The sequence below is a fragment of the Staurois parvus genome, unplaced genomic scaffold (assembly GCF_062004578.1).
Source record: "Staurois parvus isolate SC_StPar_1 unplaced genomic scaffold, SC_StPar_1.0 ptg001805l, whole genome shotgun sequence".
Classification (NCBI taxonomy): domain Eukaryota; kingdom Metazoa; phylum Chordata; class Amphibia; order Anura; family Ranidae; genus Staurois; species Staurois parvus.
The window spans coordinates 1250540-1394718 of NW_028319601.1; the positions used below are offsets into that span (position 1 = coordinate 1250540).

At 42.5% G+C, this 144179-nt stretch overlaps 3 protein-coding genes across 3 annotated transcripts in view; 1 reads left to right on the top strand and 2 right to left on the bottom strand.

The window, feature by feature from the left end:
• Positions 1–1439: 1439 nt before the first annotated feature.
• ULK3 (unc-51 like kinase 3) lies at positions 1440–42574 on the top strand. The gene is made up of 16 exons (XM_089663937.1): positions 1440–1668; positions 6292–6432; positions 7844–7964; positions 13145–13249; positions 14929–15072; positions 22681–22763; positions 24198–24353; positions 24451–24556; positions 25386–25426; positions 29292–29394; positions 32802–32866; positions 36127–36202; positions 37364–37404; positions 37874–37915; positions 38005–38071; positions 42469–42574. The coding sequence occupies exons 1-16, from the start codon at positions 1573–1575 to the stop codon at positions 42483–42485; spliced, it is 1404 nt and encodes a 467-aa protein (XP_089520063.1). The 5' UTR covers positions 1440–1572; the 3' UTR covers positions 42486–42574.
• A 1249-nt stretch (positions 42575–43823) lies between these two features.
• Positions 43824–77277, bottom strand: CPLX3 (complexin 3). Its single transcript, XM_089663938.1, has 3 exons — positions 76357–77277; positions 48148–48235; positions 43824–45785 (listed from the first exon to the last, which is right to left on the bottom strand). Exons 1-3 carry the CDS (start codon positions 76518–76520, stop codon positions 45561–45563), a joined length of 477 nt encoding a protein of 158 aa, XP_089520064.1. The 5' UTR covers positions 76521–77277; the 3' UTR covers positions 43824–45560.
• A 63232-nt stretch (positions 77278–140509) lies between these two features.
• The window catches only part of LMAN1L (lectin, mannose binding 1 like), a 73423-nt gene continuing 69753 nt past the window's right edge, over positions 140510–144179 (bottom strand). The window contains exon 13 of the mRNA XM_089663928.1: positions 140510–140705. Within this exon, the coding sequence (XP_089520054.1) occupies positions 140669–140705 (37 nt within the window). The 3' untranslated portion in view covers positions 140510–140668. The remainder of the gene's footprint in view (positions 140706–144179) is intronic.

The window sequence follows — 144179 nt, forward strand, 5'->3', positions numbered from 1 at the left end:
GTATTTCGAAATGTATTTGTTGGGTGAGCAGAAGCCAGTAGAGGGATTGGTGTAGAGCGGTGGCAGACACTGAGCGATTGCTAAGGTGGATGAGTCCAGCAGCAGCATTCATGATAGACTGAATGGGAGGTAGCCTTTGTAAGCCCTGGTTCACATCTATGCGGTCGTGCAGGCTGCGATTTGCGCAGGCAGGAGAGCCCATTCATTTGAATGGACTCCTGTGCCCCGGTACACGCAAGGAAAAAGTCCCTGCACTATTTTAGAAATCGCAGCCCACACAGGAACCGAGGATCCCAGTATGGTTGCGATTTCCAGTGCGGGCGGCGTGCACCTACCTGCAGGTCCCGCATTCCTCTGTGTGGGTGGTGCGGCTGCAGGTGTTTGTGCGGGTCCCGCATTACTCTTTGTGGGTGGTGCAGCTACAGGTGTTTCTGCGAGTACCGCATTCCTCTTGTGTGGGTGGTGCATTCCTCTGTGTGGGTGGTGCGGCTACAGGTATTTGTGAGTCCCGCATTAATCTTGTGTGGGTGGTGCGGCTGCAGGTGTTTTGTGTGGTCCCGCATTACTCTGTGTGGGTGGTACAGCTACAGGTGTTTCTGCGAGTACCGCATTCCTCTGTGTGGGTGGAGAGGCTGCAGGTATTTGTGAGTCCCGCATTAATCTTGTGTGGGTGGTGCGGCTGCAGGTCCCGCATTCCTCTGTGTGGGCGGTGCGGCTGCAGGTGTTTGTGAGGGTCCCGCATTCCTCTGTGTGGGCGGTGCGGCTGCAGGTGTTTGTGAGGGTCCCGCATTCCTGTGTGGGCGGTGCGGCTGCAAGTGTTTGTGTGGGTCCCGCATTCCTCTGTGTGGGCGGTGCGGCTGCAGGTGTTTGTGAGGGTCCCGCATTCCTCTGTGTGGGCGGTGCGGCTGCAGGTGTTTGTGGGGGTCCCGCATTCCTCTGTGTGGGCGGTGCGGCTGCAGGTGTTTGTGGGGGTCCCGCATTCCTCTGTGTGGGCGGTGCGGCTGCAGGTATTTGTGGGGGTCCCGCATTCCTCTGTGTGGGCGGTGCGGCTGCAGGTGTTTGTGGGGGTCCCGCATTCCTCTGTGTGGGCGGTGCGGCTGCAGGTGTTTGTGGGGGTCCTGCATTCCTCTGTGGGTGGTGAGGCTGCAGGTGTTTGTGAGGGTCCTGCATTCCTCTGTGTGGGTGGTGCGGCTGCAGGTATTTGTGTGGGTCCCGCAGTGGCACCACCCGCACACATGTGAACCGGGTGTAAAGAGAATCCAATAAACACAGACATGTTAAACAGACTGGTACTTTTTCAGAACAGCAAGTGTCATCACTGAGACATGATATAGGCGGGATGGAAGGTTCGGGGCCCTCTCTCTGCCATGTGTGGACAGTATTGGCGGTAATAGTCTTCCACCGATAGATGGCAGCAGCGCACAGGGTCGGGTCCTCCATCAGCTGTCCCAGGTGCGGAGTGTGTCTTTAACGTAAACACGGAAGTGGTCGGTGCGGAGAGGATCCCGGCGCCGGGAGGGGATGCCGGGCTGAGCTCACAGCATACCCGGGAGCGGCTGTACATGGCACGCTATGGCAGGCTGGGCTCCCCCTCGCCTGGAGGACTTTATACTGACTGACAAGCTGGGTAGTGGCACCTATGCCACCGTGTACAAGGCCTACAGGAAGGTAAACACAGCTGGGGGCTGACTCCTGGTGTACTCCTCCCCCCTCATACAGTGTATGGACTTCTACAGAGCTCCATGGTCAGTCCTGCGCATGCTGTACACTGTCACCGATGTCAGGACTACTCCATAGACTTGTATGGAGTGTAGCTGGGCGGACAACAGGGATGAGCTGTGCTTTGCTGGGGGCGGCAGTGGCCTCTCCCTTCCAATCACCTGCAGCCAGGGTGGTCCACGCCCCCAAAACCACAGCCACACCTATGTAAAGGGACAGACTCCAGAAACCATTGACCTAATAGGACCACATTGGACCCATAAGGTCCCAGGCATCTCCTTTGTGTACATGCAGCTACAAGGAATACCCTGGCCACAGGTGATTGGGTGGCAGTGCCAGCTTCCTCCCAGGATCACTGGGAACCCAGTTCAGACTAGGCTGCACCGATGCCTGGTATTACCGGCAAGTACGAATACCGATACTTGTGCCCAAGATACTGCCGATTCCATTTCTGATACCTTTTGCGGTGTGATTTGAGTCCATGCAAAATGAATGGCTCAAATTGCACTGCAAAGAATCGCATATGATTTGAACAGGAATGTGGTGCAATTTCTATCCAGATCACATGCGGTTTCCCCCACCACTGCTGTGTGAACCCAGGCTGAAGTCACTATGATAAGCCTGGGTTCACAGAGGAGCAGTGGAGGAAGCGGCATGTAATTCTGATGGGAATTACACCGCATTCCTGTTCAAATCATATGCGATTCTTTGCAGGGCAACTTCAGCCCATTTATTTTGTATGAACTCAAATCACACCACAAAGGTATCGGTTTTAGATATTGGGGCATTTGTACTCGTGAAAATACTTAATATCGGTACCACTGCAAACCTAGTTCAGACCAAACCAAAGCTCAGATCTGCACTACATCTGAGCACCACAAAAAAAACACTCTATAATTAATTTTTATTATTCAGAGCAAACTCCCCCATTTATCCATGTCTCCATGCTTTATTTGTTGAGAAATCACTTTGAAAACACTAGTGATGCATTGATATATTGGCTGATGTTTTGCCGATAGAACAAAAAAAAGGTGCTGATAATGATAATTTGACTTCAATGCAAAATCGCCATCCCATTGGCTTCAGTGACTTCAGTGCACCACTAAAAAAACCCCCATTGCATTCTGGTTGCAGCCATCTTGAGTAAGGGCAGATTATTCATGTAGCATTTACTTACCGGAATCCATCTGCCTTTAGCTCAGGCATGCAGGCTGGAGGGTGTGCTTAGATGAGAAAACCCTTCCTGAAGACTCCTGGGATAAATTACATCAGTTGCCTAGGCATGGAAACCAGGAAGTGATTGAAAAAATAAAAAAAACCCCAAAAAAGTATAAAACAAGTTAATAGAATATTCTATTAACTAATGCTAGCAGTATAAGTCAATGTTGATTGAGAGGGTGAAGTTTTACCTTAAACTTTCTTAGTCTTTTGCCATCTGTGTCCTGGTTAGATTTTCCTGACATCCTGTCCCTGAGACACCAAAGGAAGTGACAGGAGAGCTCTCCAAGGAGAGGAGAGCTCTCCAAGGAGAGGAGAGGTCCCCTCTTAGACAGGTGACCCCGTTTTGAAGGTTTCCCCTCTATTTCTGTTTCAGTGAAAACTACATTTTTGGACTTTTTGCTAATTTCTGGTGAAAATGGCAACAGGGCAGAGAGGGTGACTTTCCCCAGCAGGGACAAAGATCGCAAATAAAACCTGAAACAAAGAAAATTTCGCAATGAGGGTTCTTGAGAGTTATCGCTAACACTTAAAGTGGTTGTAAACCTTTACATATATCCAGTGAAGTGATTGGCCTCAGGTGATACACAGATGAAACTAAGTTGTACCTGTCTGCAGTTTTCTCTTCTCTACAGCCCTTCAAAGTGCAGAATTTATACAGCTTGACACACACCACACCACACCCCACCCCACCCCCCCCCCCCCGGCTGTCAATTTCAGGTTGTATGCCGGAGGGTCCCTCCCATGCCGTCTTTTCTCTTCTCTTGGTATCAGGAAAGCTTGTCAGAAGTAACTCATGCTGATAGCAGAGAAACATGGCAGCAGACAGAAATGACACTTAGTGCTCTGGATTGAGACACACACTATGTGTTTACTACTAAATGGGGATGCATCAATACCCTTTTTTTTTATCGGCAAGTACGAGTACCGTTACGTTCGATCAAGTACTCGTCAATACCGAGTACCGATATTTTGCAGTGCGATTTGCTTTCATACAAAATAAATGGACGCAAATTGCACTGCAAAGAATGGCATGCGATTTGAACAGCAAGGCGGTGCTATTCCTGTTCGAATTGCATGCAGTCTCCCCAGTGCTCTTGTTGAACCCAAATTACTTGCCTTGCCCCGGGAGCTGACAACCCATGCTACACAAAAAAACAAAACTGGCTAATTTTGTTTTATCTTGCTCCTAGATTCAAAGCAAATTTGTCAAGCTCTGAGTGTGTGCGGTAAATTGCTTCCAGCATTGTTCCTGTTTCTTCTTGCCGGAGGTTGCCATTTTTCTGAAGCTCAAAGCTCCTGAGCAGCAGTAAATTTTCAGACTTTCAGCAGATCAGCCTCTAGTGGCACTGATTTTTTGGCGCAGTGCTGTATTACTAGATTTTAAACAGTACACCCAGAGCTTTCCGTGATCACTGTGTCCTTCGGACACAGCTGATCACATGATCAGGTAAAAGGCCAATCACAGCGGCCCTTTAACACGTGATCAGCTATGTCCATGACACAATAGATCAGTGAGTAAATACAGTTGCCGGTTATCGGCTGCACTTTCCTCACGCTGTCACAGCATGAGGAAATTACTGCCGATAACCGGCAATTGTCACAGAGCAGATCAACACTGATGATCGGTGCCCAGCAGTGCCCCCCAGCGGTGCCGCCTATCAGTGCCCATCATTGCTGCATATCAGTGCCTCATCAATGCCCACCAATGGCGCCTCATCAGTGTCACCTCATCAGTGCTGCCTATCCGTGCTACCTTATCAGTGCAGCCTCATCAATGCACATCAGTGAAGGAGATTTTTTTTATGTTTGCAAAAAAAAAAATTTTCACATTTTTTTGCTTTTTTTTATTTATTTATTATTGTGTAAAAAATAAAATACCCAGTGACAAATAATACCACCAAAAGAAAGCTCTATTTGTGTGGAAAAAAATGTCATATGGGTACAGTTTTGCATGACCGCGCAATTGCCATTCAAAGTGTGAGAATGCTGAAATCTGAAAAGTGGCCTGGGCACGAATGGGTTAAAAGTGCCCAGTAGGCAAGTGGTTAAAACATATTTATTATGCTTTAGAAAAGAACTCTATGAGCATAAAAATACAGGTCCATATATTCATTTCTGAACACCTATATGCACCGCTCCAATGAGATAATACTGAACTGTGAAGAAAATTCCTTAATGAATCTGCGTTTTCCAGCTTCTCTGCTCCTCCCCTGATAAAATCCCAATTTATGGGTGTGGAGTTCTAGTGCGCCTAGGAGGCACAAGTGCAATGTGTCAAAGTCTTTGACATGCTGTGGCTGGACAAAGCTAAATTCTGTACGGTGTGGTGCTTCAGTGGTACAAGGCCCTTTGTATTCAGAGACAAATGCCTGGAAGATAGGTCTTCTGGATTCTGAGCATAGGGTCTTAAATGTCAGTACCACTTGGTACAGAGACAAGCCCAGTCCAGCTGCAGCATGCCACCTACATAGACTGGTTGCAGGCAGCGGGGCTGAAAACTGCACCTGTGCCTCCTGGATGCCCTAAAACCCTGGGATGCGTGCACAGCAGCTAGATGCTCCTGTGTGCATGAAGAGGACATGCCCAGTAAATTTAGAAATATTATTTCATTATTAATTGATAGCTTAATTACATTGTTTTGCTCAGTAGAGATTTCTTTCAAGCGTTATTATGTTATAAAGTAGTGAAAAAACACAGCAAGGCTCTGGTGGGCAGCAGCCCTATTCTAAGCATTGGGTGGCTGACAGCTCCCACAGCTAATTGCATATAATCACTAGTGGAGCGATTACCTGAGAATGTTCAGCCCTGGATGCAAGCGGGAACTGTTAACCTTCCATTGCTTTCAATGGGGCTTCTGTCCGCCTGCTTATCTCTGGGAACCCCCTCTTAGTCTTTCGCATGTAATCACTAACGGTCCCATTCCCAAGTATGTAAACCCAAACAGTGAATTTCTCTTTTTTTGGTTCCTTTTGAACTGTGAAATATTCTTTTTCTAAGCATTTTGTTTTTTATCTATTGATATGGGCGAAAAAGCCTATTGACCTTGCTCGCCAAAAATCTTGTTAGTTAGCTGGTAAGTAATCTATGTTTTGGAGAATAGGAAAGGGGGAGACTTTTCAAAGTCCTGTCCTGTTTGTCACCCTAGGCCAGGGAATGTGTTTCTGGTAGGATCACAAGGTGACAATACAATAAGTGTAAGAAAATGAATATAGCCACTACATCTAAAAACTGTTAGGCTATAACGTAACATTCTGTTTTTTAGTCAAATGTCACTTTAAACAAGCTTGTCAGGTCTCGGTCATTGTATCAGTAATATGTCCTTTGTGCACTTTTCTTTTTTCATACTATTAGCGGAACATGCGGGAAGTGGTAGCTATTAAATGTGTCAGCAAGAAAAGTCTGAACAAAGCATCTGTTGAGAATCTCCTAACAGAAATCGAGATTTTGAAAACCGTTCATCACCCCCATATACTGGAGCTCAAGGACTTCCAGGTTAGTGTCTACAGTTCTCCATTGCCAGAGTGTGTTTGTATTCTAGAAAACCTGACCAAATCTAGAAAACTCTACTCGCCTGGCTGTCAACCTCATCATTTAAAGTGCAGTTCCACCCAAAAGTGGAAGCTCAGCTTATCTGCCTAACCTCCCCCTTCACTGCCACATTTGTCACATTTTGGGGGAGGGGGTGCGGGTACTTGGTATTGACAGCTACCCGCTCCTACTTCCAGCTCAGGTCACCACAGCTGGAAGTTTGCCCCCAGCCCCCCCCCCCCCCTCCCCGTAGCCAGTTGCAGAGGACTGCAGCCCATTCACAAAATGCAGCGTGCTTCCTGCATGCACAGTTAGAAACATTTGTGAAGCTGCAAGGCTTCACTGCCAGTTTTCCTCCGTCAAGATGGCAGCGCCAGCACCCGACCGCCGATTGAAGTATCAGCTTGCAGTGAGGACAATGCAGGATTCCTAGACAGGCAAGTGCCCTAATATACTAAAAGTCAGCAGCTATAGTATTTGTAGCTGCTGACTTTAATTTTTCTGGCGGGAGGGCCAGAACTCTGCTTTAACTTCACTACTGTCTGAGTCACTGACTGGGAATCGGCATGCACAAAGTGAAATGGGTGTGAAGTGATATCTCCTGATGTGCAGGCTTGCTTTGGATCCATGACTAAAAAGCATTAAAGTGTATGTAAACCCTCACCCTGTAAAGCAACCCATTCCATTTTAAATATAAATGAAAGGCAAAACGTGTGTGTGTAAACCCTTTTTTTTTCCCTATTGTGTAAGTCATCGCCATCTGTTTTCAGCTGCATAAGAGCTAGGGGAGAAGAAACAGCATAACACTGATCTTCGCAGTGATAGGCTGTGCAGGGGAGGTGTGTCAAGACAAGTCTGAATTCTCCGCACAGCTAGAGAGCTGACCAGGATTTGCGGTTTTGCCTAGTGTGGTCAGCTTTTAAAAGAAAAGCAGAGGGACTGGCAGGAACACCAGGGATTTCACACAAAGGAAGCTATACAAAGCAAACAGGATACTTTCATGCAGGTACATATCAGGAATATAAAATGTTGGATTTCCATACTCTTTAAGAGCCAGGGAATAACATTTTGAGAAGGAGATGTTGGCAGTGGTGTCTTCTACTTTTCTCAGTACTGGTTTGCTTTACCTTTTCTAGTTTGTAATGATGTTATGAGGAAGTTCTGCACAATACAGTTATGACACCTTTTATGACTCATTCTCTATTAATTGACTCCTGATCAGCTTATTTAAATTTATAGCTTAAAATCAATTCTTGCACAAGAAGGTAAAAATGTTCATTCAAGCTGTACCTAAAAATAACAATGAAAGCAATTTTGACTGTTCATGTGACAATAAAACATTTTTTATTTGTTGTTTTGCACTGCATCATGACAGTGGGACCGAGATTACATATTTTTGATCACTGAATACTGTGCAGGAGGAGACTTGTCTCGCTTTATACGATCACGGAGAATTCTTCCGGAGAAAATTGTTCAAATCTTTCTTCAGCAACTTGGTGAGTAAATAGACTGGTGCTTTTTTGTTTTTTTTATGCTGTTTTACCCTGTTTTGTCTTTCACTCTCCTCTGGACATTGTAATTCTCTTCAATTTTTCACTTCATTACGTTGTTCTGTGTGCTTTTTTCCCCAAGTATTACAATTTTTCTGTTGTTTTCTTTAACCGCCTCCCGCCTGCCATATAGTACGACGGGCTCATGGTGGTTCTCTCGTTCTGGGAGGACGTCATATGACGTCCTCCCATTCTAACCACACATGTGCGGCTCCGGGAGCGCACAGCACGGCGATCGGCGGTGCACTGTGTCCCTCGGACACAGCGGATCACGATCAATGGAAAGAGCCAAAGATGTCGGCTCGGTCATGTGATCAGCTGTGTCCAATCACAGCTGATCACTTGTAAATAGGGAAATGACTGTTATCGGCATTTCTCTACTCACAAGCTGACAGCTCGAGAGGAGAGGAGAGCCGGTAATCGGCATCCCTCAGAGGGGACGTACTGTCAGGGCTCCCGGGTATGACCAGAGGTGTGTGACTGACGCAGGGAAACGCAGACCTCAGATATGTTATAAACGATATAATTTATTAACACTAACAATACAAACATAAACGCAGTGCAATACCAAAACATAACACAGTGCAAACAAACCCAACCAACCACCCACAGATAACAGTACATACAATGCAAGCGTCGTCAGGCAGGCCGGGTCAATATCAATTGGGCAGGGAGGTACAGGGGGAGCAAGCGGAGAATGGTCGGGGTCACAAGCCAGGTTCAGCAGGTAGCAGACAGCGAGGTACAGAGGGTCAGGCAGAGGGATGGTCAGACAAGCCAGGGATCAGGAGCAGGAGAATGGTCAGACAAGCCAGGGATCAGAGCAGGGTCAGCAGAGAATCAGACAGGAGCAGGAACAGGAAACAGGGCCCAGGAAAACCACACCAAGGCAGAGTCTGCAGGTCTGAATGTCCCTTAAATACACCAGTATAATTAGTTCCAGGTGTTTGACTGGCTGCAAGGTTGAGTCTCTGATTGCTGGGAGCACCCGTTGGCCAGCCCTGGTACTGCAGCTCACAAAGCAAGTGAGTCCCACTATTGCTGGCCAGTCCATTCCTGACAGTACCCCCCCCCCTCAAGGAGCGGCCTCAGGACGCTCCAAACAGTCCTAGCTGGGCAAAATGTTCCACCGCCCGGGTCTGGTAACTGGCGGGATATCAAAGACTGGCACACCGGGCAGGACTCCGGGCAGGGGCACACCGGGCTGGACTCCGGGCAGAGGCACACCGGGCTGGACTCCGGGCAGCGGCACACCGGGCTGGACTCCGGGCAGCGGCACACCGGGCTGGACTCCGGGCAGCGGCACTCCGGGCAGCGGCACTCCGGGCAGGACTCCGGGCAGAGGCACATCGGGCTGGACTCCGGGCAGAGGCACATCGGGCTGGACTCCGGGCAGAGGCACATCGGGCTGGACTCCGGGCAGAGGCACATCGGGTTGGACTCCGGGCAGCGGCACACCGGGCTGGACTCCGGGCAGCGGCACACCGGGCTGGACTCCGGGCAGCGGCACTCCGGGCAGCGGCACTCCGGGCAGGACTCCGGGCAGAGGCACATCGGGCTGGACTCCGGGCAGAGGCACATCGGGCTGGACTCCGGGCAGAGGCACATCGGGCTGGACTCCGGGCAGAGGCACATCGGGCTGGACTCCGGGCAGAGGCACATCGGGCTGGACTCCGGGCAGAGGCACATCGGGCTGGACTCCGGGCAGAGGCACATCGGGCTGGACTCCGGGCAGAGGCACATCGGGCTGGACTCCGGGCAGAGGCACATCGGGCTGGACTCCGGGCAGAGGCACATCGGGCTGGACTCCGGGCAGAGGCACATCGGGCTGGACTCCGGGCAGAGGCACATCGGGCTGGACTCCGGGCAGAGGCACATCGGGCTGGACTCCGGGCAGAGGCACATCGGGCTGGACTCCGGGCAGAGGCACATCGGGCTGGACTCCGGGCAGAGGCACATCGGGCTGGACTCACGGAAGGCAGGTTCTCGGACGGCAGGCTGACCGGTTTGGATACTGGCAGGATGGTACTGGTTGGAAAGAATTTTCGCTTTTTTCTGGTTTTAACTACTGGAGCACTGCAAGTAAACGCAGGTCTGCAAACGAGTGGAGCAGCTGAAGACAGAGAAGAGCTGGAGGATGGAACAGGGGAAGGAAAAGTCGCTACAGAGGGCTTCTTTACAGGGTTAAAGGCAGGATAGGTGCAGCGAGTGGGAACAGGGTACTGACATGCGGTAGATAGCCAAGTATACTGGGCTGTAACTGGAGGTGCTGTTGGGAATGCAGGAGTAGAGCTTTGAGGAAATAGATTAGAAGCAGGACTGGGTCTTTGTAAGCTGACTGAGGCTGGGTGCAACAAATCTGTCCATGTCTGCAGTATGGGTTGAACAAAGCTCAGCTTACACAAAGCCTGTCTGACCAAAGACTGCACTGCGTTTATACAATCTCTTAGTATCTGTGGTGAACATGTGGAATAACGCTCCAGAAAGTAATCCACATCATCCTCTAATAACCACACCAGGGACTCTACCTGGTCTGCACTAAATGGTGGCAAAAATTCATCCCTGCATTCGGGGGTACCAGACGAAACCAACTCAGCACAAACCTGAATCAAAGGTTGCACCTCAGAGAACTCTGTGCCCTGATCTACTAGAACATGAGCAGGCCGTATACATTCTAGCAGTTGATCCCGGATATACTCCTTCAGAGTCTGATAAGCATACTCCCTGTCATCAAACACTAGCAGATATAAATACGCAACCTCATCCAGATCCATCCTTCCCATCAACAAACCAAGATGGCTTCCCTGTGCAGACACTTCTGGTCAGGATTGGCCTTGGTGTAATGTCAGGGCTCCCGGGTATGACCAGAGGTGTGTGACTGACGCAGGGAAACGCAGACCTCAGATATGTTATAAACGATATAATTTATTAACACTAACAATACAAACATAAACGCAGTGCAATACCAAAACATAACACAGTGCAAACAAACCCAACCAACCACCCACAGATAACAGTACATACAATGCAAGCGTCGTCAGGCAGGCCGGGTCAATATCAATTGGGCAGGTAGGTACAGGGGGAGCAAGCGGAGAATGGTCGGGGTCACATGCCAGGTTCAGCAGGTAGCAGACAGCGAGGTACAGAGGGTCAGGCAGAGGGATGGTCAGACAAGCCAGGGATCAGGAGCAGGAGAATGGTCAGACAAGCCAGGGATCAGAGCAGGGTCAGCAGAGAATCAGACAGGAACAGGGAACAGGAAACAGGGCCCAGGAAAACCACACCAAGGCAGAGTCTGCAGGTCTGAATGTCCCTTAAATACACCAGTATAATTAGTTCCAGGTGTTTGACTGGCTGCAAGGTTGAGTCTCTGATTGCTGGGAGCACCCGCTGGCCAGCCCTGGTACTGCAGCTCACAAGGCAGGTGAGTCCCACTATTGCTGGCCAGTCCATTCCTGACACGTACACTGATCATCAGGGCACTGATCAGTGTGCCCTGATCTGTGTAGCCCCAGCAGTGCCACCTGTCAGTGTCCATCAGTGCCAGCTGTCAGTGCTCATCCATGCCACCTGCCAGTGCCCATCAGTGCCACATCAATGCCACATTTCAGCGCCTACCAGTGCACATCAATGCCACATATCAGTGCCCATCTGAGCCAGTCAGTGCCACCTATCAATGCCAGTCAGTGCTGCCTAACAGTGCCAGTCATTGCCGCCTGTCAGTGCCACCTATCAGTGCAATATGAGTGCTGCCTTTCAGTGCCCATCAGTGATGCCTGTCAATGCCCATCTGTGCCACCTACCAGTTCCTCCTCATCAGTACCCATCACTGCAGCAAAATTTTATAACAAAAACTGAGAAAAAACATTTTTTTTTCAAAATTTTCAGTGGTTTTTGGTTTGTTTAAGAAAAAATAAAAACCCCAGAGGTGATTAAATACCACCAAAATAAAGCTCTATCTGTCACACAAAAAAAATGATACAAATTTCATATGGGTACAGTGTTGCATGACCGCGCAATTGTCATTCAAAGTGCAACAGCGCTGAAAGCTGGAGATTGTCCTGGGCAGGAAGGGGGTATAAGTGCCCTGTAGGCTAGTGGTTAAAATACTCTGGCTTAGTTCAAAAAAAAAAAAAAATTGCTGAGGCAATTAATTACACGTAAAAAGGAGCTAGCAATTTGTTCTTTTTTTTTTCAGTGTCTCTCCTACTCCCAGAAAAATGACAACTTAAATGTGTTTAGCTAATATAGGCAACACTTCCACATTTTAGCTACAGCCTATCTGCTGTAAAGCTCAGCAAAGACTTAGTACTTCTGCTTTGTAGAATGAGACAACCCTCTGGTCAAGGCAGGGATGCCTTGCTTTATTTGAAAGATTAAACTGGTTAATCTGGACAGCAGCTCCGGCAGATATCCCAACATCATTCTTATTGTGCCCAGCACTACTAAGCGCCACAGTACCTAGGTAACTTTAGGTGCCATGTTAAATGCCGTTGAGTAAAGGCCCTTAAAGTGATTCTATCTCTAAACACAAAATGCAGAGCTTTGCTGGTTGAAGATTGTTCACCATCTGACAGTTTCAGGAATGTTTGATGCCCTGACACCTCCTATGCTCTGTGTGGTTCTATCCGCCTGCCAAACACTTCAAGAAAATGTTCCATTACAATACGATGTGGTGGTAGAGGCAGGCTTTGTATTCTTTTATGGCTTTGAGAAAGAATAGCTCAGTGTTTGTATATGTTGCATGGCATAAAGTGCCTAGAGAGTTTGCATAGTGATAAACTTCCTTTTTAGAGAATGAAAGCTAACCCCTCAATGGCAGCCTCTGGTATTTATTCAGGTTTTCTAATGTATATCATGCGTGAGTGTTGGTGCATGTGCATGATCAGAGCAGTTATAAGGCTGATAGAAAAGCCCCAAGTTGTACAGGCAATGTTGGAAATTGACACAAAGTACTATTTTACATGTTCATTTGTACAGTGTTCTGTGATTAATGGAGTTCTCATTTTTTTTTTACTCTTTTTTGGTATATAGACCTAGCCTTGTACTTGATATAGGGTAATTCAAATGTAGGTAGGTTACATTTCCAAAGTTTTACATAGTCTTTGCATTATTACTGCTTTCAGCTAGTGCTTTGAAGTTCTTATATGAAAGAAACATTTCCCACTTGGATTTGAAACCTCAGAACATACTTCTCGGGAGTCTGGATAGATCACATTTAAAGCTGGCAGGTGAGTGTTGACTTTATTGGAAGTGATAGAATATCATTTCAAAGAAGTTCTGTTCTCTAATTTGTAACAATACAGTACATTGCTCTTAATTTTTTTGTAGTTTTCAGTAAGGTAGTAATACTGTCTTAACATTTTATTAAAGGATACATTCACTTATTTGCAGGTTAAAAAAAATGTGCATTTATTTATTTTTTTCATATCCTGCACAGCATCTTGAGAGTCTGCAGGAGCATGACATTGCACCTGTGATCAGTACACTGTCTGCCCATACCTCCCAAATGTGTGGACTGTTACTGAAAAGCAGTAACAAACAATGAACTATAAGGGCACTTACTAGCTCCGTTGCACTTCATTGAAAGCTACAAGCTGTCTAATACGGTGGCATATGGGACTTTTAGCTCTTCATTTACAGAGGAGCCCTGTACAGCCGTGTTGTTTTGAAAATTGTGACAGCCAACGTATGCGAGGAGAGTATTCCCTATCTGATGTCACAATGGGGGATCGGGGCTGGGGGGGTGTGCAGGGCTGCTGCTTTAGTAGCATGCTACACCCTGAAAATGGGTGTAACATGTTACTAAAGGTGAACTTAGCCTTTAAAGTTGAATACACAAACACATTTAGATATCATTCATCCATCATTCTTCATTATCCATCATTCCTAAGGGCCCTTCATGAGTGTCTACAGTACGTCTTGCATTAAAGTGTACTTCCCTTATTTTGGTGTTTTGTTTTTTGTGTTAGTGGGGAAGGGGTTAGACCTCTGTCAGGTCTTTGATACTGTGTCCAACCTCTATTTGTACTGGCAACTATTGTTCTCTAGAAAGAAAGTGAGGGGAAATCCAGAAATTTATAGTTGTCCTTAGTTCATTAGATGAGGGAAATCTTTCAATGGGGACAATTGTCTAAGAGGGTAATTCTCCTCACTTTGGGAGATTTCCTCCTAGCTTCCTGTTGCATGCCTGTGACAAGAAATGAAGGAACATTTCTCCAATAGGATATAGACATCAAAAAGAAAACAGGCAGAGGTTTTAATTATTTTCTCCCTACTCTTCCAAAACTAAATAGAATGGTAATAGTTGTACATACACTTTAAGGCAGGCCATTCATTTGAGTGGGCTGTCAACGCACCAGCACAGAGGAACGCTCTTGCACCTGTTTTTCTGACATAGCACACCACGGTGCACAGTAGTGGGTTGTGGTGGGCTGTGACACAGGTGAACAACATCACAGTACACATAATGTGCGTTAACACAATGCAATGGAGTAAAGTCTGTTACATTGGTGAAACAGGACACAAATTGAAAACTTGGATTCACACAGACACACCATTGTCCTCTCCCTGCCTTATCTCACAAACTATCCAAGTTTAATTACCACTGCTGTGTATGTTTTGTGATTTATCTTTTGTATTTTTTTCCCAGCTATTGTCTTACTTCATATTCTGCTAAAACTTTTTGTATATTAGTACTGCTTGAACCTTGAAGAAAGGGACACATCCTAAATGTTTGTCCTGAAAATTTGAATGTTGGTGAAAATTAAATTATCATGGACAGTACTCCCTTGTTCTTGTTGCAAGTGTACTAATATGGCTACAATGACCTAAAAAATTTGTAGTTTTGAAGAGAAGCTACATTAGTGAACTGTGTATTTAACATTGTTTTTTTTTTTTTTTAAACCAGATTTTGGTTTTGCTCAGCACATGATATCTCAGGATGCGTCCCAGTCTCTGAGAGGATCTCCACTTTACATGGCTCCAGAGATGATCTGCAGTAGACATTACGATGCTCGGGTGGACCTCTGGTCTGTAGGAGTTATTCTTTATGGTAAGATGATAATTCTGGCCTTGTTTGTGTCTGCTCTGCATAAGTGTATGCAGAAGGGACATGGACCTGTCATTCCCCTGCTTACCGGGTATCAGTGGACAGATCCCTTTGCTGAGCAAGTGGATCACTGGCGGAATTTGCCCCGTGTGAAAGGGGATTAATTGTGTAGGCTTTAGGCCTGTCCTCCTGGCCTCAGTAGCTATTGAATCAATGGCATTAAACAAGCCTGCAGCCAGTAAAGTGCATAATAATTTATTTATTTCAGGTTCTTATATAGTGCCGTCAATTTACACAGCGCTTTACACATCTATATATTGTGCATTCAACTAACCCTAAAGGGGTGTACAATCTAAATTCCCTAAATTATATTCATACATACACATACTAGGGCCAGTTTAGACAGGATCCAATTAACCACCAATCTTTGGAGTTTGGGAGGAAACCCGAGTACCCGGAGGAAACCCATGCAGGCACAGGGAGAACATGCAAACTCCAGGCAGGTGGTGCCCGGACTGGGATTTGAACCAATGACCCTAGTACTGCCAGGCGGAAGTGCTAACCATTTAGCCACTGTGCTGCCCCAAATCCAGATAAGTGATTGACATATTTGCATCATTAGTCTTGTTGAAAAAAACTGGATTTTTTTCTATATACTTACCTGTAAAATCCATTTCTTGGAGTACATCACGGGACACAGCAGTCTGTTCATGACTATGTGGGTTATAGGCCACTTATAGGTGAATGGACACTGGCTGACCAATCAGAGAGGCGGTCCTCCCCTATATACTCCCTCCTACACAGGAAGTACTTCAGTTTTTGTAGCAAGCAATGAAATTCCAGAAAGAGGGGCAGGACCTCTGTGTCCCGTGATGTACTCCAAGAAATGGATTTTACAGGTAAGTATGTAGAAAAAAATCCAGTTTTCTTTATCGTATATGACGGGACACAGAGCAGGCTATTCATGACTATGTGGGATATCCAAAAGCAATAAGAAATTTGAGGGGCAGGTGACGCCATGATAGTCACCCTCCATAATCCCTCAGGACTTACTAAGCCGCCCGTAAAACACTGCAGTCAAAGGCAGAATCTCTGCGGCTCTGACAGCCACCTAGTAGAACTTTGTGAATGTGTGAACCGAAGACCCTGTGTCAGCCTTGCAAACCTGAGCCACTGACGCCTGATGGCGGATTGCCCAATATGCCCCCACACTCCTGGTAAAGTGTGCCTTCACCCAAAAGGGTTGTACCTTACCCCCAAATCATGGGCTTGAATAATCAATTGGCTAATCCAATGTGAAATAGTCACCTTGGTTGCTGCCTGCCCCTTCCTAGGCCCCTCTGGCAGCAGGAATAGAGCATCTAACCTGACCTGTGCTGTTACCTTCAAGAAGACCCTTACAACACGTACCACATCCAAGGTGTGCAGAGATCTTTCTCTTGCTGACAGAGGTGTAGGAAAAAATGAGACCAGAACGATGTCCCGATTGCAATGAAAACCAGAAACCACCTTTTGGCAAAAAGGACAGATGAGGTCGCAACACCATCTTATCATAATGCAAAACCAGAAATGGTTCTCTGCAAGAATGAGCTGCCAGCTCCGACACCCTTCTCGTAGAAGTGATTGCCTCTAGAAACAACACCTTATGAGTCAACAGGACCAGTGGAATCTCTCTAGTAGGTTCAAATGGTGGGTTTTGCAAAACCTCCAAAACCAAGTTCAGGTCCCAACGACACAAAGGCAACCTGACAGGAGGAGCAATAAGTATCACTCCTTGTGAAAAAAAGTACGAACCAAAGAGTGGGAATCAGTGGACCTCTGGAAAACCGCTAATGCTGAAACCTGGCTCCTAATGGTACCAGCAGCCAATTTCTTCTGCAAACCTGTTTGAAGAAACAACAGAATCCTACCAATCACATACTTTCGTGGGTGCCATTTGTGAACCTCACACCAGGAAATGTAAGCCTTCCAAGTTCTGTAATAAATGTTCCTAGAGACTACCTTTCTAGCACCCAACACGATGGGGATGACAGAATCCGACACTCTCCTATCCTTCAGGATCTGGGTTTCAATAGCCACACTGTCAAATTTAGCGATCATAAAGCTGGGAGCAATATAGGATCTTGAGACAGCAGGTCTGGCTGATACAGCAAGGACCACGGCCCATCTACTGCCATCTTCACTATGTCCACGTACCAGGCCTTCCTGGGCCAGGCCGGAGCAATCCTTATCACAGAAATAGACTCACCCCGAATCCTGCGTAAGAGACGGGTCAGCAGCTGAATCAAAGGAAAGGCATAAATCGTTGAAAACTGGTTCCAAGAAAATCACTAAGGCATCTACCCTGTCATGTGAGGGTCCCTTACCATGGACACAAAAAGACTGACCTTGTTGTTGAACCTGGATGCTAACAAATCTACATCCGGACATCACCATCGCTGGCAGATTTTCTTGAATAAACTACTTGTGACTGAGATACTCCGCCTGCCAATTTTCCACCCTGAGAATGAATACTGCTGACAAACTTGGAACATATTTCTCTGCCCAGGTCAGAATGTATTTCACCTCCTGCTGAGCACTTCGACTCCTGGTACTGCTCTGGTGGTTGATGTACGCCACCGCTGTAGCATTACATAGTTAGTCTGACTGAAAAACACAAAAGTCCATCCACTTCAACCACCAAAAAAAAAAAAAAGTTATAATCCTACACCCACAGTTGATTCAGAGGAAAGCAAAAAACCCAGCAAAGCATGATCCAATTTGCTCCTGCAGGGGAAAAAATTCCTTCCTGATCCCCCAAGAGGCAATCGGATATTCCCTGGATCAAATTTATCTATAAATGTTAGTATCCAGCATGTATTCTGTGTATCCAAGAAAGAATCCAGACCTTTTTAAAGCAATCCACTGAGCTGTCCAGAACTAATTCTTGAGGGAGTCTATTCCACATTTTCACAGCTCTTACTGTGAAGAAACCTTTCCATGTTTGGAGATTAAATTTCTTTTCCTCCAGACATAGAGTGCCCCCTTGTCCTCTGTGATGTCCTCAGGGTGAATACCTCTTCACTGAGTTCACTATATGAACCACTGATGTATTTATGCATGTTGATCATATCCCCCCTTAAACTCCTCTTCTCAAGAGAAAATAAATTCAGTTCCTCTAATCTTTCCTTATAGCTGAGCTCCTCCATGCCTCTTATCAGTTTGGTTGCCCTTCTCTGTACTTTCTCCAGTTCCCCAATGTTCTTTTTGTGAATTGGTGCCCAAACTTCAACTGAATATTCCAGATGAATCCACACAGGCCAACCCTGAAGCCTGGATGTCCAATACCTCAGAGCCAGCCTCACTGCTTGAAGTTCCAGGACATTGATGGGTAGAACCCTTGGAACCATGTTCTCTGAACTGTGGCCTCCTCCAGGACAGCCCCCCAACCTGAAAGGCTGGCATAGATGGTTACCAACTTTCACACCACTGACGAAAAGAATCTCCTTCTCTCCAAATTGTGAGTTATCAACCACCAGTTCAGACTTCGCAGTACCTCTGGAGACAGAGATATGCAGTAATCCAGGGCCAGAATCTTCTTGTTCCAAACAGTCAGAATGTACCTTTGCAGCGGTCTGGAGTGGAATTGGCCATAGGGAATAGCCTTGAACAAGCACACTATCTTCCCTAGCAACCTCATATAGAGGTGAATTGAAGGATACCTCTTGGCTTTCAAATTGCAAACCTCCTTCCTAAGGGTGCAACATTTCCCTGGAGGCAGAAATACTTTTGCTTGAACCGTGTCTAGGACTATCCCCAAATACTCCAGGCTCTGCTCTAGTTCCAGGGCTGACTTCTTGAAGTTAAGCACCCAGCCCAGCTGTTCCAGGATCTGCTTTGTAAGGGCCACATCCTGCTTCAGACCTGGCACCAACCGACCTCTAAACAAGAGATCGTCTAGATAACCTATGACAGATACCCCGAGTTCTGAGTAGCCCCAACATCGGAGCAAGAAATTTTTTGTGAAAACTCTGGGAGATGTGACCAGCCCAAACTGTAGTGCTATGAACTGGAAATGCTAAGCCCCTATTGCAAACCGCAGAAATCTTTGGTGAGGAATGAATATCGGCACATGTAGGAATGCATCCTTGATGTCTATGTATGCTAAAAAATCTTCCTGTGAGGAGGCCACTACTGACTGAGCCGATTCCATATGAAAAGACTGGACGTTTAGAAACTGATGTAGCCCTTTGAGGTCCAAAATGGGCCTTATCTCCCTATTTAGGCTTTGGGACTGTAAACAGGTTTCAGCAAAACCCCTGAAACCTTTCATCAGCTGAAACCTCCGTGATCACCCCCTGAGTCAATACGCGCTCGAGTGCCTGTAATAAAGCTCCCTTTTTTTTTTCTCTGAATTCATTGGCACGTTTGATTTTAGAAACCAGGCAGGGGGAAAGACCCCAAAAAAAAGCAAAAATAAAAACTAGCCAGACATAAGTATAGCAAGAATGTGAGATTTTAAAGGCACAGTAAGAGACCACGATCGTATAAAATATCACAATGTATTGACATAAAACACAGAGTACAGTCCCCCAAAGCATTACAGGGGAAAATAACAAAAAATCTCCCTTTACATGGAGCTTATTGATGTGAACCATAACATATATGCTGGTTATGAGAAAATCGAGGAGGAAGTCAAGAATGGCCTAAAATGTCTGGCTTCTTCAGGACCGGAACTTTTGTGCAAGGGAGAGCAATACTAGTACATGTGAAATACATAAAAACAATCAATGTATCCTAAACTAATTAAGTACAGCAAAATAACATACACAAATTATAACACGTATTGGGCTTACATAGGAGAACATCTAGTCTGGGGGGCAGATGCAGGGAACCCGAATGCGGAAGGGCCTGGGAACCATGGAAAAGGTGTCTAAATCCTATAAGACAAGGCACCAGCATGCCACCTGTAGAATATATAGTTGTATTAAGGCTCTCCATGTTCCAATTACCAAGAATTAAAACCTATATCAACTAATGCTCACAATGATACTAAATTTATGCCTCCATATAGCTGGAGCATGAAAGCTCGTACTATAGAGGCAGATGATAATTTTAAAGTAAAAAAAACATTGGCAAGCCTACAAAAAAACAGCCATATATACAGTATATGCTGCATGCAAGCAAGGGAGTAGTGTAAAATAGGACATAAATGACCACAAACTTACTAATATAGCTGCACAACAGTAAGGAGTGGGTCATATGGGTGATTAGTATGTACTCCAAAGAGTAGGTCCAGAGTCTTAATGGATTATAAACCCTGCTCACATACTGGTACATATAGGAAATCCTCACCTGAGGTGCTATATATATATATATATATATATATATATGAGTTAGTAGGTGTATTGTAACACTGAGAGACAGAATGGCAACAAAAAATTCAAAAGAAATGCTTGTCTAACAAATTGTGCATTGATTTGCATGTTCATGAGGGAAATAAGTATTTGATCCCCTATCATTCAGCAGGATTTCTGGCTTCCAGGTGTCTTTCATACAGGTAACACGCTGAGACTAGAAGCAGTCTCTTAAAGGGAGTGCTGTTAATCTCATTTTGTTACCTGAATAAAAGACACCTGTCCACAGGAGCAATCAAACGATCAAGATTCTAAACTCTTCACCATGGCAAAGACCAAAGAGCTGTCCAAGGATGTCAGGGACAAGATTGTAGACCTACACAAGGCTGGACTGGGCTACAAAACTATCGCCAAGCAGCTTGGTGAGAAGGTGACAATTGGTGCAATCATTCACAAATGGAAGAAGAACAGTGAGGAATCATCCCAGAACTACACGTGAGGATCTTGTCAATGATCTCCAGGCAGCTGGTACCGCAGTCACCAAGAAAACAATTGGTAAAACACTACGCCAACAACGACTGAAATCCTGCAGTGCCAGCAAGGTCCCTCTGCTGAAGAAAGCACATGTCCAGGCCCTTCCTGAAATTTGCCACTGAACATCTGAATGATGCAGAGGAGGACTGGTTGAAAGTTCTGTGGTCAGATGAGACCAAAATCAAGCTCTCTGGCATCAACTCAACTCGCCGTGTTTGGAGGAGGAGGAATGCTGCCTATGACCCCAAGAACACCATCCCAACTGTCAAACATGGTGGTGGAAACTTTCTGCTTTGGGGGTGTTTTTCTGCTAAGGGGACAGGACAACTTCACCGCATCAAAGGGACGATGGATGGGGCAATGTACCATCAAATCTGGGGTGAGAACCTTCTTCCCTTAGCCAGGGCATTGGAAATGGGTCATGGATGGGTGTTCCAGCATGACAATGACCCAAAACACATGGCTAAGGCAACAAAGGAGTGGCTCAAGAAGAAGCACATTAAGGTCCTGGAGTGGCCTAGCCAGTCTCCAGACCTTAATCCGATTGAAAATCTGTGGAGGGAGCTGAAAGTTTGAGTTGCCAAACGTCAGCCACCAAACCTAAATGACTTGGAGAGGATCTGCAAAGAGGAGTGGGCCAAAATCCCTCCTGAGATGTGTGCAAACCTAGTGGCCAACTACAGGAAACGTCTGACCTCTGTGATTGCCAACAAGGGATTTGCTACCAAGTACTAAGTCATGTTTTGTGAAGGGGATCAAATACTTATTTCCCTCATGACCATGCAAATCAGTGCATAATTTGTTAAACATGCATTTCTTTAGATTTTTTTTGTTGCTATTCTGTCTCTGTGTTACAATACACTGAACATTTGATTTTTAGACTGATCATTTCTTTGTGAGAAGTGTGTGTGTGTGTGTGTTTGTGTAATTTATTTCAGTTTTAAAATATTACTAAAAATAAAAAAATAATACTCCACCTCCTTAATAACTCTAGATAATCCGGACAAGGAAAGAGCGTGATGCACTTGTATTAAATCCTCTTATATGGTTCCTATAGGGAATATCATAAAAAAGCCATTAAACATCAGTGGGTGTCATATACCCACCGACGTTTAATGGCTTTTTTATGATACTCCCTATTAGGAACCTTTCATAGGAGGATTTAATACAAGTGCATCACACCCTTTCCTTGTCCGGATTATCCTAGAGCTTTCCGAATGGATCCGATTAAAGTCCATGAGTCTCAAAGGAACCGTACTAGACCTTAGGTATGCTTCAGGAGCACAAGCAACATTTTAAGTGACCATCCACCTTACAGACACTGGCGAAAAAACTGAAGTACTTCCTGTGTAGGAGGGGTTATATAGGAAAGGACCTCCTCTGATTGGTCGGCCAGTGTCCATTCACCTATATGTGGCCTATAACCCACATAATCATGAATAACCTGCTATGTGTCCTGTAATGTACGATAAAGAAAAGGAGGAAAAAAAATCCTAAACCTGCAGTTGATCCAGAGGGAGGTGAGACACCATTATAAAACTTGGTACAATTTGATCCAGCAGGTCAGAAATGAAATGCGACGGACAGCTCCATCGATAAACATTGTACAAAATAAGGCAGTATCAGGATGACCGCCCTGAAGCAACTTTAAAACACGTCCGCAATTGACAATTCTGCCTTTGTAGGTTTTCTTTAAGGCTCTGGATTTATATACAATTATTTCACCTTTCTTCTATCACAGAGGCACTTTTTGGGAGAGCACCATTTGCATCAAGATCTTTCTCAGAACTGGAGGAGAAGATACGAAGTGCCCAATCTATAGAGGTAAGGAAAAAAAATGAATATGTGCTACTGGTCTTTAAGAACACAGCCTAGCATAACTGTAAGTAGGCCAGTATATAGCCAAGAGCAGTGGTGGCGAACCTGTGGCACGCAGAGCCCTCTCTGTTGGCCAAGTCGCCCCAGCAGCCGAGCATCGGATAACAGCGCACATAGGGGCCATGCGCATGCTCGGAAAGGAGTCGATGATGTCACGAGCCACAACTCGTCCAAGCTTTCGCATGGCCGGTCAGTGCGCTGCCAAGGATATATACATATTGGACTGGCTGTGAGTTTTAATACATTTGTTTTTATTAACACAAGATTTTAGCTTGTACTAGTGGCCAGTGGAATTGTGCCCCCTTGTGCTGGTGGCCAGTGGAAGCTCTGTTATTGTGTTTTTATTTTAAGACAAAGGATGTTAATGTATGGGTTGTTTTTTCTAAACTAAAACCTCAGTACTTAGGTTTAATTGCAATACTGGCACTTTGCGATAAATAAGTGGGTTTTGTATTGCAGTTTGGGCACTCAGTCTCTAATAGGTTCCCATCACTGGCCTTGAGCTATTGCAGATTAGTTCATGTTTGTCAGTACCCAGGCTACAGCTAGTGCAGGTATGTAGGTGCACAGCAAAGAGTTAGTGGAGGCATGTCAGTACCCAGCCCAAAGTTAGTGCAAGTATGTCAGAATGGAGCCTAGAGTTTGTGCATGTATATTAGTGCAGTTATGTAAGCACACAGCAAGTAAAATAACAAACCTGTTATACTCACTGCTCTCTATGCAATGGTATTACACAGAGTGGCCCCAATCCTCCTCTTCTCAGGTCCCCCAATCCTGGCTTATTCTCTTTCTTATGTGTCCCCATAGCAAGCTGTTTGCTATGGGGATAAATGCGTGCTCGCTCCCGACCTATGTGTTTACGGAGCCACGCTCCATAGACTCACACAGTGGGACTTAGCCCCACCCTCTCATTTACTCTTCACCGCACTTGATTGACAGTAGCAAGAGCCAATGGCTCCTGCTGGTGTTCGAGTCCCTGTGTGAAGAGGAAGCGAGGGGAGAAGGGATACAATCATGTACAGCGCTGATCTCTTCTCCCCTTTCTTCCCCTTCACACAGGGAAAGGGGATCACAGGGAAATTAAAAACATTTTTTTCCTTAATGCAAGCAATGCATTAAGGTAAAAAAAATCCTGTTTAAGTTTAGGATCACTTTAATGCAGGTATGGAAGTGCACAGCCTAGTGTTAGTGCAGGTATGTCAGTACACAGTGTAGAGGTAGTGCAAGGATAAACGTACACAGCCTAGAGTTAGAGTAGGTGCAAGATGCCCAATTATTTTCTTTTAGAACTATTTCAAGATGTTAAAGGGAAAATATATTAGTTTGCGTCAATTTTTTAAATGTTTTTGAATGAATTCTCAATGGGTCTTTTGTTATTAGCTTCCTGCAAGGCCTCGGGTGTCCCCTGAATGCCGGGATCTCCTTCAGCGACTCTTGGAGAGAGACCCAGATCATCGTATCTCCTTCCCAGACTTCTTCAACCACCCGTTTGTAGATTTGGAGCACATGCCCTGTGCAGAATCCTTACAGAAAGCTGTGAGTGAAAATTGCCTTGTCTGTATATGTAATGGGTACTGTTAATTATTCTTGTACATGTTTTCTTTGTGTTGTTTAAATGTGGTTACTCTTACAGACATCTCTGGTGGCTGAGGCAGTGGAGAAAGATGGAGCAAGAGATTATTCAGCAGCACTCAGCTTGTACTGCCGAGCTTTGGAATATTTCGTCCCTTCTTTGCACTGTCAGTATTGAAGCATTTTAGATCACCTTAATGTTTAGTTATTTAATTTTTTTCACTCAGATCTGTTATCGGAGACGGGGTGTCTGTATTTCAGTAAATCTGATCTACTTTCAAATATCCATATGCTGGGGGTGGTGCAATGGAAGCAGTTCTGCTAAAACTATATTTGCTGATGGATGTTGCCCTATACTTTACCATTTACTCTCCAGAATGTTTGATACCTAGATATCTGTTGGTAGTGGCAGTTGAGTTCCCCTATATGAGACAGACATGCAAGTATTGCATACCCTGCTGTCTTTTACTGTCATAATTTTTTGAGTTTTAGAAGGCCTTTTTCATGTTTATAATGAGAAAAGTAGGGTGTACATTGTAATATTTGCTGAATAATATGTTTTACATGTATAAGTACTTTGATCTGTACTGTAAAGTAGTGTGGTTTGGGTAATGTTAACACTGTGTCAAGATACATGCCAAAAACTTAAAGTACATGTGAACCCTAACCTTGTCAAACAATGCATTCAGTTTAAAATAGAAATGAAAGGTGTGTGTGAGCGTGCGTGCGTGTGTGTGCGCGCAAGTTTTATCATTGGAGGACAGGCAGGCTGAGTTTCAGCACAGCCAGAAACTGCACAGTGTTGGGAGGATTTGCTTCCATGCCTAGCTTGGTCCGTTTGAAATAGGAAAGCAGGGGGACTGGCAGGATCACCAAATATATCATACAAAAGTACATGATACAACAGACACATCAGGAATATAAAATGTTGGTGTAGCAAACACTTTTGCTGCACCATGTAAACCCTACTTAACTGTTCTGGATTTTTTCTGGTAGATGAGACAGACATTCGGCGGAAAGAAGCCATACGCTCAAAGGTTAGTGAGCATCACTTTGATGGTTGCATCTCAGATTGATATTTTTAACTTACTGGCATCTATGACTAGTGGGAAATGCATATTAACAGAATTATTCTTTTTTTTTTTTTTTTTTTCTTTTCCTCAAAGTATATGTAACCCAGCTATCACATGTAATGGTAGTTTGAAAAGTAATTTTCCTTCCAGTAAATTTGTATTGAGCTTTTTCATTGAGTTTTTCAACAAAAATATAGGTTACAAATACACATAATAACAAGGTACCATAGACATTAAAGCGGTAGTAAAGTCTGTTTTGTGATTTGTAAATGAATATCTCCTAAACGTGCACTGTTTAGTAGATATGCACAGTTTTTGACAGCCGGCGCATGTACTCTGAAAGAACGGAATACCCATGCCGTTCCTTTAGAGCACTGTGTCGTGGCCGTGGCTCCCGCATGCATGCGCAGGAGTGACGTCATGGCCCCGCCAGTCAGACAACTGGAGCTTGTGAACCCGAAGGGAAGACCAGGGGAAAATGGATGTCAGCGGTAACAGCGCACCGCTGGAGGGCTTAGTTTTAAGGTAAGTACTTCATAATGTGCTAGTATGCGATGTATACTATAACATTACCTTGCAGAGGATTTTTGTTTTATTTATTTTATTTTTTTTACTACCGCTTCAAAGTAGAATTCCAGGCTGAACCTAACTAGTCTTAAAATTGCTATCTCCCCCTTCTAACACCTATGCTGACTAACTTGTGTAAAAAAATATATACACTCACCGGCCACTTTTAGGTACACCTTGCTGGTACCGGGTTGGACCCCCTTTTGCCTTCAGAACTGCCCTAATTCTTTGTGGTATAGATTCAACAAGTTGTTGAAAACATTCCTCAGAGATTTTGGTCCATATTGACATGAGTTACCGTCTGACACCAACAACCATGCCACATTCTAAGTCACTTAAATCCCCTTTCTTCCCCATTCTGATGCTCAGTTTGAACTTCAGCAAGTCATCTTCACCACGTCTAGATGCCTAAATGCATTGAGTTGTTGCCATGAGATTGGCTTGTTACCAGTTTGTTACCAAGCAATTGAACAGGTGTATCTAATAAAGTGTCCAGTTAGTGTATATAAAGGAACATTTTTAATCGGAGTATTGCACCGAGTCAATTAAACTCATGGGATATTGATCTGGTCAGTTAAATAGCAGAGGGGGTTATTTAGTTTCAGTTGCTTTGGTGTTAATGAAATTACCAACAGGTGCACTAGATGGGCAACAATGAGACGACAACCAAAACAGAAATGGTTTTACAGGTGGAGGCCACTGACATTTTTTTTCCCTACTCATCTTTTCTGACTGTTTTTCACTAGTTTTGCATTTGGCTAGGGTCAGTATCACTACTTACTGGTTGCATGAGACAATACCCGGATCCTATAGAGGTTGCGCAGGCAGTCCAACTCCTCCAGGATGGCTCATCAATACATGCCATTACCAGAAGGTTTGCTGTGTCTCCCAGCACAGTCTCAAGAGCATGGAGGAGATTCCAGGAGACAGGCAGTTACTCTAGGAGAGTTGGACAGGGCCGTAGAAGGTCCTTAACCCATCAGGAGGACCAGTATCTGCTCCTTTTGTGCAAGGAGGAACAGGATGAGCACTGACAGAGCCCTACAAAATGACCTCCAGCAGACCTCTATCAGGCCAATCGTGTGAGTGTCTCTGACCTAGCAACCAGAAACTGACTTCATGAGGGTGGCCTGAGGGCCCGACATCCTCTAGTGGGCCCTGTGCTCACTGCCTGGCACCATAGAGCTCGATTGGCATTTGCCATTGAACACCAGAATTGGCAGGTCTGCCACTGGCACCCTGTGCTTTTCACAGATGAGAGCAGGTTCACTCTGAGCACATGTGACAGATGTGAAAGGGTCTAGAGAAGCCATGGAGAATGTTATGATGCCTGTAACATCATTCAGCATGCTGCAGTGATGGTCTGAGGAGGCATATCCATGGAGGGATGCACAAACCTCTACAGGCAAACAATAGCACCTTGACTGCCATTAGGCATTGAGATGAAATCCTGGGTTCCTCCTGGTGCATGACCATGCCTGGCGTCATGTGGAGATGGTATGCAGGCAGTTCCTGGAGGATGAAGGAATTGATACCATTGAATAGCCCTCATGCTCTCTTGACCTAAATCGAATGGAACATCTCTGGGATATCATGTTTCGGTCCATCCAATGTGCAGTGTTAGTATTTTGCCACACATAGCATTTTGCTTTTAGGGAAAAAAAGTTAAATTTTGGTTGCACCTTACCAGAGCACCTTCTTCCACATGTTTGCTGTGTCCCTCACATGGCTTCTCGCAAACTGCAAATGGGACTTCTTATGGCTGTCTTTCCACAATTGCTTTCTTCTTGCCACTCTTCCATAAAGGCCAGATTTGTGGAGTGCACGACTAATAGTTGTCCTGTGGACAGATTCTCCCACCTGAACTGTTGATCTCTGCAGCTCCTCCAGAGTTACCATGGGCCTCTTGGCTGCTTCTCTGATTAATGATCTCCTTGCCCGGCCTGTCAGTTTAGGTGGACGGCCATCTTTTGTTAGGTTTGCAGTTGTGTCATACTCTTCCTATTTTTGGATGATGGATTGAACAGTGCTCCATAAGATGTTCAAAGCTTGGGATATTTTTTTATAACCTAACTCTGCTTTAAACGTCTCCACGACTTTATTCCTGATCTGTCTGGTACATTCCTTGGCCTTCATTATGCTGTTTGTTCACTAATGTTCTCTATCAAACCTCTGAGGGTTTCAAAAAATTTTTGAAAACCATTTATCATTTTCCTTTCACTTCACAATAACAATTCTCCACTTTGTGTTGGTCTATCACATAAAATCCCAATAAAATACATTTACATTTTTGGTTGTAACATGACAAAATGTGGATAATTTCAAGGGGTATGAATACTTTTTCAAGGCACTGTATATGCAGTGAAGCATGCTTGTTATACTCACTGTGGAACCTAAGGGGTTAATCCTCTGCATTGTGTAAAAAAGATGTTTGATCCCGGTCTCTCTGATCCTCCCCTTCTTCTACTGTTCCCAACCATCTCCTGATAGAAGAGAGCTACACATCCTCAGTCTGGTGTGTTTTTCTTTCTTGGGAGAGTGCAATGTGAACATCACAGGGCCAATCGGCACTGTCCATACAGATGGTCAGGGGTCCTGCAGCCTCATAGGAAAGAATGAAAACTCCTCCTACAAACTTTAACCAGTGCTCCGCTGGACACTAATAAAAGTCACAACACTGCTCTAATTGCTGATGAGAAAAGGTATTTAGCAGTTTGTTTGGAAGGTGCTGATTGGCCCTGTGCTGATCACATGCACTCTCCCAAGAAAGGAAAAAATATTGGAAATTGCATTTCCATGTTCTGAGTACTGTGAGAGACCAGATATAGTGAATGCAGGGTCCTGGGTTTAGTAACACTTTAAGGGCCTGTCCATTGCTAGACATATATGAATTATTCCCACTTTATCTATGTATTGTTGCGTGGCAGGGTTGGAATTATGACTATAGGACAATTAATGTCCTTGAATGGAAATAAAGAGGAATAAATGTTGTCATTCAGAATCAGATGTTTTTGCACCAAAGGAACATATTGATCTTACTGTTGCTGGTATCGGCAATGCTTAGTCTCTAAATATATTTACCTACCTGAAGATTGCTAGCCTCATTCATTAATAATAATAATAATACATGAGAAACTGAACAGCTGTGACTCACAATATATACAGTAGTTTTGTCATATGTTGTATATTCAGGCATGCATTTCATTTGCTGTTGTATTACAGGGACTTATTATTTTAATCTTTTACTATACACTGTCTGCAGGTGTGTCAATATATATCAAGAGCGGAGGAGCTAAAGGTACTGGTATCTTCTAGTAACAAGTCCCTGCTTCTTGAAGGCATATCTTCACGGGAACTTTTGAAAGGTGAGCTCTAGCCGCCCTTTTTGGACTAATGGCCCTGGTGTTGGGCACAAATGTGTGGCTGATTTTGAAATATTGGGTAACTTGTATGACAAGGTCTCTTGTCAACATCTATTTATTGCGTGCGCACACACAGACGATTGGCATGGTTGCATTTCTATGTATAAGATGGAACCTGCGCAGTGGACTATATTTAATTATATAGATAAACTGGCTGCTGCTAGCAATACCACAAGTGTAAATGCAAACAAATGTGTGAATACAAGTATAAATAAATGCTGTGCTGCCACTAGTGAATTAAATGTGCCACACTCCGTTCGTGATGATGGCCCTCAAATAAATAAATGTGACCTCTATATAACATATAAACATAAAAAGTTAGTCTACCCCTCTGTGTATCCCTATGACGGGGAAATATGACACCCCTATATATCATGCATGCTTATACCAATGCTTTAAGCCTGTGCTATATTAGTGAGGTAATGTGCAAATAGTGCAACAATCATGAACACCAATGCTCCCAAATTAAACCGATATCAGTCAAACCTGCATGGCTGTAGGGGCGTGCTGAGGCACCAAATGCGCAGTTTGACCTACCCATGCAGGTGATCAACATCTTTTGCATTCATAGATTTTAAGACAAATGATAGATAAGCTTGCGCTTGCATTCGCCTATAAACTAAATATATATCAAAGGTGATGATTCTGTTAGTTACACATTAATCCTTTGCACAAAAAATTACAACAGAGTATTGTATCCAAGTGAATTGCAAACTAATTCAGCTTGTTCCACGTGCTGATTGATAGAAACAAGGCTGCAGAATGATGGCGCTAATTGCATGTGTTAAGATCTGTATGCAGTTTCTAAGTTGCAATCCTTGTGACATCACAATCGGCTGCTCGATTTTTCTCAGGCCGACTTGCCAGCAGTACTGCAAATAAAGCTGTGTTCTATATATCACTGGCTGGGACATAGAGAAAAAGCAATAGTGCTCCTCCAATTGGGAGCCTAACACTTTGCATTTCTTTTTTTTGTTACTGCCTATGGAAGCTATTCATGTGTGAATGTGGATAGAGGCAGAGAGCTGTCATTAGAGCTGGAGATTGCTTTCACAGAATTGCAACTAAAGCAGGGTATACACTGGAAATTAACCAACTCAATACTGTGCACTTTCGTCCCCCTTCCTGCCAAGGCCAATTTTCAGCTTTCAGCTCTCTCACGCTTTGTATTACAATTACTCAGTCATGCAACTCTGTACCCATATGAAATTTTTATCATTTTTTTCACACAAGTTGAGCTTTCTTTTGGTGGTATTTAATCACTACTGGGTTTTTTATTTTTTGCGCTATAAATGAAAAAATACTGTAAAGTTTAATTTTAAAAAACTTGTTTTTCTTAGTTTCTGTTATAAAAATTAGCAAATAAGTAATTTTTTCTTCATAAATTTTGACCATAATTTATACTGCTACAATGCTTTGCTAAACAATAACCCGAATTGGTGTATATTATTTGGTCTGTGTGAAAGTTATAGTCTACAAGCTATAGTACCAATCATTGAAAATTGACCACAGCTGATATACTGATGGCCTATCTCATTTCTCGATACACTAACAAGCCTGGACAGTACAAATACCCCTTTTTGGAAAGTAGACATTCCAAGGTATTTAGTAAGAGGCATGCTAAGTTTTTTTGAAGTAGTAATTTTTTCCCACAATTCTTTGGAAAATTAAGAAAGTAAATAAAATTTTAGTTTTCACACATGGCATAGGCATACTTGCAACTACACCTCAAACCCAAAATAATACCCACATTTTTGATAAAATATAAAATACAGTGTTGCGCTGAGTATATAAGATACCAAACATGTCACGCTTTAAAATTGCACATGCTTATGGAATGGTGCTAAACTACGGTATTTAAAAATCTCCATAGGCGATGCTTTATAATCCTTCACAGGTTACCAGTTTAGAGTTACAGAGGTGATCTGATTCTAGAATTATTGCTCTCGCTCTGACATTCACAGCAACCGCTCACGTGTTTGGTGCGATCGCTGTTTATGTATGCGTATGAGACCTATGTGTGTGTTCGCCTTTGCACGCGAGCAAGGGGGGACCGGGGTGCGTTTTAAATTTTTTTATTATTATTTATTTGTTTGTTGTTATTTGCAGTGGTACACTGGCAGATGTTTTTGTGCACTGTTCACTGAGAGATGTTGACAGATTTTTATGGGACACTGTGACGGATGATAACCACTGTGGACAGGGACAGACTGTGCTTGGTGCACTGGTGTGGGATGTCTGCAGACTGTGAGATCTGTGTAGCTGAACAATAAAATCTTCAGCTACACAGATCAGCTGTCACAGGTTGCTCCCAGGCATCCATTCTGAGGGACATACAGGAACGTTCACTCAGAACAAGGAAGCTCCCAACTGGCCGTTTATGTAAATTGGCTGGGTGGGAAGTGGTTAGAAAAATACTCACTTCCCCACATCCACACAAGCGATGTGAACGCAGAGATCTCCCCCGACATGCTATTGTATTCTGACAGTGGACCCCCCCCTTTCCGTCAGAATACACTGATCAGTACTCCAAGCATTGGCTGCAAGCACTGATCAAATACTGGCTTTCCAGCAGCACCGTTTGATAGAAGCCAGTCGTCAGATTGGCTTTTGTTGAATACACAGTGGTACACACAGAGCAAAATTCGTCCAGTTCCAATATGAGTAATCTCCACCATTCTGCAATACCCTAGGATACAATTTTATCTTGTAATTTTTGTGTGAAAGTTTTATCCCACTATGAAAAGGAACAGTGGTGTCAGCATGACTAACAAAATCATCGCCTTTAATATTTATTCAGTCTACGGCTTAATTCACACAGGGCGATTTTGATCCGTGCCCTGTGCAGTGTCGTGTTTGCCACTATGGGGCTACACAGGTGTTGCATGCATCCGCGTGCTGGCTATCCCATAGCTGTCTATTGGTATGCAACGGCTGCACAGACCTGTAGCTGCACCCACACGGGTGTCAAATTTGGGAGCAACAGCTGTGTCCATGCAACTGCTGTGTCCCAATAGACATGAATGAGAGCACTTTTGCATACTGATGCTGATAAAACACAGTCCTGCACAGGGCAAGGAGCAAATCACTCTATGTAAAGGAGGCCTTAAGGAGAAAGGAAGAACCAGCTGATCTATTACTTGCACTTTTTGTCTTTATTGCGATAATTATAATCAAAGGATTTATCTAAATCAGTAAGGCTGCTGTATTTGGGATAGTGTTTTTTTTTTTTTCACTTTATTTTTCGCTCTGGACTGTTTTCTCCCTTCATTGATTATAGGTTACTAATTAATAAGTCTGTGTTCTCATTTCATACGTCTTCACTGCTGATCTGCTGTCATTTTCTCTAGAAATGTCTCAGGACAAACCTCGTCTGTTTGCTGCTTTAGATGTGGCTTCAGCTGCTGTTGCAAAGGTATGACACAGCAGAATAAATTGGTGTAAATTATCCTGGCTCATTTATTACCTTTTTCAATGTTTTACCATTACATTTAAACAAGGTAGAATCCATGTACACTAAATTTTGTCTATTCAGTCTGTTGATTCATGTCGGGTTTATTAATATTAAGATCGTTATTAATCAACTTAAAGTATAGGTAAAGCAACAATAAACCTATGGGGAGAGTGCACAGCCTACATCTGTGCTGGGCGGGGGGGTTGTGAGTTTGTGCTAAGATGGGGGATTTGAGGGGATTGAGCACAGCCCACATTTGTGCTAGGAAGGGGGTTTGAGGGGATTGTGCTGTGAGAGGGAATTAGGGGGGGGTTGGAGTGGGGCTTTTGCTAGTAGTGGGGATTTGGGAACAGGGGATTTGTGCTAAATGGGAGGTGGGAGTTGTGCTAGGAGGGGTGATTTTTGGGGGTTGTACTTTGAGGGATTTGCTGGGGGGTTTGTGTTAGGAGGGGGGATTTGAGGGGGTTGTGTTAGAAGAGGGCTTGGTTGGAGCAGAGTTTGTACAAGGAGTGGGGATTTGGGAGCAGGGGGTTTAAGCTAGGAGGAGGAATTTTGGGGGGGGGGAGTTCTAGGAGAGGGGATTTGGTAGGGGATGTGTGCTGAAAGGGGGAATTTGGAGGGAGAAAGTTGCTATCTAAGATCACTGAACATTAAAAATTGGATGTGCACAAACACACAAACACATGCTCAGACACACCTCATGGTGTGAACGAGCCCTTGGACTGGTGTACTCCGGGATTGTGCACAGTTCTGAAGAGTGCCTTGCCTGAAAAAAGGTTTAAAAACACCGTCCTAGGGTGACAGCTCTGCTCCCGTATAGATACAGTTGTGTTCAAAATAATAGCAGTGTGTTGAAAAAAGTGAATAAAGCTCAAAGACCTTCTAATAGCTTTTATTTCCATACACACAAATGCATTGGGAACACTACACATTCTATTCCAAATCAAAACATGAAGAAAAATATATCAAATTTGTGTTGTTCCTCTAAAAAAAAATTGAAGAAAAGTGAATATTAGACTGTTCAAAAAAAATAGCAGTGTTTGTATTCTTCTTTACAAACTCAAACATTCACTATATAAACTGAAAAATGTTTGAAGATTTTGCTTTCCTTTGAATCACTTAATGAATATTTAGTTGTATAAGCACTGTTTCTGAGAACTGCTGTACATCTGTGTTGCATGGAGTCAACCAACTTCTGGCACCTGTGAACAGGTATTCCAGCCCAGGATGATTGGACAACATTCCACTGTTCTCTATTTCTTGGTTTTGCCTCAGAAACTGCATTTGTGATGTCACCCCACAAGTTTTCTATTGGATTAAGATCCGGGGATTGGGCTGGCCACTCCATAACGTCAATCTTGTTGGTCTGGAACCAAGATGTTGCACATTTACTGGTGTGTTTGGGGTTGTTGTCTTGTTGGAACACCCATTTCAAGGGCATTTCCTCTTCAGCATAAGGCAGCATGACCTCTTCAAGTATTCTGATGTATTCAAACTGATCCATGATCCCTGGTATGCGATAAATAGGCCCAACACCGTAGTATGAGAAACATCCCCATATCATGATGCTTGCGCAACCATGCTTCACTGTCTTTACAGTGTACTGTGGCTTGAATTCAGTGTTTGGGGGTCGTCTGACAAACTGTCTCCAGCCACTAGACCCAAAAAGAACAATCTTACTTTCATCAGTCCACAAAATGTTGCGCCATTTCTCTTTAGGCCAGTCAATGTGCTCTTTGGCAAATTGTAACCTCTTCAGCACATGTCTTTTTTTCAACAGTGGGACTTTGCGGGGGCTTCTTGCAGATAGCTTGGCTTCACATAGGCGTCTTCTAATTGTAACAGTACTCACAGGTAACTTTACACCTTCTTTGATCTTCCTGGAGCTGATTGTTGGCTGAGTCCTTGCCATTTTGGCTATTCTTCAAGCCATTCGAATGGTAGTTTTGCGCTTTCTTCCACGTCTTTCAGGTTTTGGTTGCTATTTTAAAGCATTTGCGATCATTTTAGCTGAGCAGCCTATCATTTTCTGCACTTCTTTATATGTTTTCCCCTCTCCAATCAACTTTTTAATCAAGGTACGCTGTTCTTCTGAACAATGTCTGGAACGACCCATTTTCCTCAGAATTTCAGAGAGAAATGCACTGTAACCAGCATGTACAACATTTGCTGCCTTCCTTCCTTAAATAAGGGCAATAATTGCCACCTGTTTTTCAAAGAATGAATTACCTCACTAATAGAACTCCACACTGCTATTATTTTGAACATGCCCCTTTCAATTAGTGATTCAATTACACAGAATCAGCAGCATGCATGTCATGACTGTTGGGTCTGTTGGATTTCTATTACTCTACTATACCTGCTAGTAAATTATTTGCCATGTAGAAATATCATTTCTACCAAAAACAGTGATTGATCAGGTTAGCTATGTCTGACTGCTATTATTTTGAACACAACTGTATATTACTGTGAGGGAGTGTTGTCAACTTAGGGCAGGAAGTGTGTTACTGGCAGGATCACTAGGTGTAAATAAATAGAAAAATTGCCTGAATCGAAGGATTTCAGCCACCACATCTATGGAGTGGCCAGGCTGCAACATATAAAAAAATTTTTTCTTGAGTTTAGATACACTTTAATCATCTATGTGGAGCATTCATGCGAGAACTAGGGTTATGTGCACAAAAATCTTACTTTTAGGCAATATATATTGCAGTAGCTAAAGTTTTCAGAAATAAAGCAAGTCATAACTGACCACAAAGTTTGAAATTTAAGAACTCTTATCCATATGTAAAAAACGCCTGTCTCAGCTCTGTACATATTAAATCGCTTTAATGAGGTATAATAAAGCTTGGGAAGGTATCTGAATTGGATTAATATACCCTGGGCTAATGGAACTGGAAGCTTGTATGTTCTTTGAATCACTTTGCATTCTTCTAAGATACATCAATGTGTCCATTTGTTCCACACTTTTTGTGATTGGGCATATTTGTCTTCTAATGACACACAAACTGTAATATTAAATTCTTATTTTAAAATTTTCCATGGTCTTACCTTTTGAAGCATATTGCTTTCTTGTTGTATTCTGCATTTGCATATGTAATGCTACTGGAAGTTGATCGTAAATTCTCCTTGGATTTGGGTAACAGATTTCACAATGCCTTCCATAAAGACATCCTTTCTAATATTTCTTTTCATGTGTCTTCTCTTTAATATGTTGGCAGGATGAGGAGGGAGTAGCTGCTGATGCGCTGGACCTCTACCAGCAGTGTCTTGGGGAGCTCATATTAATGTTAAGTGGTGAGTACTATCAGACTGAAAGAAAGATATTTGGTCATTGCAGCCTACTAAAGAGGCACTACAGCTGGTAAAAACCCTAAACCTAAATACTTCTAAAATCCCTGTAAACAAGGAGTTCTGATCATTCTTTTAGGAATAGTCACACTCCTGTACATATCCAATATTCATCGTGTGCTGGCACTTGCCCACCTCTGCATCATCCACATAGAAGCAATGCATCGTCTCATCTAGAAAAGCAGCACAAAAATATTCACACCAAACAGCTGTTGCACATGATGTACCCTGGAGAGCATTATCTGCCAAGGAGTACATCAAGAATCTCTCTGTGGGGATGCTCACATTGAGGAAATCAACAAAGTCAATATGCTCCTGTTTTTATTTTCACATGTATAACTACAAAAAGTTATTGCATAAGATTTCCTAATACAAAGAATTACCATGTTTTTTACAGTCTTGTGTTAAAATATACCCTTCTGTTTAGCTTAACTTTGTTTCACTCATTGCTAATATTTATCTTTCATGTGTCACCCTAGGTAAGCTTTGTTATCAACGGCAGTGTATGTCCACCTTTTGATTTGTAGTTAATAAAGTCTTAAGAAACCAGTAGAATCAGATAATTTTGCTCTTTGTCTGCTGAGAGTATTGGGGGTTATATAGGTGTATGTTATATGTAATTCGTTCACGTTTTGGCACATTCTTTGTACCAGATGATCATATCCAATAATTAAATTGTTCATAAATATCAGAGTGTGCTTAGATATTGCACAACTATCTCACTATCGAGATAAGTTTGTAACATGCTACACTCGTGCTACATGAGTCAGATATGTCCGTTTTGCCACATGATAGTCCATGTGATTGATTGTGATTCACTGTACTATGACAGTTCAGTGCACTGTTCTTTATGTTAAAAAATAGGTTCTTGTGTGAAAATGTCCACCCCAGCACACAGGACATGAGCCCCTGTTTTCTCTTAAGTTTTTGGCCCATAAACTGTTCCATTATTGTCCCAGCTTATGAAAATCTCATGTGTTTGGTGATGAGCATCTTGCATTTTTGGCCACCTTTTGATCTGCTGTCACCCATTTACTGGGGAGAAAAAAAGTGCTTCTGCTTAGACCAGATTCTGATTTGATCTATTTTGTGTTTGGCGTCTTGCAGCTGAACCAGTTGGAAGGAGAAGGGAATTACTACATGCTGAAGTAAGTGTAATTCCACCATTTTCCTATTCTACAGGGAAAGATAACTTTTTACTAAACACATAGAAAGGAAAAATATACATGTCTTTTCTAACCTGACTCATACTACTATAAAGTACAATTAAAGGCACACATTCAAAAAGTATTAAATCCAGTTTCTGTGATGCACACACCTCATAAAGTAAACTAAAAACTTCCTTTTACCTCTTTTGAGTAAAATTTTCCTTTCTTTGTCTCATATGCTCCCCCTCCTAAACACTGCAGCTCACAGTGAAAGGGTTTCATCAACATAGTGTTGTTAATCCAGAAAGCATTGGACAGAACTAAGTGTGGTTTTGTGCAGATTGGAAAATTACCTACATGAGGGCAACTCTGCTCTGAATTCAGGAGTTTTTCATTCATGGTTTTGGGTAGCACCATGGAGTAGAAGGTCCATCTTTTCCTTTTGTTTATCTCTGTCTGTGTCTTCCAGATTCAAACACTAATGAAGCGTGCAGAATTTTTAAAAGAGCAGGTAAGAGTAATAGAAGGGAAATAAGAAAGAGGTTGGGCACAGATTTTGATTCTCTAAGTCATATGATTTCTTTTCATCTTTTGCTGCAGATGAAGACTACTGACTGGAAGAATGATTCTCTGGGAAATGAGATGTTGTCAGAGTCTGTGCGGGGATGTGAGTAAGCTTAGTAAAACCCTCCAGTGGGCTTTAAATTATAAATACACCCTTTGGAACCTGGTATATGTTACACTTGTATTTAGGGTGTAACATGTTCCAGCACATGTTCCCCCTCACTCCTTCCCCTGTGACAGTGGATGGGGGTTCTTCTCCCCTGCAGCCTCTGTCCCATTTAAAATCAGGACAGTTCTGTGCATCATTCACAAAGATCTGTAAATGAAGAAACCAAAAGTCCAGTCTGCAAGTACAGCACATGGCTTGTAGTACACAGTGGACTGCGAGGGCGCTGATGAACACTCTCATAGTCCATCCACAAGTCTTCCAGCTTTCTAACTGAAAGCCCACACAGAGGTATGAGCAGAAGTTTGGGGGACTTGTCTGCAGGAGCCTGATATTAGCACATTTTATTTCCCTGCATAAATGTGTATATATTATTTTTCTTTAAAAGTGAACTTAGCCTTTACATGTTAACCACTTGCCTACTGGGCACTTATACCCCCTTCCTGCCCAGGCCAATTTTCAGCTTTCAGCACTGTCGCAATTTGAATGAAAATTGCGTGATCATGAAACACTGTATCCATATGAAATTATAATTTTTTTGAAACAGAGCTTTCTTTTGGTGGTATTTAATCACCACTGTTTTGTTTTTGTTTTTTGTTTTTTTGCTAAACAAACCAAAAACAACTGAAAATTTTGAAAAGAAGAAAGTTTTTTTCTTAGTTTCTGTTATAAAATTTTGTAAATGAGTAATTTTTCGCCTTCACTGATGTGCACTAATGAGTCTGTACTAATGGGCACTGATAGGCTGCACTGATGAGGAGGCACTGGTAGGTAGCACTGATGGGCATTGCCAGGCATCACTGGTGGGCATTGAGAGACATCACTAATGGGCACTGAAAGGCAGTACTCATATATGGCACTGCTAGGCGGCATTGACGGGCACTGCAAGACAGCACTGACTGGCACTCATAGGCGGAACTGACTGGCACTGATAGGTGGCACTGAAAAGCAGCACAGATGGGCACTAATATGTGGCATTGATGTGCACTGGTAGGTACTGACAGGTGGCATTGATGTGCACTGACAGGTGGCATTGATGTGCATTGATAGGTGGCATTGGACACTGACAGGTGGCACTGATGGGGCTACACTGATCATCAGTGCTCTGATGATCAGTGTAGATGTCCCCTCTGAGGAATGCCGATTTACCAGCTCTCCTCTCCTCACCAGCTGTCAGCGTGACAGCTGGTGAGGAGAGGAATGCGGATAACCGGCATTTCCTTATTTACATGTGATCAGCTGTGATTGGACACAGCTCATCACATGACAGAGCTGAAGTCATCGGCTCTTTCCGCTGATTGGTGATCCACGGTGTCGCTCATGCGCGGTTAGAGTGGGATAACATCATATGATGTCCTCGCAGAACGAGGGAACCGCCATGCTCCCGTCATTTCCTTATATGGCGGGCAGGAGGTGGTTAAATACTCTTGCATTCTTGTAATGGAGATGACTACTACAGTCAAGTCCTTAAATATTGGGACATCGACACAAATCTAACATTTTCGGCTCTATACACCACCACAATGGATTTGAAATGAAACGAACAAGATGTGCTTTAACTGCAGACTGTCAGCTTTAATTTGAGGGTATTTACATCCAAATCAGGTGAACGATGTAGGAAAAACAACAGTTTGCATATGTGCCTCCCACTTGTTAAGGGACCAAAAGTAATGGGACAATTGGCTTCTCAGCTGTTCCGTTGCCAGGTGTGTGTTATTCCCTCATTATCCCAATTACAATGAGCAGATAAAAGATCCAGAGTTCATTTCAAGTGTGCTATTTGCATTTGGAATCTTGCTGTCAACTCTCAAGATGAGATCCAAAGAGCTGTCACTATCAGTGAAGCAAGCCATCATTAGGCTGAAAAAACAAAACAAACCCATCAGAGAGATAGCAAAAACATTAGGCGTGGCCAAAACAACTGTTTGGAACATTCTTAAAAAGAAGGAACGCACCGGTGAGCTCAGCAACACCAAAAGACCCGGAAGACCACGGAAAACAACTGTGGTGGATGACCGAAGAATTCTTTCCCTGGTGAAGAAAACACCCTTCACAACAGTTGGCCAGATCAAGAACACTCTCCAGGAGGTAGGTGTATGTGTGTCAAAGTCAACAATCAAGAGAAGACTTCACCAGAGTGAATACAAAGGGTTCACCACAAGATGTAAACCATTGGTGAGCCTCAAAAACAGGAAGGCCAGATTTGAGTTTGCCAAACGACATCTAAAAAAGCCTTCACAGTTCTGGAACAACATCCTATGGTACAAGTTGATCTTGGTCTCATCTGTCCAGAGTGATGGGAAGAGAAGAGTATGGAGAAGGAAAGGAACTGCTCATGATCCTAAGCATACCACCTCATCAGTGAAGCATGGTGGTGGTAGTGTCATGGCGTGGGCATGTATGGCTGCCAATGGAACTGGTTCTCTTGTATTTATTGATGATGTGACTGCTGACAAAAGCAGCAGGATGAATTCTGAAGTGTTTCGGGCAATATTATCTGCTCATATTCAGCCAAATGCTTCAGAACTCATTGGACGCCGCTTCACAGATGGACAATGACCCAAAGCATACTGCAAAAGCAACCAAAGAGTTTTTTAAGGGAAAGAAGTGGAATGTTATGCAATAGCCAAGTCAATCACCTGACCTGAATCCGATTGAGCATGCATTTCACTTGCTGAAGACAAAACTGAAGGGAAAATGCCCCAAGAACAAGCAGGAACTGAAGACAGTTGCAGTAGAGGCCTGGCAGAGCATCTCCAGGGATGAAACCCAGTGTCTGGTGATGTCTATGCGTTCCAGACTTCAGGCTGTAATTGACTGCAAAGGATTTGCAACCAAGTATTAAAAAGTGAAAGTTTGATTTATGATTATTATTCTGTCCCATTACTTTTGGTCCCTTAACAAGTGGGAGGCACATATGCAAACTGTTGTAATTCCTACACCGTTCACCTGATTTGGATGTAAATACCCTCAAATTAAAGCTGACAGTCTGCAGTTAAAGCACATCTTGTTCGTTTCATTTCAAATCCATTGTGGTGGTGTATAGAGCCAAAAAGTTTAGAATTGTGTCGATGTCCCAATATTTATGGACCTGACTGTATATATACAGTATCAGATGGTTGCATAGTAGTAACCAACACGTTGTGGTTGAAGTTTCCAATGTTGGATTACATGTTTTATAGTTGTATCTAAAATAATAGGACCAGACAGGATTTCTTCTTCAAGGCAAGAGTAGATCAGCTGCACAGAAAAATAAAAAGGTGAAAACGTAATTTTACTTAAAAAGATATGGCAATTGTCTATGATACAGAGAACCTTAGAAAACCAACAGTCATCCATTTAGGGTTTGTCTCCTGCTGAAAGCTTATTTTTGATTGTTTGCTTTAAAGAGACCATGTCACCAACTTAAAAAATTGAAGGTAAAAGCATAGTAAATCAAGTATTTTATATACTTATTTGCAATATTTTTCCTTTGCATAAATGATTTTTTAAATTCATGTGCAATATGCTTTCAACCTTGTTGGAAAATGTGATCACTCCAGGAAGGCTCGATTCTGTAGCACATCTTCCTTCCTCTTTGCTCTTCATAGCCCTCTCCCATGTCTAATTACTCTATGCTCCTCTACCGTGCCCTTCACCTCCCTATATGACCTTTTTTGTGCCTGCTGGGGGAGGTATGAAGGGGAATACTATAGTGTCCCTTGAGTGACAGCTAAGAAGTTCGCCATACACTGATCAAAATTCAGGAGATTCAGCAGGAGCAAGACAATTTTTGATCAGTGTGGTTCCATCCCTGCTTGACAGAATTTGATTGACTCCTGTTTAAGGGAACACTTCTTTTGTCAGTCAGCAACTTCAGCTACTGTTCAGTGTATTCTGGCAGCTGCATGTGCAGCTGTCAGGATACATTGTCCTGGCAAGGGGACACCAACAAGGTGGATGGAGGAATCTGAAAAAACGAACCCTGCATGGGTTTAGTCTAGCTTTAGTCTACTGGGGCTGCTGTCATCACACTCCAGATGGTTACACCCTCCAGAAGTCTAAGGACTTTTGGATTTATACACAAGGGAGGCTTTTACAGGTAAATAGCAAGCATGAAAGTTTTTAAAAACACATATAATCTTATGAAAAAATGTATTTGAAGTAAACGGTTTGGTGATTGGCTCTCTTTAAGCAACTGTACACCATGCCATTTTCATCCTTACGAAATAAAGGCAAATATTGTGACTCCAAGTAGAAACTGAGGATAAAAGAAGGGTCCTCTTATTTACTGTGCTAAGGCTAATCCTTACTATGTGCACAAATTCTGATATTTATTTCTGTCTCTTTTCCAGCATGTTCGCTGCAATGACCCTACTGTGATTCACTGCTGAGATGGCGTTCTTTTATATGTGGTTTCGTCTTAGTAATACTGTGTATTAATTAAATTATTTTCCAGTCTCTGAAGTATTGTTATTTAGCTCACAACATCGACGCTTTCTAAGCAGGATTAATCAGACTGCACAGAAACTCCCGAAATAATGGTTGTTTATAAGATACCTACAGATGGTAGAAAGTGGCTGCCCATTCTGATCATTTACAGTAAGTTCAAGTAATGTTCATATGTCTGTAGGCCTTCGCAAATGGGTGTTGCCACTCTGGGGAAATAATAGCAAGAAAAATCTGTCCTGTCCAATCAATTATCTGTTGTGTTCCCTCTCGGATTGACACTTGTAGTGCTCCAATCTTCTTCGGCAGAATTATACAAGCGGTCCTGATGCAAACCTACAGTTACAGTAGTAGAACGTTTGTGAGTGATAATTATTCTTCAGCGACAGGTTTGTGCATGTACAGCTGGCCACTATCTGGTGTCTGTAGGTACTTTTTAGGTCATCATTTATATACATCACCTACATATATTAATACTTTCCAGTTGGCTTTGGCTTCAGTTTTTAGTCATTTACATCAGGTGAAGTACAGGCCTTGGTACAGTCAGCAAGATAAAATCCTTACTGCATTAAAGGGTATCTAAACCGAAAAACAAGGACACTGCATTTCTGGTAATATCGACAGGTATTTTCTGTACTTGCTGAAAATGTTTTTGGCAAAAAAAAAAATTAACGCATCTGCACCACCTGGTAATCTGATATATGCTAAAAATTTGTACTTGGATTTAGTTCTTCAAATTTTGTTCTGGCATTTAGGGTGACCTATTAAAGCAGAGCTATAAACAAAACTTGTTTCTCATTTAGGATAGAGTAAGGGAGGGTTATAACCCCTGACACTTTATTTTTTTGCCATTTGTGTCCCATTGGGGAGATTTCCCTTTACTTCCTGTCTTCTAGCCAAAACAGGAAGTGAGAAAATCTCTGAAAATTTGGGGAATTCCTTAGGGACCCTCAGTTCACCAGAACTAGTGTCCCCATTGGATAATTCCCCTCTATTACTTTTCTGGGGACAATCCAAAATTTGTTGTTTTTTTTTTTTACTTTTGATGCTAACGGTAAACAGTACAAATAGAGAGGGTGAATCTCCCTAACGGGGACACAGACAGCAATAAAACCTAATAAGTGTTCTAATCCATCTCCATTCTATCCAAAACTAATAAAAAGTTTTGCCATATACCGTAAGAAAAATAACTGTAAACAGGATATTTTTAGTGATCTTAAAACGTAGTAGATGTTTTTGAAGAGAAAGGAGAGAACACCCATTTTTCCAAAGTGGTCTTTTAATAACAAGGTTTTATAAATTCAGTTGCTAATAGTAACTACCAGTACAAATACTTAGAGTTGTAATCAGAGCAAACATCCACCTACACACAGTCACAACACACTGCTGAGACACAGGAGAAGGATGATTGATCTAGGACATGGTTTCTCAGAAATAGATGCCTGTGTGAAAGGCTGATGGAAAGTACCATTCCCTGAATCTTAGGTCACATATTCGCTCTAAGGCAGAGAGTCTGGACATATTAAATAAGTCACTGCACTGGAACTAGTATTCTGAGTTGGAGTTTGGGAATGACCGTGTCTTTTAGTGATTCTCACTCAGGTGTGTTGCTTGGTCACAGAGTATTTGAACCCTCTCCTCAAGTAACATTAAAATCACTACTTGTGAAAGCATCAACAGTTAAAATGGTGCAAACTCCTGGGGTGCACGTATTCTCATACTCTACACTGCAAAGATAGATCTATAGTTTGGAATATATGGCTACCTGGTCTTTACACCATACCATAATAAGGCAAAGGTCACCCCTTCCAACCTGTAAAGCCAGGTTAATGCTTTCTCCACTGACTTATGACGACTTGTCTTCCCCTGTGTATCACATCAGGTTTATTTGATTAAGTTGTGCAAAGTGCAGTAACCCATAGAAAATGTGCAGTTTACAGTGATCACATTATGGAAAAGATGAAGCCTGGGTGCCATGCGTTACAGCTTTGTACAAAATGACTTTGCACTACCTATCAAACAATCAGGCAAATGTACCAAGTTATTGCTTGTTGTAAAAAGTAATAAAAAAAAAAGGTATTTTAAGAGCCCATAGTGTGTAATGCCAAATATATTTACTATTCCTTTCCTCTTTTTATATACAGTTACTGCAATTAAAATTGGAGTTTTCTTTCTCCGCGTTACATAAAGGAAACTTGTATGAGAGAAATTGAGACTGCCATTGCTTTGTTCTACCAGAATTGCCAGTTGCCTGGTTGCCATACTTATCAGGTGACTTCAATACTTTGAGTTACTGACCTGTAACAACTTCGCTGTAGTAAACTTTACAGACTGCATGATTGCCCAGGTCAGTGACCAAGAACATGATGAAGCCATTGCATCAAGCATGACCATCAGGCAACCAGTTTTTTCTAAAAGTGGTCTGTAACAACAGCCTACATACTGTATCTGTCTCACACAGGTTTCATTTAACATTACCTATTATTATCATTATATTTTAGCCCTGATAAAACTGAGAACCACATTTTCAAAGGATGTAAGAGCAGATACAGTACAAAAGAAACGCTGCACATCTAATTTTAAGTCATAACAAAAGATATTAGTGCTGGCTTCAAGAGCTGTAAGACACATACGTAACACAATTCAACTCTATGTATTGGGTGATTGTCATTTTTCAAATCTGAAACAAAGGAAGAGTAGACTGCAACAAGAGGAAAGTTACAGGTCATAAAGGTTACCATTTGAATATGTACAATCAGACATCTAAACCTTTCCCTGGAAGATCTTTGATATTTACTTGTTAAAAAAAAAAAAAACAGGCCCTTCCCATTTAATCCAAGAAAAGGGACTGTGCATATATTACCGATATTTTTTTTTTTAGTTTGCTCCAAAGGATAATTTTGATTTGTCACCAGTGCTGGACTGTCTGGTCTCAGAGCTGGAGTGGCAAGTTTTAACAACCTGCTGGATAGCAAATATTTTAGGACATTAAAAGAAGTCACATAACTGAGCACTTTTCAGCTGATTGTTTCAGGTCATCCAATGTTGACTGAGCTTTTCCTTTAATTGAGTCCAAGTCTATATTCTGGATGTTACTGAGTTGTCCAATGACAGATGATTTTCCTTCCTCTTCTTCATTATCCTCTTCGATCATCTTTGCCAGCTCCTTGGGCAGTTCCACATCTCCTCCAGCTAGTTGTATCTGAGTTTCATCAACTTCACTCTGTGTGTAGAGAGAGAAACAAGTGTATAAAGATACAATAATTATCCTGCAGACTTCATATTGGCTGGAATGTGTAATAAGAGGTGTTCATTTGTTTGCAGGGTTACCATCAAATATAAAAAAAAAAATGATGGCATAGGTTACCTCTTTGTGGGAATATTACATCTGTGTCATCACTGACTTAATCCTAAGAATTAGCAAATCCTAAATCTAATTATACTTAGTCTTGTTGATGTAGAACAACAGTCAATATATTACAAGCATTGTGGTTAGAATATTTTCTAAAACACAGGAATCGTCAGTATGCATTTTACTTGAAAAATAAATATAAAATCACAAAAATATAAATTTTTAATTTAAATCAACTAAATATATTCCAGGTGCATCAAAACAAAGGGTTTTAGTCTTACAGTTCATTTCTTTAAAGAACAGCCAAGGCCTAAGTAGAAAAGTATGCTGTAGAGAGGACCACCCTTGCTGTGTGGTTGGAAACAATGGTCTCTCTGCAGATGTCCAATGCACACCCTGTTGACTAAGCAGGCCATAGATGGATCAAATCCTGGCCAGTTCAGCAAGGGATTTCTGAGATTTGTTTTGTGTATGGGCAGGCTGATTATACCATCGATTGACTTGGATACAACCAACCTGTCAGATTTTTTTTGTTTCACTGCCCATGGCTATAACTGCTAGCAATAATCACTGAGTTCTTCCAGACAGGAAGACTTCATGTGCCCCCCCAGCAGAACACAGTAGCACTGAGTGTATTGATGGGGGAATCAAGCAATTTTTCTTTTCTTCCACCTGTGGAAGAAAATAAACAAGACTACGCACGACCTTTTTAATGCACCCGGAATGTATTTAGCTGATAAGTTCCAATGAGCAAAGAAAATGGTGCCTTCAACAACTTTGCATCCCCACTAAAGCTTACGTACAGATTAAGAGCAAACAGATCGAAATAGGTTTTCTCCAGATACACCAGGCTCCTTCCAAACTCCAAAGACATGCTGGTAGGTTAACTAGCTTCTGTCTAGATTGGCCCCAATATGTGTATGTATGTATGTATGTATGTATGTATGTGAGGTTTAGACTGTAAGTTCCTGGAGAGCAAAGACTAATGCAAATCTGCAATATATACAGTGTAAGCGTCACATAAATTGTTAAGGTGTGTGTATGTATATAAATAAATATATTTGTAAGAAATTAAAACAATATATATTTTCTATCTTGTAAAGCATGGGATAAGGTCAGAACTTTATTTTGTTTTATTGCTGTATGTGTGCCTAGTTAGAGAACTACTTTCTGTCCAGTGGCAGTGGTCAAGAGCGAAAATCCCACCCTCAAGTGGAGGCACAGAAGCAATGAAACCCTGACAAAAGTTGTAACCGTTCCATACAACATGGTGGCATAAGCTGTTATTGTACACATACAGTACCAAAGCAGTAGCCTAACCTCATTTAGCCCTTTGAAGACTTGCGTAGGCCCTAGATGGAGCTATTTTTTTTTTTTTATTCATGAAACCATGAGAATCCCTCCCGCGGAGCCATTGTGTTCTGGTGGGGAAAAAGAGGTTGGGGGTGCCAATGATTTCTGGTAGCAGGTATAATAGCCGCTAGCAAAAATTGCATGTAAAATCAGACAGGCTGGTTGTATTTAAGTTGATGAATCGATTTGATCAACTTGGGTACATCCAGCCTGCCTATACATGGTTCGAATCTCTGCCAGTCCCTACTAAACCGTCTATGGCTGGCTAAAACTCTAAGGAGTCCAATGTATAAACTAAGATTTTACTTTGGGAAACAGCAAAAATAGAGAATTTATTGGATTATAAACCAGCCACGTTTTGATGAAATGTATTCCTATTGTCTAATACAGTAAGACCTGATTTAACTTTTTTGGATCCTGAAAGGAGTGAGCTGTCAAACATGAACATGGTACTCTCATGTACTCACAATGTAGGACAGAACTTGGGTGGACTTATTTGGCCTTAATGTGAACTGTTTTTGAACGTTGGGAGGTATGTAATAAATAAGATGTAATAATAAGATGCTTGGTTCCTCTGTTATGTAGTTTCTTGATCCCAGCTGTACAAAATACCACATTCTTTCATTACCTCTGAAAGTTGGTAAGACTTTTATCTCATTAAAGGTGTGCAATAAACATATTAGATATCTATTAGTTTGAAATGTAATGAGCACTATTATGTATGATGACGTATGGGTTTCTTGATTCTAACTCTACAAAAAACATTCATTTTAAAAGTGAGGATAAACACATGTGCGTTATGTTTTGTCTGGTATGTAATGAGTGCTGATTTTCACCATGGAACTGTTTTTCTAATCCTGTTTTGGAAATGTGAGTTTACCTTTGGTAGTCGGTACTTGTCTCGGAAGTGACTCCGCAGTGTGGCTCTTTCAGCTTTGCGTTGGGTGTATACAGCTTCCCGCTCCATCCTGCAGAAAGCAGATTACATTACAGTCATACAGTATGTTTACTACAGATGTGAGCCAATGAATATAAAGCTAGCTGTAATACCTTAGGTTTAAATATAACTGAGTCCCCTGAGGAAAATCTAGATAACTAATGAATTATAAAAATATTATGATAAAATTATAATCTACAGCAAACAAATCTTGAACATGCTAATGTCAGATGTTAACAAAGGACTTTGTGACATTTAGGACCAGTTCACACCAGAACTCAGTTCGGGAAAGGTGAGTTCCACATGCATTTCCTGCACCACAAGTGAGCGCACTGCCCTTGCCATCTGCATGCAGGTGTCAGTGTATTGTAACAGCATTCTAAATGCAGATTGCAATTGCAATGCGTTTGTTGTCATTAAATTGCAAGATAATTCAGTACCATGCCGTTTGGTGCAGTGTGTTTTTAAAAGTAGTGCAAGAATTACTTTTTTTGCGCAGTTCAAATGAATGAGCTGTTAAAATGCACCGCACGAGAACGCAATACAATGCATGCATTTCTGGTGTGAACCAGCCCTCAAAGTGTGTGTTAGGGCAAAAAAAAAGACATGCAGCACATCTATGCAAAATATAAACATTTCTATATATGTATACTTTTACTTTTTATACTTTTAAAGACCCTTGTGTTTTGGTCTGAAAACACAGCATTTTTGTGGACTGAGTGGCCTCATCTTCGCGCAGTTGTCTTTTGCTCGGTTACTCAAATGGTCCTATCGTATTCTCCACAACACAGACACTAATTCTTTATATCAAAGATACGAACTGGGAAGGCTAATTACTATCCTTGGTGATCACACAGGAAGCGTGCACAAGACTCAGGACAGCTCTGAATTTCTGATATGATCAGCAGATATTGTTGGGGTTTACACACACTTTAATAAGAGTAGTTAAAGCGGAGCTCCACCTAAAATGGGAAGCTCTACGTGTCTGCCTCCTTCCCCCCCTCCACTGCCACATTTGACACTTTTTTTTTCGGTGGGAGAGAGCCCATAACTGGTTTTGACAAGTACCTGCTCCCACTTCTGGCTTAGTTTTCCAGAAATGTAGCCCCCCCTTCCCCCCCCAGTCTTCTGAGATACTTTGCGGGTCCCAGAAGACTGAGGGACCAATCTCAAGGCGCAGTGCGAGTCATGCATGCGCAGTAGGAAACCGGCTGTGAAGCTGCAAGGCTTTACTTCCAGTTCCCTTACTTGCAAATGTCGGTGCTGGGAACATGGGGGCTGGTCAAGAACTAGCCTGGTTGACGATGGAGCCGGACTTCTGGACAGGTAAGTGTCCTTATATTAAAAGTCAGCAGCTACAGTATATGTAGCTGCTGACTTTTAATTTTTTGGGGGGAGCCTGGACCTTCTTTTTAAGGGGAATCATAATACAGAGAGGATATTGCTATCCACTTTTCATTATGTACCGCTTTGCTACACATCGCAGTCATTTCATTCATAAATATCAGACTGCCAGTGAGACCCCACTGAATTCTCTCTGACATGATTGGAGGGGAGAAGATCATTTTTTTTTTTTTTTTTTGTTTCCAGAACTGTCATTAATTTCTTTTGCTTGCTGGCTGCATCCCAAAGACAGTGGGATGCTGATCACATTTTTAAAGCCCATCACTGTTCTGCATAAATGTGCTATACTGCTGCTTTTTTTGAGACATCCATTTGGGAAAAACTGCTGCACTTATTTTATTTTTTTTCAATTTGGTGCATTTGGAGCTCATTCGTTTGAATGGCCTGCCTTACCACAACACTCGCAACACACTAGAACATAAGAGTGTCAATGGGTCCTAAAGGAAATATTTCAGGAGGGAAACACAGAGGCTGTCATTACTTCTCATTCTGCACATACTTGAGATAGTAAACCAGAACAGCTGTGAACACATGGCATTCTTAACATCACTCTTTACTAATATGATACATGTCAGTGTTTCTAAGTCAGTGACTTAGAAAGCACTGAATCCAATGGGCCTGGGGAAAAACTGAAAGAACATCCCCTTTTATATCTTGTCTGTCTGTTTTTTTTTGTGGGGGAGAATGCAATAAACAAGAAGAATGGCTGCAACATCTTGTACATGATACAAGATGAGAGTTACAGTGCACAGTTTGTTAGTACAGTTTGGTGACAAACCAACAGTGCTGGGTCCAGGGGTGAACCTTAAAGTGTTACTAAACCCAGGACCCTGCTTTCACTATATCTGGTCTCCCACAGTACACAGAACATGGAATTTCAATTATTTTAGTAAATATAAATGGCTATATACCTTTTCTCATCATCTGTATATAGCAATCTTGTAACAATGTCCAGCAGAGCACTGGTTAAAGCTTGCAGGAGGAGATTTCATTCTGCCCTAGGAGGAAGCAGAACCCCTGACCTATGTCTGGATAGTGCTGATTGGCCCTGTGCTGATCACATGCACTCTCCCAAGAAAAAAAAAACCTCTAGCAATACACACCAACTGAGCATGTGCAGAGTGTCTCCACACAATATGTCTTATCAGGAGATAAGAGGGTGACACTGGAAGAAGGGGAGGATCAAACAGCCTTTTTACACAATGTGGAGGATTAACCCCGTAGGTTCCACAGTGAGTATAACAAACATGCATTACTGCATATACAGACTGATTTTACTGTTGTGGGTTTAGTGACCCTTGAAGAAGCACTTAGATCTATGGTGGTTGGTCTAACAATTAGGAGGTAGAGAAAAAATGGGAGGCCTCTAACAATATATTAGAAACCATATCAGTTTAGGTGGGGGTGAGACATCAATTGGAGGGTCAATGGGTAATAATTTGGTTTGGTACAGTTAGGTACATTGGAAATATTTTACTAAAGATTGTAGAGTATTTGCAGGCAGGATCTGAATAAAAGATTCCCGAACCTCAAAGAAATTTTGACATACAGATACCTGATTTACACAAAGAGGCCTCCACCCATTCCATGTGAAAAACATACGATCATTTAGTTATGAACAAGGAAGGGGTGGGGGGTTTCCGGTAAATCCAACTATGAAGAATATCTTTCCATGCCACAAAGGATATAACAATAGGAAGTTGTTTATAGCCTCTCAAAATATACCTGGGATATTGATTAGACCAAAAGGTGCCTACTCCGGGTTAGAATTAGGTCGTTTACCAAGTGTGTAGTGGCATAGTGCATTTATGAATGGCAAAAATGTTTAAGCTTGGTCATGTCCAAAATGCATGCTACAAGTCCGCATCTAGATTGCTAAATTTAAATCTACATCTTCATCCCAAAAGTCAAACGCTAAGAAAACGTAGTATCTGCTTTCCCCCCTCACGTTCCAGCACCTGGTTACTTGTTAACTTTTTTTCTAAAAAAATAACTTGTCAGGATGTGGTATTTTCTGTCTATCAGTTGAGGTTAGTCTGCCTTGAATAATACATTTTCTCCTAGGATTGGGGGCGTAGGGAAAACTAAAGTTATGGGTGAAAAGTGGGGCTCCTTGAAGTCTAAAGTCACTGCACTTTGACTACAACACACTGTGAAATAATTGTTTTTCTTTTCAGTGTGTAAGAATTTTAATGCACACTTCCAGGCGAGTGAACCAAACTATTGGAACCATTTCAGGTCAATGACCAGATGTATTAGAATTATTTGCTTACAAGACAGTTGGGCAACCCTCATTTTCCAAAGAGATGTCCACAATAACAACCCAAATATTTCTCATAACACTGAATTCCTGCTACACAGTATCTCACCTCTTTTTCTTATTTTCATAACTGTGAACTAGACTAACTGAAAAGGGCAACTGACTTTTTTTTATTATATTTAAAGATGCTTGATGCCTTCTATTTCATTTTTAACCTTATGGTATGAATTAATATAACCGATCTGAGAATCATTTTTCTCTGTTGAGTTAGAAAATGTCCATAAACCATAATTCTGTTTTTTTTCCTCTCAACCCTGTCAGTATATATTCCTTAATCCCAGTCTTCTTCACCCCACTAATTTAATATACCATGTGTGCAGAGCGTGCTAGGAAAAGCTCCTTAGGAGGCAGTACAACTAAAAGCAATAATGTTAAAAGAAGGATTACGCACATAGCAAAAGAGATTTTAATCTTTTATTTTTAGCCTATTTACTGTGCTATCTGACAGCAGCCTCATAATGTATACTTCTTCATCATTATCTGTAATATGGCAGAGTTCAATCTGCAATGTAACTAATTTTATTTTGTTGCCTTACCAACAAATGCTGTTTAGCTGCACCTTTTATATGCTGCCACCCACTCAATATTCCCTTCCTTCTGTAAGCTTGGTCTGTCCGCCAGTTCATCATTTCACATCCACTCATTAATCTGGATCTAGATGTTACAGTCTGCTCAGTGGATTGCAGGAGGGGGTATTGTTTTTATTCTAGTGATGTATGAAAGTATCCTTTTATCATCTACCAAGTATTATGTATCTGCTATAATCCTTACCACCATGATTACTGTTATCAAGCCAAAACTGAGCTGACCCTTTTTTGTTTAAGCATGACATCCATTTAAAGAGGCAGGTGAAAATGGAGTCATTTTTAACTCTTGAGATCATTTTAATTCAAACATTCAGTACCAGACATCAGAACTCTCCTCTTGCTGATCTCTGTCCTCACACTAGCCAGACTTTTCTAATCCCATATATTTATCTTGGAGAGATATGGCGGAGGACTCGGGCTATGATGTGAGATTGAGAACTTTCTTCTTTGGTAGTGTCCAAGGTTTATAAGAGCAATACTTTAAGGCTCTCAGGTATCTGCCTTCTCTTTCACAAACATGGATGCCTAGCTTCTCTGTTTACCTTTATGCAGATTTAATTGACAGATGCTGCATGGCCCACAGACCCACCCTGAAGAAATTGGTACCCTGGAATGCCCTGGCAGCTGGACACATGACCAGTTACCAGTATTTAGTCACCTGATCTCAGTTAATGGGGTCTAGAAATGGTCAGGTAGAGCCAGCCAATCAAAATGACTCCAATAGTCCCTTCAGCTGCCATCTTGTAACCAAATATTGGCATCTTACCAAATGCAGGCCCAAAACAATAGTTGTTCCTGCTCTTGTTCTGTCCACATTCATTAGGTGCTGATTGAAGCTTTAACAGCTTTTATTGGCTTACATTAGCACTACATTTGAAGACTGCTTAAAATACCAATGCCTAGCCCCAGAGCTTTTTTGAAGTGTAACTAAAAACAAGAAGTAAAACATTTCAGGTAATGCCTAATGCTATCAGGCAACATTGGCACTCAATATGTGTAAATATCCTATAGTAAGACTGAACAGGGTTCTTAGAAAGTCTTTTTGCAGGATTGCAGCTATTCTCATTCATTCTGCACTCTAACATCTTCCCTCAACACCCTCTCTACACCTCTCTTCATGTAATGCTTCCAGTAGCTCAGTACTAGTAAATCTAGGATGTAAATCATTTCAGAATGATCATGGTTGCTCATAGTTAAAATGCAATGACTATATAAATTGGTGGGACGTCTTGACCTTCAAAATACCTGTTGCAGGAGTAGGTGTTCCCAAAACACCAAATTATTAGCAGCCAGAAAAGCATTTTAACCTTGTGGATCCTGCTGTACTGTAACTAAAGCATTGCCAGTAGCCCTGGACAGATACAGTGTCACTAGACATTTAACATTTAACTACAGTCAGTCAAAAGGCAGAAGAGGCTTTTCATGAAATGGAATACTCTACATTTTTGTTTATCAACCTTGTGAATTCCTAGAAAGGCAAGAAATGTTATTGTTCACATAATCTCTGTACTTCATAAATGAAAATAGCCATACATTTCTTTACACCGTGGGCCTCCAAACCCCATCCTGCGGGTCAAATCTGGCTTGCTACAAGAATTTATCTTGCCCGCAACTATGGTCATTGGCCTTTCACATGGGTCTTCAGGTCAGGCTATGATCTCCATTTCTCACCAACATCCACAACCCTAACCCCCTGCAGTCTCAGTGCAGGTACGCTGTCATTTTACCATTGTTGGTTGTTAGGACTGCCAGCGTCCTATGAGCCAATCACGTGCTTGCCCAACCATTTACAGGAAGGCTGCCTTTCCTCTGTACAGACCTGCTCTGCTTCTGGCTGCTGCTACAGTCAATGAACATAGTAAGGGATGGTCATATTTTGCTATCTGTGTGGGGAAATTTCAATTTACTTCCTGCCCCATAGCCAAAACAAGAAGTGACAGGAAATCCCTCCAAACTGAGTTATAATTTTAAATGTCAAGGGACAAAATTCTCCCCAAAAACCCTCTTGCTTTGCAGGAACATCAACTTAAATATCTATAGTCACAGCATACAACCAGTGAAAATAAATGCCATGAAGAATAAAGCTGTTCTGGGGTTACAGCATACACTTCCATTTTAATAGCAATACAAACAATAGTTACTTTTTTGACAATCCAGTATAAACTTATTTTAAAAAGTTTCCATTCATGTTGTGAGTGCTGCCTGTCTGCTGGCCTTCTCTTTCCTCAACTTCCTTGATTCCTTGCATACTTTGCAGCTTCTTCACTGTTCATTGCTTTGGTTTACTTTTTAATTCTAAAGACTACATATCCCTTATTGGCTTGCTGCTTGCAAGCAGTGATTTCTCTACTGGGTCTGCCTCCCGAAACTCCTGCTCTTAGCACCTAGGTAGTTCAAAAGGCAGGCTCGGTGCAATGCATGAGGAGAAATTCAGGACTTGAAATGCATCATATGGGACATCATTAACACCAGAGGTGGAAAGAGGGAGGGATTGCCCAGGCTGACGTGCTGGGGAATAGATGAAACCAATAGGATTTCTAGAATGGACCTATAGTGACAGTCCTTTGTAAGAGAGCAGATAATGAGTGGCTCCATAATAATGGAGCTCAACTAATCAAAAACAGGCTAAGGTGGTAGAGCTCCCATCATAATGTAGAAAAAATCTAAACTAAATCTATGTAAAAAAAATATCAAAAGTATTTAAAAAAGCTGCTTATACATACATCCACTCCCTGATGGTGGGTTGTCAAATCAATTGATACTATCTATTTAAGGAGGTTGAGATTTGGAAGACATCAGCCATAGCTCTGAGAACGGGCACTGGATCCCTGAAATGCATCAGATGTCTTTGTCATTCTGTCTCCAGTTGAAGGTGGAGAGTGGATTAATGCATTTACATGCCTTTAGCTGACTTGGCTTGTGAGTATAACAATTGTCTATTATATCATCTAATAAAATGTCAAGGATATAGCACTAGGCATTTGTTCCCTCTCTGTTTTTCATGTTTTGTTCAGTGAAATGCATGACGCAACAAGTGCATATTCATAGGGAATAGTGAATTTGCAGCACAGAATTCAAAGAAGTGAATAGGTGAGAGTCTTCAGAAACTATATTTTACAGATTAAAAGGAGTATGCTAGAAATAATTGAAATACAATGTGGAAATTAATATATGATTTGAATACATTTTAAGCCTGAATGTGAAGCTTGACAAATATCATCCAGATCTTATTTACTCTTCAACTGATATTAAAATCTTTTACAATGTTATGGCCCAGCATGATTTAATAGACATTTGACATGAACATCAACCTCTTGTCCAAGATTTCAGGTTTCATTTTTTTATTGCGTTTAATAAAAAACTGTAACATACGTCTTTTGGTCATTTTTTTATAATGTTTCATTGACAAAGTGTAAAATAAGATGAATATACGTCAGCAAAGTCAAAATTAGAGGCCCTGAAATCAAGCTTTGTTTCAGGGGGTAGGGTCTGAGGCTGGCTGTGGACCCTCTTGCTAAAGATTTGATGTATTACTCTCACATTCAGAATTCACCTGCTTGTATCAATCATGCTTTTAGACCTGCAAGCTCCTTCCATTGGTGCACTCTGCTTCTATTATCATGGTCCCTTGGTCCAGCCATGACCCATTTCTAATTTCCCATTGCTCCATCTTGCAGAGACCCACCACTTCTTCTTGGACTATGATTAACTACAGATGATTTCTGAATTTTACTTCGAATCTATAGAATACTTTTGATATAACAATGGAACAGTTTTATCCACTGCTAAGCTATGGGACGCTTACAAATCCATTATCCAGTAGCATATTTTACAACTCACTTCTAAGGCCTCATGCACTGTAAATGCCTTTCTACTGGCAGGAGAAAAACAGCATCAAAATTGAGTTTAAAGCTGAATTTTTACAAACGTTTTTAGGTGCCCTTAAGCATGTCAAGCACTTGGGCATTTATTAATTTAATTGGTCTAAATAATACTTTATTTTGGGTATGGAAATGAATGAACACCAAAGCACTTCCCATGTGTACTGCTTAAGCGCGTTTAGATGCGTTTACACATATTTAGGCACTTCAGCCATGTTTGCTGCCAAAATGCTGCTGCCCCTGAATGCGCTGGTGGGTGTTATTCCTGCCTCTAAAAGCCCCTGCTTCTATTATTATTACCTATTATACAGTATTTATATAGCGCCTAAAAGTTTGCTCAGCGCTGTACATTATAGTGGGGGACAGTACATGAGACAGTACAGTAACAATGCAATGCATGAGGGGTTCGAGGGCCCTGCTCCTTGGAGCTTACAATCTAGGAAGGAGGGGATAGTGGTACAGGAGGAAATGGCTGTGGGGGATGGAGTGGTAGGAGGAGTGGAGGAGATCAGCTGTTAAGTGAGAGCGGGGTAGGCTTCCCTGAAGAGATGAGTTTTCAGGGTGCACCTAAAGGTGAGGAGGGTAGATGACAGTCTGATGGAGTGGGGTAGTGAGTTCCAGGATGGGGGAAGACCTGGAGAAGTCCTGGAGTCGGGCATGGGAGGAGGAGACCAGGGAACTGGAGAGTAGGAAGTCTTGTGAGGAGCGAAGAGTACGTGTTGGGTGGTATTTGGATATCAGGTCGGTGAGGTAGTTTGGGGCAGTATTATGAATAGCTTTTTACGTCAATGTTAGTAGTTTGAATTTTATGCGTTGGGCAATTGGAAGCCTGTAGAGGGAATGACAGAGGGGGGTGGCGGATACGGAGCGGTTGGTAAGGTAGATGAGTCTGGCCGCTGAGTTCAGGATAGACTGAAGCGGGGAGAGTCTGTGCTGAGGTAAGCCGGTGAGGAGGGACTTGCAGTAGTCGAGTCGTTAGATAATAAGGGAGTGAATGAGTTGTTTAGTAGTGTCTGGGGTTAGGAACGAATGCCTGTAAATGCCTATGTGTATGGGCACATAGGATAACCTTGAGGGCCGTTTAGAGACAGAAAAAGAAGTGCAAAATGCCTCTAGAAGTGGTGTTTAAAACACTCAATTTGCCACTTGTGCCAAACGCTGCAGCTAGAATAGGAATCAGAACAAGCTTCAACTGCTTTTAAATGAGCCCTTACTAAAACTAACTCAAGTTTTTTTGTTGTTTTTTTTTTTTTTTCAAATCAAGTCATTTTATTAGTTTTGTATTTAACAACAGACAACTACACAAAAGAAATCCAATCAACAGGACAAAGTTCGTTTCAGCACAAAAACTCAAATTACGGGCATCAATAGAGTATAGAGACTGTATTGTACAGTACAATCAGAAACGTATGTGACTCATCACGACCAACAATGGAAAAAAGGACTAGCAGATGCAGAGATTTATAGAACCCCAACCTTACAAAACATTAGAACATAACAATGATCATAGAGAAATTAACATAATCAATTAGATTGGTTAAGAAATGTAAGATATATCAGACTGGATGTCAAACCACTTCCTCAAATTCAATCTAGCAAAAATCAAGCTCATAACATTTCATCCCCCGTGTGCCCCTTCTGCTGACTTCTTCGTCAAGATCAACGGCTCAACCATCAACTCGCCCCGTCCCACATCAAGGTGCTAGGTGTAATCCTGGACTTTAAACTATGCTTTCGGCCCCACATCCAATCATTGTCCAGAGCTTGCCGTTTCAGCCTCTGCAACATCTCTGAGATATGCCCCTTGCTAACCAATGGCACTACTACTCCCTGGTCATCTCTCGTCTTGACTACTGCAACTCCCTGTTCATTGGCTTACCTTTACATTGGCTATCCCCCTTCATCAAGAATGCTGCCACCAGATTCATCCATCTTGCCAACCACTCAGTGTCTGCTACCCCTCTCTGCCGATCCCTTCACTGGCTTCGGCTTACCCAACAAATTAAATTCAAGCTACTAACAACAACTTACAAAGCCAGCCACAGCTCCCTCAGCTACATCACTAATCATGTCTCAAAATACCAACCAAATTGTTCTCTTCCTTCCTCCCAAGGCCTCCTGCTCTCTAGCTCTCTTGTCACCTCCTCCCATGCTCGCCTCCAGGACTTCTCCAGAGCCTCTTCCATCCTTTGGAACTCCCTATCCCAATTTGTCTGACTATCTCCTACTCTGTTCACTTTTAGACAATGCCTGAAAGTTCATCTCTTCACAGAGGCCTATCCTGCCCCCACCTAACAACTGTACATTTATTCTCTCCATGCAGCCCATCCCCTACAGTTATTACCTTTTCTATCTCTTGACCCTTCTTCTTAGATTCTAAGCTCTAACGAGCAGGGCCTTCTGATTCCTACTGCATTAAATTGTATTGCAATTGTACTGTCTGCCCTTATGTTGTAAAGTGCTGCATAAACTGTTGGCGCTATATAAATCCTGTATAATAATAATAATAGGAGTAGATGGAGATGATCCTGGAGAGGAAAGTCAGGGGGATAAAACATTTTGAAACTTTTTTGGGAAGCCCCATATGGATAGGTTAACTTTTCTCTGTCTAAAATGGCATCTATGGTATTGTGCTGTTGTACAAAAGTAGGAGGGTTGGGTGAGTGTAATTTGTTTGTGCTTGAGGAACAGGAAGCCAGTAATCTATGTGCAGTAAGCAAACCAGTCTTCAGGGATAATGCCCAGGAGAGCAATCTTGGGATCAAAGTTGTAAATATTGGAAATAATTATACGTTAGATATATGGTATTGCTCTACAATGGAACTAAATGACAATTTATCTTTATCATACAATTGGTGCAGAAATAAAATGCCTGAATTTGCCCAACGTTCAAATCCCTCAAACTTGTTCAAGTTAGGGAGGTTAGGGTTGTTCCAGTTCGTGTATTCCCTTTGTGCTCTGTTATAGTTCGCATGGCCTCCCAAGTTTTATGGTTTAGTAGAAAGGTAGGGTAGGACTGTTGAAGTTGAAAGTGACCCACCACTAAGAGGTGATTTTTTTTTACAATGGTGGTAACGTCGGCCGACTGAACAACCGATTTTTCTTTTTAAAAAAAAAACATCCAGTTTTCTCCCCGTCTATGGCCTGCTTTACTGTCTGATCACTCTTCCTCTCAAAGAGAATTTATGGATGCTCACAAAGTACTACATGCTATCAAAAATCTTAAACCCAGTAAATGTTGTGGGCTTGATGACTGCCCTCTTCTATATAAAAAAAATGTAGGACATAATTGCCCTATGTCTGTTAGAGCTTTATATTCAGGTTAAACAAGAGGGTTCCTTTCCCATTACTTCACTACTTTGCTAACATCTAAAGTTTTAATGGACCTCATGCCAAATAAAGACCCTCACAAAAGGATGAATTATCACCCAATCTCACTGCTTCACATTGACATAAAATCCTAGCCTGCAGATTAAATACATTTCTTAAATAACTAAGAAAAATAAGTTGGTTTTGTCTCTGGATGATAAGTGGCATATGACCCACACCTAATTCCAGTAACTATTGCTACTATTTTTTTTATATTTCTAAAGCATTTGACACCTTGCTTTGGTTCTACTTGACAACAGTATTGCAGTCTTCAATTTATGTGATGAATTATGGCTCTCCAGAGAGCCTCAAGCAAAATTCAAATACTATTTAATCTTCTCTGTTCTTCATTCACCCTTGCACCCAGCAAAGTTGCTCTCTCTTACTCATCCTATTTACTTTTGTGCTTGAGCCCCAGACAGAAGCTATATGAATTGCCCTTAATGTTAAAACAATGGAAACAGCTGGGATTGAACTTGAACTTACATTGTTTGTGGACAACATTTTACTGTCCCTCACTTCAACACATGTCTTTCTACCCAACCTATTACCAAACCTGATGAGTTTGCCACCCTGTCAGGTCTTTATGTGCACTAGACTAAACCAAAAGCTATGTCTGTTTGAGGGCAACCCTTTAACTGTCTTACCAGTTTCAATGGGCAGACTCCTTGCCTTACATAGACATTTTACTGACACCTACCTGTCATGACTTGAGAAAATACATGTTGATAAGATGACATTCCTCCTCAAATTGTTATATGCCTTCAGAGTCCTCCTGGTCACCATACTGTCCTACATTCTCAAAATTCTTCAAAGTACAATAAGCATATTTTATTTGCCCCTAAGCTCGCCAGTGGCTTAGCAGTGCCTAACATTAATAAATACTATCTTGCAGCTAATATTACCCCTCTTTGTCATTTCCATGCCATCCATGACCTTCCTCTTTGAGTTTGAGAAAGTGCCATCTGATGCCTATAACGGCCCTTCTCTGCTTCCCCCATCCTTCCGCCTGACAACACTACATCTCTGGTGAACTATAGACCAGTCAGCCTAGCAGCCTATGGCAGCACAGTGGCTACATGGTTAGCACTTCCACCTGGCAGTACCAGGGTTGTTGGTTCGAATCCCAGCCATGACACCTCCTGCCTGGAGTTTGCATGTTCTCCCTGTGCCTGCATGGGTTTCTTCTGGGTACTCCCACACTCCAAAGACATGCTGGTATGTTAATTGGATCCTGTATAAACTGGCACTAGTATGTGTATGTATGAATGTAAGTTAGGGACCTTAGATTGTACGCCCTTTGAGGGTTAAGGACTGATGTGAACATACAATATATATGTAAAGCTCTGTGTAAATTGATGCTACTATATAAGTACCTGAAATAAATAAATAAACGGCAATAGTATGTAAACAATTGGATGGAATATAAGGAAGCCTATCCAAGAATTTTCTGATGAGACTAGTATCATTAGTAATAACCAACCAGTGGTTGAGGGGTGGTTGTGGTAAAAACACATCTCAACTGATGTGCTGCTGTTTACCCACACTGCAGGTGCAGCTTATTACACCTAAGGCATTTAATATAGTACTCCACAAGCAATTCATTTACAAATTAAGGTCTTTTGGCATGGATGGATAACTTGATAGAAAACTGGTTGCAGGAGAAAAATCAGAGGGTGGTGATGAATGGCACATTTTCTGAATGGTTTAGTTGTGAGTTGTGAGCAGGGTAACCCAAGGACTATGTCTTGGGATCAATGGTTGGTTTAACTTGTCATAAATGATATAGAGGTTGGAATAAAGAGTGCTTACTGATGATACAAGTCTAAGTAGGACAATAACTTCACAACAAGACATAGTAACCTTACAAGAAGATGTTAAAATAGATGGGTGGACAGCTATATGACAGAGGTTTAATATTGAAAAATGTAAAGTAATGCCAATTACTCGCTAGGTGGGAATTTTTGGGAGAATCAAGAATGGAAAAGACTCTGGGGGCCCCAGTAGATGACAGACTCAGCAATAGAATGCAATGCCAAGCTGCAGCAAGCAAAGCCAGTAGACACTAGTATGCATTAAAAATGGGATTTAGAGATAAAACTATAATTGTACCACTTTACAAAGCTCTGAGTATGTGATCCAGTATTGGTCACCAATCCTCAGGAAGGATGTGCTTGAGCTGGAAAGAGTCAAGAGAAAGACAACAAAGCTAATAAGGGGGCTGGAGAACCTCAGTTATGAGGAACGACTACAAACATTAAACTTATTCTCCATGGAGAAGAGACACTTAAAAGGGCATATGATTGCAATATACAAATCTTTAAATACTGGCTCTAGCATTGGGAGGAAACGATTTAACCTAAGGTCTCTAAAAAAGACACATGGCCACACAATGAAGTTGGATGAGAAGTGGTTCAATCTAAAACTGTGCAGGGGGTCTTTAGTGTTAGAGTGGTAAAGATGTGCAACTCCCTTCCACAGTTGGTGCTAGTCAGTGGGGAGTGTAGATAAATTCAAAAATGTTTAGATGTGTTTCTTTGCTAACATAATGTGCAAGGATATTTAAAATGGTAGTGACATAAACACACACACACACTCAGCTTGGAATGGATGGACTGGTGCCTTCAGCCTTACTAACTATGTGACAATGTATGTAACTCACAAAATCCTCCTGTGTGACCTGGTCACATCTTCAGGAAATCTCATGTCACCATATCACCATATCTCCCTGTACTCAAAATACATTGTTCCACTCTTTTTCCTACTGGTATAAAGAATTAGACATTTATACACGCACATTATTTCATAAACACCCCTCTCCTTATATGCTCACCCCCTTTGAAAGCACATTTTGAGCCTATCTTCATGACTCTGGTTGTTCCTCTCCACACACAATGGCACACATTGTGTTGGGACAATGGCACACAATGTTGGGCCTGTCCTATAATGAATAGACTTTGAATACAAATGTATAATATTTTCTATAAGATATTCCATACAAACCTTCGTAAGATCTTGTATAAAGTGCTACTTAATAAGATCATTTCCACTCTGTTCCATTTGGAACATGTGCTCATCCTCTGCAATTTTTCCACTACCAAATTAATGCTAAAGCCTGGGAAATACCCACACTAAGCTCTGAAGCAGTTAAAATAGGCTTACTGGAATAATGATAAATAAAAAAGTAATGCCTTTCATCCTAGCCAATACTTATTCCTCCTTATATGGAAACCCTAAATATCCTACTGTCAACCACCACGATTAGACAGCTCTATGCTAGCCATCTGATTGCTTTGAGCACTACTCCCTTAACCCCACCTAACACCCTCTCTGGGACTCTTCCTTTCCCTCCCCTCTTTTTTTCCTTTCCATTTCTTTACCCTTTTCATCACCTTTCTATCTGCATAGATGGTATATCCCCTAGTATGTTTCTCTCACAGAAATATGTATTATTCTTCCTTGACACTTTTCCACAAAGACTTGCATAGGTAGGTACCACATACTTTCTATGGAACAACATACTTTGACACCAGCCACACTACTAAGGGTGCATGCTTGGCTATCCTCTGTAATAATCATTAGTATGGCCTGTTTCTGTTAATTATCCTAAGTGAATTATTGTGTTATAACCATTTCCCACAACAAACTTGTCAGGAAGCCATTTGTGTACTACTGCAATCATTCCTAATAAAATATATTTAAAATTAAAATAGCCAAAACCTTGTCATTTGTTTTGGATTAAATGCAGATAACCGCCATCTCTTATTATCTGCCTGGGGGAAGGGTTTTTCTTACTTTATGTCCTAGTGACACTGGTCACTGAAACAAGAACTAAAGGAAAATTCTTCCACATACTGGGGAAACTGGCAACTTTTAACATGTATGTCCATGTTGGAATTTGCATTTTTGTCTCAATGACTGTTGTTATTTAAACAGAATGGGAGAGGAAATCTTTCTGCAGGGACCAGTATTAAAACCCAACAGGTTCTATGCCTCCTCAAGACCATGCTGTAAGCATGCACACTTGAATGCATGTTTGTCTATGGGTGAAGGAAGATGAGAATAAATGTACTTGGCTAAAACTCTCTAACACTGGTTAGCAGTGTATAATGTGCTTTGCTGCAGTCATTGGTCATTTCCTTGTGTAAAAATGTTTTTTAAAGTAACAATTATTAACATACAGTATAGAGGTTGAATTACTAAAGGCAAATAGGCTGTTCACTTTGCAAGGGAATGTGGTCAAAATTCACATTGCAAAGAATACCCAATTACATGCAAGGAAAAAAAAAACCAAAACAATAGTTTGATTGGATAACGGAAGCCAGCAGAGCTTCACCTCATTTACTAAACTAAGGGAACATTCCTTAACATTCTATTATATTCGTTAATAGTAGCTATAATTTTCCATTGATGTCATTCTTTACCTTTTTCATATGTACAAATATTTGATCTATCCGTGAGTTCTTATATTTTTATGTGCTTGTATGCAGATGTTCTTGGTTTGTTGGCTTATCTGGTGGAGTGCAAAGAAAGGAATGCCTCCATTCATCCGGATACATGAAGGAGCTACATATCTGTTTTCCATCTAATCCTTCAGTCCGTTCAGTGCATGTACAGCAAAGGGGCTGCTCCTGGCAGATGGGAGGATTATGTTTAGGGACAATTATGGCTTGTGACAATAAAATGGAAATGTAGAGGATTAAGCAAAGTTAACACATTCTGTGCTGCTAGTCCAAATTACAAAAGGCCCCTGCATAAAGTTTGTCCCCCCATTGATATGCTCAGCTTTACATTCTGCTTCTTCCAATATGCTTGTGGGAGAAAGTTTGTCAATTTTAGTAATTTTTGGATTCCTGTATGTACGCTATGTAAAGGAAACCTGTGCTGAGAAATATGTAGGGTGCTATTGCTGCCCTATCTTTCTGAAAATGCTAGTTGCCTCTCTGTCATGCTGATCCAGGAACCTTAATACTAGGAGCCATTAGGTGGAACAAGCATGCAATTCCAGAGTTCTGACTTTACAATTACATGCTTGTTCCTGGTCAGCATTTAAAAAAGCATTATAAAAAAAGGATGGCTAGCATTTTCAGGAGATTAGTAATGGCAGCTTCCATATTTCTGTCCTCACAGGTTCACTTTAAAATGAAGTCTGTTCTTTCTCCAAGTCATTGTAATTTGACATTTGAATTTATCAAAAACACCACAAAAATTACACATGGTATAAAGCTTTGTTAAACATATAACTTAAACAATGAACCCCATGGAAAAAGGACAATTACATTTTGAAAAGTGGGCAATTGGAGTACAGTGCAGTATATATATTATTGATTTAGTTGTTCCAGTCAAATCAGGTATGGATTTAACCTGCTCTGTTTTATATTTTAAAAAATATCACCATTTTGGCTACCTGCTTGTCCAACATGATTTTGCTGAGGTGCAATATAGCTTGATCAAAAAATTATTTAAATGACAGGAGGAAAAAATTTGGCAAACTTCATAAGACTGGCAAGTCTTGTAATGATTTTAACTTCCATCAGTCCATAGTAAACCAAATAATTTAAGATGCAATAAAGGTAATACCATTTCTACTGTCTGTATGAGTTGGCAGTCTACAGAAATCAATGCAAGGATTTGCCATGAAATTGTGAAACACAGGCAGTGATTTAGAGTAAAGTCATTTGAACTTCATATCATTGGATTCACGAATCTATCATAAAAGTAAGTATAATGGTGGAGTAGCTATTTTGCCTCATGCCATGGAATGCTTGCAATCATTGAGTCATCAAACAATATCAAACCTATATCAACAATTGTCAAATCAGAATATCCAGGTATCTATCTATGATCCAAAACTCAAAAGAAGTTTGGTAATACAACAATGCTGTGATCTGAAAGGGTAAATCAACAGAAGAAATTCTGTATTTTAGGCAACTCAAAGCTAGTAGTCAAAATATGTAGATAAAATGAAACAATTTCACATAAAGGAAAATGTCAAAATAATGGCAGCACACTTTGCAGGGTCTAGTTCTGAGGTTATTGCCATTAAAGTATCATTAAATTTACTGTATGTGTTCAGATATGTTGCACATTAATTACTTCTATTTTTTCAGTAAAGAGATTCATAAGGTGTGTTTTTAATATGTCTTTATAAAAGGCATGGTATAGGTGGGTAAATAAGGCACCACACCCCTGGTGGACAGTGTTAAACATCATAAAGTAGGAAATGGGAATTTACGATGCTCTACACACCAGAAATGGGCACAAGCACCCAGGTAAGGTTAAAAAAAAAATCACATACACTTTTTTTAAAACACATCCAAACTACAGTATCCATAGCAAGTGATTAAAAGTGTATACCAGACACTGTCAGCCTTCAGCCCACTTTACATAGTTAAGTAACATGAAGTATATAATAGTCTGCACATAGGCCAGAAGACAATAATATCACCAACAAAGTGGGATCAGGATGCCTGTAAATCTCTATGCATTTCACTATTAACCTCATCAGGAGATAAGATTGCAATTTAAGTAAAATGAAACACCTTTTAAGAATGAACAAATATTTTCTAAGAACTGATTGTTCTCCCTGTTGACCATTGCCTAAACCAATCACTCCATCTTGTGTTTGCCACTGGCATCAGTTCCTAAAATGACACCAAAATAAGAGCAATTAACTTGAGTATGACACACTAAAACTATAAAAGAGAGGAGAGGGCTCCATCCCATCCTGATCACCTGACCCCTGACAGGCAACCGCTCCTTTTTGCCCCATGCCTCAGCATAGTCTGCCTAGAACATGATATATCCACTCCTGCTTCTGTATATGATAAAAATTTTATGATAACTACAAGAACAAAAACATTATAGACTAAGAAGGTTGAGCTGTTAAGGAAGCCTTTATGCTATATAAATGGAGAGGGACTTGTATGAGTACCTCTTCTTCGTATAAAAAAACATTCCATTTTGAGAACATTTGAGCATGCTTTATATATGTATAGGAACATTCTGAAGTCACATGGTTCTGAACTGTAACAAACACTTTGCAAATAAAGGCATTTTTGCTGGCTGATAGCTAAAAAGAGTGGGAAATTTGAGTGGAGAGTGAAAAAGTTTTACTTTTGACTGCTGGTGATTGCTGGTGCTTGTAGTTGTTTAATTTTCTTCTTTGGGTCTTGCTTAAAGCGTTTACTTTTTTAAATCACTTTTGCTGTCACTTTTTAAATTGCATTTTTTTCTTCCTTTCCTTGCCTTCCTTCAGTCTGCTAATTAAGGGAAGGGGTTAATTGGTCACAGGTGATACAGGTACTATATAACTTGCTGTAGAGCTCACTCTGAGCTTGCCTGTATTTTGCTTGCTGGACCTTTGACCAAGTGGACATCTGATAAGTGGAGTTAAAAAACAGGAGATTATAACAGGAATCTACTAACCTGTAAGTGACAAATGATATTTCCTGTTAATATTGTAACTGGGATAATGTGTGCTAGCATGGTTGAAGGTTTTGTGCAGTGCTCAGTGTGCCACATGTATGCAACAATGGAGCAAGAGCTCCAGTATGGATATCGCTGCGACAGATGTGAGTGGGTTGCCCTTCTGGAAACTCGCATTAGAGATCTGGAGGAGCAAGTTGCAACACTGGGCAGGACCGACAACCTTGAAAGGGGTCTTCTGCTCTTTGAGCAGGTAGCTAATGGGATTGATGTGGACGGCGGACGGGCTAATCAAGATTATCAGGTAGGAAGATGGGTTACTGTAACGAGAGGAAGTGGTAGAGGCTCACAGAAAAGGAAGGCTGGCCCTGGGTTTGAGCACCCAAACAGATTTGCCAAGTTGTGTGAAGATGTGGGGGTGGAAAGCTCAGGGGTGGCAGCCCTAGATTTCACTGCTATCCCTAACAGCCGGGAGGGCACACCATCTGGGAGGGGTGGTGAGGGTAGTGCAGGAAAGCTTAGACAGCTGGTGGTAGTAGGGGATTCTATAATCCAAAGGACTGATAGAATACATTGTTTGGTTTGCTGAATGGTTTGCTGTCTCCCTGGTGCCAGGATTTGGCATGTGGTAGACCAGGTTGATAAATTACTTGGAGGGGCTGGGCATGACCCAGCTGTCTTGGTCCATGTTGGAACCAATGACCGAATACATGGAAGGTGGAGGCTCCTTAAGAATCAGTTTAAAGAACTAGGCTGCAAGTTGAAGGGAAGGACCTCCAAGGTGATATTCTCTGAAATATTGCCTGTGCCATGTGCAAATCAGGAAAGACAGGGGGAGATTAGAGAACTCAATGCATGGCTTCAGACCTGGTGTAAGAGGGAAGGATTTGGGCTTCTAGAGCACTGGGCCGACTTTTCATTGGGGTGCAACCTATATGATAGAGATGGTTTGCACCTAAATGGAAGGGAGTCTGCTGTGCTGGGGGAGAGGTTTATGGGGAGCCTGGAGGAGTATTTAAACTAGGATTGAGGGGGAGGGAGAATTAGGTTATAATGGGGCAGGCAGATCAGACAGGGGTCAGTAATTATTGGTGGGTGTAATGGGGAAAGATGGGGGGGAGGGCTATGGCAGATAAGAAGATTCCCATGTTACAAACAACCATTGGAATTGGTACCATTTGTATGAAACTAACAAATATGCAAATACGTGTGCAGAAGGTGTCAATGGATTAAAGTGTTTGTTCACCAATGCCAGAAGTCTGCCAAGCAAAAATAGGTGAGTTGGAAGCTTTGGTGCATGAACAGAACTATGATTTAATTGATATTGCTGAATCTTGTCTTCATTCTTCACATGACTGGGCCATTAATATTCCTGGCTATGTTTCCTTTCAGAGAGACAGGGTAAATAGGAAAGGTGGTAATATCTGTCTCTATGTGAGAAGTGATCTCAGAGCGAGTGTGAAAGAGGACCTAGTTGATGCAGAGTGTGATGAGGCTGAAGTATTATGGGTGGAAATGCACATGGGGGTGCATACTACAAAGGTAATCATTGAGTTTTGTTATTGGCCTCCCAGTGTTAATGAGGAGGTGGATACTCCGCTCCTTGCACAGATCAAAAGGGCTGCAAGGGCTGGAACAGTGATAATAATGGGGGATTTTAACTACCCGGAAATTGACTGGAGTAATGGTACTGCAGGAACAGTTAAAGGGCAAACATTTTTAAACCTACTAAAGGACATTTTTATGGTACAGTTCATAGAGGCCCCGAATAGAAATGATGCTCTGCAGAGCTTATTACGCATGTCCATATAAAAGAACATCTGGGTAGCAGTGACCATAACATGATTTCAATTATTGTTAGCTGTAAATAGCAAGCACATGCGGAAAAATAAAAATGCTCAATTTTAAAAGAGCTAATTTTCCAAGGCTGAGAGCTGCTCTCCAAGACTTAGACTGGGAGGGAATATTGGCATCAATGAACACAACACAGAAATTGGAGTTATTCAAAAACTGTATGTGAACACACTGCTAAATATATTCCCATGGGCAACAAGTTTAAAAGGCTAAAAATCAAACCTATGTGGCTTACGGCCAAAGTTAAAAAAGTTATAGATAATAAAAAAGAGTTTTTATTAAATATAAAAATGAAGGAACACTATCATCATTTAAACATTACAAAGAATATATATATGACGTACATTTCTTGGATTGTAATATTACATTGACACAATGTTTTACAACGTTACGTTTTGTATTGCCTGTTATGATTTGACCCGTCTGTGACACGGGAGGCGACATACAGTGCCATGTCCAACTTTGGATTCACATCTGTATATGTATTGTTCTGTCTGCCCTTTTTTCTAATAAAAATCGTTTTTGGAAAAAAAAAGAATATAACAAAATATGCAAAAAAGAAATAAATGCCGCCAGAATTGAAAACGAACCACAGATTGCAAAAAAATAGCAGGACCAACCCCCAAAAATTCTTCAAACATATTAATAGTAAAAAGGTTCGGTCCGAGAATGTTGGCCCTTTACAAAATAATCTAGAGTGGGTGACTGGGGACTAAGAGAAGGCAAATTTATTAAATACCTTCTTCAGCTATGTCTATACAAAGGAGCATGGGGGAGCTCTTGTCCATAATGGGCATAGTATTGACACAGCTCCAGATGATCCACATTGGCTCACAATTGATATGACTCAAAAATATTTATACAGAATAAAGGTGAATAAAGCACCTGGACTGGCATACACCCATGGGTCCTTAAACAATTAAGCTCTGTCATTTCAAAGCCATTGTTTATAATTTTTAGGGATTCTTTAACGACTGGCATAGTACCACTGGATTGGCGTAAGGTCAATGTGGTGCCAATATTTAAAAAAGGGTCAAAATTACCAATATATATTACCAATATAATTATTACCAAGTAATTATAGACCTGTTAGTTTAACTTCTATAGTTGGGAAGATACTGGAGAGTTTAATAAAAGACCACATAGATGAGTTCTTGCTGGAAAAAAATATTTTAAGCAACAGACATCATGGATTCATGAAAGACAGAAATCTGATTTATTTTTATGAGGAGGTGACCAAAACCTTGGACAGAGGGGTGGCGGTGGACGTGGTATACTTGGATTATGCAAAAACATTTGACACAGTTCCCCACACATGGCTAATGTGTAAGGTAAAGTCTACAGGCTTGGGAAAAATCTGTATGTGAATATGATCTTTTAGCCAGTTTTCTATCCATTTAGAGAGTAGTGGTTAATGATTCATACTCTGAATGGTCTAGGGTTGTCAGTGGTGTACCCCAAGGTTCAGTGTTGGGACCCTTACTTTTTAATATATTTATAAATGACATAGGGTCTGGGATTAAAAAAACAATTTATTCTTTGCAGATGACACCAAGCTGTGCAGTGGAATAATGTCCTTACAGGATGTCTCCAATTTATAAACTGACCTCAATGCACTGTTTAATTGGGCAACTATGTTGCAAATGAGGTTTAATGTTGATAAATGTAAGCTTTTGCACTTGGGGGCTAAGAATATGCATGCAACATATATACTGGGGAGGGGGGGGTACAACTGGGGGAATCAATGGTGAAGGATCTGGGTGTTCTGGTAGATCACAAGCTAAATAATGGCATTAAATGCCAAGCTGCGGTTTCTAAGTGAGCAAAATCCTCTCTTGTATTAAAATAGGTATAGACTCCAGAGAGAGAGATATCATATTACCCCGGTACAAATCATTAGTAATACCTCATCTGGAATATGCAGTTCAATTTTGGGCACCAATTCACAAAAAGAACATTGGGGAACTAGAGAAAGTACAGAGAAGGGCAATCAAACTGATAAGAGGCATGGAGGAGCTCAGCTATGAGGAAAGATTAGAGGAACTGAATTTATTGTCTCTTGAGAAGAGGAGATTAAGGAGGGATATGATCAACATGTATAATACATCAGTGGTTCATATAGTGAACTCGGTGTAGAGTTATTCACCCTGAGGTCATCACAGAGGATAAGGGGGCACTCTTTACATCTAGAGAAAAAGAAATGTAATCTCCAAACACAGAAAGGTTTCTTCACAGTGAGCTGTGAAAATGTGGAATAGACTCCCTCAAGAGTTGGTTCTGGCCAGCTTAGTGTATTGCTTTAAAAAAGGCCTGGATTCTTTCCTAGATGCACAGAATATAACTGGATACTAACATTTATAGGTAAAGTTGATCCAGGGAATATCTGATTACCTCTCCGGGAATCAGGAAGGAATTCTTTCCCCTGCAGGAGCAAATTGGATCATGCTTTACTGGGTTTTTGCCTTCTGGATCAACTGTGGGTATAGGATTATAACTTTTTTTTTTTTTTTTTAATGGCAGAACTGGATGGACTTTTGTCTTTTTTCAGCCAGACTAACTATGTATCAAATACTGTATGTGCTCCATGTACAATAAATGACCTAAGCAACAGGATTCCTTGCATTATTATTCAGCAGTTTGTGGACTTTACTCCTTTCTGGCTTCCCTTTTCACTGCTTTCTCAATAGTTTTGTTACTACATGCTACCTGCCCAGTCCTTGGCTGTGTTTTTACAGTTTGATAGAATGAAATGTTGACATACCATGTGAGCCAAGATTTCCAGAACTTGTATTGTTTTAACTGGCAAAATAGATTTAAAAATGAAAAAGCTTACATGAAATTTTTTGGCCATATATTGTTCATTAAGCGTTGCTTTACTGCTAACTGAGTCAGAAGTCTACATTTCTTTTATTTTTATTATTTATCTTTGGCTACTAGAACCAACATTTTGCTGCAGTTTCATCCTGCTCTATTGAAACTCAGGTTTTTAACTTGCCCTAATAGTGATTATATTTACTATTTTTTTTATTTTTTTTTATGACATGTTATCTAAATTTGATATCTTGAAACTGTGCATATACATAAGCATTGCTTAATGTATTTCTTTTAAATGTAACCCTTTTGGCTTCTACTTCTGTTTTTCTTTTTCTTGTATGATGCTCTTTGTCATTGTTTATCAGAAAATTCAATAAAAACTTGTATTAAGAAAAAAAATTGGAAGAAAAAGAATGCTACAGTAACAAATATATATATATATATATATATATATATATATATATAAAGCAAAATTAAATCTATTAGTAATCAATTCATTATGATATATACTGTAAAGTGTATCTAAATCTATTTTTTCATTTTGAAAACAGTAGAAAGAGTTCGAACCCCGATCAGCTTTTCTCCCTTCCTCTCTGTGTCCTGATGACCATTGTCACCGAAACTGAAAATAACATTTTGAGTTTGCACTGGAATAAGAATAGAGGGGAAATCTTCCAGTTGGAACACTTGTTTCACTGGCAGCTGTCTAAGAGGAATTCCTATGTTTGGAGAGATCTCCTCTCATTTTATAATGTATTTTCAGACAGGAAATGATGGAAAATTGCCCCAGAGGGATTCAGACAGGACAAAAACATGTAAAGGAGGCCTTATCTATTCCCTACTCTCTCCAACAAACATGACTTTGAATAGGCACCAGCTTGGCATCATACTTCCACATGTATGCTGCCATAGATTTGCGCCAGGCAAAGCAAATTTTGGTAAGTATTTGATACAATTTTCCTGGCACTAACATGTCAGGAAAGAAAAAATACAGTAAGTATTTCATACAAGTTTCCATTTTATTGAACTGATTTTTTTTCTCTAATGTCAAAAATTAGGAAAACAGATCTAGAATGAAGTGACGAGTGGCAAATGCATCAATTGTCTATCCTCCAAAAACACCTGTTTTTATAATTCCACATTTTGGCTTTAATTCATTTGTCACTCAGCTCTTCTCAGGATCATTTGACTTGGAATGAGGAGAATACCAATTAGGTTAGGCCTTAGATTTCATGGTAACCTTCACTAAAACAAATGACATCTTCTCTGCTTCATCTGTAACTTCTGCAACCAAAGCTGACCAAGAAAAAGGACTGCAAGGAACTGTTCACTGTCCTCTCATGTCCTTTTTACATTTTGACACTTTATCCCAGAATGATGCAGGATTATCATAGTGATTTAATGCCAATGAAGTCTGCAAATCTGTGGTGCCAGATTGGTGCCATGATTCAAAATGACTGGAGTTCCAGTTTCAGAGGAACACCTGCTCCCTCCTCGTCGATCTCTAAAATCCTGTTTGGTAAGAGTCACCTAATCGTCCTGGAAGAAGTTATTTGCAAAGCATGATTTGTATTTCACAACCAGCTTCAGTAAGGAGATAGATAGCCTTTATACTGGGAACACTAATACAGGTTTCAGGTGATTTCAACTGGCTTTAATCACAAAAACAAAAGAATGCAAGCTACTGCCAACGGTATATATGGACACTGTGAAATGATCCTCAATGTTGGTGGTACATTGCCTGCCCCACTTTGGCTGGTTTTGTGATTGAAATCTGGTTGAAATAGATCAGCATTAGAGAATTAGAGAATAAGAGGGTGCAGTCACCCAAGTAGAAAATTGGAGGAAGTTAGTAGATGTATGAATGTATATAAAACCATACATAGATTGTGAGAGTGCTCCTTACAGGATGACACTTTTTTTTCTAATTCAGGAATTACTGAAATTATGTAATGGATTTGTGATATGCATGAAATTTACTCAATCACCATGTGTAATATGCTAGAGATGTGTACCATAATGTGGCAAAAAGTGTGCAGTCAAGTGTTTATTATTTCACTTTGTGCAGCTTCTTCTCAGAATAATATTATATATTTTAGTAACAGTTTTGTAGCGAAACGTATGTACATTGCAATGTAGAATTGTGACAACTTATCATTGTAATACAACCTAATACTTATTAGTTTATAATCTTAGATAGTGTTGGTTGAAATGAAGCCAGGTCTGCAAATCATAATTACCATGTGAACCTTGCTGGGGAATAGGTCATATTTGTTCCAATCTAAGGACCCCCAGGACTGAAAGAAGCCTGACTAATTATCTGTTTTGTGTGAGTTGGCATGACAGTAAATTCAGCTTTATGAATTATAACTGAGGGACACATGTGCTAGCACATGCCCTGCTTTGTTTGCAAGTAGGTCTCAATGCAGCGGCACAACATAATCAGTGATGCAAGTAAGATGGTGCAGGCAGGAAGCAACACATGATCTGGATGCTGGCTTGGAATGAACTCTTGGTGTTTAACTGATTCTGTCATGTGTGCTGTGCTACTCTGCTACTCTCCCACTAGTTTAAATGGCATAAAACATGTATTCAGTCCAAAGTACACTCTTCTTATTTAGTACTTCTAGTTGTGTATAAGGCAGCCATTATTACAACAATGCTTATAACTCACATACAGATAAAATAAATAACGATCTAGACAGGGGCTGACTGACCATTTGGAAACTCGGGCACTGCCCGAGGGCCCGGGGTCAGTAGGGGCCCCCATGAGATGCCCCTGGTACCTTTTTAATAGGCTTTTTTAAGTTTGGGCAAGGACACAGGGGCCCCATGATCCCCTATTGCCCGGGGGCCCCATGAGTTGTCAGTGCGCCCCTGGATCTAGACAAAATAAATAAAATAAAGATCTATAACCACACAGCATATATTCACTTACAAACTGGAATGCAAGAGATGTTTATTTCAGTGGGGTTTCTTAAAGCAGTAAAAAATTATATATTGCAGCTTACAAATCCTTAAATGTTGTGGTTGCATTAGTTTTCTTTTTAGGCTTTTTTTTCCTTTATTTTTTCCTTTTTCACCTGGTGATCTGGCTACTAACACACTTCCTGCCTTACGGCGTCTCCACTCTGAATGGAGGAGCAATGGAAACACCTTTTGACAGCAGCATTGTTAATCTAGTGTAGAGGAGCCTTAGATGCACTAGCAGATTTAGATGGACGTGACTAATAAATTAAAGCTGAACTCCAGCTAACACCTTTCAGACCATTAGAGCGATAGCCTATCTTCCTTCTGAGATAGAAGTTTTACATAAATGAATAAAAGCTGATTGTTGCAAGTACTTCTGCCAGTGTTAAATAATCTGTCTCAGCCCTCTGACACATTTGCTGGACAGTTTGGTCTGTTAAGGGAAGTTGAAAAATAACAGATTTACTGACCAGATCATTGGGTGAAAATAAAGGAAAAAAACTGAAAGGAAATTAATGTAGCCACCACATTTAAGAAAAGGTAAGCTGCGGTATAATACATTTTATTTTGGGGCTTAATAAGAAGATAATAAAAACATACTGAATGGCACATACAACACTACTTTGTTTCTAAACTCCTCTAACTTTGAGCATTATAGTCCACCTGGCACTTCTTATTTACATGACATATTTTATACAAGTCTCTGAACGTCACTGGACTCTAGAATTGATACAGCTGTCTGCATTTAAGTTTGCACATGATAGCCCACCTACCACTTCTTATATACATAATAACATATTTTATATCGTTTTCTGAACTATAGATTCTTGAGCTGAAGTTGCTATCTACATCTAAATGTTCACAATACCCACCTACCACTTCTACATTTTTATATATTTTATATAGCTTTCTGAACTTCTCTGGACTCTTGAGTTGAGGATGCTATCTACATCTAAATTTACACATGATAGCCCACCTACCACTTCATATTTACATAATGACATTTTATACAGTTTTCTGAACTTGACTCTTGAGTTGAGACTATCTACCATTAAATGTGCACACGATAGCCCACCTACCACTCCTTATTTACATAATGGAATATATTATATAGTTTTCTGAACTTTACTATATTCTTGAGTTGAGACAGCTGTCTACATGTAAATGTGCACACTGATAGCCCACCTACTATGTCTTATTCATATAAAGACATATTTTCTATACGTTTTCTGGACTTCTCTGTATTCTTGAGTTGAGACTGCTATCTACCACTAAATGTGCACATAATAGCCCACCAACATTTCCTATTTACCTAATGACATATATGATATAGTTTTCTGAACTTCTCTACATTCATGAGTTGAGACAGCTGTCTACATCTGAATTTGCACATGATAGCCCACCTACCACTTCTTATTTACATAATGTCATATTTTATATATTTTTCTGAACTTCTATTGACTCATGAGTTGAGGATTCTGTCTACATCTGATTCTGAAAGCTTTCAAACATGACAAGTACTTACTTCTCCTCCAAGAGCTGCTTTTGATATTCTTCATATTCTTCCCTTGTCATACCTTGAGCTTCAGCTGCTGATTTCTCCCCTTCTCCCTTCTCCTCTTTGCCCCCCAGACCTCCCGTGAGGTTCTTCAGCTGACCACCCACCATAGTCTTCACTATAAAAGCCATGATCAGAAGAGGGCTTCAGCAAGTTGGGTTGGTGAACCTTCAACAAAAATTCTGAGCTGCTCTTACAAACAACTGGAGATGAGCTGCTTCTGGTCCCCTCAGAGCTTTTTCTCTTCTCCAAGCAGCCGCTAATTAGTGCCTGTATTTTCTGAGCATGGATCCTGTGATAAGTTTAATGAGTTGAATGGATTTTCTCAGTCATCTTGTGTCAAGGTAGGTAAATCCAAAGATAAGCCTTGAAGAATTCCAGGAGGTCTCTGAATGCTGCCTTGTAGCGAGGGGTGGCAGGGCTAGCTTCAGCACCACAATCCTGGACAGCTCCCAAGTAGACCTCCGCTCTGCCTTGCCTTCTGAGACTCCTTTAGTAGAGGGAGGGAGGCTGAGCTACATAGCAGACAACTCGCAAAACAATCAGCCCCTTCTGTTAGTATGGCTTATAGCATGACAGCCATTGGCTGTAGTAAAGTCACTTAGCCTTTCCAATCTGTTCACATAGCTCAGCTGGGCAATCCCACATTCAGGAAAGAGACACACAACTATTCCCATTAGCTGTGAAGCCTTCAAATCCTATTATTCTCTGCCTCACTCTCCTTCTAAATATAGCAGAACTCGTTTACACCTAGAACGTCATTAAACCACATGGCCACATGCTCCATCATGTAGATGGCATGCCATCCTGGCAGCCAAGGGGTTAATCATTGGGATGTCATCAGGAGGTGAGGCACCCTAAACGAGTTACCTTCACACTTAGGAGAACGTTCCCACTGCCGGGTTATTAGTGTGAAACCTAGCAAGATCCTCGAGATGATGATACAATTAACGCCTTTGGATTTATCTGCACATACGTCTGTAAACGGATGCATGGGAAGGGTGGGGGGATCTGGAATAGAAGCTCGAAATGGAAGATCACAGCAATGAAATCGGCTTGCTTTGTGAGATTTTCAACTAAAAGCACCACAAGGTCCAAAAAAGAATATAAAGCTTGGGTAATGGTCTTCTACCCAGTGAAGGTGTGCCTGCTGGACTTCTTGTCCTCCAGGTACACTTGTGTGAAAAAGTTTAACCTGTATCTAAACTCAAGAAGAAAAACGAACAAAGAATCAAAAATGTGATTTATTGACACATACGAGTCCTTAAATGTGGTGGCTGCATTCAGTTTCTTTTTTTTTTTTTTTTCAGGCTTTGTTTTACCTGTTGATCCTGCCAGTAACACACTTCTTGTCCTGGAGTGACAACACTCACTCACTTTACTTTTCTTTGGAGAAGTATTGTCACCCAAGGCTACAAACACCTCTCCCATAGCCAGTGGTGTATTTAGGTTTTGTGCTGCCCTAGGCAACACAAAAATTGGCTCCCCCCCCCCCCCCCTAGGGAGAGACCCTGTCACCGACCAACACCCACTCTCCCCCCACGAAGAGAGCCTGACATTGACTGACAACATTCCAGGCCCCCCACCTGAGAGAGCCATTTACTACCACCCCCCAAATTCTCCCCACTCTGGCAAGAGTAGACACTCACCTTCACAGCTCTGGACATCCCCTGGATCAAGAGTCAGACTCTGCATACACCAAGAAAAGCCCGTAGCCTCTCTCAGATCCCCGTGTGTCCCTTCTTTTCCTTCTTTCAGGGGATGATACTGCCCCTCTGAAAAAAGCTGCTACCCCCCTGAAAAATGCCACCCTAGACAAATGCCTTGTTTGCCTTGTGGTAAATACACCCCTGCCCATAGCGCCCAACTGTCCCTCATGTGGAGGGACTGTCCCTCATTTGAGATTAAATCCCCCTGTCCCTCTTGTAGCCTCAGTTGTCCTTTTTCTGGTCTGATGTATACATCTTTATACAAATTGTACTATTTTATTACCAAAAGTGTTATTAGTGTGATAAATCCTTTTTATCATTTTTTTATATTTCTGCAATTTCTATTTGAATAGCAAATATAAAGGTAAAATACATTTTCTGCATATTAGATCTTTGTGATCAGTGGAAGGGACGTGGCAGGAATGTGTCCTTTGCCCATTAGGGATGTTCAACCTGTGGCTCTCTGAGCACTCTGATGTGGCCCTCGACCTCAAACCAGGGAAGCGCATGCTTGTTCATCACTAGCTTGACTTGCCAACATGCAGTGCGTCAAGTGTGAAAGCAGCCTTATAGGGGGCTCAGGACAGTAAGAGCTCATTTACATTTGCAGTTTGGGGGGCAGTAAAACCCCATAGTTGAGACCAGAGGCGGACTGACAACTCATGGGGCCACCGAGCAATAGGGGATCATGGGGCCCCTGTGTCCTTGCCCATGCTCAAAAAAGCCTATAAAAAAGGTACCAGGGGCATCTCATGGGGCCCCCTACTGACCCTGGGCCCTCGGACTGTGCCCGAGTTTCCAAATGGTCAGTCCGCCCCTGGTTGAGACATGGTTTTACAACACCCTCCAACCACTGGTGTAGTGTCAGGGGCTGCAAATGCAACCCCACTCCATGCTTCAGGGAGCCCGTGTGGCCTCCCTGTCACACTCTGTTTTACACTTGGACAGGAGGATTGTCGGGGGCACCATATATAAAGGGACCAGTCCTCTCCTTTTTCTTCCTGCAACTGAAAAAGCCAGCTTCTCCTCCTCTTCCTCCCACCAGAATTCAGTGACTGCAGGAGAAAAATGATACAAACATCTACTTCAGAATAACAAAGCTTACTACACTATGGGATCCCCTATTTTTTGCTCCAACATGAGCAGTTAAACCCTCAGGACCCAGACTTCATTCAGCCCAGAGGAAGGATTGTTTCTCCATGACCAGACCTTACTGTACCACCCATAAAGGGCACCTCTGATTGACATCATTAAACGCCCATACCATCAGAGGGAGAGAATCTTAGACCAGACCATATTCCAGAGAGGGGAGATCTCCAGGCTGATATTTATGATCAATGCGCATTAAGATTGTGCTTCTGGTGAGTTTGCAATCCCACTGATTTATCGCACACCACCAGTTTACAACCACTTCTCACCTTATGATATACTCCTGATTCCCAGAATATTCACGTGTACCCCGCTGGGACTTCACCCTGAGTATCACCATCACGCCATAGAGCAATTTATGGGACTTATATTTGTTCTTTGGATTTTGCTATTGTACTTTAAGGAATTTTAGTCGCTAATAAGGACTATTTTATAGATACAAATTTGTTCATTTTTATGTGCTGCACCTTTTTCTTGATTTATTAGGAAAAAAAATGTTTATTTTGCTATTCAACTAAATAAAAATGTGAAATTCTGAACAATTTAATTTCACTGTGGCCCATGAAAAATCACTTAAGTGGCCCTCATTCTTTAAAAGGTTAAGCATACTGTGTGCTAAAAAGGTGTTCCTCTTTATCATTTCAGAATGCTGGGAGGCATGGCTTCCCCTTCTCCATATCTATATAAGATGGGGGAAGCTATTCTATAGTACACAGAAGAGAACTGGGAAGGCTGATAACATTGCTTGAGATTTCAGTTAAAGTGATACTAAACCAACAACAGTAAAATCAGTCTGCATATGCTATAAAACATGCTTGTTATACTCACTGTGAAATCTAGGGGGTTAATCCTCTACATTGTGCAAAAAGGCAGTTTGATCCTATCTTCTCTGATCTTCCCCTTCTTCGATAGTCCCCAATCCATCTGCTGATAGTACAGAGCTCTAGGAGACACTCTGCACATGTTCAGTTTGATGTGTATTGCTAGAGTTTTTTTTTTTTTTTTTTGTGGAGAGGGTGCATGTAATCAGCACAGGGCCAATCAGCACTGTCCAGACAAAGGGTCGTTGTTGGGGTAGCCTAGGGCAAAGATTGAGGAAGTGAGTACCTGATGAAAAGGGTGATTGCTACCCCAAAAAAGTTTCAAATATATAATAGAGAGGTTAAGGGTAAGGTTAAGGGTTGTGAATGACGGTCCACTTTAAGCTTGGGAAGAGACTCCTTGAGGTCACACTTTTCTGTACATTTTCTGATGTAAATAACAGTGTGTTGAATTGAATTTGCAATGATATACTGCATTAAACATGTTAGTGGGCATATGCTGGTTTGTAGACTGTGAATCCTAAAGCAGCCAAGCTCTTACAGCTTTCATTCTTCAGTAACGACAACTTAAGGAATGGTTCCGGTGTCCCAGGCCATGCTAGACTCTGTACCTACACTCACCTAGACACTGGGCCCCCCCCAGTCGGCTACCAATGCTTAGCTCAGGAGCAGTAAAACCCTTGGTATACTGCCATGCCATCTCTCTCTCATCTTACTGAACCTCCTTTATCCTTTTCAGGCACATTCACCACAAATCGAAAGGTTTCCCATCTCTGCTCTTTCTGCCATCATTCACTGATTTCCATAACACATATGCTTCCTGAATTTCCTCCAGATTGGAGCATTTTAGATGCTGCTGTGATGAGGTGATGACATCTCAGTATCACGTTGTGAGCCCAATCCAGTGTATCCATCGTAAGATGATTTTTCTCTTTTTTTCACAAACTATTTCTCCTTGTGTGTTCTACCTCTTGAACATACAGTATAACTATTTAACAAGAAGACATGCAGTAGCCCAGGGCAAAGAGTCCATAAACTCTTATTAAAATGTCATACAGTATATCTTACCCTCCCCAATTCAATGAAAAAAAAAACTCTAACTAAATATTTAAAAAGAACCGGAAAGGCATACCATTATCCTTAAAGCTGAACTCCAGGAATTAGACAAAATCTACCTTTGCAGTTGGGGCCCCCACACTGAGCCTTCAATGCTTTAGTCTAGGCTTATAGTAACAAGAAATAATATTTCCCTTACTCCTAGCTCTGGCAGGCTCTCACAATCCATGCTTCCATTCCAGCACTTTCATTGCTCTAAGCATGCCCACCTTCACACACAATGCAGAGTTTATAACCAAGAACGTCAGGTAGAAAAGAACAGTGCTACAGCCTGCAGCACCAAGGAAAAGAGTCAAGTAATACACCTTACCCCTGCACCCCTAGATTAAACAAGCATTTAAACCTTGTGTTGGGGGGGGGGGTGGATGGCCTACTGCAAGGGTACATTTTGTCTAATGCCTGGAGTTCAGCTTTAAGTAGATGAACAAATTGAATACAATCTAATATATTGCAAAGATTGATGCACTTGATGCAATCCCTTCCCTTCTGGTTCATGCAGAGGATATATTATCCACTTGTCTACTGGGCACTTTTACCCCCTTCCTGCCCAGATCAATTTTCAGCTTTCAGCGCTCTCATACTTTGAATGACAGTTGTGCGGTCATGCAATACTGTACCCAAACTAAATTTTTAGAATGTTTTTGAGACAAATATAGCTTTCTTTTGGTGGTATTTAATCACCACTGGGGTTATTTTTTGCTAAAAAAAAACTAAAAAAGACCAAGAAGTTTGGAAAAAACGTTTTTCTTAGTTTTTGTTATAAAGTTTTATAAATAAGTAATTTTTCTCCGACACTGATGGGCACTGATAGGCTGCACTGATGAGGAGTTACTAATGGGCACTGATAGGCTGCACTGATGAAGCTGCATTGATAGGCGGCACTGATGGGCACTGTTAGGTGTCACTGATGGGCACTGTTAGACGGCACTGTTGGGCAGCACTGATGGTCACTGACACTGATTGCCAGCACTGATGGGCACTATTGGCCACACTGATGGGGCTACACTGATTACCAAGACACTGATGATCAGTGTAGATGTCCCCCTGCAAAATGCCGCTTACCGGCTCACCTCTCCTCATGAGCTGTCAGCGTGAGAGGACTGGCATTTCCTATTTACCCAGTGATCAGCTGTGATTGGACACAGCTGGTCACATAGTAAAAACAGCTGTGATTGGCCTGTTCTTTTGCCATGTGATCAGCTGTGGGGGTGTGGTTCTAGACGGCATCCATGGACATCCTCCCAGAACTAGCTGACTGCGCTGTAATCGTCTTCTGGGTATAGCGCGGTCAGGAACTCGTTAAAGCGGAGTTTCACCCAAAACGGGAAGCTCCGCTTGTCTGCCTCCCCCCCTCCACTGCCACATTTGCCACTTTTTGGGAGGTGTCCCATAGTCTTCTGGGACACTTCACAGGTCCCAGAACACTGTTGGACCATTCAGGAAGCACATCTCGACTCACGCATACGCAGTGCGCAACTGGCTGTGAAGCTGCAAGCTGTCACAGCCGGGTGCCCACTGCTGAGATGCCGGTGCCAGGGGGGCACAGAAGGGATGGCCCGGGGTGAGCACTTTGCTGGGCCCTGGGACAGGTGAGTGTGTGTTTATTAAGTCATCCGCTACAGTTTTTGTAGCTGCTGACTTTTAATAAACACAACTGCAACTCCACTTTAAGACTAAAGGGGATTACATGTTTTCTCTGGAAAGGAAAAAGAATAAATGGCTTAATAATAGATTCCAATTGGATTGAAATGGGACTCCTAGGTATTGCGTGGTATAAACCTGCCACCTGGGTAAGAATTGCTCTAGCATGGCTTTTAAATAAAGACAGTTTATTTGACCTAGACTTTAAATGATGATTAGATGAGGGCTTGTCTGTATCATCATTATTATATGCAAAGAAAAATGAGTGCCCAAGGAAATAAGCTAACCACCCTTATTTAGAGATATCTTAAAGGGCTATTTTGGAAATATCAAGAACAAAAATTCAAGAATAATATTTTCCTTTTAGAGAGCATCCAAAGTTTAACCTATTTATCACATTTTTTTAAAATGGTCTTTGTTATAAACAGGTTATTCCTAATTTCAGGTATATAATGATCTCTACCTAAAATCATAGCATATGTAGGTGATCTTCCCTTCCTTATCTCTATTCCACACTTTATACACAAGCTATTACAACCTGTCCAACTACAAAATAAATCCTTCCAAATCAGACCCCTAAACTTCAATGTGGCTGCCCAAAGCTATTCTATCATCACTACTTTCCCATTAAAGAGGTATTAGAGAAAAGGAAAAAGCTGGGAATATATATTACTCCTATGGTATCAGACATATCCCATGAGAAATCCCCTACAAGACCTTAATGTGGATGTAACAAAGTCTTGAAATTAACAAATTAATAAAAAATCTGTGGGATCAAAATTACCCTCGGACTGCTCATTCTATAACTTTGCATTCTCAAAACCAAAGGAGGACCCTGATTCTCTGACCTGGTGCACTGCTACCAAGCAATCCATCTTACCAGAATTATGAAATTAGGTAAGCATGTGATCTTTAAATGTTGGGTGACCATTAAACAAGAAGCTTCCAATATCTCACTCATGGGCCTGTCAAGGGTTTTTAAAAATCTTTCCTCTTCCCTTTTCACACTCCACCGCTTCTTATCCCTGGGAGGGCACAAAACCCTGCAGAGATGGCAAGCCATGCAGACCAGACATTTCATTAAACCTATAAAACCTAAGCAAATAGGCAATAGTATTTTGTTTTTGTGTTGCTCTAGGTAACACTAAAATTGGGTGCCCAGCCAAATCTAAAAAAGGAGAGAAAAAAGAGGGAGGAGAGAGAGAGACATTCCTCCAGCACTGACTGCCAGAATGAAAGCAGCTGGCTGTCCATGGAGACATGGGCAGGAAAGCCCAGAGTCATCCTTGTGTGGGAACAAGAGTCGGCCTCTACTTACACCCTCCAGCAGCCCACAGCCTCTCTCGGATTCCATGACCGCTCAACTGTGTCTACTATGCTTCAGTTTGTGAATGAACAGGAAACCTCAGAGCACTTCCCCTTCATTCACTGTTCAGTGCAGCTGAGGCTTCAGAGAAAGGTAGTGATAAATCTATGCCCTCCGTCTTTCTCTGGCTCAAATTTGAGACATTAGGGGTCTGTTTAGATCCCTATTTCACCAGAGCACCCCAACAGGGCAGTTTAAAAAAAATAAAAATATATATATTGATGATTAAAAATTACAATTCTACAAAAAACGTGTATAAAACTTGTATAATGTAAAATTCTAAAAAAATATTAAAAAAAATTAAAGACTTGTTCTAATGTGCTTTTTTCTCTAAAGAGCAGTCAACATTTTGATCACTCTTCAGAGAACAATTGACAGGCAGTGACTGGTTAGTGCGGCGATAAAGAAGGGTGAGGGCCTCCTCACTGGATGCTTTAACCCTGCACTAGCACACCTCTTGCAGGGGTGCTTGCAGAGCAGCACGGTTCTCTTGAATGAATCTTGTTTGATGGGGGTATAATTCTACCATGGCTGTGAAGTGTAACACTTTCTGATGTGCTAATAGAATAGTGCAGGCAAATCTACTGTGTATGACTCATGGTAACTATATGAGTCTGTGATTAAGGTCAGGTTACTGCAGGTCAAGCTGGGTGACTTAACAGGCTGGGACTCTATCGCCTCCACCTAGTACTGGAGGACCATTGGAACAGAAGCCAGTAGGCAGAAGAGGTGGAGACCTAATCTGCATGTGTCTGGGAGTGGTGGACCAGCTCATAAATATGGGATAGTCAGGCCGGCTGGAAAGTTGGGTGGAACATGGAGTTCTGAGGATACTGTCGGTGGCCTGGGAGGGGTCCCTTAGGTTGGGGGAGTTGGCCTTCAGGCTGGGATTGGGCTGGCTCAGGAGCATCAATTCAGAGGTACGGCATGAACAGGATTAAGGCCTGGGAGCAGTGGCAGCAAAGAGGACAGAGTGAGTACATCAGCACACCCTGAGATTCACAGGGGGAGAGTCTGCCACATGTAGCAAGCTTCCAAAGGACAGTGCTGAACTTAATCCTGTATCCTTGTCCTGGGAGATGTTCAGAGCAGCCAGGAGGGCTGGTAATGTCTGCAGGCTGTTGAGCTGGGAGCAGTTCTACAGGGGTGAGGAGACATCTGTGCCTGTAGTTTACAAGAAGCTAAGCTGATTTCAGAGGTGCTACAAGTTCCTCACTTGTAAGAGGCTGTTGCTACTGATCCACAATGACTGATGGCTTGTCCAGGATCTGTTCCTGTAAATAGGATAGATGTAGTCCCTGTGCTTTGATTCAATCAAGTTGGGCATCCCAATACCCCTATTACCCTATCCAAGTTATATTCCCCTAATAGAAAAAAAAAAACAAGCTCATGGACTGTTTACTGACTGTGGATAAAAGTGTTGAAAATGTGTGTTGTTTGGCTGTCCAGAGCTTAGGGGTACCAAGAAACACTGCGGCTCTCACGGGGGTAGTGCTACAGAAGCATAGCATTGCAGCTGTGGCATTTTAGCAAAAAAATAATTTGCTGTTTTTGGAGAGGTCCCTGTCAAGTAGGCTGTACAGGGCCCTGTGATTTCTAACAGCAGCCCTGACTGTAGATCCTCTATAGGATAGGATATAAACTCTTGACCAGGTGGAACAGAAGTTGGAGATGGTAAGAGCACCTTACTTTATATTTTCTGCCCATGTCCATTCTTACAAAACTATTGGAGGGATTTACAGAGACTTGCACTAAACTTACAGTGATAACTCCCACTATCCTTCTCCATCTAAACCCACTTTCTAGATAATGGTCCAAATCTACATTTTCTTTCACCTCCTAAACACAGCCACACCATGTATACCAGCAAAGTGGAAGGATACTTACCAACAGTTGTGTTCAAAATAATAGCAGTGTGTTGAAAAAAGTGAATAAAGCTCAAATCCTTGTAATAGCTTTTATTTCCATACACACAAATGCATTGGGAACACTACACATTCTATTCCAAATCAAACCATGAAGAAAAATATATCAAAGTTGTGGTGTTCCTCTAAAAAAATGAAGAAAAGTGAATATTAGACTATTCAAAAAAATAGCAGTGTTTGTATTCTTCTTTACAAACTCAAACATTCACTATATAAACTGAAAAATGTTTGAAGATTTTGCTTTCCTTTGAATCACTTAATGAATATTTAGTTGTATAAGCACTGTTTCTGAGAACTGCTGTACATCTGTGTTGCATGGAGTCGACCAACTTCTGGAACCTGTGAACAGGTATTCCAGCCCAGGATGATTGGACTACATTCCACAGTTCTTCTCTATTTCTTGGTTTTGCCTCAGAAAATGCATTTTTGATGTCACCCCACAAGTTTTCTATTGGATTAAAATCTGGGGATTGGGCTGACCACTCCATAACGTCAATCTTGTTGGTCTGGAACCAAGATGTTGCACGTTTACTGGTGTGTTTGTCTTGTTGGAACACCCATTTCAAGGGCATTTCCTCTTCAGCATAAGGCAGCATGACCTCTTCAAGTATTCTGATGTATTCAAACTGATCCATGATCCCTGGTATGCAATAAATAGGCCCAACACCGTAGTATGAGAAACATCCCCATATCATGATGCTTGCACCACCATGCTTCACTGTCTTCACAGTGTACTGTGGCTTGAATTCAGTGTTTGGGGGTCGTCTGACAAACTGTCTCCGACCACTAGACCCAAAAAGAACAATCTTACTTTCATCAGTCCACAAAATGTTGCACCATTTCTCTTTAGGCCAGTCAATGTGCTCTTTGGCAAATTGTAACCTCTTCAGCACGTCTTTTTTTTTTTCAACAATGGGACTTTGCGGGGGCTTCTTGCAGATAGCTTGGCTTCACATAGGCGTCTTCTAATTGTAACAGTACTCACAGGTAACTTTACACCTTCTTTGATCTTCCTGGAGCTGATTGTTGGCTGAGTCCTTGCCATTTTGGCTATTCTTCTATCCATTCGAATGGTAGTTTTTTGCTTTCTTCCACGTCTTTCAGGTTTTGGTTGCCATTTTAAAGCATTTGTGATTATTTTAGCTGAGCAGCCTATCATTTTCTGCACTTCTTTATGTTTTCCCCTCTCCAATCAACTTTTTAATCAAGGTACGCTGTTCTGAACAATTTCTGGAACGACCCATTTTCCTCAGAATTTCAGAGAGAAATGCACTGTAACCAGCATGTACAACATTTCCTGCCTTCCTTCCATGACTGTTGGGTCTGTTGGATTTCTATTACTCTACTACACCTGCTAGTAAATTATTTGCCATGTAGAAATATAATTTCTACCAAAAACAGTGATTGATCAGGTTAGTGATGTCTGACTGCTATTATTTTAAACACAACTGTGCAGTCTGACTGCTATTATTTTAAACACAACTGTGCATCCATTAGATATTGGATCACAGTAGTTATTGAAATTCCAAGAATGGAGCGCCTCACCTCTTCCTTACAGTTCCAGGAAGAAAAATTCCAGAAAACCTTACAATTCACACTGGAATACAAAAACATTATTACTGGCTGCTTACCTGCGATGGAACAGAACACAGCAACCCATGTTTGGCTCTTCCTTTTTCTTCTCTTCTATTCTTCTGTACTCTTCTTTGTGCCTAACTTTCACTTCTCAATGCAATCCCTAACACCACCACCCTCCTCAACCCCTTTACCTATTCCCTCTCCCACAACTAATTACTTCTTGCCTACTCCCCACAGACCTAAAATGAAAAACAAAGGTCTTGCTTGAGACCGCTGACCACATTGTATAATCTAGCCTTCAAAAAATACAAAGAAAGTAGCTCTGAGTTTTTTCAGAAATGTCTATAGTTAGTGCTATATCATCACAAATAAATAAATACCTTAATCAGATTTTAATGATAGTTTCTTCTTTATGGATAGCTGTACAATGTGTGACTCCCTGGATCAACATTTATCTGTAGCAACTGCTTATTGAACAGTGTGCTTTTTCGTAAGATGTGTATTAACGTAGAACTAAAAGCATTTTTTTTTTTTGGATAGAATAAGGGAGAGTAATAGCCCCTATCAGTTTTTTTTTGTCATCTGTATTTCAATGGGGAAATTTTCCTTCACTTTCCTGTCCCATAGCCAAAACAGGATGTGAGGGGAAATCCATCCAAAGTGATAGAATCCTGGGGTGTCACCAGAACTAGTGTCTCCATTGGAAGATTTCCCCTCTATTACTGTTCTGGTGTCAACCCCATATTTGGGATTTTCTTCTGCTTTCACTTTTGATGATAATGGCAAATAGAGAGGGTGACTCTACCAAACGGGGGAACGGACAGCAATAAAAAATTAACAGGTGCTCTAATCCCTCTCCATTATTCCTTCCAATAAAAAACAGGTTTTGCCTTTAGTTATACTTTAAATAAAGAACTTACAAAATAATGTTAGTCTTCATTTTGTTCACATTTCTCTGCTTCCGCTATCATGCATTATTCCTTGTGTTTTGTTAATGTTCTTTTTTGTGTGTTTTTAGTGTATATTACATGTGTTTTTCATGCTTTTGCATTCATTTTCATGCGCTTCCATAGTCTTCAATGGGCCAGGAAAATGCAGACAAATGTATATAATATCAGTCATGTCTAATTTTTTACAACACAACGCAACTCAGCCCACAGATGTGAACAATGGAAACAGTGGATTTTCATGATACATCTTTTTAATGAACTAGGTCTCATAATTCCTGAATTGCAAAAGGACACTTCATTCTATTCAAGGTACCGGTACTTAGAAAAACTAATAACTTATATACATATCCTATGGGCAAACAGTTATAGGGATGTGCTTAAAGTAGAATGGTTAAATAGCCAATGAATTCTAAGACTTGTTCTGGAAAATCTTTCAGTAAATTATGTATTAATTGAAGAGCTTCCTATTAGAGGTATAAACAATAACTGGCTTCGACCATTAAAAATCCATAGATCTGTATAATTAAAAGTGGAGGACTACTTTTCCCAGGGTGAGACACCCGGTTCAAGTGATAGAGGGAGGCCATAAGAAGGTCTGTAAAATAACTTGGGGAACTGATCTCAGAAAAGTATACCTGAAACTTACTAAGGCGGTTGTAAACCTCAGACATGAAATATGAAAACAGTATATCCCTCTATAGTGTGTACTTGTCTCAAGTAGGAGCACTAAGTGTAATTTCTGTCTGCTGCCTCATTCCTCTGTTTCACTTCTGACAAGTTTTACTGACATCAAGAAAAAAATGGTGATAGGGAGGGACCTCTAGCAGATTAACAGCCTCTGCTCTGTTCCTCTGAGCTGGGTTTGTCTCTTCCCTCCAATCAGCTCACATAACTCTCCTCACTGAACTCTGCAGAGTGTTAATTCTGCTCTCTGCCCCCTTTTTTCTGAACTCTCAGACAAGCTTTAAAATTCAGCACTTTTAATGGATGTAGAGCACATACGGCTATAGATAAACAGGTACAACTTATGTAGGAGAATTTGTTTCATCTCTGTGAGTCACTTCACTGGGTATATGTAAGGGTTTACAACCACTTTAATAGAACCTTTTTTTTTCTACAGCAATATACTCTTAATGAAATGGTGATAGTAATTGTCATTCCTTGAAGTGGGGAACCTATTTCAAATTTAAATCACATGCTATTTAACTGCAGAAACGTTAAAATATTTCAAAATACATTTATGACTTGGGCAAGTGGCTTAATGGAGAGATGGCTACATTTATTATTCAAAATGATTGTGCTACTACCCAGTTTCCAGGAAGGGGATGTCATTGGAAACCTACTAACACTGTTACTAGAGATGAGCGAATCGAAGTAGGCAAAGTGGAATTCGTTTCGAATATTAGGAAAATTTCGATTCGCGTCGAATCCGAAAATAAGCAGACTTCGGATGCGTGAAATTTTTTTCGAAATTTTTCCTAAAATGGCGGCGACATGTGCGGCGACGGAGCGGGGATGTCTGGGAAGGCGCGCAGACAAGGCGCGCTGACCCATAATGCATTCATTCATGACGTGATCGCATTAGCCAATCAGCAGCCAGCCAGCCAGCACAGTGTAATGGTCGAGCTATAAATGGCGGCCATTTTACAATTCTCCATTTGCCTCCAGTCATTCAACAGAGGCAGACCTGGCTGTATGCAGGGAGAGAGTTAGGGCCACAGAATCGTTTACTTAGGGCCACAGAATCGTTTACTTAGGGCCACAGAATCGTTTACTTAGGGCCACAGAATCGTTAGTTAGGGCCACAGAAACGTTACTTAGGGCCACAGAATTGTTACTTAGGGACAGACACAGAATTGTTAGTGAGGGACACAGATTTGTTACTGAGGGCCACAGAATCGTTACTTAGGGCCACAGAAACGTTACTTAGGGCCACAGAATTGTCACTCAGGGACAGACACAGAATTGTCACTCAGGGACAGACACAGAATTGTCACTCAGGGACAGACACAGAATTGTTACTCAGGGACACAGAATTGTTACTGAGGGCCACAGAAACATTACTTAGGGCCACAGAATTGCTACTCAGGGACAGACACAGAATTCTTACTCAGGGACAGACACAGAATTGTTACTCAGGGACAGACACAGAATTGTTACTGAGGGACACAGACTTGTTACTGAGGGACACAGACTTGTTACTGAGGGACACAGAATTGTTACTCAGGGACACAGAATTGTTACTCAGGGACAGACACAGAATTGTTACTGAGGGACACAGAATTGTTACTGAGGGACACAGAATTGTTACTGAGGGACACAGAATTGTTACTGAGGGACACAGAATTGTTACTGAGGGACACAGAATTGTTACTGAGGGCCACAGAACTGTTACTTAGGGCCACAGAAACGTTACTCAGGGACACAGAATTGTTACTCAGGGACAGACACAGAATTGTTACTCAGGGACACAGAATCGTTGAATTAAAGAGTATGTCAGACAACATGCAGAGGAGTGGCAGAGGAGGCAATGTTTTAGGAGCGAGCAGACGTGGCAGCAGAGGAAGGGGTCGAGGCAGCACTATTCGCAGCCAGAGGCCAGTGCTCCCGGTGTCATCCAGTACAGTGAGGAAGAGCTAACAGAGGCCGGTCAGGAACGGGGGGATACATCCGCCTCTTCAGCAGCCAGGCGAAGAAGTAGTGGCGAGGAGAGTGGCTCGGTAGCCGGTCTAGAGACAGGTCTGTCTCCTGACCCACACGCAGCCGAGGGGGCTAGTAGTGAGGCGGAGACCCTAATTGATGATGATGAGGCTGATCGCACTTGGCAGCCTCGTCGTCATCAGGCTATTGCTTCCGCATCATCAGGAGAAGAGGGTGGCAGCTTGGCAGCGAGCAAAACAGTCGGTGGGTTGTCTCCATCGCCACACTCTGCCATGTGCCACTTTCAGGTCTCCTCACACACTGCTGGTGTGTTCCATTTTTTGTCATAGGGTGCTGGCAGATTACGGGCCTCCCATAGCTGCTGCCAGGCCCCTAATCTGCCATGGGCCCCTGTACCGCCTCCTCATGCTGCTGCCAGGTCCACAGTGTCTCATGCCATGTGCCACTTTCAGGTCTCCTCACACTGCTGGTGTGTTCCATTTTTTGTCATAGGGTGCTGGCAGATTACGGGCCTCCCATAGCTGCTGCCAGGCCCCTAATCTGCCATGGGCCCCTATAGCGCCTCCTCATGCTGCTGCCAGGTCCAGAGTGTCTCATGGGTCCCTGTACGGCCTCCCATTGCTGCTGTCTCCATCGCCACACTCTGCCATGTGCCACTTTCAGGTCTCCTCACACACTGCTGGTGTGTTCCATTTTTTGTCATAGGGTGCTGGCAGATTAGGGGCCTCCCATAGCTGCTGCCAGGCCCCTAATCTGCCATGGGCCCCTGTACCGCCTCCTCATGCTGCTGCCAGGTCCACAGTGTCTCATGCCATGTGCCACTTTCAGGTCTCCTCACACTGCTGGTGTGTTCCATTTTTTGTCATAGGGTGCTGGCAGATTACGGGCCTCCCATAGCTGCTGCCAGGCCCCTAATCTGCCATGGGCCCCTATAGCGCCTCCTCATGCTGCTGCCAGGTCCAGAGTGTCTCATGGGTCCCTGTACGGCCTCCCATTGCTGCTGTCTCCATCGCCACACTCTGCCATGTGCCACTTTCAGGTCTCCTCACACACTGCTGGTGTGTTCCATTTTTTGACATAGGGTGCTGGCAGATTACGGGCCTCCCATAGCTGCTGCCAGGCCCCTAATCTGCCATGGGCCCCTATAGCGCCTCCTCATGCTGCTGCCAGGTCCAGAGTGTCTCATGGGTCCCTGTACGGCCTCCCATTGCTGCTGTCTCCATCGCCACACTCTGCCATGTGCCACTTTCAGGTCTCCTCACACACTGCTGGTGTGTTCCATTTTTTGTCATAGGGTGCTGGCAGATTACGGGCCTCCCATTGCTGCTGCCAGGCCCGTAATCTGCCATGGGCCCCTGTACCGCCTCTTCATGCTGCTGCCAGGTCCAGAGTGTGTCATGGGTCCCTGTACGGCCTCCCATTGCTGCTGCCAGGAGGCAGCAGGGTCGCAGCAGTGTCAGTGGAGGCAAACGGCCACGGAGTAGAGCACCAGCTCCACTGCAGCCTACCACCACGGCCAGTAGTGGTGCCGGTGTGCACGGAGGAAGTAGCAGTCAGCCAGTGAGGAGTAGCGGGGGCAAAGTTTCCTACTCGGCGGTGTGGCAATTTTTCGTCAAGCCGTCCGAGGAAGTAAACGTAGCCGTATGTCGACTATGTGGCCAGAAAGTCAAGCGTGGCCAGGGGGCCCATGTTGGGACTACAGCGTTGCGTCAGCATATGCAGCGTCGCCATTCGGGCCTCCCATTGCTGCTGCCAGGCCTTAATCTGCCATGGGCCCCTGTACCGCCTCCTCATGCTGCTGCCAGGTCCACAGTGTCTCATGGGTCCCTGAACCGCCTCCCATTGCTGCTGTCTCCATCGCCACACTCTGCCATGTGCCACTTTCAGGTCTCCTCACACACTGCTGGTGTGTTCCATTTTTTGTTATAGGGTGCTGGCAGATTACGGGCCTCCCATTGCTGCTGCCAGGCCCCTAATCTGCCATGGGCCCCTATACCGCCTCCTCATGCTGCTGCCAGGTCCACAGTGTCTCATGCCATGTGCCACTTTCAGGTCTCCTCACACTGCTGGTGTGTTCAATTTTTTGACATAGGGTGCTGGCAGATTACGGGCCTCCTATAGCTGCTGCCAGGCCCCTAATCTGCCATGGGCCCCTGTACCGCCTCCTCATGCTGCTGCCAGGTCCACAGTGTCTCATGCCATGTGCCACTTTCAGGTCTCCTCACACTGCTGGTGTGGTCAATTTTTTGACACAGGGTGCTGGCAGATTACGGGCCTCCCATAGCTGCTGCCAGGCCCCTAATCTGCCATGGGCCCCTATACCGCCTCCTCATGCTGCTGCCAAGTCCAGAGTCTGTCATGGGTCCCTGTACGGCCTCCCATTGCTGCTGTCTCCATCGCCACACTCTGCCATGTGCCACTTTCAGGTCTCCTCACACTGCTGGTGTGTTCCATTTTTTGTCATAGGGTGCTGGCAGATTACGGGCCTCCTATAGCTGCTGCCAGGCCCCTAATCTGCCATGGGCCCCTGTACCGCCTCCTCATGCTGCTGCCAGGTCCACAGTGTCTCATGCCATGTGCCACTTTCAGGTCTCCTCACACTGCTGGTGTGTTCAATTTTTTGACATAGGGTGCTGGCAGATTACGGGCCTCCTATAGCTGCTGCCAGGCCCCTAATCTGCCATGGGCCCCTGTACCGCCTCCTCATGCTGCTGCCAGGTCCACAGTGTCTCATGCCATGTGCCACTTTCAGGTCTCCTCACGCTGCTGGTGTGTTCAATTTTTTGACATAGGGTGCTGGCAGATTACGGGCCTCCTATAGCTGCTGCCAGGCCCCTAATCTGCCATGGGCCCCTATACCGCCTCCTCATGCTGCTGCCAGGTCCAGAGTCTCTCATGGGTCCCTGTACGGCCTCCCATTGCTGCTGTCTCCATCGCCACACTCTGCCATGGGCCACTTTCAGGTCTCCTCACACTGCTGGTGTGTTCCATTTTTTGTCATAGGGTGCTGGCAGATTAGGGGCCTCCCATAGCTGCTGCCAGGCCCCTAATCTGCCATGGGCCCCTGTACCGCCTCCTCATGCTGCTGCCAGGTCCACAGTGTCTCATGCCATGTGCCACTTTCAGGTCTCCTCACGCTGCTGGTGTGTTCAATTTTTTGACATAGGGTGCTGGCAGATTACGGGCCTCCTATAGCTGCTGCCAGGCCCCTAATCTGCCATGGGCCCCTATACCGCCTCCTCATGCTGCTGCCAGGTCCAGAGTCTCTCATGGGTCCCTGTACGGCCTCCCATTGCTGCTGTCTCCATCGCCACACTCTGCCATGTGCCACTTTCAGGTCTCCTCACACACTGTTGGTGTGTTCAATTTTTTGACATAGGGTGCTGGCAGATTACGGGCCTCCCATTGCTGCTGCCAGGCCCGTAATCTGCCATGGGCCCCCGTACCGACTCCTCATGCTGTGACGTTGCAACAAGGTGGAATTCAACCCTACATATGTTAGACCGCCTTTACGAACAGCAAAAGGCCATCACAGATTTCCTGATGTTAAAAGCGGATAAAGGTACTCCCTGTGTAACTTAGATGTCAGCCATTGGCAGCTCATGCGTGACACCTGCGCTTGCTCAGGCCCTTTGAGGAGGCCACGCTATTCGTGAGTCGGCAGGACAATGGGATGAACGACATCATTCCTCTGTTGCACGTCCTGGAACAAATGCTGTTAACAATGGCTGGTCAGGGTGCGGTAGACGTGGCGCACAGATCTCAACGCCACATGACCCCTGTGGGGGCAGGACAGGAAGAAGAGGAGGAGGTAGAGGAGGACATTGGTGCTCAGGAATTATTGAGTGAAATGGGTGGTTTTTCCACTCAGCGGACAGGAGTGGAGGAGCAGGAGCATCTGGTAGAGGAGGAGGAAGAGGAGACAGAGGACCCAGACGCACCGTGGCAGTATGCTGTGGAGATGGAGGCAGGGAGTCCCTCGCATTCCTTGGCACAAATGGCCCATAGCATGCTCGCTTGCTTGCGTACCGACAGCCGAATAATAACCATCAGACAGAGGGATGACTTTTGGCTGTCCACCTTGTTGGACCCTCGCTACCGTTCAAAAATGGTGGCCTTTTTCACCCCTGCTGAAAGGGAGGCCAAAATAACGTACTATAAAAACCACCTATGTAGTCAGCTGGTCTCTGCCTGTCTGCGCCAACGTCCATCCTCAGACACTGTGGGCCCTGTGCGCTCGCGTTCCGCTGCCATGGCAGCAGGGGAGGGGTGGGATGGTAGGAGCAGTGGCAGCTCCACCAGCAGCAGCTGCCTCAGTCTGCAGTCGATGAGTAGCTTTCTTCACCAGCGCAGTGAGGAAACTACTAACCAGCCGCAGCAGCAGCAGCAGCATCAGGTGGACCTGGAGCAGGACCTCAAACAGGCTTAGGCCTACTTGGACAGCACCCTGCCAACCGAGGTAGACAATCCCCTTGACTACTGGGCAACGAAACTTGACCTTTGGCCCCAACTAGCTGAATTTGCCCTTGAAAGGCTGTCATGCCCGGCCAGTAGCGTGGCATCGGAGCGCGTGTTTAGTGCGGCAGGAGGTATTGCAACTCCGCGGAGGACACGACTGTCCACCCAAAGTGTGGAGAGACTCGCGTTTGTGAAAATGAATCAGGCGTGGATTAGTCTGGATTTCAAACCACCAGTTCCTGACACAACTGACTAAATCCGCCATGAATCATGCCCCAAACATGTGCCACTTTCAGGTCTCCTCACACTGCTGGTGTGTTCCATTTTTTGTCATAGGGTGCTAGCAGATTACGGGCCTCCCATAGCTGCTGCCAGGCCCCTAATCTGCCATGGGCCCCTATACCGCCTCCTCATGCTGCTGCCAAGTCCAGAGTCTCTCATGGGTCCCTGTACGGCCTCCCATTGCTGCTGTCTCCATCGCCACACTCTGCCATGTGCCACTTTCAGGTCTCCTCACACTGCTGGTGGGTTCCATTTTTTGTCATAGGGTGCTGGCAGATTACGGGCCTCCCATAGCTGCTGCCAGGCCCCTAATCTGCCATGGGCCCCCGTACTGACTCCTCATGCTGCTGCCAGGCCCGTAATCTGTCATGGGCCCCTGTTGTCGCTTGTTGGCATATTCCGCTCGTTCAGATGCTCCTTCTCCTGCTACTCCTCTTCACGGATTCCGTCAGCAGTCTTTCTTGGAATCCATTTCCAAGAGACAACAGTTTGCGAGCACGCACCCGACGGTGCAGAAGGAACGTCCTCCTGTCCAAGTTTCTGCTGCCAGGCTCGTAATCTGTCATGCGCCCCTGTACCGCCTCCTCATGCTGCTGCCAGGTCCAGAGTGTGTCATGGGTCCCTGTACGGCCTCCCATTGCTGCTGCCAGGCCCGTAATCTGCCATGGGCCCCCGTACCAACTCCTCATGCTGCTGCCAGGCCCGTAATCTGTCATGGGCCCCTGTACCGCCTCCTCATGCTGCTGCCAGGTCCAGAGTGTGTCATGGGTCCCTGTACGGCCTCCCATTGCTGCTGTCTCCATCGCCACACTCTGCCATGTGCCACTTTCAGGTCTCCTCACACTGCTGGTGGTTTCCATTTTTGTCATAGGGTGCTGTATGGCCTCCCATTGCTGCTGCCTCCACCGCCACACTGTGGCTCCACACTCTGGTTTTGGCCCCGTGACTGCCCAAATGAGTGAAGTGTGCGGTGATTCTAAGATCGTATGTCATACTGACTGTCAGTATTATTTCTCTTCCCCAGCAGACTCCAAGGGCATTTAAATTAAAGGTACAGTGTTCTGCACTAATATAAAGGCTCTCTGAAGCCTAGAAACACCCTTTTATAAGTTAAATTCGCAGCGAATATATTCGACTCGAATCGAAATTTTTCCACGAATTCGCCGAATCAGTCGAATCGAATTTTTGAATACTTCGCTCATCTCTAACTGTTACCATTGACCACATCAAAAGATGGGTTAGGGAAGGGTGCTTTAAATAAGTGATATCGTATACCAGATTTGTATAGTGGGGCTTTGGGTGGTAAGGTTGAAAAAAATGTTTTGAAGGTTGATGGGCTAAATATAGAGATACATTTCCAGTGTTCTAGTTATTTGAAAAGGGTATTGTAATTACTGTGCATTTTATGTATATGCTATGTTATGTATATGTTATGAATATGAAGATTTGACAAAAATAAAGGCAAAAAGACATGCACAATTTTCAATGGCTTTACATTTATTAGAAATAGCAAATCCTCCCGGAGCATCTTTCATATTATGTTTTTACAGTTTGCTCCAGGAACCTGAAATCCCCGAATGCTCTTTAATGGGAAATGCAACTATATTTTGTGTGCTCCCCCAAATTAATGCCCATTGAATAACAATAATCTACTATATCATATGCATATTACACTAGTTTAAAGCAGAACTGGAACATTTCTTTATATCTTTCACTACTCCTCCTGTATTAAATAAAGTGCCAAGTTATACATGTCCTCTTCATGCTGCTGTGCGATCGTTATCTTCCTTCTCCATCCAGCACCGCCAGTTCTCTTCAAGTTGAACAACAACCAACGTCATTCAACTTATTTCTTGTGAGCTCACTCTGTCATTGACACTTCCCCTGAGGGTGTTTGATAATGCAGGCTGGGCTCATAGGATTGAGCAGATCTCACATGCCATTTCATGAATGCCCTTCAGTCTAGAAGGAAGAAACACCCCTAACCGCTGCCAGGGCCAGATTCAGACCCTGGGGGAGCCTCATACACAGAGTTGGTTTACAGTCTCAATGACAATCACACAGTTTTAAAATGCATGACACAATGTTATTCTGAGGTCATGCGTACACACACGTGCAGTCATAGGCCACATACCTAAAGAGCGTAAGCGCTCTATGAGTGGTTTGCTGGAGCTGCCAAATTTCATTTTTAAAAATTATACAATATACCAGACCAGAGTGACAACTTTTACAGATGATGGCAGGCAAAATAATACTTTCCAGGATACATTTATTAAAAGATTAAATTAAAATTAGAATAAAAATATTTTTTTTCTATTATATATTTTACATTTTTTTATTATTTATTTTATTATTATTAATTATTAATTTATAATTGTTTTACATCATTTTTTATATATTCTGTCAGGGGGCCCAGGGCAGTTGCCCCTTTTGCTCCTTATCAATCTGGCACTGACCGCTGCCAAGTAAGGACCCATGATATCACTGGACTGGCTAGAAGACTGCAGGAAAAAATGAATGTATAGGGGTTTCAAAAAATGAAGATCCTCAGGGTGGGGGCTTCAGGGAGGAGGAAAGGGGCAGTGAAAGTGGAAAAACTTTAATATGGAGTGCTGTTTTAACATTTTATTCCACCAAATTAAACAGAGAATGAGAAGCAACATCACCCACCTTTTATCACAGTATACTACAAACTGTACAACATTGTACCTGGGAGTGCCACAGGTTTTTTTTTTTAGAACCCTAGAAGAGTAGATAGCAGGCTTTCTTCAATAGTGCATTTCTAGTACTGATTTAAATGCAGAGCTTCAACAACATGACATAAATACTCAGGTACTCTTTGGGAGGAATGATGTCAAAACATGACTCTTATAGGACAGGGGTATCCAACCTGCAGCTGAAGAGGGATATGAATGCGGCCCAACACAATATCGGAAACGTACTTGTAAATGTTATTTTATTTTTCAAATGCATTTACACTTAGTGAAGATATGGGGCCTAAGAAAAATATGACAGTTTATTTACTTGACTTTTTTTATGTTCCCCCCCCCCCCACAAAAATTTTTTTCCACTGTTCACAATCACACCTTTGCTCATGTCATCGGTTTTCGACAGCACCTATATTTATGAATAGCTATTTTCAGGGATGAAGCACATGAAGGGAGAAATTAGAAACAAAATATGTGATGAGCTTGAGAATTGCTATTACATCCATCAAACCAGATATTGATGCGTTAGTTTATCAAGAACAGTGTCAAATATCACACATTTTATGCTTTCTTACACATATATAATAAAAGATATTACATAAAAATTAAGTTTTACTACTCAGGTAGGTACATTATCTATATCAGTGATCTTTAACATGTGATCTGCCTGACTTTTTCTGCTCATCAGCTGTCCTTATTGTTAGTGTATTTTATGCGTGGTCCATGACAACTTCTCTTCTTCCAGTGTGGGCCAGGAAAGGCAAAAGGTTGGACACCCCTGTTATAGGGCATCCTGAAATGTAAGGCTCCTAGGAAACTCTATAAAGAAGTTCAATGCACATGATGGCACTGGGAAGAACCTGCAGGACAACAAACCGCTTAACAACAAGAAACCACCCCACATACAGTGGGGCAAAAAAGTATTTAGTCAGCCACCAATTGTGCAAGTTCTCCCACTTAAAAAGATGAGAGAGGCCTGTAATTGGCATCATAGGTAGACCTCAACTATGAGAGACAAAATAAGAAAAAAAAATCCAGACAATCACATTGGCTGATTTGGAAAGAATTTATTTGCAAATTATGGTGGAAAATAAGTATTTGGTCACCTACAAACAAGCAAGATTTCTGGCTCTCACAGACCTGCACCTTCTTCTTTAAGAGGCTCCTCTGTCCTGCACTCATTACCTGTATCAATGGCACCTGTTTGAACTTGTTATCAGTATAAAAGACACCTGTCCACAACCTCAAACAGTCACACTCCAAACTCCACTATGGTGAAGACCAAAGAGCTGTCAAAGGACACCAAAACAAAATTGTAGACCTGCACCAGGCTGGGAAGACTGAATCTGCAATAGGCAAGCAGCTTGGTGTGAACAAATCAACTGTGGGAGCAATAATTAGAAAATGGAAGACATACAAGACCACTGATAATCTCCCTCGATCTGGGGCTCCACGCAAGATCTCACCCCGTGGGGTCAAAATGATCACAAGAACGGTGAGCAAAAATCCCAGGACCACATGTGGGGGACCTAGTGAATGACCTGCAGAGAGCTGGGACCAACGTAACAAAGGCTACCATCAGTAACACACTACGCCGCCAGGGACTTAGATCCTGTAGTGCCAGACGTGTCCCCCTGCTTAAGCCAGTACATGTCCGGGCCTGTCTGAAGTTTGCTAGATAGCATCTGGATGATCCAGAAGAGGATTGGGAGAATGTCATATGGTCAGATGAAACCAAAATAGAACGGTTTGGTAGAAACACAACTCGTCGTGTTTGGAGGAGAGAGAATGCTGAGTTGCATCCAAAGAACACCATACCTACTGTGAAGCATGGGGGTGGCAACATCATGCTTTGGGGCAAATGGACCAGGACAACTGATCCATGTACAGGACAGAATGAATGGGGCCATGTATCGTGAGATTTTGAGTGCAAACCTCCTTCCATCAGCAAGGGCATTGAAGATGAAACGTGGCTGGGTCTTCCAACATGACAATGATCCCAAACATACTGCCCGGGCAACGAAGGAGTGGCTTCGTAAGAAGCATTTCAAGGTCCTGGAGTGGCCTAACCAGTCTCCAGATCTCAACCCCATAGAAAACCTTTGGAGGGAGTTTAAAGTCCGTGTTGCCCAGCGACAGCCATAAAACATCACTGCTCTAGAGGAGATCTGCATGAAGGAATGGGCCAACATACCAGCAACAGTGTGTGCCAACCTTGTGAAGACTTACAGGAAATGTTTGACCTCTGTCATTGCCAACAAAGGATATATAACAAAGTATTGAGATGAACTTTTGATATTGACCAAATACTTATTTTCCACCATAATTTGCAAATAAATTATTTCCAAATCAGCCAATGTGATTGTCTGGATTTTTTTTTCTCATTTTGTCTCTCATAGTTGAGGTCTACCTATGATGCCAATTACAGGCCTCTCATCTTTTTAGGTGGGAGAACTTGCACAATTGGTGGCTGACTAAATACTTTTTTGCCCCACTGTACCTAGATTTTTTTTTGTTTCCAGTAAAGGTTGTGTGAACCTCCTTTCAAAGTCATCAAAATGTAATATGATCAGGATTCCCCAAAGTTTTGCATAAGACCTTATTTAAATCTGACTTATTTAAATCTGTCTCATCATTCACTGACCAGTAACTGCACTTGACTAGCAATGCATATGTTGACATGCGGCACACAGGAAGGATGACAATACTGCATTATGATTAATTATGTAAAAATAACCTAGTCAGTGGCCGCCTGTATTGCTACCCCCATAGTCTGGGATCTCAGTACTCTAATTGCAAAAAAAACAAAACGCTCTTATTTGTAGAGTAATTCATGATTTAATGCTTTCTTTGAGCATTGTAAATCCTCTCCAGATTTTTTTCGCACAAGGATAATCTGTCTTCTGTGCATTTAAAACAAAATATAGAATGCACTTAGCTGTGTCACACCAAGACAACGACATAGCAGAAATGTCTGGCATTTTCATTGGATTACCAAGCATGTACTTTATACATTTAAATGTAATTTTTAAACGTAAATCCATCAGTATGTTGTGAACTTTAACTCATACTGTACATCTCTTTCTATAGACCATGGGTCTCCAAAAGTTTACAACACAGAGCCAGTTTAGTGTCTTTCAAACTTCAGAGGGGGCATACTGTGGCTAGTAGCGGGAGTAGAAAAATGTCTTGCAGTCAATAGGAGTAAAAAGGGTCCCCTCTTTGGTATTATTGGGAAAAATAGTGATTCATTGTTGGTGTCAGTGGGAAGAATAGTGCCCCATCACTGGTGTCAATGGGAGGAATAGTGCCCCATCTTTGGCTCTGTGTTAGAAAACCCATTCAAAATTAATGAGCTGCAATGCACTTTATCTCAATAAATAAATGGTGCAGGCTGCATTGCACAGAACACATTGGAGTTGATTTACTAAAACTGTAGAGTGTAAAGCTGTGATGTAGCTGGTGTAGCTGTGAATGGTAGCGAATCAGCGTCTAATTTCAGCTTGTTCAACTAAGCTTTTGGCAAAAAAACTGGATGTTGATTGGTTTCTGTTCAGAGCTGCACCAGATTTTGCACTCTCCAGTTTTAAGAAATCAACCCCAGTGTGTTGTGGTGTACTACAGTTTGTTGCAGTGCATATGCATTGTCGAAGTGTGTTAAAGGTGATTTGGATGGATCCTTAATTTAGTTCACTAAAACATAACTATAAGGGAAATGTGTACTAAAGGAACATATACAGTATTCTGCCATTGCTAACATTTTCTTCTTCAAATGCTAGTTACCTGGTTTTCGAACCGATAAAATAGCTTTAGCTCCTTTTGTGTTAACGACCTGGAAAAAACATGCAAATCAGGAATTCTGACTTTGCTTTGACTACCCCAGTGACTCAAAATATTGAACCCAGAGATGGACAGTTAACTAGGAGGTAAGTCATGGCAGCCTGTAAGGGTTAAGCCATACACTAATCCAATGCTGAGCTAATTATTAAAATATAAGGGTGTACTTTAGGTTGCTACTTGACCTGCAAGTCTGGGTTTGATATGGTACCAGAATACTTATTGATGCTATGCCAGCGGGTACGCTACTGACCTTTTGATACTTTTCCTCTAAGTTTGGTCTGCCCTGATGAATGTATTTCCATTATTATCAACTGCTCCATGTAGCTTGGTCTTTTCCTGATCCTGCAATTTTAGGGACCAATCCTTTTGAGGACCTTCTCTAACAGGAGTCCCTGTCCAAGCCACTGTCTGAACTTTACCTAGCTCTGCTTGGGGTGGAGTCCCACAAGATGGATAAGCTATGGGATCAGTGGAGAGCGGATATTCTGGATGGGGAGTCCTGGTAGAAGAGCTTTGAAGATGGTTCTAAGTTAGTTATCTCCTCGAGGAATAAGCTAATCTAAACAGAATTTTTGCATAGAGTGTATTACACACACCAGAGGCTGTGCAAAATCTACCAACAGAGGTCTTCTGAATGTAGTTGGTGTTGTACATTTGTTGGTATGTTTTATCATATGTTTTGGTCCTGCCCTAGGGTGGCACAGTTCTGGACAGAGGTTTTTGAACTTATTACTACTTATCTTCAATTGTCCCTCTTGTGATCACCTGAACTGGCTCTTTAAAGTGTACAAGATGATGAGCAGGGACCTAAGTATACTAAGCTCTTCATTTCATATTTGTTGTATTATGCCAAGAAGGAAATACTTTGTAAGTGGACTGCCCCTTCCCCTCCCTCACTGGAGTCGTGGGAGTCTGTTGTTAATGTTGTAATGCCTATATACAGGTTAACTTACTATGTTAACAGGAAATGTCCTAGAAAATATAATAACATATTGCAGTGTTGGTTGGTGCAATGAGTAGTCCCCCTTCATACTTATGATGGCTTAGTATGTTGGCACCTTATTGACTTTTTTTGTGGGTGGGTCCCCCATTATTTTTCCAATGTGATTGTAGAGCTGCCTTGGTGACTGATGCATTATTCCTGTTTCTGTATGATGTATGTATCTCCCAGCTTATTGCTATTTGACATCCTACTGTTATGTACCAACTTGACACCTGCTGTTGTTGTAGCATCCATATGTTCAATAGAAGATCAACTCTGGTTGTTGTGGGTCTGTTTAAGTGAAACATGACCAAGTTTGAGTCTTCATCCTCTCCGCTCCCCTGCTAGCTTGCAAAGAAGTGTTCCCAGGCGCACTTCCCTGCTAACCAGACCAGCAATCCCTTTTTCCTTACACAGTCCTCTATGGAGAGAACCGTGTTCTGGCCCAGTTTGCACTCACACTGCAGCAAACTGTAGCGGATGAACTGTACCTGTGACTACCTGTCCCAAGTGGTTCCAGGCGTGGTGCAATTAACCAGTCCTGAACATGGTTTGTAGCACTCACACTACACAAATGAACCGGCCTAAGGGACTGAACCGCACTCTGGTAATAGTGTGAGTGCACCCTCCCTTCACCAGAAGCCAACTTTTTCATGACCTAAAGTGCTGAGATGCCACTGCTGGAAACAAATGATGGATACCCATAGATGAGTAACAGAATTTCTGTCCAAATAGGCCATGTTCTGTGGAGGAGCTCAGAATTTTTAGTGAGTACCTTTAATGAATGCATATAAAATGGTATTTGTAACACACAGACATGAGTATACATGTAAGTGCAATTCCCAGAGGGTTGCTCTAATTTAGAGTATTGTCTGTCAGGACCAAGCTGCTATTTTCAGAGTGTGTGCCGGGAGATCCCCATCTGCGTGAAGATAGCCATCCAAGCGTGACATTCAGTGTTCTGTCCTGAGCAGCCACACACACTGTACAGAATCAGAACACTGTCAGCAACACGAGTGTCAGCTGTGGGCCTCAAGGAGGCTTGTGTCCGATTGCTTCTAAAACCAATAACCGTCTTCAAAACTCATTAGATTGCAGCCCACAATTCTAGATTTCTTGAAAAGCATGGCATATCGCAGCACCCGAGCTACAGATGGCAGTGGAGAAAGACTTCTGCCAGCAGCTATTTTACATTATTAGGTAAACAATTTCCAACGGCAAAATCCGAGATATTAATCACCCACACATTCCTATTGCAGATGCACAAAGTAATGTGCGTTATCCCAATGGGACTTGGCGTCCAAATGTGCATGTATATGAAATTTATTCAATTTTTTTCTTTTTACAGCTCCCAATGAACATTGAACTAGTGATGTATTACGCTTAAAAACACAAAAATACTGGCTGATGGAAATCCCCTTATAGCAAGAGGTAGGGAAAAGTGCATGTGTGTGATACCAAGGGAGGGGTCATGACTGAGAAATCATTTTACACTCTAGTTCACAAGGTACCTGTCATATGTTGCAGGCAGTGGTGTGTCTGAAAACTTCTCTAATCACCACTGTGAAACTGAGTAACAGTACAAATGCAGAGAATGCTGCATTTCTCTGTGCCTATATAAAAAAAGTGGCCATCAAAGGCAAACGATAATCATTTCCACCATACTGCACATGCATTGTCATATCTGAGGTGTGCCCCGAGCCAAAAATGTTATTAATATGAAATATATGTGCAAAGCTCCCCCAAATACCATCCTGACCTTCATAATCAGTTTTCATCAACAGTGCCAGTTCTCACCAAAAATGGCACCCCTAACCCAAACATCTTTTTAAAATACTAATTTGTATATAATAAATGTTCTTTAACCACTTGAGCTCCAGAGGATTTACCCCCCTTAATGACCAGGCCTCTTTTTGCTACTCGGCGCTGCACTAATTCAACTGATAATTACACAGTCATGCAATGCTGCACTCAAACAAAATGTACGTCCTTTTTTTCACTCAAATAGAGCTTTCTTTTGGTGGTATTTGATCTGTGCGCTTTTTATTTTTCACGCTATAAACAAAAAAGGCCAAAAATTTTGAAGAAAAACAATATTTTTTAATTTCGGCTATAAAAAATATATAGTAAACTCAAAGTTGGTTATAAATTTAGGCCAAAATGTATTCTGCTACATGTTTTTGGTAAAAAAAATCCCAATAAGTGTATATTGATTGCTTTGTGTGGAAGTTATAGTGTCTACAAACTATGGTATAAATACTGCAATTTACGCCATTTTTCTGCTATACAGCGCTGCGCTAGTTTAACGGACAATTGCGCGGTCATTCAATATGGTACATAAATGAAATTTACATCCTTTTTTTCCCCACAAATTGAGCTTTCTTTCGGTGGTATTTGATCGCCTGTGGGGTTTTTATTTTTTGCGCTATAAAAAAAAAGGCTGACAATTTTGAGGAAAAATAAACAATATTTTGGACTTTTTGCTATAAAACATGTCCAGTAAAAAAAAAAATGCAAAAATCAAATTTAGTCATAAATTTCTGAGACATGTCTTTGCTAAAAAAAAACCCAATACGTGTAAATTAATTGGTTTACTTGAAAGTTATAGCGTTTACAAATGGCGGGAAAGATACTGGGATTTTTAGGTTTTTTTTATACTAACAATGGCGGCGATCAGGGACTTATGCCAGCGACTTATGGCGGGACTGCGGAGGACATTCTGACATTGGGGGGTACTGACTTGGGGTCACTGACATCCCCAAAAACACTAATACAGTGATCAATGCAAAAAAAAAAAGCCACTGACAATGTACTAATGGCAATGGGGAGGAAGGGGTTAACTTTATTTTGCAGGGAAGGGTTATAGGAGTGAGGGGAGTGTTTTACTAGTGGGCAGGGGTGTATACTGGGCGGGACAAGGCTGATCGAGAAAGAGAAACTGTTCTTTCTCGATCAGCTCATCCTCGAGCTGACAGGGAAGTGACCGACAGCACAGCTACTGCAGCTGTGCTCTCTGTCACTGTTTGCTGCCGATTGCCGGGACATAGCCGCTAAGGAGCGGCTGTGACCTGGCGACTGACATCTGCGGCGGTGATCCGCGGGACAGGGCGGCGGCGCGCCTCGCGCGTGCTCCCTATTTGTTTACAAAACACACGTTTTAAAGCGTGGTTTTGCCTGCGAGTGCCGCCCTGCTGCCGTATATGTACAGTGGCTGGGCGGCATGTAGTTAAAATATATTAACCTACTTCATGCTTATACCATCTCAGTACTGCTGATCTCCTGCAGCCTCTGTCCTGCCAACTCCTGTCTGTCTGCACGCACTCCAGCTATAGCTGCATGGTCTTTCTCAAGGCAGGTTCCTTATAGTGACAACAGTTGACCATGCCTCTGTAATGTGAGTTGGAAATTGTAGTCTCTAGTGGAAACTCATGTGACCAGATGGGAGAAATGGCAGAGTGCTGTCACTGTATAACAGGAAGTACCTGAATAGGAATTATCATGGCAGGATCCCCAGCTAATACTGTAATGAAAGCTGCAGATTTGAAAATGTTGAAATTACAGTAATGTGATAAAATGGTAACATCCTGCATTAATACTGGTTGCAGGATGTTCCATGAACACAAGATGGCAGTGTTCTGCTGTTCAACAAGGCTTTTCTTCAATAGAGTCTGCATAACTGAACTTCTATGTTGGTAGTAGGACTTCTGCACTCAGACAAGGAGTGAACAGACTACATTTGCCAGAAGAGCTGGCAAAGGAGTGGGAGCCTATATATTAAGAAGCCCAGGAACTTTACAGGAAGGAAGTGGATGGTGAGAGGGGAAGGATGGGTGTGTGAAAAAGGCTATGTGGGACTTTGGAGATTTGGGCTGGATCAGGCCACTGAACGGAGAAGTAAAGAAGGATTGCAGACCACTGGTATTGCTGAAAAGCAGGACAGACAATCTTTCAGGCAGGCGGCAGTACTGTCATCAGCATCGCTCTTTAGCAGAGGGACCAAGAGAACACAGAGGCCCCCAACAGAGAGACTACCTGTTCCGCTGTAGAAGCTAGAGGTCGGGTGAGAGGGTTCCATATCCAGATCATAACAAGTTGCAAATTGCTGTGTTTAGTTCAATTGTTTTTTCAGTACGCCACAGCTTATCACACTGAGTCCCAGACTATCCAACCCATTCGGTATTGTGGCTTATTACTATAGTGCAGCCTTAACATCCTGAAGTCGCAGGATTTTGGCCACAACATATATACTCTGCAGACAGGATTACATTAGTATCTCAACTCAAGTCTCTTCCAACCCCAAAGGAACCTGCTTCACCAGACTAGTTCACCATCCTTTGGGGGGGTCAACCTCTACAGAAGTCTGCTTCCGCCCTTTTCTACAATCTTAGATGATTTTTGCCTCCATCCCTTGTGTTAAAGAGTTAACTCAAATTTAACATCACTCAAAGGGGGAATCTTTCTGTGATTAAACCATCTTAACCTCCCTGGCGGTATTCCCGAGTGTAGCTCAGGGTAAAGTTTCAGTACCACAAGCGGTAACCCCGAGCTACACTTGGACTTACCATGCGGCGTTGCTCCGGGATCTGTTCTTCTCTTACCTTGTCCTGCGCTCCCGCGATGTCCCTCCTGCAGTGTCCCCGGCAATGTAATCCGGCCAATGCCGGCATCTGTCATCTGGGTTCCGTCCCCTGCGATGTTGGGACGTACGGGGACGGAGCGGCGGGAAATTTAAAAATGACAAAAAGTGACATTCACTAAATACACTAAAATCACATAGTAAAACATTACTGTATCAAACCATTTCACATACATTTTGTCCCGAGTGCTTTGTCCTGTGCCCTGCCTGCATTTTTACTGTTCTTTTTGCCTGGAAACTGAGAAATGTCCATGGCGTCCAAAAAGCATCCGTTTAGGTCAAAATCGGTTTTAGACCAGCTAGAGAACAGTGATAGTAAATTAGAACCACTTGCAGAATTGAGTGATAATGATTCGTGGGGAAATTCGTCATCAGACACTGAATGATTTTGCGACTTTGCTCAGCAATGTTTGAATTTGGCGCTATATTTCAAATTTCAGTGTTTTTGGTTTGATTCCATTATTGAATTATATTATTATTTTTTATGATTATTTATTAAATTATAATTTGATTTCATGTTTCACATTTTAACATACCCGGGATGTTTATTAGACTCTTGTTCGGACAGATTTCAGTGAGTTATTCCTAAAAATTACAGGCCTACAATAAAAAATATACATATTTCCATGCAAAAAAAGTACCGCTTTGAGCACAGAAATATGGACATAATCAGACCGCTAGGGAGGTTAAGGAAATCTTGCCCTCACACAAGGAAGAATCTGCACCTTAATGTGTGCCAACTAGGGCCCCATCAAGCATGCAAAAGATCTGAAACCTTTATTTAAAGACAAACAAAAAAAGGGACACTATCACTCATAACAAAAGTATTAATCTCCAGAGTTAAACCCAGTTACCAGTGACTGAGTACCCAAAAGTGAGTTAGCCTGACAGCTTGATAGTTCACTTCAGCTCATTTTGGGGAGAGACATCTCAGAAGCTGGAATTGATGTTTAAATTCTGATCCTGCATGACATTTTGGGTTGCTTAAAGTGATACTGTATTTTATTACTGTGAACATTTTAGTGTTTAACTTTTCTTTTATGCACATTTACTGCCATTCTTGTCCTTGCCCTCATTGTATTTTGACCTTAATGTAACCAGAATATCTTCTCACTCTAACCTGAGTGTGTTTATTTTATGGTTAAAAGCCAGGGGACCTGCCTGGTCAAAGGTTCATGGTGGTGTCAACAGGGGCTGTGCTTTCAAAGCAGGCTTAGGACAGACAGGGAACCCAAATATACTCAGCGGCCCTCAAGAGGGTAGTGCTACACAGCTGATCTTTGATTTTAGTGACTGGGTTTAACAGAAATCTGATTACCTGCTTGTGTATTTGTCTCACTGCTTTTGCCAGAAGTCAGCACTCTATGTCTATGTAGGCATCTTTCACATTATTTTTAGGTGACATACTTTATAAGATTCATCCGTGTCTAAAGGAATGCAGATTATTGTAGCTTTCCCCATTAGAACACTGGCATTTCTCATGTGCTTATAATGACAGCAGGCCCTCCTATTCAGAAATCAGTGTAAGGGCTTGTCTTCCACTTGCAGTCGGGGGGGATATAGCCACTGTAGCTGCTCACAATAGCCCACATCTCCCTTACCTGTTCAGAGGCTGCCAATCCTAGGTTACTGTAGTAGCCTTTATTTCTAGGGGTAAATGAGGAAACAACCAGCTTCCCAGAGACTATGAGAGCAGTCACAGTCCATACAGCAACATCTAGGTGGAGATTTACTAAAACTGGTACACACAGAATCTGGTGCAGCTGTGCAACATAACCAATCAGCTTCTAGGTTTTAATATCAAAGCTTAATTGAAGGAGCTGAAGTTATAAGCTGATTACTATGCACAACTGCACCAGATTCTGTGTGCACCAGTTTTAGTAAATCTCCCCCCTAGTGTCTATCCTCAAAAGCACTAGCACACCTGGAGTCCTAGGAGAAAAGGTCCTACTCACAATGCCCAAGGGTAGCTGTCTCCAACTAGCTTCCATGTGGCAATCTTCAGTGAAATGAGGTCCTTCTCCAGTCCAGCTTCTTAAGGTAATGTCTTCTTCCACTTCCTGCCCAGGCCAATTCTGACATTTCTCTCCTACATGTGAAAATCAGTATTTTTTGTTAGAAAATTACTTAGAACCCCCAAACATTATACATTGCTCAAAAAAATTAAAGGAACACTTTGAAAACGCATCAGATCTCAATGGGGAAAAATATCATGCTGGATATCTATACTGATATGGACTGGGCAATATGTTAGGAACGTAAGGATGCCCCATCGTTTGATGGAAATTAAAATGATCAACCTAGAGAGGACTGAATTCAAAGACACCCTGAAAATCAAAGTGAAAAACTTATGCAGCAGGCTTGTCCATTTTGCTGAAATTTCATTCCTGCAACTCAAAGTGGTTCTCAGTAGTTTGTATGGCCCCCACATGCTTGTATAAATGCCTTACAACATCGATGCATGCTTCTAATGAGATGACAGATGGTGTCCTTGGGTATTTCCTCCCAGATCTGGACCAGGGCATCACTGAGCTCCTGGACAGTCTGAGGTGCAACCTGGCGATGTCAGATGACCGAAAAATTATATCCCAAAGTTGTTCTATTGGATTTGGGTCAGGCGAGCGTGGGAGCCATTTAATGGTATCATTTCCTTCATCCTCCAGGAACTGCCTGCATACTCTCACCACATGAGGCCAGGCATTGTTGTGCACCAGGAGGAACCCAGGACCCACTGCACCAGCATAAGGTCTGAAAATGGGTGCAAGGATTTCATCCCGATACCTAATGGCAGTCAGGGTGCCATTGTCTAGCCTGTAGAGGTCTGTGCATCCCTCCATGGGTATGCCTCCCCAGACCATCACTGACCCACCACCAAAACGGTCATGCTGAACGACGTTACAGGCAGAATAATGTTCTCCACGACTTCTCACGATGACCCATCTGCTGATGGGTTAAGGACCTTCCACGGCCCTGTCCAGCTCTCCTAGAGTAACTGCGTGTCTCCTGGAATCTCCTCCATGCTCTTGAGACTGTGCTGGGAGACACAGCAAACCTTCTGGCAATGGCACGTATTGATATGCCATCCTGGAGGAGATAGCTGCCTGTGTAACCTCTGTAGAGTCCAGGTATCGCCTCATGCTACCAGTAGTGACACTGACCCTAGACAAATGCAAAACTAGTGAAATACAGTCAGAAAAGATGAGTAGGGAAAAAAATGTCAGTGGCCTCCACCTGTAAAGCCATTCCTGTTTTGGGGTTGTCTCGTTGTTGCCCATCTAGTGCATCTGTTGTTAATTTCATTAACACCAAAGCAGCTGAAACTGATTAACAACCCCCTCTGCTGCTTAACTGACCAGATCAATATCCCAGGAGTTTAATTGATTTGATGCTACACTTTGATTAAAAAGTGTTTTAATTTTTTTGAGCAGTGTGTATTCAGTCCTGGGCAGGGCACTACAGTGGTAAAAGCACAAGCATGAGCCGTGGTTTTGCCGTCCCCACCTTGAGCTGTAAAGGCAGCTTGGATAGGGCTGTAAACATGCCACAGCAAAAACATGCCACAGCAAAAAAAAACAGTGATCACATGGTACAGACAGGGCCAATCACAGCCCATCTGTACCATGTGATTACCTGTGGCCAATCACAGCTAAACACAACATAACACACTGAATGAATCAATTTCATTCAATAAAAATTATTGTTTATAACAGTTGAATTAAAAAAAAAAAAAAAAACCTGATCATCTCTCCAGAGTAGTACAGGGTTACTATGGTAACACTATATTGCTCTGGTCACAGTATGTGAAAAAAAAGAAAAAAATTATATATATATATATATATATATATATATATATATATATATATATAATTTTTTTCTTTTTTCCTGATCCTTGCCACACCAGATATGATGACACTGTACTGCACTGGAGACAATATGAAAAAAAAGACAAAAACATTGTGAAGAAACTATTTTTTCTTAATTTCTTCATTTTCCAAAAATAGGTGACAAAAAAATTACAACTTCAAAAAAATCTTACTCTTACCGTGCCTCTTACTAAATACCTTGGACTGTCTACTTTAAAAAAAATGAGTAATTTGGGGGATATTTCTACTGTGCTGTAATTTTTGGGCCTCAAGATATGTCAGTCTTTAGGTATGTTATAGAATTCACAATACTGGTCAGTTTGGTTAATTCTGATGTACTACGGCTGGCCATACACTATACAATTTTCTGTCCAATTTCTGCCCAATTTTCTTTAGATTTACCTTCAACTGTGTAGTGCAAGGGCCCGTCTAATTGGATTCAATTGAAAGTGTGCTTATGTTTGACCTCATATTATATGGTTTTTGGTAAATCTAAAGCAATTTTCTAAAGAAAATTGTATGGTGTATGGCCAGCCTAAATAATATACACACGGATTTGGGTTATTTTTACCAAATAAATGTAGCAAAGTACATTTGGGTCTAAATTTATGAAGAAAGATTATTTATTTGCAAAATTTTATAACATAAAAAATGGAAAGTGCGGTTTTTAAAAATCTTTGGTCTTTTTTAATTTATTTAGCAGAAAAATAAAAAAAACCCAGTGGAGATTAATTGCCAGCAAAAGAAGGCTGTATTTGTGTGAACAATATTATAGAAATTTAGTTTGGGTACAGTGCTGCATAATGCAATTGTCATTCAAAGTGTGACAGCGCTGAAAGGTGAAAATTGGCCTGGACAGGAGGGGGGAGAAAGTTCCCAGTATTGAAGTGGTTAAATACAAACTTCATCTTGACGTTCACAGAGTTAAATACTGTAGGTATGTATACAATCCAAATGAGTATTTATTGCCCAATTTTCTGAACTGCTCTTTTAGTGCTCCACAATGCATCAGAATAATACTGTGCAGGGATTTTTACATCCAGTACATCACCAAAGTCTCTCTGTCAATTATTTTAGAAGGCTGACAACCAAATAACAGCCACCTTTATATGGAAATGCATGCTGTGGCAGGTGGCTGATGAGTCGTTATAGCAAAGGATTGTAGATTTTCCAGAAATGAGAAATAATTGTTAGACATTCCCCCACCCATTTAGAAACTTTCCCCCCACAGGAAGTAGGAACACGCATGTGCCATGGCTTTCTCATGCACCAAGAAGCAGCATTAGTGTTTTAGGCTCTCTAGTTTACCCCGAGGTCTGGCAGTCAAGCTGCGCCCTCACAGCTCGGAGCCTATGATAATGACAGGCGATTCATCAAGCTTTAGTAATTTGCGGTAATGATCCCCCAAAACAAAATAAGGGCCTACTGCCTAGATCCGCAAATCTATTTATTCACAAAATAATCGTCTTTTTTTAGGGAGGGGACTTCGATGTGATCAGAAGAATGCTTTTCATCCTGAGATTAAAATTTACAAGGACACACTAGCTGCAAGATGTTGCACATGCCAGAGGTGAAAGATTTGCCTGTCATCCTACGTAGCTTGGAATTCATATCATTTTATAGATATGTGCAGAAGGTGATTATAGGTTCCTGAGAACATCCAAAGAAAAATTATTCAACGCATAAGAAAAGACAGACTACGTTCTGATCCTTTCATTATTATTATTATTATTATTATTATTATACAGTATTTATAAAGCGCCAATAGTTCGCTCAGCGCTGTACATTATAAAGGGGGACAGAACATGTGACAGAACAATACCAATACAATGCAAAACATGAGGGGATCGAGGGCCCTGCTCTTTCAAGCTTACAATCTAGGAGGGAGGGGATGGAGGCACAGGAGGAGATAGCTGTGGGGGATGGAGTGGTAGGAAGAGTGGAGGAGGTCGGCAAGTTAGCAGGGGGCGGGGTAGGCTTCCCTGAAGAGATGGGTTTTCAGGGTGCGCCTAAAGGAGAGGAGAGTAGGTGATAATCTGATGGGTTGGGGCAGGGAGTTCCAGAGGATGGGTGACACCCTGGAGAAGTCCTGGAGGCGGGCATGGGAGGAGGAGACCAGGGAACTAGAGAGAAGGAGGTCTTGTGAGGAGCGGAGTGTGCGTGCTGGGCGGTACTTGGATATTAGGTCAGTGATGTAGTTCGGGGCAGTATGGTGGACAGCTTTGTACGTCAGCGTTAGGATTTTGAATTTGATCCGTTGCGCAATCGGAAGCCAGTGGATTGATTGGCAGAGGGGGGTGGCGGAAACGGAGCGGTTGGAAAGGTGAATGAGTCTGGCAGCCGTATTCAGGATGGACTGAAGCGGGGATAGCCAGCGGCGAGGCAGGCCAGTGAGGAGGGAGTTGCAGTAGTCGAGTCGTGATATGATGAGGGAGTGGATGAGCTGTTTAGTGGTTTCTGGAGTTAGGAACGTGCGGATTTTGGCGATGTTGCGGAGGTGGAGTCTGCACGCGTTTGTTAAAGAGTGGACTTGGGGCTGGAAGGATAGGTTGGAGTCCAAAATGTCACCAAGTACTCTGGCCTGCGGGGCGAGTTTGATGGTGGTGTTGTTGGACATGATGGAGAAGTCAATGGGGGGTGGTGTCCAGGCTGGAGGGAAGACAAGAAACTCGGTTTTGGAGAGGTTCAGTTTAAGGAAGTGGAGCGACATCCAGTCTGATATGTCGCTCAACAGGTGTGTGATTCGGGCGGAGACCGAGGGTGAGGTGGGGGGTTGAGAGATAGATTTGTGTGTCGTCGGCATAGAGGTGGTAGTTGAAGCCGTGAGAGTGTATGAGTTGGCCAAGGGAGGAGGTGTAGATGGAGAAGAGAAGGGGCCCGAGGAAAGAGCCTTGAGGGACCCCAACAGAGAGGGGGAGTGAGAGGGAGGTGGTGGCATTATAGGTAACGCTGAAAGAGCGTTGTGACAGGTAGGATGAGAGCCAGGAGAGAGCAGAATCTCTGAGGCCGAGGGAGTGTAGTTTTTTGAGGAGGAGGGGGTGGTCGACTGTGTCAAAGGCCGCAGAGAGGTCAAGGAGTAGGAGCACTGAATAGTGGCCATTAGCTTTGGCGGTTAGCAGGTTGTTGGAGAGTTTGAGTAAGGCAGTTTCGGTGGAGTGTAGGGGACGGAAGCCGGACTGTAGGGGATCGAGGAGGTTGTTGTCGTTGAGGTGAGAGCATAGGCGGGCGTAGACTAGGCGCTCGGGGAGTTTAGATGTAAATGGGAGCAGGGAGATGGGTCTGAGGTTGTTCGGGTCATTGGGGTCCAGGGAGGGCTTTTTAAGTATGGGGGTGATGTGTTCATGTTTCAGAGGGGAAGGGAAAGTGCCGGAGGAGAGGGAGAGATTGAAGATGTGGGTGAGGGAGCGTAGGATGGAGGGGGAGGGAGGTTGTAGGAGTTGTGAGGGGATAGGGTCAAGGGGGCAGGTGGTGAGGCGGGCATCAGAGAGGATCTTGGAGACTTCTTCGATGGTAGTAAGGTCAAAGGTGCAGAGTGTTGGGGGAGCTTCAGTATGAGGAATGTAGGGTGGGGTGGGAGAGGAGGTCAGAGCAGTGGTGGGGCCGTGGGAGAGGGGTGAAGAGGGGGTAGCTGAGTGAGGGGGAAGGGGGTTGGAGGGAGTTTGAGCAGCGACGAAGTCCCTGTGGGTTATGTCGAGGGGGAGGGGGGATGAGGGGGTAGCTGTGTGAGAGGGGACGGGTTGAGAAGGCGTGTGAGTTGCGGCAATGTCCTTGCGAATTGTGTCAATCTTGTTTTTGAAGTGATTGGCAATCTCAAGGGCAGTGAGTGAGGTGCTGGGTGGAGGTGGGGGTGGCGAGAGTAGAGAGTTGAAGGTGGAGAAGAGTCGGCGAGGATTGGAGGAGAGGGCCTTGATGAGGGTCAGGAAGTAGGCTTGTTTGGCAGTATGGAGGGAGGAGGTGTAGGTGTGGAAGGCAGATTTGTATCGGGTGAAGGCTTGTTGGGATTTGGTTTTGCGCCATAGTTGCTCCAGGGCACGACTGTGTCGTTTGAGGGTTTTGGTGTGATCAGTCTGCCAGGGCTGGAGCGGTCGGGGTCTGATGTTGCGTGTGGTTAAAGGCGCTAGTGAGTCAAGGGCTGTTGACAGCGCATTGTTGTAGGCGGTCATAGCCAAGTCGGGGCAGGACAGGGGGAGGATGCGGTCATGGAGTTGATCAACTGCGGAGTGGGGGGAGGCAGGGTTAAGGTTGCGGAGGTTACGGCTGGTAGTAGTGTGACATTTGGAGGGGTAGGCGTTGGAGGATGAGGAGATAGAGAAGGTAATCAGGTTGTGGTCAGAGAGAGGGAAGGGGGTGTTAGTGAGGTTGTGGGGAGCGCAGCGGTTGGAGAAGACAAGATCAAGGATATTACCATCGGAGTGGGTGGTGGATTGTATGCACTGTGCAAGTGCAAAGGAGGAGGTTAAGTGGAGGAGACGGGCTGTGTCCGGGTTGTCGAGGTTGACAGGGATGTTGAAATCCCCAAGGATGATAGTGGGTAGCTCAGAGGAGAGGAAGAAGGGTAGCCAGGAGGAGAAGTCTTCCAGGAAGCGGGGTATGGATCCAGGAGGCCGGTATATCACAGCAATCTTCAGGGGGGTTGGGGAGAATAGTCGGACGCAGTGGGCCTCGAAGGAGGAGAAGGATAGGGAGGGGGGGTTTGGGAGGACTCGGAAGGTGCTCAGCGGTGACAGGAGCAGGCCAACCCCACCACCTTTACGACCGTTGGGCCTGGGTGAGTGGGTCCAGGTGAGACCGCCGTAGGAGAGTGCAGCAGGGGAGGTAGAGTCAGTGGGCTGGATCCAGGTTTCCGTAATCGCCAGGAGGTTGAGGGAGCGGGAAACAAAGAGGTCGTGGATGGCGGTAAGCTTGTTGCACACCGATCGGGCGTTCAGGAGTGCACATGAAAACGGGGGGGAGATTTTAGGGAGCAGGGGGACAGATACTAAGTTGCGGGGGTTGCGGCAGGACGTGGAGGCGGGAGGGTTTTGGGCGGGTGAGGGAGGTAGTGGAGGGCCAGGATTCGGGGAGATGTCCCCCGCGGTTATGAGGAGGAGAAGGGTGAGAAAGGTGGCATGGGAGCGGGATGTGCAGGAGCGTGAGAAACTACTAGTGGAGGTGTTCGGGTCAGTGGGAGAGTGGAGTAATAGGAGGAGGTGGTAGGTGCCATAGAGGGGTGAGGGAAGCAGTGAGGGCACAATATACAAATGTTTGGGAGGAGCAGAGGGATATAGTGAATGGATTTTGGGAACAGAGGAGAGGAAAATGAGAAGGAGGAGTGGAAGAGGCATTTTGGGGAGGTGATGAAAGCAATAGTAGGGAGATGATAGCAATGAGGGGTAGATGTACAAGTTTTGGGGTGGAGCAGAGGGGTAAAGAAATGAGATTTGGGAACAGAGGATAGTAATATGAAGAGGAGAAGAGGGGTGTATTATATAAAAGGTACACGGAGTGGGACTCAGGTATGTAAAAGATATTTCCCAGTGTGTTTCCTTGCAGTCTGTCCAGCATGCAGTAGAGTTTCTTGCTGTTGTTGTGTCTTCCTGCTGCTTAAGTTCTCCTGCTTTAGTTCAACTGCTGTGTTTAACTGCTCTGCACTCATTCAAAGCCACACTCCATCATAAGCAGCACCCCCATCAGAGACTGTGCCCCCCATCATTGGTCCTGCATGGATATGTGCTCAGGTGCAGGGGCGGACTGACCATTTGGAAACTCGGGTACTGCCCGAGGGCCCGGGGTGAGTAGGGGGCCCCATGAGATGCCCCTGGTACCTTTTTCATAGGCTTTTTTGAGTTTGGGCAAGGACACAGGGGCCCCATGATCCCCTATTGCCCGAGGGGCCACATGAGTTGTCAGTCCGCCCCTGGCTCAGGGACGTGCTTGGAGATCCATGGAGCCTTCCACCTGTCACTGATTTAATTGACTGCAACTGTAGAGAACACCTCTGTTTCCTGGGTGGGTAATGTCAGCCCTTTGCATGAGTGAATAGAAAGAAGGCCTATGGCTATCCATACATTATACAATTTTCTTGAGATTTTTGGTTTACATTACCAAAAACCATATAATAGGAGGTCAAAACTAACAACACTTTCAATTGTATCCAATTAGGCAGGCCCTTGCTCTACATAGTGGAAGGTAAATCTAAGGAAATTGGGCAGAAATTGGATAGAAAATTGTATAGTGTATGGCCAGCCTTAGTTTCACACTAAGGCCGCATAGGCTGGTCATACACTATAAGGAAATTGGGCAGAAATTGGATAGAAAATTGTATAGTGTATGGCCAGCCTTAGTTTCACACTAAGGCCGCATAGGCTGGTCATACACTATAAGGAAATTGGGCAGAAATTGGATAGAAAATTGTATAGTGTATGACCAGCCTATGGTCTACCAGTTACAAGCTGGTCTTCATAAAACAGTAACAGGAGAAAGAAATTGCTATAGAAATGTTATCAAACTCTATTTGGATTTTGCTAAAACAAACGTAGGAGATGTGTAACAAGCATGTAATTAGAGTTTTTAGCCTGATGGGTCCAAAACTGATTTTTTTTTTTGGTCTTTCATTATGTGGCAAAATGCCAATACTGCTCATCACCCTGAGAACACCATCATAAAGGTGGAAGGATCTTTTTGTGGAGATGGTTTTTACTGACAGGGAGTAGGAAACTGGTCAGGACCAAGAGCAAGATGGCGAGAACTAAAAACAGGGCAGCTTTAGAAATAAATTGTTACAGTCTGCAAGATAATTGAGAACAGAGTGGAGGTTCGTCTTCCAGCAAATCACTGGCCAATTCAATGGTGTATTTAACCACCACTGGATTTTTTATTTTTTGTTATATAAATGAAAAAAGACTGAAAATTAAAAATAAAAAAAAACAATAATATTTTCTACTCTGTTATAAAACCTATCCAATAAAATAAAATTTCTTCATTCAGGGCTCTGTAGCCAGGTCTACACAAATCACACTCTTCCTGCTACACTTCCCAGGTATTGGCTGTTGTGGCACTTCATATTCACAGATGCACATGGAGACCAGTCTTTGAAAAATAACTGTCTTTACTCAAGGCTTTAAGTAGCAATACAATCAATTCATGAACATTTTCCAGACGATAGTATACGGATCACAGTTTCCAGTTGATAGGCTACACATTTGATAGAGAGTCTGCATGTAAGAAGCATTTGTTACATACTATTTGTATGTTGGTATTAATACAACTGAATTACTCTGCCTAAGCCCTCTAACCAATCATGGCTGGACTCCTCTTGGCCGCATGTGTACTCCCATACCTTCTAAAATGTCCACTGTGGGGTAGGGGGGCCCTGGCCACCCCTGCCCCTCTACTCTGGAGGGGGTGGAAAAGCCGAAGAACTCTAGCTACCTTTCGTTCTCTCAGAATCTTCCAAGCAGCTCCTGAGCCTCCACACCACCCACTTTATATAGGGGCTCCCACAATTCTCCTCAAGTTAGGAAGAGCAACCCTCACAGGGGAACCACCCAGCTCCACCTGCCTGCAAGCTTTGTTAAGCATTTGGGATTTTGTGTTTACATGGGAGGTTTATCTTATCTCAGTTGTGGATCTTTATAAATCTCTTGGTTTCCTCTTTAACAAACACTCACCCGTACCTGGTCCCCGAGTGTTCGTGTTTGGCCTTTTCTGAACAAACAGAACTTTAACCTGGACTAATTTTTGATCTTTGTCTTTTTCGATATGGTTTGTTTACATATCTTCCCTTGCAAACTTTAGGGTGTGTTTATTCTAAAGTATTTGACACTTTAAATTTACACAGGTGGAAGCCACAAATTACACCCTTCCTGAAAGTGGCTAATTGCACCAGAGCTTATATAGACATTTTACAGCAAAGGGTATGAGTACTTACACAATCAAGACTTTTCCTCTTCTTCTTTGTACCTAATTTTGGTATCTCTGTACTGTAGAGATGTTCTTTTACTTTAACATTGTATACGTTTTTCCTAAATTGGTGACCCAAGATGAAATCATTTTAATTTTTAGATTTACCAGTACAAGATATGAAAAAGTACCATAGTAAGGGAGTGAGTACTTGCACAATCAACTATATAAAATCTTAGTTTAATTCTAAAGAAAGAAAACCATACAAAGCTAAGTACAGTATTCTATATAAAGAACAAAGTATAATGCATTGTCACAATGATAGTTTGACCTAAGCTCCCCATTGCTCTCACTGTGACCAGTGTGACTATATTTTTGCACGTTATTTGCAGGTGAAGTGTTATTTTGTAATCTCACAACCCTGCAGTGTTTACTAAGGTGTAATGCCGCAAAGCTGAGAAGTGGCATCACAGTTCAGTAAAAAAAAAAAGTAATTAAACTGAAACATCATTGTATGTGGAAATTAACACATTGGAAACTGTCAGAATTCATTGGTGAATATATATATATATATATATATATATATATATATATATATATATATATATATAATCAGCCATCACTTTGTCAGCAATTTGAGCTACAGTAGCTCATCTATTGGATCGGACTACATATGCCAGCCTACACTCCCAATCCAGGGCGGACTGACCATTTGGAAACTCGGGCACTGCCCGAGGTCAGTAGGGGGCCCCATGAGATGCCCCTGGTACCTTTTTCATAGGCTTTTTTGAGTTTGGGCAAGGACACAGGGGCCCCATGATCCCCTATTGCCCGAGGGCCCCATGAGTTGTCAGTCCGCCCGTGCTCCCAATGTGCATCAGTAAGCATTGACTGCCTGTGATCCTGTTGCCAGTTTTCCAGTTTTTCTTACTTGAACCACCTTTGGTAAATCCTGACCATTGCAGACCGGGAACATCCCACACGAGCTGAAGTTTTGGGGCTGCTCTGACCCAGTCATCTAGCCATTACAATTTGGCTATTGTCAAAGTCGCTCAAATCCTTTTTTTTTTTTGGTTTTACACATCAGTTTGTGGTACAACATGTCCCTATACATTAAAAAGTACCTCTGGCATTTAAATCATCCTGGTCCCGAGTTGCTTCTCACAGATATCACCCAGTTGAATTATATAACAGGAGTGTATTTTAGTCCAATTCCAACAATGCCTTTAAAAGCCATGTGTTATTTTATCCATACACAGTAAAAAAAAAATTTGCAGTGATAGTTGAGGGACAAATTGTTCTCATCAAATTAATAACCTAGGGAAGTGGTCAAATTAACACTTAGTCTCTGTGGAAGACTTCAATTCTCACAGTTTTTAAGGCTGGCATTCAGTGGCAGAGATACCATAATGTGTATTAGTCAACAGATCTGAAAATATCAGTTAGAAAAACACAGAGGCTGCATAGGAAAACTGTTCAGTTCTCATACCCTTCACAAACAAACAGAACTACAATATAACAAAATAGGTTTTCCTCTGGTTGAGGAGCAAAATTGTCTTCTAAAATGGACAATGTACTGTTTTACATTTTTTTTTTTTATTACTGGCCCTTTAAATGTCCACCATAAATATAGGGAAGACTGGAGGAACTATAGAAGGCTCTAATAGGGAGCTAATGCGATTTATTAATTTATACAGGCAGATTATGAGAGGCAATGAAACCGTTTTTTAAACAGAGATTACTATAGAGGGAGATTTAGGAGGATTCAAGGATAGGCTTTTATAGATAAAGATATATATTGCTGCAAATGAGACATGCCCCCAGCCACCCCAGTAATAAAGAATTCCCAGCAACAGTAGACCCCCTAGCAACAACAGACCTCCCATGCAACAAAATACACCCTCAGCAACAGTAGATCCATCCCAGCAACAATAGATACTAGATAGCAACAAAAGACCTCCCAGCAGCCAGCATCAATAGAACTTCCAGCAACAATAGACCCCCAACTCAACAGTAGATACCTCCCAGCAACAATTGACCTCAAGCAACATAAGACCCCCATCAGCAACAATAAACCTCCCCAGAAACAAATAGATTCTACCAAGCCTTAATAGATCCCCCAGCAGCCAGCATCAACAGACCCTCCAGCACCCATAGACATTACATAAATTTAGTGCTGGAGGTGCTGGAACTGCATTCCCCTGGGTTCCCCCGCATTGCCACCGGAAGAAAGCCCTGATGGGAAATACAACAGAATGGCATGATAGGGAAGAACCATCTATAGCATGAGTGAGAGGAATGGTGCCTTGTTATTGGTGTCAGTGGCACGACCAGAACCTGGGAGGAACAGTGCTCCATTAATGTTGTCAATGGAAGAAACGTTTCTGCTATGAGGCAGTTAAAGACAAGCAAAGGATTTGATATAGAAATGGAGTTGTGCTGCATTTTTGTACCCCAGAAAAACTTCTTGCATATCTACACTCAATGGAATTGCATAAATCTTTACACAGTTCCTTCTACTTTCATATGCATATAATGTGTGTGAATGTAAGTTAGGGACCTTAGATTGTACGCCCCTCCTTGAGGGTTAGGGACTGATGTGAATGTATAATATATATGTAAAGCACTGCGTAAATTGATGGCGCTATATAAGTACATGTAATTAATAAATAAATAATAATAATGTATTGTACTATCCGGTACATTTGGTGTAGAAGGTCTGAAGAAAGGCCACTAGGCAATCAAAGTGTACAGCAAGAATGGCGACCACAAAAATTTAGCCTTATTTGGGAATGGGGGGGAGGTTATGGTTATGAGAAATTACCCTTCCCAAATGGGATAGTGTTCTAAACCTGTAGGCATATAAGGCAACTAGAACCTTCGCTAAGTTGAAGAGTGGGTTTGATATTAACAGAGGATTCCTTTACTGGAAAATTAACCAGTAATCTAATCAAACCAGTAATCTAATTGGAAGCAGAAGAACTACTGCAGCCAGCATAGAGTATAACATACAGTATAGATGCACACCAGAATTGTAAATAATACAAGCTTTATCTAGGAAAAGCTTATTAATAGTTCATACATCCAATGTACAAACAGGTATTATCATCAAAGGGCCCAACAAGGGTCCTGGTGGAATTTTGCACATATTTCTGGGTATATATGGTCAATAACAAAGATACCTCCAGATGAATGTTGCATTAAAGTTCAGTTCCAGGGGTCCCTGTGGGTGATCACAATGCTGTGTTCATCTTTGTGTCAGAGACCTGAAGACAAGATCTGCGGTGATGGAGAATCCCTCCACACATTGTCCAACCAGCCTGAAGCACAGTTTTTTGCCAGTAGAAACTGTGGTGTGGCACTGGAACTCAGAGTCAGCCTATCTTTTCTGCACTTAGTATCTAGTAGTGTTAAATCTGTCATGCAACTGGACCTTTAACTACCAGAAGAGGCCATTGAATGTCTAACCTGGCTCCAGCATTTTAGAAAAAGGAAAATAAGTTATTTATAATCCAGTCTGTTTGTGAGTGGTAATAATCTGTCAATCCTGATAACATTGAGCATAGCCAGAAAACATAGGGCATGTAATAATGGAAGGAGCCAGATATGGAGAGCGAAAGAGCTGTGCAGGTGAGAGGGTATAAGGGAATCTGACAAATGAGTGAACATCTCTATATGATGGTTCACTAGAACTATAGTGAAACTGGTGATACTATTAGAACCCAGTGTAGACCAAGGATACTCCCTAGAAATAGAACATTTTTAGCATCAGAATGTAGTTGGTAAAAGCAAATTGAGAAGTTGTCCTTGGACTGATCTGGTCTGCTCAGAGTGAGGCATCCCTTTTTCTGGCTCTAGGCTCTGCCTGTTAATCTTTTTCACCTGAGATATGTGTACGCACTAATCAATTTTTGTTTGGTTCAAAATTAGGGACTGGAATATAATTTTCTGTCCAATTAAAACTCTTTCACACACAATAATATTTTGTATTATGCAGCAAATTCTTACTATTTATAGGTACCTATATATCAAAAGCACAAAAAAGCAAAATGGGACTTTTCAGGTGCCACCCATGCAACAATCAATAACTACCATTAAAGAAACTTTATTTACAATTTTTGCTGTACCCCAAAATATTGTGTATAATAAAAGCATATTTAATAAGGTATATCATAGACACACAAAAAAGGTGTTGGCCCTAGGATAACATCAGATTTATCATATAATATATAACCACATTGTGCCAAAGACACCGTGCATACTATACCATTGTTTTCCAATATACAGGTATTTTAGTTATCTAAGGATACATTCTATTATATTGTATGATAAACTGTTCCAGTCCTGGAGTAGGGCGTGTAGCTTTCCGACACATCATCTCAAGTTTGCACCTGCTTCATCAAGAAAAGTTGGATCTTTAATAATATATATCTATGATTCGAATATGCAGATGTACCCCAATGGAACAAAGAACTGCATGCCTGAAACCTACTCAAAGAGATGGGGTGCAGCGAGGGATAATACACCTTTTTGGATCAAGGAGAGAAATAGGGGTCACGGGACTAATGTGGGGCATCCCTATGCCTTCTGCTGGGCGACTTTCATAAAAAAAGGTCCTTGACACAGGGGTATCGGGAACTATATTACATACTTGTATTATGGGCCATATTTTGGCTGATAAAATAAAGTCAATTAAACTCCTGGGATATTGATCTGGTCAGTTAAGTAGCAGAGGTGGTTGTTAAGCAGTTTCAGCTGCTTTGGTGTTAATTAAATTAACAGATGCACTAGATGGGCAACAATGAGACAACCCCCCAAACAGGAATGGTTTTACAGGTGGAGGCCTCTGACATTTTTTTCCCAACTCATCTTTTCTAACTGTTTTTAACTAGTTTTGCATTTGGCTAGGGTTAGTGTTACTACTGATAGCATGAGACAATACCTGGACCCTACAGAGGTTGCACAGGCAGTCCAACTCCTCCACGATGGCACATCAGCACATGTGACAGACTTGAAAGGGTCTGGAGAAGCCATGGAGAACGTTATTCTGCCTGTAACATCTTCCAGCATGACCGTTTTTGTGGTGGGTAAGTGATGGTCTGGGGAGGCATATCCATGGGAGCGATGCACAGACCTCTACAGGCTATACAATGGCACCCTTACTGCCATTAGGTATCGGAATGAAATCCTTGGACCCATTGTCAGACCCTACACTGGTGCAGTGGGCCCTGGGTTCCTCCTAGTGCGCTACAATGCCCGGCCTCATGTGGCAAGAGTAGGCAGGCAGTTCCTGGAGGATGAAGGAATTGATACCATTGAATGGTCCCCACGCTTGCCTGACCTAAATCCATTAGAACACCTCTGGGATATCATGTTTCGGTCCATGAGACGCCACCAGGTTGCACCTCAGACTGTCCAGGAGCTCAGTGATGCCCTGGTCCAGATCTGGGAGGAAATACCCCAGGACACCATCCGTCTTCTCATTAGGAGCATGCCTCGACGTCAGGCATGTATACAAGCAAGTGGGTGCCATACAAACTACTGAGTACCATTTTGAGTTGCAGGAATGAAATTTCAGCAAAATGGACTAGCATGCTCCATTCTTTTTTCACTTTGATTTTTGGGGTATCTTTGAATTCAGTCCTCTGTAGGTTGATAATTTTAATTTCCATCAAACGATGGGGCATCCTTACATTCCTAACACATTGCCCAGTCCATATCAGTATAGATATTCAGCATGATATTTTTCCCCATTGAGATCTGATGTGTTTTCAAAGTGTTCCTTTAATTTTTTTCGAGTAGTGTATATTTCCCTTGAATCTGATAGTCATCAACTTCATATTATATACAATTTACATCAAGTGTGTTTTATAATCATGATCTATTATATTACAAATAATTTTATGATCATATACCTCAAATGTCAAGCAAACACCACAAGCTGTGTATAAAAATCTTGTACATTATGTACTGTAACCCAAGGCTATTGTATTTGCTTTACAAATGTACTGTATATCTAAATGTCTTATTAGCATCTCCTCTAATGCCATGTCTCTCCATGTTATCGTAAGGTATAAAAAGGAGAATATTCATGTTCTGTTATTTAGTTTTGCTGTACGGTTCATTAAATTATTAGAGATTACAAAAAGAACATAGGATAAAGAATACTCATGGAGTACATTGCCTGAAAGCTAGTATTTCCAAAACTCATGTTACTTGTGTTCTGCCATCAGGTCTACGTTCCACCTGTTATCATGCTGTTCACTTCAGAGCAGCACGTTTGCAGTCTTTATGTACAACCTACCTACTCACAGTGCCATCCAAATATGTAAAGGTTTTGATTGCCGTTAACTTACCATATATGATACCCCTACAAACCCCCTGAAAATCCAGCATGTAATTAAACATTTCTCTTTTCTGTTTGTTAACCCAAGATGACAGTGGTGGACGCATCCTGTATGCTTTAAATCAGTGGTCTCCAAAGAGTGGGTGGGTTTGGAGATTTCCAACAGATAAGGATTAACTTGCCAGCTTTGAACAGTGCCCTCAAAATCGTTTCCCATATGTCTGTTTTGTATTCATTATAAATTTGCACCTGTATAGTAAACTGCAAGTTACAGTTACTCTCTGCCTGATCATTGGGCTGATTACCAATTCAGTAATTTGCAGCTGTCACCAATGCTAGAATATTTCCATAGAGAGAATATTTTTACTCAGTGTGATGAATATCAGACAGTTGAGAAGATATGTGTATAAATCACTGCTGTACTATACACTCACCAGCCGCTTTATTAGGTACACATGTTCAATTGTTTGGTAACACAAATTGCTAATCAGCCAATCACATGGCAGCAACTCAATGCATTTAGACATCTAGTTGTGGTGAAGATGACTTGCTGAAGTTTAAACCGAGCATCAGAATGGAGAAGAAAGGGAATTTAGGTGACTTTGAACGTGGCATGGTTGTTGGTGCCAGACAGGCTGGTCTAAGCATTTCAAAAACTGCCGATCTACTGGGATTTTAATGCATAACAATCTCTAGTGTTTACAGAGAATGGTCCGAAAAAGAAAAAATATCAAACGAGTAGCAGTTTTGTGGAAAAAAACGCCTTCTTGATTTCAGAGGTCAGACGAAAATGGGAAGATTGGTTTGAGATGATAGACAGGCAAAAGTAACTCAAATAACCACTCGTTACAACCAAGGTTTGCAGAATACCATTTCTGAACACACAACACATCGAAACTTGAAGCAGAAGAGCTACAGCAGCAGAAGACCACACTGGGTGCCACTCCTGTCAACTAAGAACAGGAAATGGAGGCTACAATTTGCACAGGCTCACCAAAATTGAACAATAGAAGATTGGAAAAATGTTGCCTGGTCTGAAGAGTCTTGATTTCAGCTGCAACATTCAGATGGCAGGGTCAGAATTTGGAGTAAACAACATGAAAGCATGGATCCATCCTGCCTTGTATGAACGGTTCATGGATGTGCAGCGACAAATCTGCAGCAACTACATGATACTATCATGCCAATATGGACCAAAATCTCAGAGGAATGTTTCCAATACCTTGTTAAATCTATGCCACAAAGAATGAAGGCAGTTCTGAATGCAAAAGGGGTCCAACCCAGTACTAGCAATGTGTACCTAATAAAGTGGCCATTAAGTGTATATCCACTGCATTACAATGAAAAAAATTAAACATTTACAGAGGAATGCAGAATGCAATGGTTTCTCTGCCAATGGAAGAACATTGACTTAAAGCAGTATTAAACCCCAAAACAAAAATGTAATATGTTGCAGCTTACCAATCCTTAGACGTGATGACTGCATTAGTTGTCTTTTTTTCCCTTTTATTTCACCTTGTGATCCAGCCAGTAACACATATCCTGTCTTGGGGGCTCAGTCATTGATCATACATGGACATGTCCATATAATATCAATGCCACAACCCAGGTGACCTCGCCCCATGTTTACTTTAGCAGCAGGGATCAGGAGATGTCATTCAGTGCAAGGGAAGTGACAGGAGTGGGCTTTTTCTTTCGGGCCGGTAAGTGGCCATCGTTCATTGTGATTGACATGGATCTACTTCTCTGGACAACATGACTGACAATGGATGTACATCAAGGGACTTTTTTTGTATTTTGTTTAGTAAATGACTTGTCAAATATTGTCTGTTTTTATTTTTACTTGTTTTTTATTTTTGTAAATGAGTATGGATCGCATCAATCACATGGTGGGGGCTGATATCTGGGGGCTCCCATATTGTCCCACCCTCAGACCCCCACAACCAATGGTCAAAGGTTGTGCCCTTGTCCTCATAAACATGGGTGCAAAGTGCTTTGTACCCCTCCATGTTGTGGGTCTGTGGCCTGGCATGGTTCTAGGGAGGGGGGGAGGGCATGCATGCTCGCCCCCCCCCCCCTTTCCTAGCCTTCCAGGTTGCATATTTGGACTAAGGTCTGGTATGGATTTTGGGGCAGGAACTCCACACCATTTTTGTTTTTTTTAGCATTGGATCCCCAATAAAATTCATAGCAGACCTGAGTGGGGGAACCTCCACACATTTTTTCAAATAATCAGGCTGCTATGTTTAAATTCAGGGATGAATCACTGGTAGTTAGGGCCCTGGCGAGCAAACGTATACATCTGTTAAATAGCATGACTTTAATAATTAATTTATATATTTTAGTGAATTGACTTTTAGATCAGTATCTGCGGTATTTACTATACATTTCTTATTTTTGTGGTAAATATCCCATAAACTGATATAGAATTGAGATTTTCAATATCATGTGCGATATTTAGATAAAATGAGTAATGTGATCCAAATATCGTATGTTGTTTTAAGGTTTAATACCAGTTTAATGACAAACACAAGGAAACAGTCTAATGTTACTACACACTCGGAAGAGGGTGAATGTTTCTCTATGGTAACTCTTTGCAGTTTTGAACCTTTCCCAGGAGCTGTCATAACAAAAAAAGTGGCTATGGAAAGCTCAGCTAAATTAAGCAGATGCAAACCGAAGGCTTTTCAACTTTAACAGGTGCAGATAAGGCAATGCACATGAAACCGTTAAACATACTTTTCCAAAGTACAATATTAAAAATACAGTTTTTGTTACGTTTTGTACCAGCCAAGTGACTACTACTGTGCTGACTGGGACAATATGCAGTCATCAGCATGTCACTTCTAGTGACAAGGCCCACATATCTCCATGCTTCAGCTCCATTCTCCTCCTCCTATGAACTGAACAGTCTTACAGGCACACCAGGTATAGGTAGGTACCTAAATGGTATTTGTATTTTGTACCAAAGGGTTAATGGTTGGTGATTCAGGGTTTAGTGGTGTGCCTTCCCTCTGCATGTGTCACTTACTTTCCAGAAGTAATGAATGCAGGAAGAGGTGGGTTCTTGTGCTCCTTTAGCCGGTGGGAAGTTGGGAGTGGGACCATATATGTAAGAAGTTATCGTGATACCATGTTTGGGGCTAGCCTAGAGTTGGACCCAGATATGGGACTATGGACTTATAATGTATTAGCCCAAGCACTGCACTTAACAAAAGAAACTGAAAAATGATATGTTTTCCTGAATGTGCACCGTTCTGTGGATTTTACTGAAAACGTTTAAAGCTGCATGAACAACTAAATTCCTCAGTAAAAGAGGCTACTGGTTAAGTGAATCGTCTGGTCTGTGTTAGTTACAAAGGCAATGCAAATGCACAGCTACAGTGAATAGGGAAGGGTAATGAAGTGTAAAGCTTTGTGATAATCTTCTGACTGATGGAGAGTAAGTAGTAAAAGGAAGGGGGAGCAGCCAGCTTGGGAGAAGATGCAGTGGTGGCCGCGAGACAAAGATTCTGTAGGAAGGGTAGACTGAAGGCTGTATGGTTTGTTCTTTTGAGTGGCAGGGTCCCTATATTAGGATCTACTGTGGAACTGAACCATTCCTAGGGACCTGGCCTAGACCATGGTGTGTGAGGCCTCATGAAGTATACAGCAGCATCCCTCCATGCTTTGGGCTTAAGAAAATAAAGTGTATTATGTAGCATGTGTAAGAGCACTAGTGGTGGGAATCCACACTCAACGCTGTATCTCTCAAAATGTCTCAGGAGTCAGTGCCAGGACAGGTGTCACTGGCAACTGAAAAGATGTTATGCTTCCAGTGTGGGGCCTGGTGATGTAATTTGGACTTAGGGCAGGAGGGATGCTAACAGAGAGCAATACCATCATGCTAACACTTAAAAAATGGAAATTATATAAAATTCACAGCATGCAGCTCCTCCATGCTGATACACATGCCTACACAACTGCTATGGCATGCACAGTGCGGTGACAATGCCACCACTACATTCAAAGGCAATGGGGTAGATTTACTAAAACTGGTTCACTCAAAATCTGGTGCACCTGTGCATGGTAGCCAACCAGCTTCTAACCTCAGCTTGTTCAGTTAAGATTTGGCAATAAAACCTGGAAACTGATTGGTTTTCTTTGCAGAAGTGCACCTAATTTTGCACTCTTCAGCTTTATTAAATAAATCCCAATTAGTTAGTCTTATCTCCAAAGAAAGCAAGTGTCAGAGAGGAAAAGAAGGGTTTTTTTTCAATAGCAACAGCAGAAATAAAAGAAATATATCTGTAAAGGGTACAGGGTGCATGTGGAACAATGTGGTTTTGGGTTTATCTACACTTTAATTTTAATATTTGAAAAGCAAACCCTTTGATTTTGTTTCTAACACATTTTTGCATGGATTTCAGTTCTTCATGGACACTCAGAAAGTTCAAATATTTCTTTGTCTTTTAAGGATGCAAAAAAGCATCTGCATGCAAGAAACAAAATTGTCAGTGAATGTGTATGCAGCCAAGGAAATGCTATGATAAAAATATGTATATGAAATTCAATTTTATCAAAAATTTAGTTTAATATAAATTTCTACTGGAGCCAGCCCAAGCAGAAATTTCACACTGTATAGGACTGCAGTATCTTGCCAGATATTTTGTGCAGTGCGGCTTACCTCTCTCAGATCAACATCTCTTTGCATGTAGTGTTTTCTCTATATTGCAGTGTTGATGTAGGAAGGATTTAAATAAGCAAAAGGGGATCTGCTCCCCTTCATTTGGCCAGATTGGATGTCAGTCGGGTATAAACAGACAGCCAATCCGTTTACATCCAACTGCCCATAGAACAGAGCAGGCTCTGTCCGTGTCCTCTCTGCATAAACTGAGCAGATACAGACCTGTCATCCGCCCGCTTCACTCAGCTCAGCAGGGGATCAGTGGACAAATGCCCTGCTGAGAAACACAAATCCAGCCCAGGTGAAAGGGGCCTCATGGATGGAGTGGACAAAACTGTCCAGTGTGAAAACAAAAAGCATTTAGTAGGTAGCTTGTGTGCCTTGTATTTATTTCTTTGCTAAAATTTTCGGTTCTACATTTCAGGCTTGATCAGTTTATAGTTTACTGAATAATCCTAAAATATTCTTTTGTGGGAAAGTGAAACTTGCTAAACCCTTTATAAAAGACCAGTAAATCCTGTGATCAAACATTTTAAAACATGATATACTTTTTATATACCATTGCTCATAAACAACAGAGAGGGCAAAACCGCCTAGTGCATTACCCATAACATTTTATTACACAGAACAAGTGTAAGATATACTCACAATCACTGCCAGCTTAAAAGCATGAAGATGCATAAAGCCACATAGAAAAGTCCACTCTCCACCTGGAGACAAGATAAGCCGCTAATGCATTTTGGGGATCCGGTCCCCTTCCTCAGATCTATAGCCATAGCTCTGAGGAAGGGGACCGGATCCCCAAAACGCATTCGCAGAGAATATATGTATGCAACATAGTAGCGGTTACAAGTGCGAGGGAGTTTGACGCTCACGTAAGGTGACTTTGGGCCAATATACAGCCTTAGAATATCCTTCTAATAGTACACTTTTCCTCCTCTGGACCACGCTTAGATATTACTTCTCTGGCTTGGATGCTTGTGGCTCATCTTATATATTCATCACTGACTACAAACAGGATCCATACTTGATCTAACCTCTAGTATAAAGCATACTGGGACTATTTAGACTCATCTTCTATCCATGATATGCCATAAGATCTGGAGATTCAGGGATCCAATCATTATATATTTTTGCCAACTGTGTATAGGACTGACTGGGGAGAAAGACCCGTTCAGCATGCTGTGCATTTAATAAAACCTTGTGGTCACTCTCTCTATCCCTATCTATCCTCTATGACTGTCCCTTAGTTCTGAGAGCTCTCAGCTTTGATTATAAATAATATAAAGTGCAGCGCTAAACCTACAATCCCATCTATAATGACGGACATATGAAAGTGCTAAAAATATGTGCAAATTATCTAACTGTGCAATATACAATCCAATAATAAACCCAAAATATTCAATATTATAAATATATACTAAAAAAGTATAAATAAATATTAAAGTGCAACATGTGTATTCCCTTCCGGGGATATTAAAGTGTTCTAAGTGATAACAATAAATAATAACATCACTGCAAATAATCAAATTGAATTCATATGAAATTAAGTGTCCAAACAAATAAAACAACTCTCAATCTTCATGCATGTGATCCCAGTGTCCACACTGTGTAAATCCAAACAGTGGCTACAGTGGCCCCTCACCTTCTTGCATAGACCCCACAAGGTCAGCTTGCCTTAAGAAAAAACACACCACTCTGATGAATCACCGGATCCTTCCCAGACTCATATATTCTCTCAGCAGCCTCCTCCTCGGTTCATATATAAATGGAAACTCACATAGTGTAAAACTGCTTTTTATTCCATATACTACATAAATATTAAAAATGCCCACTCACATTTATTTCTCCAGTTTACAGGCTTCTATACCACATGCTATGCATGTCCTGCATGGGTATTGTATATAGGGGTTTCATAATATGGCCGCCACGCCGGAATGATGTCACCGCTCTCCCAGAATCCTCCTCGCGTACTGACGCGTTGCATCACGATAGACACGTGACTTCCTCAGGGAACCCTACACTCAGCAATATGACTAGATACCATTACAATTGTTTACCTTACATCCAAATGGTTAATAACACCAGACCAGATCAAATACCATACCGTTTTGGATGAAGTGACAGCATAAATGGCATTAATTACAGCTTAGCATACACTTTTATATATATCTGAATAAAGGTTAGATTTTAGATAAATCAATTGGCCAGATGGTGCGTAGGGATATGCACCCTTGTACGGCATAGATTTAAAACTGGCCTATGCAGCATGGAGCACATGGAAGGGCGATGCATGTCAAAAACCAACAATCAAAAATTCCCAGATCATATACAAGCCAGCTTGCAACAAACTGAATTACCCTGTCCCTGAAAATGGAGGGACTGTCTATGAAAATGGCTCCATTTTCTAAAATTTGTACTTGATATTTATGTTCAACCCCTTGAATTAAAAGTCTGCACTTCAAATTCATTTTGGATTGTTTCCTTTTAATTCTGGTGGCATACATTGCCAAAAGTATGAAAATTGTGCCTGTGTCCAAATATATATGGACCTAACTGTCCTAATGTAGCGCCCTCTAATGTTCAAAGTTGTTGAGCGTAGTTAGAGGCTTGCTAGAAGCCTGGGTTAGACAGAGGGTTACTTCAGATTAGGTTGGAGGGCTCTAGAGGTCAGTCCTCTGGTGCCTCCCCCTGCTCTAGAAGCTTGGAGAAGCTTCTAGAAGTCAGTAGGCAGAGGTGAGGAGGAGCTAATATGCATATTGATGGGAGTGTGACCAATCCCAGGCAGGAGGCCTGGTAGTGTGGCAGACCAGCCAATAACTATGACAGAGCCTGGGCAGCACGGGAGTTGGGTGGTAGACGGTTGCTGCTGTGTAGCCTGGGAGGGAGTCCCAGAGAAGGGGGGGGGTTCTGCCTCCACATTAGAGGTTGGAGGAAAGAGGAAAGCTAAAGGAGGGATATCTAATGCCCTGCAGTCCACCAGGGAAGGTCAGCCTTGCAAAGCTTGGAGAGGATCCAGCCCAGCAGGCCTGAAAGCAATTCTAGCCACAACTGCAGGACAAGGACAGTGTGAGTACTTCTACACCCCCAGGGCCTATAAGGGAGAAGTCTACTGGATGCAAGTTCTTGGCAAGTCTCCAGGGGACAGTTCATAGCTTACGCAATCCCTGGACCTTGGAACAGATACTGTAGTCAGGTGGGCTGGTATTTGGTTCACTCAGGGGACTCAGAACTCCTGAATGCTGTTACTTTGCTAAAGACTGTTATGGTTCCCCTGGAACACAGTTAAATATCTGCCATTTTTGTAATAGTTAAGAGAATGAAATTGTCCTTAATTGTTATTCTTCAATCAAGTTGGGCATCCCATAACCCCTTTACCCTATTCCTTAATAAATAATAAAAAAAACAAGCCCATGGACTGTTTCTTGTGTCTGGAAAATGTGTGTTACTTGCTGTGCAGGAAGTAAAGGGGGACCCAAAACCAGCGGCTCGCAAGAGGGTAGCTCTACAGAAATTGACATCTGTTACTGCTGTGTTATCAAGCATTACTACATTGCAGGTAATTAAAGACCCCTGAATACTCTCCCACATCTTAGAGGCCATTTAATGTAGAAAAAAAAACAAACTTGTGATGTGTGTGTGTTAATCTCATACTGAACTAAAATATACATATACATAGAAAGAAAAAACTTTTCTGTCCATCTGCTCTTAATATAAAAGTTGGGCTCTGCAGCCTCCATAGGAGCTGCTCATTGTAATGTAGTCATGTCACAAATAGAGATGTCAAATTTCTGGAAAATATTATGTTATTGGAAAATAAATGTTTTTTTCCCTGTTTTTTTTTTTCCAGAAAAAAATGGAAATTTTTGGAAACCTTGAGAAAAATTCAGTGTGGAGTAGTTTTACAAATTCAGTCATTTTGTTACAGTGGGAACATAAAATGCGGTGTATATAAAAGTATTGTGCTTGAAATAAAATTACAGCTTATTCAGTAAATAAATTAAACTTGCTTTTTAAAATTTGTGAGGATCTAGAAGCAGCAGAAAGGGTTTCTGTAATGAGAACTCTGGAGGGAAAAGCTACTTGCACTTTCCTTCTGGTTCTCATAATTTAATTCCATAAAGTATTTTTTAATGTCTGTAGGGCACCTTTAGCATGCAAGGATATGTTTTGTTATTGTGCTGTCCTACTAATGTTTAGTCGACAGCTAGCTAATAAAACTGACAAAAGCAGCGTTGTGTTTCATTCCAAAACTGAATAGTAGTCACTATTCTGTGAATAGTTCTGTAAAACTGCAATGCAATCACAGAAATGGAATTTACAATATGCTTGTACACATATCTCTCACAAATACATACATTGAACACATTTCTTACAAGCAGCTACCTACAAATCATATTGAATACATTGAAATGTGATCTAGCTAATACAATGAAAGAACTTACAGGCACATATGTATCAAAGGGAGAATGGAGGAAACCTTCACTGGTGTTCTGTAAGAAGCTAAAAAGGCTGCAGTGGTTTATGTATTTATTTATGGTACTGATATAGCGCTGTCAATTTACGCAGCACTTTACATATATATATATTGAACATTCACATCAGTTCCTAACCCTCAAGGGGTGTACAATCTATGGTCCCTAACTCATATTCTCACATACACATATTAGGGCCAATTTAGACAGGATCCAATTAACCTACCAGCATGTCTTTGGAGTGTGGGAGGAAACCAGAGCACCCGGAGGAAACCCATGCAAGTAAAGGGAGAACATGCAAACTCCATGCAGGAGGCGCCATGGTCAGGAATCGAACCCATGAACCCATTTACTACAAGGCAGACGTGCTAACCACTAAGCCACTGTGCCGCCCACATGTAAAAACTTTATTCTTGACAAACATGAGACACTTCCTGTACTTTATTGATAAGGGTGCAATTGCAGTGAATGCCCAATAGATGGCTCCCTACTCAACACAATGATGATATACAGAGCAGTCATCATTGTAGCATTTGGAAAATAATATTTTTTATGACAATATTTGCAAATTGCATTTTCCACTCAGTAGGAATTGCACTGTGTAAATGTTTCTAAACTCTAGATGTTGGTCTCAACATTTTACTGAGAGGAAAAAGAACAATTTACTGAACAGACTATAGATAAACATTATGCTGTGATGGGGGAGAACATTCATAGGACTTTACCCTCTACAAATCCGCCCTTCTTAAATACAACTCCAGCCTCCACGCTACTAAGCAAACCTACTATAATACTCTCATCAAGACCCTCTCATCCAATCTTCATCAACTCTTCTCTACCCTTAATTCCTTACTCCTCCACCCACCAACTTACTGCACAAGAGATTGCCAGTCACTTCAAGAAGATCAACACAATTCGTGATGAGATCTCCAGTATCAAGCTTCCCCCTCTAACCAACATACCAGGCCCAACACCAAACTCAACACTCTCCTCCTTCGACCCTGTTACCACCAAGGAAGTTACCGATTTCCTTTCCAAGGCCCACTTCACCACCTGTCCCCTGGATCCTGTCCCCTCACGACTGTTGCAGTCTCCTTCCTGCTCTATCCTAAACTCTCTAACCCACATCTTCAACCTCTCACTCTCCATGGGCACCTTTACCTCCCCACTGAAACATGCACTGGTTACCCCCATTCTCAAAAAACCCTCGCTAAACCCCACCTGTTTGAATAACGTAAGACCCATCTCCCTGCTCCTGTTTGCCTCCAAGCTTCTCGAGCGCCTTGTTCACAACCATATGAACTGCTCACAGACAACAACCTTCTTGATCCCCGACAGTCTGGCTTCTGCCCACAACATTCCACAGAAACTGCCCTACTAAAACTCACTAATGACCTACCAACTGCTAAAACCAACGGCCATTGCTCCACACTCATACTCCTTGACCTTTCTGCTGCCTTTGACACAGTCGACCACCTGCTCCTCCTCAATAAACTCCACTCCATCGGCCTCTGTGACTCTGCTCTCTCCTGGTTCTCCTCTTACCTTTCTCAGCGCAGTTTCAGTGTCACATACAACTCCTCCTCCGCTCCTCTTCCCCTTTCTGTTGGGGTACCCCAAGGTTCTGTTCTTGGCCCCTCCTTTTCTCTCTCTATACCTCCTCCCTGGGCCAACTGATAACCTCCCATGGCTTCCAATACCACCTCTATGCTGATGACACCCAGATCTATCTCTCCACTCCCCAGCTCACCCCTTCAATCTCCTCACGTAGCACAAATCTACTAAGCGACATATCAGCATGGATGTCACATCACTACCTCAAACTCAATCTTTCAAAAACTGAGCTTGTAATATTTCCTCCTCCCCGATTCCACACTCACGACTTTACCATTAAGATCAACAGCACAACCATTGATCCTTCCCCTCATGCCAGGGTGCTAGGCATAATCCTACACTCTGACCTCTCCTTTGGGCCCCACATCCACTCACTGGCTAATTCCTGCCTCCTCAACCTTCGGAATATTTCCAGAATCCGCCTCTTCCTGACCAATGACACCAGTGGTATATTTTGGTTTTGTGCTGCCCTAGGCAAGACTAAAATCGGGCACCCCTCGCATCTAAATTTTTCCCACCCCTTCCTGTTTAAGATCCACCCCTTCATCTGTAAACCCCACCCTTCATATTTAGGCTCCACCTCTTCCTTTTAGAGCTCTGCCCACTAACGATGGGGCGCTTTTCCTCCCACTGAAATCAATAATGGGGCACTATTCCTCCCACTGACACCAGTGATGGGGTACTATTACTTCCACACTGACACCAGTGATGGGGCACTATTCCTCCCACACTGACACCAATGATGGGGCACTATTCCTCCCACACTGGCACTAATGATGGGGCACTTCCTCCCACTGATACCAATGATGGGGTACTATTACTTCCACACTGACACCAATGATGGGGCACTATTCCTCCCACTGACACCAATCAGAGAGCGAGAGAGGGGGGAGAGAGGAGGAAGAGAGAGAGAGGAGAGAGGGAAGAGAGAGGCGGGAGAGGGAGAGGGGAGGGAGAAAGGGGGAAGAGAGAGGGAGAGAGATATGGGGGAAGAGAGAGAAGGGGGAGAGGAGAGGGAGAGAGAGGGGGGAGAGGGAGAGAGAGGGGGGAGAGGGAGAGAGAGGAGAGACAGGAGAGTGAGGGGGAGAGAGAGGGGGAAGAGAGAGAGGGAGAGGTGGGGGGAGAGGGAAAGGAAGGGGGAGAGAGAGAGAGAGAGAAGGCGAGAGATGGGGGAGAGAGGGGGAGAAGGGGGGAGAGAGGGGGAGAGAGAGGGGGGAAGAGAGAGAGGGGGAGAGGGGGGGAGAGGGGGGGAGAGAGAGAGGGAGGGGGGAGAGGGAGAGAGGGAGAAGGGGGAAAGAATACACAAGGCTAGCTGGAAGTGTGGACAGGGCACACACAGGAGGAGAGGGCGGGAGGAGGAGGGGCAGCTTTCTCTCTCCTCTCCTGTCTGTGTAGGGGGGGGGGGGGGAGACTGTCAGCACTGGGGACTGCATATGCTGACAGATCCCCTGCAGTGCTGGAGTGGGGGGGTGGCCGTGGGGGAGCATACAGTAGCTGACCACATGCAGGAGATGGATAGGGGAGGTGACCGGCAGCACATAGAGCAGAAGAGAAATGCACAGTCCTCTATGTGCCACCCAGCCCCCTCTCCAGCCGGCTCCATGGCTGACAGGTTCTCTGTCTCCTCACCCATCCTCACCGCCGAGCACACACGAACCCGCCCGAACATGCCCTGATCTAGCACACACGAGCACACACAATCACGCCCCCTTGGCCAAGCACAACCCTTTGCAGCGACAGCACTGGTCCCTTCTGCCTGGGGGGCAATGCCGCCCCCCTGAAAAGTGCCACCCAAGGCAGATGCCTCGTTTGCCTTGCGGCAGATGCACCCCTTAATGACATCACAAAACAACTTATCCACGCCTTGGTTATATCTCGCCTCCGTTACTGCAACTCCCTCCTCACTGGTCTACCGTTACACAGACTATCTCCCCTTCAGTCTATTATGAATGCTGTCACTAGACTCATACACCTTACCAACCGATCAGTGACTGCTGCCCCTCCCTGCCAATCACTTCACTGGCTTCCAATAACCCTACGTATAAAATTCAAAATACTAACCACCTCTTGCAAAGCAATCCACAACACTGCCTCTAGCTACATCGCCAACCTCATCCACAGATACTGCCCAAATCACCCACTCTGCTCCTCCCATGATATCTTCCTCTCTAGCTCCCTCATCACCTCCTCCCACGCTCGCCTCCAGGACTTCTCCAGAGCCTCTCCCATCCTCTGGAACTCCCTACTACAGCATGTACGGTCAGCCCCCACCCTGTCTGCCTTTAGGCGATCTTTGAAAACGCACTTCTTCAGGGAAACCTACCCCACCTCCACCTAAGAACTGTACTTGAATCACCTCCACCAGATCATCCCCCACAGCTATCACCTTTTGTATCATCTCGCCCTTCCTTTAGATTGTAAGCTCCATGAGCAGGGCCCTCACATTCCTTCTGTACTGAAAGTATTGTAATTGTACTGTCTCCCTTATATTGTAAAGCGCTGCACAAACTGTTGGCGCTATTTAAATCCTGTATAATAATAATAGAAATCATTCATAAACTAATTTATCATACAAATGTACCCTCTTACCTGTCATTTAAGGCTTGAGAGGAGGACAGAAACTATCTACTGTATCCCAACAATCACCCAACTGTAGGAAGTGTAGCACCCTCCTAGGTAGCTAGGGGGAGCTCTAGCTTCAGTTGTTAGGGGCGGAGTAGCAGCCTGGGTACAATAGCCAGAAGGTCAAATTTTGGTCAGAGCTGAGAGGCTCTGCATCTGTGCAACCCGGCATTGTTACTTACCTTACCCCCCTCTGGTACTGTCCTCTTCTCAATGAAGCTCCAGTCTATGGGCAGTCCCTCATTGTCATCAAGTACAATGAAGACTTCTGGTGGAACCCTAGGGTTCTGCAAAACTCCAGTTGAGAAACTCTGGTCTAGGGGGTACAGGAACTGGTATTGTTAATGACCTGATCCCCCCTCTGGTACTGCCCTCCTGTACTTGGTGGGGCCAAATTTGCGACTGTGGTGGAACACCACAGAAAGGCTGCAGGGGGACCAGTTACGTGGAGGGAGTGAGGAACATAGGAAGGCAAGTATTTACCCATTATTATGGCTCCCCTACACTGAACTGGCAAGTTAACCCTTTTGTAATTATGGAGCTATGCTTTAAAACTTAAATTTTCGCAAATGTCATTACCTGGTACATTGATGAATGTTATTTAAACGTTGATCAGACCTAACAACCACATCCACTTAATAGCGCATGTTGGCTGGATTCTCCATAGACTTGGCCCTACACATTCCATGGTCATAATTAGATAAAGATTACTGTTCAGCTGTTTGGATTCCACAACAATGTGCCCACTGCTTTCTATGAAATGCTTAGAAATACTTCCCATCTAGGGTCCTGTCAGTCCAGCAAGAAATAATAACAAACAAAATAAAAGAATATCATAACCCTAATAACACTTTATTTCAATTTTAAGTTGTTCTTAATAACATGATTTCATTGACTGTTGACATTTAGGTTTCTGGAATGCTATTTACAAAATAAAAATCCAATGGTTCCAGGATATTCCCATGTAGTACACATCAAAGTCTCCAGTCATCAGTAGAACTTCTTGGATCCTGAATTCTTTTGGCTTCTTATAAGAAAATAAATACAATTAATAAAACATAATAAAAAAGAACACCGTGTTCCCCCTGGTTCCCTTATTTTGTAACTATTTTGTCTTATTGAGGTTTCATATTGCAGTGTCTGGGTTTAAAGTGTATTTTCACTTTTGCAGCCAAATTGGGATAGCACCTACAGTGAGGAACAGAAGTATTTGAACACCCTGTGATTTTGCAAGTTCTCCTACTTAGAAATCATGGAGGGGTCTGAAATTCACATTGTAGGTGCATTCCCACTCTGAGAGACAGAATTAAAAAAAAATTCAGGAAATCACATTGTATGATTTTTAAAGAATTTATTTGTCTTGCACTGCTGAACATAAGTATTTGAACACCTAAAAAACAGCAAGAATTCTGGCTCTCAAAGACCTGTTACTGTGCCTTTAAAAAGTCCACCTCTACTCCACTCATTAATCTAACTTAGTAGCACCTGTCTGAGCTCTTTAAAGACACCTGTCCACCCCACAGTCAGTCAGACACCAACTACTACCATGGACAAGACCAAAGAGCTGTCAAAAGACACCAGAGGCAAAATTGTGGACCTCCACCAGGCTGGTCAATGACATGAAGAGAGCTGGGACCACAGTTTCAAAGGTCACTGTCGGTAGAACACTACAACGTCATGGTTTCAAATCATGCATTGCACGGAAGGTTCCCCTGCTCAAGTCATCACATGTCCAGGCCCGTCTGAAGTTTGCCAATGACCATCTGGATGATCCAGAGGAGGCATGAGAGAAAGTAATGTGGTCAGATGAGACCAAAGTAGAACTTTGTGGTCTAAACTTCACTCGTCATGTTTGGAGGAAAAAGAAGGATGAGTTGCATCCCAAGAACACCATCCCTACTGTGAAGCATGGGGGTGGTAACATCATGCTTTGGGGGTGCTTTTCTGCGAAGGGGACAGGACGACCGCACTGTATTAAGGAGAGGATGAATGGGGCCATTTATTGTGAGATTTTGAGCAACAACCTCCTCAGTCAGAGCATTGAAGATGGGTTGTGGCTGGGTCTTCCAACATGACAACGACCCGAAGCACACAGCCAGGATAACCAAGGAGTGGCTCCGTAAGAAGCATATCAAGGTTCTGGAGTGGCCTAGCCAGTCTCCAGACCTAAATCCAATAGAACATCTTTGGAGGGAACTGAAACTCCATGTTGCTCAGTGACAGCACCGAAACCTGACAGATCTAGAGGAGATCTGTGTGGAGGAGTGGGCCAAAATCCCTGTAGCAGTGTGTGCAAACCTGGTCAAGAACTACAGGAAACGTTTGACCTCTGTAATTGCAAACAAAGGCTTCTGTACCAAATATTAACACTGATTTTCTCAGGTGTTCAAATACTTATGTTCAGCAGTGCAAGACAAATAAATTCTTTAAAAATCATACAATGTGATTTCCTGAGTTTGTTTTTTTAATTCTGTCTCTCAGAGTGGGAATGCACCTACAATGTGAATTTCAGACCCCTCCATGATTTCTAAGTGGGAGAACTTGCAAAATCGCAGGGTGTTCAAATACTTCTGTTCCTCGCTGTACTTTATAATTATTATGTGTACCTGTTCACATAGCATAACCTGAAAAAAAAAAATTTGCAGTTTATCTGTTTTAGATGCTCTATTCCTAACCTTCCAGCAAGGAACAATTCTAAGTAGTTGTCTTTGTTTTTAGAGGACTGGGCAGCTGTGTTTGCCATGATTAACCCTGTCTGTACTGTGCAGGCAAAAATTCAATATGAACCCCTTGATGCCGACCGTACGCTAATATGCGGCCTCTCAGCGGCTGGGCCTTGACACTGAGCGGCCACATATTTGCGTACCATTTGAAAACATATGTGCTGAGAGAGCACACCCTAAGTGCTCCCAGCACATATGTCGGTCTCTCACGGAAAGGTGCCAATCTCCCCTTGCGATCGAGACCTTTGCCAATCATGTGACCGCCATGACAGCGAATCACAGTGGTCACATGACCCTAAAACCCTGCCCCGCCTCCCAGCGCCTGAAACCCCTTAAAGGGCCAGGAGGTGCCGGCATGAAGAGATTAATTATAACTAGATTTGAACACTGTTTGTCCCTACAAAAGGTTAAAGATGTAGAGGCTGGGCTTCTTGCATAGTATGTTAGTGAGGACAGATTTGGAACAGACTCACTCTAACATTGTTCAAAAAAACCTGCAGTTGGCCATGATGCCCCCTCTTGAGAAACACCTGAAAGGTAAGACATTCTTTTTTTTTTCTTAGGCTGTGTGAATGGAAATACATAAAAACATATAATGGGAATTTCTCAAACTTGACTGCAAAAATGGAAATACACTTTCTATGTATAAATTTGTATCTATGGTAATTTTTTTTTAGTTTTGGATGGGAAAAGGTTAGAACCCCCATCAGCATTTTTCATTGTCTAATTCCCCGTTGTAGATTTTTTCCCAATTTCTCTCCAGTAAAATGAGCAGAGCCCTGGATAGTATTCAAATCTGACAGGGGTTCTAATCATTCCCCATTTTATCCAATACAAAGAAAATATTTTACCTATAGATACACTTAAATGCTTCTCTAGGGTAAGAAATGATCTCACCAAGGTACAGCTCGGCATGACTTTGATTCAAACAGACCATACTGCATTCTCCCATTCTGTATATAGCAGAGAAACCCATTCAAGAACATTTAGAGCTGGCCATACATGGATCGAAATTCGTCCAGTGCAGCAGGGACCAGCCGAATTTCCATTCATGTATGAGTAGGCTGGCTGTACACAAGTTGATCTATTCATATGTCATTTATCAGCCCCTTCCTTTTCTGAGTGAACACAGTGAGTGATCGGTAATGTTTAGATCCTTGATATCTCACCAAAACTCCATTCAACAGTGATGTGCACAAAAAGTAAAACATTATATTAAAATGAAAAAAAAATTGTAAACAATAAAATATTTTTTTTTTAAATCAGACAATTTCTAATCAGACTAATAAGCCCTATGTGTGCTGTAGGTCACCATCTCCCTGCCCCACTGCATTATTTTGCCCAGGGACCCATGATGCTGTTAGGGTGGCAGTGCCCAGAGGCTCTAATTACCTTTATTGGGTCACCAGCTTTAAGTCTCCTGGAGCTTGGTGCCCCTCCATGTGTGCTGCATAATGATGGCTGCAGCACGGACTGCAAACCTTGGAGGCCCCATGATCCTCTACTGCCTGGAGGCCCAGGAGTTGTCAGTTCACCCCTGTTCTGCATTCAGATCTGTTTAAACACCATCATTGCTTGATGTGTCCATTCTAAGCATTTTTATATGCATCTGTGACCATAATGGGGCCAATAGAAAATGAAGAACACAGGAATATTTTAAGGAACAAAACATGGATATGTAATAAAAACTTTATATACTCTTTAAAAAGCAGCAAGAAAAGGTCAGATAAATTAAGTTAAACTTTCATATTAAATATCATATCTCATTTGTGGGTTTT

Bases quoted from the DNA above. Each gene is read 5' to 3' on its own strand.
- ULK3 (XM_089663937.1), top strand. From the start codon at position 1,573: ATGGCAGGCTGGGCTCCCCCTCGCCTGGAGGACTTTATACTGACTGAC. The intron at 6,433-7,843 runs GTTAGTGTCTAC...GCATCATGACAG, and splicing joins TGGAGCTCAAGGACTTCCAG to TGGGACCGAGATTACATATT. The intron at 32,867-36,126 runs GTATGACACAGC...ATATGTTGGCAG, and splicing joins CTTCAGCTGCTGTTGCAAAG to GATGAGGAGGGAGTAGCTGC.
- CPLX3 (XM_089663938.1), bottom strand. From the start codon at position 76,520: ATGGCTTTTATAGTGAAGACTATGGTGGGTGGTCAGCTGAAGAACCTC. The intron at 48,236-76,356 runs GTAAGTACTTGT...TGCTTTCTGCAG, and splicing joins AAGCAGCTCTTGGAGGAGAA to GATGGAGCGGGAAGCTGTAT. The intron at 45,786-48,147 runs GTAAACTCACAT...CTCTACACACAG, and splicing joins ACAAGTACCGACTACCAAAG to AGTGAAGTTGATGAAACTCA.